Source organism: Cupressus sempervirens, chromosome 4 (assembly GCF_028749045.1).
Source record: "Cupressus sempervirens isolate cs-2001-9-10 chromosome 4, ASM2874904v1, whole genome shotgun sequence".
NCBI lineage: Eukaryota > Viridiplantae > Streptophyta > Pinopsida > Cupressales > Cupressaceae > Cupressus > Cupressus sempervirens.
This window is the reverse complement of record NC_143121.1, coordinates 362,528,903-362,673,081: the sequence shown is the minus strand read 5'-3', so window position 1 is coordinate 362,673,081 and position 144,179 is coordinate 362,528,903. Positions and strand designations below refer to the sequence as shown.

Below are 144,179 nucleotides of genomic sequence, written 5' to 3'. Positions count from 1 at the left end.
ACAAGAATATCTAGTGTGAATTGACTATTTTAGACCTATTTTTTAGATTGGTTTTTACCATCCAAGTCACCAAAAAAATGGCGACCCTTCTAGGGACTGTATTGAATTGGTATGGTAGACAAACCTTGAGAATTTGAAAAATGAAGATTCAATATAGCAGAAGAAGTGCATGAAAAAAGTTGCAGTAGGAAGCTTTCTAATGTTCTTTCTAGTTTCTTACTCTAAATCATGCACCCCAGTGAAGTTTTATCCATTTGAAACAGTAGCTTTGAGGTTGAGTGTAAATTGTATTGTTAAGAGAGATCACGTTCAATCAATTCAATCATATTTTTCTTTCAAAGTGTTGTTGTAAAATTAGAGTCAAGAATGAACATAAGGTTTTGTTTTCTTTTTCAAGTTTGTAAATCTACAAGAGTGGTTTGATTATTTGCATTTTTTCTACATCTAAAGGTCTTGTTTAGATTCATCGAGTGACAAATCATGTTTTATTTCTCACAAGCATGAGTAGAAACTATAAATCTCTATACTAGTTGTTTCCTACTTGATTTCATTGTAGTATTTTGAAGGAATTTCAGTTGTATGGGAAGATCTGAAGCTTTTGATAGTCTCTTAAAAAAGAAGTATAAGTTCTTGATGATTTTTAAGGTTTTGTTGCATCTATTGTTATATGAAAGTGAAGTGTTAAAAAGTAAATTAGGATAATTATTTCTTTATCTTCTTTCAAAGAGGGGCGGCTCTACATAATTTTGATCAGTGGTGTGAAGGCATTTCAGTCTTGCACCTGTGCCAAATCACCAGACTAAATTTTAGCATCAACACTTGAGGTATTTTGATTTTCATGTTTCTCTTTCATGGAAGTCAAGTGTTAAAATGGTTGCCTCTATTCAGTGATTTTTAGCACTGGGAGAAGAAGGTAGAAAGTTTTGTTTCAAGATGGAATTGGATCTCAAATCTGAAGTTAGTTTACCAAGTCATGAAAATGTTCTTGAAGATATTGTAGAGATGAGAAAAGAACTTCATTATCAGATTTTTAGTTTCATAAGAAACATGGCAAGAAGTGTTCAAGCTCTAGGAGATTATCAGATTTATGTAAAGTTCAAATCATCACTCATGAAGTTTCATTTTGATTTAAGACCTAAGGAATCTTTCCAGCCTATTGTTTTCCTAGATGTCTTTTTTCATAATTCAATTAACTAGCTAACACATTTAAGATTGCAAAAGCTTGTGCAAATTGAAGAATATGTCAAGAATATGGAAAGTGATTTGTATGACAATAGAATTCATGTTGAGTCTTCTAATGATAATGATGAATGTGTTGAAAATCAAAATGAATGTGATGAATCCCTAGAGAAAGAAAATTTGTCTTCTAAGTGTGAAGAGAAGGATTTGAATGTTAATGAATTAGATGACTATAGTCAGCATGAGGAAGATGGATATGAAATTGAAAATGAACCTTGTTACAACAAATATGAAGTTGAGGAATTATATAATTGTAGCAGAGGCAGTTCTTGCCATGATAAGAATGAATGTTGTAATAATTCTAATGTTCCAGATTTTTATACTAATGATTTTTCTGTTGTAATTTCTTCATGTCACTCAAATGATAATCATAGCAAGGAGAAGATTTGTGAGTCCATCTTCTTGAGCCCTAATGAAATTTTAGCTTTGCTGGCTCATGATTTTGAAAAACATGTAAGTGTTTCTAATGATGCTCATATTTTCCCCCATAACATTTTTTCATTCAATCAAGTTACCTCCCCCAAAGTTTGACATAGAAAGAGATATAGAATCTAAACAATCTTTGTCAAGCTTTGGAGGTGTATATGATAGTAATTCAAATCTCATTTCACATGATGACTTGTCAGATGCAAAGGATGTTAGTGAAGGGAAATTTCACACTATTTCATATTTTTCTCATGTTGATGATAGTGTTGCCATCAATTTTGATGTTTCATGTGATGAAGAGGAAAACAATGAAAGTTGTCAATTTGATTATGGATTTTCCTTATGTGGTGATAAGTATTGTAGTGATGATTTCAAGGTTCATTCCAATAGTTTGTTAGATGAAGAAAATAATTGTGATCAACATAGTTTAGATTAGTACTTTCAGGATAAGTTTTTGTATTTGGTGACTAATCAGTTGTTTGAGTGTGAAGAGGTTTTAGCAAAAGATAAATCTAATTTGATGAGTAACATGATTAAAAGTAGCCAGTGATTAGATTTCACATACTCCTCACATCTAGTTACACAAGGTGAGTTGCAAAATTTTGACACATGCAACTTTTTTAACAAAGTAGAATATGAATCATTCATGTTTTTAGTTGATAGCATGTAGCAATCATATGTAGATGATAGTTTTTAGATTGATTCTAATTTACATGAGCATGCTGATCCATATTTTCATAGTGAGCATGATGAAGAAGTTAATGCTGATTTGTACATGCACTATGATAATGAAGGCATAGATTTTGTTTTGCCAAGTGATTTGAATCAAGATGTTGATTTGATTGGTGAAACTGTAGAAGTGATGTTTCTAGCTACCTCCTAAAATTTCAAATGGAAATCAGATATATAATAGAGAGAAGAAGTTTTGATAAGATTTGGTGGCTTGCGGCCATCATTTGTACAATTTAGGTGTAGTCATGTTTGCTTTTAATAAAGTTGTTAGAGAGAAGTTTTTTTGTTGTAAAGTGTGTGATCTGCTTCTTGTAGAGATCTAAATCCTTTCCATGCCTGCAAGGGACATTCATCCCCAAATAAAGCCACTGATGGAACTCAAAATTGCCTTCCCAATTTGAGTACCATTCCAAGCTTTTGAGCCCTTTAAAGTGCATTTAATGCATTTGTACCTGACTATCCTTTTGAGGCCAAAGAGGTGTTTAATGTTTATAAAACCTTGAATTCAACATATATATGCCTTCTATGAAGATAAATTTCCATTCCGAGTCATTCTATGAAGTTTCATTTTAAGCAATGTCCAAATCTACATTTTTGAAAGTGTCAAACAACGATAGGAGGCCTAGTTTACATTGGAATATCTTGCACTCAACAATGTTTCATGAATAATTGCTTTGGGAGTGTTTAATATCTATATCAAAGAACCTACATTTCAGATTTTGAGTCTTTTGACATTTTTTGATTAGGTTTTTAATCCCTCAAAGTCAGTCATTTATTGTTGTCATGCTGATGTAAATTGTTCAGAATTATGGGAGGCCTTGTTTGACTTGTTATAACTTTGACCCAATTGAAAAAAATGATATAATTCCTTTTTCATTGCATTCTAGAGGTCAGATACTTGTTTTTTTTTGATTTGAGCTTATCATGAATCTATTTGATTAGTTTTTGAACACGATTCCATTTGCAATTTATAAAGTTTTACTATTATCAAGAAGTACAGATTTGTCACTACCCATGTTTGGGATGTCATAACTTAGAATCCATTATAGGTCAGATCAAATGGACTGTACCATTGTGTTCTACTCTAAAAATTCTTTAATTGTGCTAGTTTTCAAGTCTTAATGAATCCGTATCCACTTTTCTCTAGGTCCATTCCATTTGCAAAAATCACTTTTCTACCAATGTTTCCAATTCTGCAAATCTAAGTAGCCCACTTTGACCACTAGCCAAATGTGCCTAGATATTCATCATGAGCCCTAATTCTATATTTATACTCTCCTCATTAAAATGAACCAATGCCCCAATTTCTATGCCCCCAAGTGTCAATTTACTCTGCTTTCAAAGCCAAATCCAATTGCATTTCATGGTTTTCTGATATGTTTTCTTGCAGGCAATTCTTGAGAAGGTAACTTTGATAGTCAATATCTTTTGAGTAAGAATTCATCATGAGGTGAGATTTGGCATTGTGTAAGAATGTGGAATAGAGAATTTGTGTGTCAAATCCCAAGGTTTTGTTACCTATTTCAATTAGTTTTCAAGGCCAGTCAAAAGACCCCTTGGCACTAAATTGACAGTTGGCAAGAAAGGGTAAAAATGAGTTTTGAGAGTTGATTCAATGTTTAAAGATGTTTTCAATTTGCAAGGTGAACTCAATGGATCAATTTGATATGTGAGTTGTTTGAAAGGAAAAAAAAAAAGCCGGACCCACTTTGGGGCCTAGCTAATTCCATCAAACTGAAAAGATGTTGGCGAATGGGGATGTTTCAATTTGGAGGTGATTTTTAGTTTGGCATAATGTCCTTTATGCCATCATATACCAAAGATCTCTTGTTATAGTGATGGTTGTATTGATAGTTAATCATGATTTTCAAGTAAAAAATCCAAGAGAAGTAAGTCTAGTAGAGAGGGTAGCATATGGCAATAGTTGAAAGAGTGTAAAATGTTATAGTGGCCCACAGTATAATTCAAATCTTTTGTGAAAGAGGACATTTGAAATAAAATTACCAAAGGCTAAATCGAGCATGAAATTTTGGAGAGCCACTTGCATTTGATGGCTCAAGAACAAATCCTCACCACCAACAATTTCTCCTTGTTGTGTTTTCTTCCCCATCAATGGGCATTATTGACAAGTTTAAGGAGTAGAAGGGATGCAAAAAAATTATAGGTATTGTGTGATTTTGTTCCTTAAATCTATTTTGAAGGATGGTGTCATGTTGAAAAAGGCATGGGAGAGCCCTTTGTCACATTTTTGTCTATTGCAAAAGCCAACCATATAACTGCAAATCTCTTCATTGAAAACATTGTAATCTCTCTACAACAAAGGCACCTTCAAACACCCATGGTAGATTTGGATGTTTTGATTTGGAGGAAGGTTTTTGGGTGATTGGGATAAAGGCATTCCTTAGGTAGCTATCAATGTAGCCAAAAATAGAGCACACTCCCAATTCTAAAGCCCACCATGAATGACATTGCTAAGGGAAAATATCAAAATGACACTAACTTGCAATGAAATTTTTTAAATGAATTTTTGGTTGATAGAGCATGATTAGTGATGGAAAAATGTCAAGATCAGGATGCCCCATGTCCTTCTAGCAAACTACCTCTTTTCAAAGATCTATGTCCACTTCTTCCATTAACCACATGAGAAATAGGATATGCAACTACACTGAACAAGGAAAGCACTCACTTAGTCTTGATGGATGCCACTCCCTTTAGTCTTTGAATTGATGTCAATGATGGCATCATAGTTCTCCACAATACTCCCATTCATAGTCTAAAAGAGATGTCTATCACCACAAGATTTGACAACCCAAGAAGAAGCTTGTCACTATATAAACTTGGATGCCTTAGAGTTAATCTGATCAAAATTTGGATCAAAGTAGCCAAGACTAGGCCAAGCCACTTCCACTTGCAATCAAGGAGGGATTTTAGTATTGCCATGATGAATGTTCTGATGTGATATTACCTCTAAAAATGCTTCACACCAAGTGGGAGTTGTGGCTTTGATGTTCAATAATAGAATGTGCAATTTTAAAATAAACACACTTGTCTCTATACAAAGATTGCTAGAGTAAAAGAGGTGTTTGCCATCCTTATTTAGATTATAGGGATGTTCTTAAGAAGAAGCTTGACCATGTCAAGGATGAAGCATTTGAAAAGAAACAGTGTCAAATTTTAGTCCCATATTGATGGTGGAAGGATGTACTTTTGTTTTTAAATACCAAATCGCTCACATTGTTAGATGTCTTTAAAGACAATACCTTTTAAAAGTAGAGAAAGTGCTTGTGTGTAGGGCCTACCTAGCTAGCTTGGCAAAGTGGTAAAATTTTGAACATATGTGATCATGTCACACTGATTGGATCTGAGTGACAAATAAAATCATGACACGTGGTGATAGAAGGATGAGTCGTGGAGTGACATGTGGCAGGGTAACTCATACCTAGAACGCTTCCTAAGGTAGTGACATGGTGGATAGTGCTACGTATTATGATGTCTCTATGTCACAATGATGTGGCATCATGTTGAGTTGTCCTATGACATTGTGATTGATGACATGGCATAGTGACAAGGAAGATGATGTTGGAAATTTGATTGAAAAGTTCATTATGAGAAGATTGAAGATCAAAGAGAGAGATTGTTGTTAAAAGAATGTTTTCAATCATTGTTTATTCATTGATGTCAAACCTACTATGTGTAGGAATGACATTTTCTTATAAGATCCAAGTACTATCACTTAGTTGATTGATGAAGAGGATTTAATCAACAAGATGTAACAAGAGCACCTAAGGGAAAGGTTGAGTTATGATGTTGTAATGAAGTGCAAGGATGACTTAAGACAATGGTTAAATGATGTATTGGTAACATAGTTGAAGATACAAAGGTTGGTCACACTTAGAAAGATTAGAGGAGTAAGTTGTAACAAGGTTAACTAAAAAGCTTAAACTAAGTTCATTAGTGGGTGCCAAGCAAGCTAGTTGAAGCCAAGCAAAAAGAAAATCTAGTGTGTGTCAAGTGAACTTTAGGTGCTAAGTGAAGTTCAAGTGCTGAGAAAAGTAACAAGTGTTGAGCATCAGAAAATCTTAGTAGGTACCAAGTAGACTTCAAGTGCCGAGCATCAATAAAAACATAGTTGATGTTGAGTAACACAGTATGTGCCAAGCACCAGTATTTTAATAGTGTTGACCTACTACATTATTGAAAATGTCAAAGATTCACCGAATCTGAGCCGACATAGTTGTTACCTTAAATTTTTTGAACTAGTTGGAGGATAAGGATGATGATTTGGTGGTAGAGAATTCTATGTAAACCATTTTTGGATGAATTCAAAAGGATTATTTAAGAAGTTTCTAGAGAAAACAAAATATGGGTTAGATACAATGAATCGTACCTAATCCATACGAATTGAAATTAAAGGAAGGAAGAATTGAGTGGGAAAAGAAGTTCTAGACTTCTATTCAAGTAGTCATAAACCAAGAAGAAAGAGCTACTGGTGTGCAAAATTGTGAAGTGATTAGAAGGGTGTCAAGGAGAAGGCATCTAGGAGAAGGAAGAGTAGAGAGGGTCTACTTCAACAAGTGGTTAAAGAGAGATGATTGCACTGGTACATTGAGCATGAAGACTCAAGGAAACTAAGCTCGAAAGGAGGGCAAGCTATCAAGTGTTCTAGAGACTAAAGGCTAGGCAATGTTATGAGCTAAGAAGTAATCTGAGATCTACAAGTTAAGTTGTATGTTGTAATCAGGTCAAAGATTTTTCTAATACTCTCTACCAATTGTATTAGATATGGAAATCCTATGGAATTAGGTTGGTTTAATAGCCATTTGTAAATCCTTTAAAAGGGTGTCATTCCAAGTGAATATTCTAAAGTCCTCTTACCAGGCCCACTTCTAATAGGGTGGTTAAATCCTTTAACTATGTCACATTTAACAGTGTGTTGTAAGCCTTTAACAGGGTAGGCCTTTCACTGGGCATCACTTTAGAAGAGTGAGAAATGAGTAGCATGTTACTAGTGGTTTTCCCAAATTGGGTTTCCACGTAAATTGTTGTTTTATGTGTTGATATTTTCATGTCTTATGCTTGCATGTTGATTTACAGTAACTTGTTGAATAGGAATGTTTTAAGCTTGGATGAATGAATGGTTGAATGGGCTCACTATACTTAGTGAAAAAGTTTGAATTGGACATATGGACCTCGAATAATTGATTAACCACACCCCCCATCTCAATTATTCTAAAGCATTTCTAAAATATGATGTGTTCTGAGGTGCCACATGTCACAGTGTCGTGGTGTTGCTATGTCATGATGACATGGCATCGTGTTGAGTAATATGATGACATAGCAACTAGTGATGGGGTTGCCATGTGGAAGAATGGGGACCAATAGAAATGTGACATGTGGGGCATGGGTGGTGGGTGTCAGGTGACTGTGTAGAGATGAACCAATCCTGTATTGACATGTGTTGAAGATGGTCAAATTCAATTGACCCAAATGGATTTTTTGGAGGGAAATAATCAATATTTAATTATTTACTCCAAAAAGTCACATGAAGGGTTTTTTAAATGAAAAGGATTACAAGCTAAAGTTTTAACTTTAGAAGATTTTAAATTTTTGAGAAATTAAATGTAGTTTCAAAGCCATGATAGGAGCCTATTTTTTATTTTAAGATTCTAGGCATTTTTTATAAGAAAATATAGCACTATTATATATCAATAGAATCAAGAGAGAGCAAAATTTCCATTTTTAGAGTTTTTTTTTGCACAGGAAGCCATAAATTCAATTTATTTGAGGATTTCTCTTAGAAATTCATTTTTCAATTTCATTCAGTTGTGGCAGTTCAGATTTGATTTCCAATAAGATGGTGAACTAAATAAACATAAGAGGTAGTATGAATGTAGTTAGGGGCAAATTTTGTTACCTCCAAGTCAGTTAAATGGAGATTTTACTAGCATTTCAGATATTTTGGCAACACAAGGGTTTTCATCATTGAAGAAGAAATCTTTCAAGTTTGTTACATAATAATGTTGAAATTCATATCAGATTTTATCTATAAAAAGATGAGAGATGTTTTACAATAGTAGGGAATGAAGATTTAAGTGGACACATGTCACTTCTAGATCAAATCTAGGATTTCATTCTTTTCCTATTTCTCTCTCTTTCTCATTCATTGTAAGGGTTGACAATTTTCACTATGAGACCAAGCTAGTTATAGTTTGTCTGTGAGACCACATTGTTGGATCCAAAGTTGTGATTCCACCACATTTTTCAGCATATTTCTCTTGTATGAATAGCAGTACTTAAGCTAATATAGATAGTTCTGATCTATTTAGTGGTTTTGTGAATTGTTTCCATGTATTTGAATGTATAGTTTCAAAGAAATAAATACAAATGAGAAAGAATCTCTTAGTTTCATTCTGATTCTCATCTCTTATCTCTATAATCTAGAATATTTTGAGGTTTAGGAACAAAGAACTTAGAGCCATTTGCATTCCCATAAGGTTGTATGTTTGGTATGTTTTTTTTTGGAACAAAGGGCTAGGTAAATGCTTGATGTATTTATCAAGGTTGTTGGTTATTTGAGAAAGATACTTTATGAGAATGAGGTCTTTATGAACACCAATGTCTGATTCACAAAGTGATAAGATAGACCTAATATCTTAATGTATGGAATATGTCAATGGTATCATAGATTTATTTGTGTGATTCATGGAATTTCCCAATAGAAAAGGCATTGATCAGCTATAGGATTGACTTGTTCTTACTTCTGTATATTTGGAGATTTACTGAAATCAAAATTATAATCATCAATTTCCCTTTCCGTTTAAGAGCTGAAAGAATGCCCTCACTTAACTTATCTATTTCTTAGGCCATGTTATTAGCTATTTCATTTTTGGGATCTTTGCATAAGTGTTAGAAGATGAAGAATTTTATCTTCTTTGTTAGATTCAAGTGTATGTTTTAGCACTTGTACCATATAAGTGAATCTGAGGTTCACTCGCCTAGGTTTCACAGAGCCTAAAGTAGAAGAAGCGTCTAGCCATATAGTTGGCCCAGTGTCTAAAAGGATATGTTGTAGATGGGAAGTAGCAACCCCTAGATGTATCTTGTTCTCATTAGGGTTATTTCTAACCATGATGTTTCAAAACACCAACAACACCAAAGACACATTTCTTGGGGTTGAACATGAGATGGTACTTAGCTAGCTAATCAAACACTTCCTCAAGGTGAGATAACTGATCTAGGGCATTAAGAGATTTGACTAAAATATCATCCACATAATCCTATCCATCATGGCTCACTAATAGGTTTCCCCGATGTTTCTCAACTTGAATGGCATCATGTTATTAAAAAATGTTCCCTAGGGAGTAGTAAATGTTGCCTTAGGCCATTTTTCTTCTGCTATTTGAATCTAATTGTATCCTAAGAAACCATCCATGAGTGATAAGATCTCATGGCCTGTAGTGAGATCAACGATCATGTCTATATTTGGAAATGGGAAATCATCCTTTAGAAAATCCTTGTTGAGGTCTCTAAAGTTTGTGAAAATATTGATGTCACCAGAAGGCTTTGTGATAGGTACCATTTTGGAGATCCAATTTGACTAATTAGTTGGGAAAATGATCTTCACATCTAGTAGCTTTTCTAACTCTACTTTGACTAGTAGGGAAGCTCTGAGATGTATTTAGGATGTTTTTTCTTTACTAGTTTAGCCTTTGAATCTACGAATGAGTGGTGTACTACTAACTTAATGTCCAACCCAAACATGTCCTGATATGACCATGTGAACCATCCTATATTTTCTTGGAGCACCTAAATGAGAAGTTCCTCTTGTTGTCATAGTATAGATGCTATAATTTATGTGATTTTTGGTGTCTTTGTTAGACTAATATTGACTAGTATGGTTTCCTTTGTTAGGATTGAAGACATCATTGGCCTATGATCTTGCAAGGAAGGAACAAATCTCCATCCTCAAGTGCCTCACAAAATTTTTTACCATTGGATGCATCCTTTATTTTTATTTCAATTTTTGAGTGTTCCAATGGTGCTCTAGAATATTTTTTGCTAGGGGATACTTTTTCTTTTCTTTTCTTCTTTTTGTTGTCCTTCTTTTGATCATTTTTGTGACTAGAGATTTCCTCCTCCCCAAGGTAGCGTTTTGGATCCAACTTGTAGATATAAGCTAATAGTGGAGGTTTTTTATTATGTACTCTTTTAGCTCCCATAAATCTTAGGAGTGCATGCTCCATAGAGAATTTTTCAACACAGATAACACTTGGTTAGTCCCAATCAATGAGTTTGAGATGAGTGAGTGGTAAGTCTATGATGTTAATAGAAATTTCATAGAGCATGGAGGCTCCTAAGATAAGTTTGTCAAGAAAAATATCATCATAGGCTTTCCTTTTTACTTTCTTAGGGATGTCTTAGACCTTAAAATGATTGTTCTGAATGTTTAAAAAGGCATGACCATCTTTTGTGGTGCCCCCACTTGTGAGAATTCCATAGCTAAGACCCTTCTTTTTCTCTTCCTTGTATACCTCTATAGGATGTCTAATTCATAACTCTTCATGGCCTGGACTACCTCCTTGATAGTCCTACTATTTAGTAGCAAGGTGATGTGAATGTAGGTATTTTTGTCTGAAGTGGTCAACAAGTTCTTTACCTTTGGGAGGCGACTCTCTATATAGCCATGTACTAATACCAGGGGTGGTTTTCTCTCCATTTAGGATCCCATTTGTAACAAATGTGGTGGGTCCAAAATTTTTAATCTGAGGAGTCATATTTGGCTTTGGCCCTTGATAGGTTAGGCACCCTTGAGTATATGGATCAAGTGGCTGAGCAACAACAACAAAGGTGTCTGAAATATTGTATTCTCCACAACCTTGGTAGTTGATCTTAACTATGGAAAAGGTGGAAGCTAGTATGGTATCTAGATCATGGAAAGTGCTAGAGAAGCTAGCCATGGTGTTTCTTATCTCAATTCTAGGGCAATAGTTATTAAATGAGGTGTCTACCATAATGCAATAAGAATAGGGTTTAGGATCAGCTTGGATGGTGATCTTAGTGCCATTATGTGGAAATTTAATGCACTAATGATATGTAGAGGGAATGGCCTTCCTGGCATGAATCCATGGTCAACTGAGGAGGATATTATATGATAGTTTAAGATAAACTACATTATAGATTGTTTCTTAAGTGATAGGGCCAACTCTGATAGGTAGCATGATAGTTCCTTTAGTGGTCTGCTCCAGATTATCATATGCCTTGATAGTGATGACCTCTTTAAAAATGTTTGCCTCAATGTATCCTACCTATTTGATGGATAGATAGCTTACGAGGTTGCAAAATTATGTACCATTAATATTAGTAGGGATGTATGACTCGTGAAGATTATTTTCAAAGATCTCTTGATAAAGTGGGCTTGTGTACAAGAGATTTAAAATGAAGATTTGAGTTGGCATATTTCCAAGGTGTTCCAAGATGTTATTCTATGGTCTTGATGGGGTGGTCCTGATGGAGGTGGTCTTGACGAGGTAGGTACAGATGGACCAGGTATGTTGAGTCAACTTCATCTTGCAGTAACTACACATTGATTTTCTAAGCCTTTAATATTGATGACATTTCCTCAAGGCTCTATTTGAGATATGCAATCAATCAGATTTTCATAGTCCAAGTAGGCCTAGGTATAGTTGTGTGATTTATTTTGGTTATCACTTTGTTTGGTCTAATCATTGTTTGGTTTGTTAGTGGTAGTATCATTCATATGTGCTTTACCCACATTTTGGTTATGTGGAGAAAATACATTTTGATATATCAATAATCCTGTGTTTGGGGAAGTTTCTGCTCCCACTATAATTTCATTTTGATCAATGAGGTCTTTCTATAATCTTTTAGCTACATGTATTTGAGGGTGGGATGCCCCTTAACAAGATCAAATTTGAAGAACTCATTTTCCTTATACCAAGATGCCCTTGACTGATTCTTTTCTAATGGTTGAGTCTGTAGCAGTCGAATAACATTATTTTTAGCCAACTTTTCAAAGATGGCATCAAGTGGTTCCCCCAAATGGGTGTATTCTCTAGGTTTCCTTTGTATGTGTAGACTAGAGCCATATGTGATAGTAATAACATTCATCTAATTTAGGGTACTTTGTGCTTGTGGATTTTTTTGAGTGTGTTGTGATGGGAATGGTTGATATTATTGTTGGTACACACTCTGTTGATAAGTGGACTATTGTTTTTGTGGCAATTATGGATAAGGGGGATTATATGCACTAGGTGCTTCCCCTATGATATGAAATTTTTGTATATTGGTGGCACCATCAATGACCATTTTTTTATTTTTGTTCCAATATCATGATTTATCATTGTATTTCCCTTAGTCTTGGGTGTTTTCTTTTTAAGTTTTCATGACAACATCCTAAATGAGCAGTTTCTCTCAGCCCATTCCCTTTTCTTTGATGTCTTTGCATCTTTGTAGGAATTTCATAACCATGTGGTGTGCAAGACTATGATGTGCATTGTTAATGAATAGCTTGATAAGATGACATTTGGGTATGGTGTATGAGATCCGAATTGTGAGAGTTTTTCATCATTGTAAGTAATCTATGAAGCTTTCCCCTTCCTTTTGTTTCATATGAACTAGGTCCCTTTTTGATAACTTAGTCTCAACCAAATGAGCATACTAGGCCAGAAAGGCCTCTGGTAGATCAACAAAGGTGCTAATTGTCCCTTGGGGTATGTGACAGAGCCATTCAACTACATGGCCTCCTAGACTTTTTGGAAAAAATTGCATGAGGAAGATTTCATTATAAATTAAAACCACCTCTTGGTTGTGCATAGTAAATTCTTTAACATGGGTGACAGCATTTCCTTTCCCCCTAAATTTATCAAATTTTGGGATTTCAAAGTGTTTCCAAAAAGGATTGTTATAGTCTTGTCAAATGGGTACGAACAATCATTTTCAAATTTGAAGTTCTTGGACTTTGTTCCATCCTTGAGTGGTTTTAAGGCACTCTTCATCTCTTCCCATTCAAGGTTGATAGAATTTATGATGGCTACCCTCAATCTCAGTGCCCTTGGTAGAGGGTATGTATCTAATTGTGCAGGTGAAGGTAGGTGGCTCTAGTTTGTATATTACGATAGATTAAATACAAATTGTGCTACTACTGGGATGAGTGTGATGGGTTGTTGGAATGGTGGTTGGACATACTATGGTGTTTGTTGGATGTAGCTTTGATAGAGCGATTGTGGTAGCAAAGTGTAGGCATGGGATTGTTTCCCAAGTGGAGGATGGTGTATGGAAGTTTGAACATGTGATGATTGTAGTGGGATTTGTTGGAAAGGTGGAGATGGTGGATAGAGTGGTGTTGTAGTTTGGGATTGAGTTCTTGGATGAGGTGGTAGCTGGGAGGTATATGGAGCCAAATAGTTAGTGTAAGGAAGTGCACCTAACATTGGTACTAAATGGCATGGTATGGTTTGGTTACTTCATAGAGGTGGCATAGAAAAGTAATTTGTGATGGTAGGTTTAGATGTGATGAAAAATGGTGGAGGTGGTTGGAAATTAGGCATGAATGGATTACTAGTAAAAAGGATAGTAGGTGGACCTTGTGATTGCATAAAACTCTAAGGGCCTAATAGAAATGAGGTGGTAGTGTTATGACTGGTAGAAAATTGGTTACTACTAATAGTGGGATCGATGAAAGCTAGATTGCTAGACCATAAAGATGGCACTCTTGTGGTATGATGAGATGTTAATTGGCTATGCTACTAAGAGGGGTAGATTGTAGCACTGGTAGATGCATATGAAGTGGAAGTGGAGGATTTAGTGCTATTGAATGGGATAGAAGTAGAGGGAGTAGTGAAGGTAGTGGTGTTCATAGAAATGAAAAGTGTAGTGGTGGTATGTTGGGATGTAGTGTGGACTAAAGATTGTACTATGGTGGGCTGATTTATTTGTGGGAGTAGAGCCTTCAAGTTGGGTTAATAGTATATTCAGATACATGGATTCTAGTAGTGTTGACTGATACTCTCTATTTGGTATAAAAATAGGATTGTTGGGATTAGATGGACTGATATGTGGTGCTATTCATCCAAACAAAGGATTCCTAGGATCAATTAAATCAAAAGGTGGCAATCTTCTAAAGTAAAAGACACCAACATTATCTCTTAAGAAGTGGGCCATCATAGTTTCCCTATTTTGATCTATGATGGCATTGACAATAGTGGTGTGTCTGGGTTGATTCATAAAGGTCGTTATGTCTAGCGAAGGACCAAATTCCTTGGGATTCTATGGTGGTACTAAGATTAGGATCCATGTCTTTCTTCTTCCTTTTTTTCTTAACGAGATGTGTGGTAGGTGGCATGAAATGATGATGTTCCTAAGGATGAAGTACGAGATGGTAGAAAAATGAATGGAATGATAGATGGGTGAATTATTTTGTGAAAAATTATCTACAAACACAACGACTATGATGTAAGGATTTTCTAATATGTACAAAGATGTATGATAGATGGGAAGGAAGGACCTAATGTCAAATGATATGATGCCTATGGAAGTCTAAGGAAGAATTATAAGAGAGAGGATGTTTTTCCCTATGTGTATGATGAAGATATAATGGTCATTTCAACTCTAAGGTAGACTTGTGACCTTTTGGAAAACAAATGATGATCACGTGCAGAGCTTAACATTTTGCTAAGGGTGGTGAGGGACACACAAGACAAGCATAGTTTACCCTAGATATTTATTAGTTTGAGGGATAATCAAGATAATGTGATGGATGTAGGGTAGAAAATTCTCAAAAAAGTGACACCAAATGTTGAAGTATAGTGTAGAGGATGTAGGATAGTGATCTATGACATTTGATTTGGGTGGGGTTAGATTTCTAAGGCATGACCTAAAGATGATGGATCTATAAAATGCCTAAGTAGAATAAGGACCTATATGGAGACTTAAATCTATGATAGATGCCTAATATATGATAAGTGTGAACTGTGTGTGGAAGAAGAAGATCCTAATCAAATGGGTATAGCTAGTACAGTTGATAAGGCTTTGATTGAATCCATGTCGTAGGGTTAAGTTCTAAAGTTTCTAATCCCACTTGGTTTGTAAAGGAACTTCAATAAATTTCTTCTCTATTTCATCTAACTTTGTAAGTCTTGGGTTAGGTGTATACTTTTTTGCATTCTTCTTCTATCTCTTTATAAACTATTATTTATGGAATCTTGACCTTTTTAAACTTAGTTTTGGGTTGGTCTGACATAAGGCATTCTTAATATGTTTATCACAACCATGGGTTAAGGTAGTGACTACGATAAGTATACCTTTTACTTTAGGTTTCACAAAGTAGATATTTTATATAATAAAATAGGTCTAAGAAATGGTGTTTATGAAAGGAAAAAATGACTTGAGTTTTACTATAAGGAGTAAAATGGAACAAACTAGGCCTAGGATTGTTGTGAATAGACTTGTTAACAATTTTCCTTGAAATAGTGAAGGTCAATTTGATCTAAATATAGATGGTTTTGAGTGTGGATAAAGTGATCTTTTCCAAATGATGGTGTAACAAAGTTGGTTTCAGAATAGGTTAGGTGAGACCAACAAACTAAAGTTGTTGCAAATAAACTTGCTAACAACTATTTTGACACAACAAGAATCTTTTTTTTTTTTTTGGAAAAGTTGAAGTCAAACCAACGAGACTAAATTTATTGTGAATACACTTGCTAACAACTCTTTTTGGAAATAACAAGGATGAAACTCTTTTTGATATCTGGATATGGTGTTTTTTTAGCAAACAACCTCTCAAAGGACAAAGTAACTTTGAGAGAGATAGACATGTGATCTCTTTAGCAAAAGGATTTTGATAGTAACCATAAAATTGTGTATGTTCTAAAAATTATTTTCATAGGTCTTTTCAATAAATAAGACAATTCAAACACATTTTTATCCCTAAGGACAATTTCACTTCAGTATGTTTTTCAATGGCCCACGACTTGTTGTCTCCTAATTTTAGTGCAATATGTCCCTCCAATTGAAGAGGTGAGTCGATACAACAATTGATTGAAAAATGATACACATCAAAGAATCTTTGAGCCATGGAAAATAGAAGTCCCCCTTCTCTAAGGACAACAACTCTTAGAGATGAAACCCAAGTAGGCTTATGCCTCTACTAGAGGAGCACAATAGCGAGTAATATTGAGGGATTTTGTTTGCCTTAAACCACAAATAACATACCAAGGATAAAAGGGTGGTTACTAAATTGGTTAGTAATTAGGCCTATGGAGTTAGCCACTTGGTTGTTACGTATGTGATCCACTTAACAACCTATTCCAAACATTCTAAAATCATCAGAAAGTTTTCCCACCTTAGACTACCCCTAGAAACACATTGCTTGAACTTTCCTAATGGAGTGAGAAGGTTTATCCCTCCCCTCATTTATATACCAGCTAGATTATTTACCAATTTGAGCTTCACACCAAAGGGGACGTGCTTCCTAGAGGAGGATGAACTCGCTAAAAATACTCCTAGGTTGTTGGGAATGATCTTGCTAACAATTTTTAGTACATGCATTACATATTTAAAGGGTCCTAATTTGCAAAAAGAAGAGAATTCAAAGATGTGCTAAAAGGAACAATCTCAAAACACATAAGGAATGTGATTCATTCTATTTTGGATGCTTTTAGTGTATCCTAGTGACTACTTTTGAAAACACTCATGATTAACATTATAAGTTCATTTCCAACTTACAATGATGGTCAACATAAGAAATCACATTAACAAAAAAAATTGAAAAAGTGAAAATTTAAGAGATGAGAATAAGGAAAAATTTTCTTTAATTCATTCAAGCTTGAGTGATGTTCATTTTAGGCCCAAAAGTTGAGGTGTTTACCCACAATGTTCATTAACATTGAAAATTGAATGTTTATTGCATTGGTTCATTTTTTGTACTCAGCATTCAAGATTTAGTTTTCTAATTCCTTAAGAATTCATTCCAATAAAAACATGTTTAATTATGAAAACATTCATTCCATTAAGATAATGAAATTTTTATCCTTAAGCATTCAAGATTGAGTTTTTAGATAACTAAACTAATTAATCTTGCAAAACCAAAATGCTAGAATTTCAGCAAGGTACCTGTGAGCTACCCCTATAAAAAACAAATTAGAAAATTGAGGTAGTCAATTAAACTAGAAAACGTATAGGAGTCAACATTGAATCCCATAATGAGGGAATGCGGTCAAGCAATGTAGGATCATGGCACAAAAACTGTGAAAAATATCATAAAAGCAAGTCGCAGGAGAAATACTCACAGAGAAATCTTGTGATAGAGCAATCCCATAGGTTTTTGGAAGGCATTCCTATTGACAAGTGTATCTATGGGTTTGATGGTGAAAGTTATGAACAAGATTTTTGGGGTTGGCTATTTTGGTTAAGTGTTCACGCAAGTTTTTATAGTGAACTTGCTAGTTAAAACTCACATTCCAATGGAAAAATATATAAGCAGGAATGATGGAAGAGATTTGAAATACCATGTGGTATTTATCCTTCATGATGAATGTGCTCCCACTTTCATGAGTTCACAGTCCTACAGGTTTTTTGGCTATGAACTCATAGCTGTGGGTTTGTGAAATCTAGGTTTTATGAACCTTGTTTATAAGGAAAATGATTATTTGGATGGGAACACATTGTTGAGATTTAAGAGTGATATACCTACAAACCAATTCAAAACCCCAAAATTCACAAAAAAAAGCACACCATGTTAGTTGGTTTGATTAGTAATTACAACCAAACAAAATGATAAAAATGACTCGAATGTGGGGTCCCACTGGGTGTGCCAAAATGTAATGCAATGAAACCTAGTAGGCTACAAACATTAAGACTTAAATTAACATTCACAACTAAATCAAATAACACTTATGATAAGATGAAGAAAACACCATGGTGGAAGGTAGACCAAAAATGGTAAGCTCCTCAAGTGTAACCTAAGATGATGTTGATATGTCCAGTAATGGGGGATGTGTGCTCATGGTGTGCTCAAGCTTCAAATGGTAGGTGATCAAGCATCGAGGTGGATGAAGGTTTTAATAATAGATTTGTGGATGGATTTTAACATGGTAAAGGTGGGAAATGGTTGTGTTGTAGTGATCAATATGGCATTATAATCATCCTTTGTACAAGTTACAAGGTATGAAATGCTAAAAGAATATGCATCAAGATAAGATGCAACATCTCATAGGATCTCAAATAATCAAAGTACAATAAATTATAAAATGACCCAAGAACATAACCACAAGTTTCTAAAAGAATGAAACAATTGCACAAGTACATCCAACATTGACATCTAGCTATTGGAATCTCAATGGTATAAGAAACACTACCATCCAACCTCATGGAACCTAAATGGCCCACTCCCATCATGTTGAGGAGATAATTTCAAGTCCCAAAGGGATAATAATCCAAAAATCGTAACAAAAATCTAGGTCAAGGAGTCTTGATAACAATCTATCTCAAAGGTACCAAGTACCCAACTAACATATAATCCTAGAGGAAACAAAGACAAGTAGGAAACCTAATATCTAACTAGGAAAATTTCATTAGATGAGTCAACTCTAAGGTTACCCTGGCTACCTCTCTAGACTTCGGCCCCTAGTGAATCTAAGCATCATCAATATCTTTTCTTATAGACAAGGCATACAAATGAGGCAAGATCACAACCAAGCATCATCTCTACTCCCATCCTAGCCTATATTAGAACTTGAGGCATGGGCAAAGTAAAACACTAACTCTTGTTAATTCATTTTAACCCATTTAATGAAATGTTATATTCACTTATTAATAAAACTTACAATGGGTTACCCAAGTAGCCTCTTTAGGGCTCTAGCCTCCATTGCAAGCCACTTCCTAACATACACATGGATAACCTACCCTAAGCTCATAAAAAGTATATCTCATAAAATCACAACAATCACCTCAGTCCCATACAAGCAACCGGAAAACACCTATAGATAACTGATCAGAAACTGATAGGTTATACCAAGAAAACCACAATATTCACCTCATTCATATACAAGCAATTGGAAAGAACTAATAAATAATTGATCAAAAAAATCATCATAGAAATATGTAAATGCATCATAATGGTTGGGAATAATAAAGATTATGATGAAATAACATTACATAATGACATCCTAAGTCAATCACTTCATAGGCCTTTGGTAAAGATACATAATTAGAAAAACAAGGTAACCCCAACATGAAATAAAATAGAGCATCTTCTCAAGTAGTTAAAACAAGTGTATTTATTTAGCCATCCCAATTTTCTATAGTAATTCTCTAAAGTTCAATTTGAGACAAGGTTTTAAGGTTTTGTTTTTGAAAGTTTCCCAATCGATAGAAGTATCCAAGTTGAATTGATTAAACTAAAATTTGCATGTTTGTATCTTAATCATCTATGTTTTCCAAATAAATATACATTTAAATCAGTCCAATGATAATCTATATGGAGAATATCTATCTTTTGAAATTCCCCAATAAAATTCTTTTATAAATTCTTTTAAAAGATCCAATCAATCAAATAAAAATCACCTTAATACATGAAATACTATTAAACAATAAATTAAATTTCATTAAATTTTACTCTTAATTAAAACTTAAAATAACAAATTTCAATTATATATATAAATATTAATATTAAACTATAATAAAACTTTTAATGAATAATTATTAAATTTAATAATAATTAATAAATTATATATGAAATATTATTTATTTTCATATAAAATAATAATAAAAGATTTTAGGTTTCCAAGATCAAAAGCAGAGTGATGTTATTAGAAGTGCCATATAGCTCCTACGAAAACTATTGTGCCTTAAGGAGAGGCTGAATATTGGTGAAAGAATCATTGCAACATTGTTTTGACTATAAACGGACCTCTATTTGTGAATCCAACAATCCATTTGAAAATAAGCCCCACTGTTGACAAATAAAGGTGACTACATATGCTTGAAAGTAATGCATTGAACCCTAAAATTATGTTATCACCAAGCAATCATCATCTTAAATTACATGGTAAGGGAAAAACTTGACAAATATCTTCCTTGTTGAATATATTCCTTCCTTATATAAAATATTCCCCACAGTCCCGGTAAGCAAAAATGCATATCCCTCGAAATATATTTGTTTCTTCTCCATTTATAAAACCTTTGAAAAACACAGATCTGCCAGAGAGATTTCCACTTAATGCTTTATGGAATAAATCTATAACTTTACATGTTCAGATATATTGAATCCTCTATTCAATGCAAAAATAAAAACTCTAGGAACAAACCAATCATATTGAAGTAGACAATAAATCAATATTCAACTCTAATGCCATTAATCAAAAAATGGAAGCCAGAGCAGATTTTTCACAATTTGCAAAATTATCAATCAATAACAAACAACAAAGAAAACATGATCAGCCTACGAAGAAATTGACAAGTTTGGTAAATAGCCCAAAACATAGTTCGTAGGTGTTCCATAATCATCTAGGGCATGACCCATGGAATCCATCACAAGGAACTTGTAGAGGAATAGAGAAATTTTGGAATCACTGCATCGATCCTCCTCCTCATTCTGTAGATTTAAGATTTGTAGTAAAAATGTTAAATTCCTTTGAGGCCCTAACTAGGCATGGCTATTTTGAACATAATATTACACCATAGACAAAACACAATCAATAGATTAGTAATAAAAAGTTAGGCGCTCCCATTCAAGAGATATCAATGGAATCAATGGAAAAGCTTAGGGTTTCAACGAGTGGAAAAATTCAATAAGAATAATAGATAGAGATCTAAATTGGAAACAAACTAGTGCAACACACTCTAGTTCTCAGTGGTGCATAGTAAGGCAAGTAAACCTCAACTTTTTCTTAGAAAAAAGATGATTTCTCCAAATTAGGTAACACCTCTATTAGAAAAGGCTTTTTCCCTAATATCATTTTCTCCACTGAAAGTTTAGAAAAACAAATATTTTTCCTTAACCAAACTAAATATGCAGGCCACAAGAGATTACCTCTATATTCCTAGTAGATAGGACTTCTATCTGAACTTGTTGTGAGATCCCTCGAATTGTGTGGAGCAAATCTTCAAAAGAGTGAAAACTTGAATCCCAAAACTCTCCATAAACCTTCTAATTCATATACCCCCCCCCCCCCCCCCAATCATAGGATTGGTAGCACCATGTCTCCTACTCATCCCCTCAATCAACCCATGACTCTTCGGCCCTTGAATAGTAAACTTGAAGAACAAATCTTGATTATCAACAATTAGGATAGTGAAGATCACTGGCAAGAATGTAAGAATGTTGGTTTTTTTCCATTTTGGAATGGGCCAAGACAAGAGATGATCAATCTTATTAACTGGTTAAAAGATTTTTGCAAAAATTAGGTAAGTATATCTCACCATTTAGATAGATTGCTATACATACATTGCAGTGATGAATGCATTAAAAAAGATTTCATCTTTTTCTCTAATTGCTATTTTGAAGGATATGTTGTTAAATTCTTTGAATGGATTCCATATTGTAAGGAAGAATAGTTAAACTTTCTTATACCAATCTGGATCTCCATTCAATCACTCCCTCCTAAACTTATGCATGTAGAGATTCTTAGGAAAATTGGATTTTCAATTGGGAATTTGATAGGAATAGATGCCTCTTATAAATATTGCAATATTGCTAAATTTTTTATCAACTTTAAAAATAAAAATCCGAAATTCAATTATATTAAATTAAGTTCAAATAAATCCATCTATAAATTGAAACATTATATATTTGAAGGCAAAATCTCAAAAATAATCAAATTAAATAATGAGAGAAAGATCACATTTAAAACTTTTCAACCTACATCTAATCTTAAAGATAGCTTCCTTATGATTTGTATTAGAAATAAAAATGAAAGCCAGTGGAAGAGCATAAATGTGATAGACCTTGTGGTGCCAAGTAAGGCTACAATGGGAAAAGTAGTTGTAGAAATGGAGAATTTAGAAATCAAATTAGAAAAAATGAAAACCACAACCGTAACTACATGGATTAGTAAAAGACTCATACATATCTCCAAGGATGATCAGGAGAGAGAAATAGAAACAATTCAAGATTCAAAAGAAAATGATTCTTAAAGAAAAATAAAAAGGAAAAGGTTTTAAATCTAGATAACAATAAAGAAATCACTCAATTGATAGATTTGGGAAAGTGTAAAGGCACTCATTTATAGATGAATCTAGATCTTATCTCTGAAGATCAAAACTTCAAAGAAATCAATAGTGGGATAAAAAGGAATTATATAATATAATATGGTAAGGACAATTAACAGTAGCAAAAGACTAAACAAAAAATAGAAGAAAACATAGAAAGCTAAGAACATAAGAGCAATAAGATGTAAAGAAAAATTGTCAAAAAAGGACTCAAGATCTTAGGACAAAAAGCTCTTATTGGATAGCAATAAGACTCTTGAAGAAAAAAAAAAACAAAATTCTTTTCTTTGATGATTCTCCAAAGTGAAGAAATGTTGAATGCATAAAAGAAATAATGGAAACTCCACTACAAAAGATGGAAGAGCCGATGAAGGAGAGCATAGACTTCAAAAAAGAGGAATTAAAACAATGTACCAAATTTCGGCAGACACCAACCACAATACAAGAATCTCCTTTTTATAAGATGAGTGAAGACAATGCAAGGGAGAAGGATCAAAGTAAGATAAAAGGAATTATTAGAAAAGATTTTTAGGTCTTCCTAAATAAGGATTTATCAAAGAATTATGATATAGAAATGGTAATTTCAGATGAGGTAGAAAAAGAACATTTGAAAATATTAACTAAGGAATTGATCCAAGTTTTTAACTTCAACAATATTGATAAAAGAAGTGAATCATATAAAGATGGTTTAATACAAAAAGTTCTAAAAATAGGCAAAGATAATTACACCTTTGAATATTTGAGAAGAGATATGTTAATCATTGAGCAGGAAGATAAAAGAAATATAGGTCTATAGATAATCAAATCTAGAACAATAACAGTACAAGGAGATGGTATTGATCTAAATAGTACATAGAAGTCACTAGATTTAATAGATAATATATATACTAATAGTTAGATAAGTCTTGTGGAAAAGAGAATGAAAGAATTAGTGAATGAAGAAAAAATTGAGAATGAAGAAATACAATCTGAAAGTGCTTTAAATGCTCAAGAAAACATAGAACGTCTAGGTATCTTGATGAATCAAGAAGGGATAAATACCCCTAAATATGGAAGATTGAAAGCTAAAAGAGGAAGAAAGTCTCTTAAAGAACTCAGAGAAGAAGATGGGCAAGCAACAGAACAAAAAAAGATCAATCAGCTACTTAATACAGGGAAGGGGAAGATCCTTCCCAAGGCAGCATGAAGATCACTACCTAGAATGCACCTAGCAAGAAATGATTACTAAAAAATAATTTAAAACAATTTGATTATGAAATTATTATGTTACAAGAAACAAAACTAAATAAGGAAGATGGATTTAAGCTAGAAAAGAAATTAGGTAGGTGAAACATTTAATTACATGAATCTAGAGGAGCCTCAAGGAGATTAGGAATGATTTGGAATCCTAGGAAAGTAACTCTATATATACTAAAGTTAGACTATTCATGGATTAGCAGCAAAATTAAAAGCATAAAAATTAACCTATAGTGAATTCTAATAAACATATATGGCCTGATACTAGGAAGAACTAAGTCTATTTATTAATAATCAAAACAATGAACTCATTCTTATAGGTGGAGATTTTCATACTATCACAAATCTAGATGAAAAATTTGGAGGCATCCAGTGAATTTCCCAAGGATCTTTGAAATTTAAAAAATGGATAGATCTTAACAACCTTTTTGATATTCCTATTAATAATGGTAAGTTCAAATGGAATAATAGAAGGAAAGACTTCTCCTTTATAGCTGAGAAACTAGATAGGTTCTTTCTCAAAGGAGAACTAAGTGGACTAGTCTTAGATATTCAAGCCTCAATCCTACCTATAGCAGGATTAGGCCACTATCCTGTTAGGATTGAATTTATGAAACCTTCTAAACCTATAAAAAAACCCCTTTAAATGTGAAAAAATATGATTTTTAGACATAATTTTTATGGAACTCATTAGAGAATGGTGGAATTGAGCCAATTTTAAAGGTTCCAAAATGTATATATTTGTTTGTAAGATGAAAAAGATTAAAGAAAATACACATAAGTGGAATAAGGAACATTTTAACAATATATTTAAAGAAAAAATAGACATTGAAGAAACCTTTTAAAAATTAAACACAAAAGTAATTTAAAAAGGTATAAATAATGAGAACTTCTTACTAGAAAAAGAACTCCTCGCTAGATAGGAAAACATCCTAGCAAAGGAAGAAGTCTTTTGGAGAAAAAAATCAAGAGAAAAATGGCTAGAAGAGGGAGACCCTAATGTTAGAATCTAAAAAGATTAATAACCCAGAAAACTAGTGCAAAGAGTAAATATCTAAACTATGAATGCAAATGATACAAAATCAAAATAGCATCATAGAGTTAGTCTCCAAGAGAGTAATGCAAATGTTGGAAGAAAAATAGCATTAAGAGGATGCAAAAATAAGAGATGCAAATACAAGCCAGGTAGCACGCTTCTATAGGCTAGGAAGAGGGAGGAGGTGGCAACACCAACCAATGAGGAGCAACCATCTATTGGACTAAAGATAGAAAAGTATCTTCCCAAGATAGCTAATGGATGCTCACATGTAGGAAGGTGACACCTCACAACCATTCACCTAATAAGACATGCTTTATTAACCTAAGCGAGATTATTAAAAGTGTAGGAAAAACCTAGCAAAATAGAAAAAATAAAAAACTACACTAACACCCCCCCATAAGCGAAGCTTAGGTGGATGTAGAAATGGGTCCTAGCAACGAGGCCATGTTAGGTACCCAAGTACAATGCAAGAAGATGCAACCTCTGAAAGCGGGGAAAGAGAGAAAACTACATGGGAAAAACCCTCCCCCAAAAAGAGGTAAGAACCTAGTGAAGAACTGAAGAAGTCTCCCACTAGGGAAATTGTCCCCTAAAACAGGAACAAGGAGTGATCATGAAGAAGCAGCATCACTGAAGCATGAAGAACCACAAAACTCTGTCAAAATGTTGATCTGTAGAACCTCCATGGAAATAGAAGGCACAAACCATCAACCAAAGGAACCTCCATGGAAATAGAAGGTACGAACCATCAACCAAAGAAGCATAGAACAACAATATAACCTCCCCTTAAAGTAGGTGAGGTGACAGGTAGCTGAAAAGATGGGCCAAAAATCTCCTACAACACAGGAGCCAAACACATCGAGAGTGAGGTACAAACACAAATAAAGGCATGTGTCATCGAAACTGCATGAGGAATTAGAGAAAGAGGGCCTATAAGCGGCAAACAACTATCCCCCCCATGGCACTTTATATAATAGTGCGATTACAATGAATCACAATGATGAAAAGGATCCCGAAATGCAAGAGTGGCACTTTATCTGAGTGCGTTGCACAAAGATGCTTACAATAAATATCAACAATGATCAGAAAAAATATAAGGCTAAAACAACAAAAGGTAAAGCCCAAAACAAAGCAACTGAAGTAACAAAATCCATCTCCGGACCTGAAACAAATAGATCTTTCCATTGATATAAAGAAGTCCAAAATCGGAGATCGGAAGCTCAAGATGCGCCTCTCGGAGTGAAAAATAGAACATCTGTCTTTGACTGCCATAATAGGCAACCAAACTACATCAAAACTCAAAAACACCTATACCAGCATCTCCGTCTCAGAACCAGCTTTTCGACACTTCTTTCGAATCGGAAAAATACCTCTGTATGCAAAAGTTATGGCCAAAAAATTGAAGGTAGGTCCAAAAGCAAATCAGGAGAGGTGCAAGCAAGGATGGTGATGCAGCGATGACATCATGCTGATGTCAGCAGTACCAGATATTAAATTTGACGGCCTGCAGCCCGTCACAGCAAAAAAGAGGTCCACATGGCAGCCACGTGGCAAAACCGACGTGGCAGGGGTGACATGGAGGGTCCACGTGGCAAGGTGCCACGTGGAGCCCAGGCCATGTGTCACCCCCGCAGTAGCTGCAGATGCTGAAGCAGCGCTGACGGAGACGCACAGCTGGTGGGTGGAGGGAGGTGGTCGCAGGGCGGCGGAGCTATCGACGGAGGTGGCCACAGGGCGGCGGACTGGAGGCGACCGAGAGGCGGCCGGGCCGCAGCGGAGCTCGAGCGGCACTGCCTGCTGCGGCCACTGCAGGCTGTGTGGAGGTGGTGTGGCGGCGGCGCTGCGAATTTTTTTAAAAATTGCATTAAATGCCTTTTTCGTCCGTACGGCCCGTACGGCAACGACCCTAGAGGCTTCAAAAAATCTCCAAAATTGCCCTGTGTCCAAAAACGACAAGTTTTATATGGATCCAGACTGCAAACGGCCTTTTGGATTCAATAGTGGCGTCCGTTTGGATTGAAAATGCTCCGAAAAATTGCTAATCCCCTGATTTGAAGAAAAATTGCATTCAAATCTGCGATTGCCAATAGAGAGGGGTATGGTTGTAGCTTTGCATGCTCAATTTTGAAAAATATACAACTTGCATGCAAAATCTAAAAGATACCCAAATAGTTTTTCGAGACTGTGAACAAAACCCAGAAAGTGTTTTCCTTGCTGATGTACAAAAGATGTTGCTGTAGTGTAAATCAAATGCCTTTAACAGTAAAAAATGGCTCCAAAAATCAAGAAACAACCCCAGCAACCAAAATATGACATGCAAATGTTGGATCAGCTTCCTAAGTCCATCAATGGTATGCTGAAACCTGCAAAACTGATTGAAAACTCCAAATATGCAAGTTGGTTGTCAGATTTGAGATTGAAACCCCAGAGAAAAACCGTTTTTGTCAAAACTTTTCTGATTCTCAGGATCATCCAAAGATGCAAGAGAAGAGCATACTTCATTTTTCAAAAAACTACAATAAAGTTTATTCGCCCCCCTTGAATCTCTCAAATAAGGAAACTAAAATCTACTCTTGCACATAGAAAAGCTCTGATACCATGTTAGAATCTGAAAAGATCAATAACCCAGAAAACTATTGCAAAGAGTAAATATCTAAACTATGAATTCAAATGATACAAAATCAAAATAGCATCATAGATTTAGTCTCCAAGAGAGTAATGCAAATGCTGGAAGCAAAATAGCATTAAGAGGATGCAAAAATAAGAGATGCAAATACAAGCCAGGTAGCATGCTTATATAGGCTAGGAAGACGGAGGAGGTGGCAACACCAACCAATGAGGAGCAACCATCTATTGGACTAAAGATAGAAAAGTATCTTCCCAAGATAGCTAATGGATGCTCACATGTAGGAAGGTGACACCTCACAACCATTCACCTAATAAGACATGCTTTATTAACCTAAGCGAGATTATTAAAAGTGTAGGAAAAACCTAGCAAAATAGAAAAAATAAAAAACTACACTAACACCTAATACAATTTTTTTTCATAATAGCACTTCATATAATAGAGCTAAAAGAAAAATTATTAAAATTAAAGACTCCTCAAGATCTATCACTGAAAACCCTAACAGCATATCAAAGATTTTTGTAGATCATTTCAATAATTTACTAAAAAAAATTAAGAGTTTGAATATGACAGCTCAAGAAAAAATTCTTGAAGTTATTCCAAAAGTAATTTCTATAGAAGATAATAAAGCATTAAACTCTCCCATATCTTTGGAAGAAGTCAGATCTATGTTATTCAACATGAATTCTGATAGTTATCCAGACAGATTCGATGCTTTCTTCTTCCAAAAATGTTGGTATATTATTGGAATTGATCTTTGGAAAGCCGTTGAAGCATCAAGAAATGGTGGGTCACTACTATCAGAAATTTATACTACCTTTCTTACTTTAATACCCAAAAAAGATGATCCTAAAAACCATGGAGATTTTAGACCTATAGCTCTTTGCAACACCATTTATAAAATCATATCTAAAATTCTAGCTAATTGAATGAGTGTTTCTTCCTAAGCTTATTTTAGAAGAAAAAATAGGTTTTATACCAGCAAGATTGATTCTTGATGGGATGATCATTATACAAGAAACATTACACTCTACCAATAAAAATAAAATCACAAGCATGTTCATGAAACTAGATATTTAGAAGGAATATGATATGGTTTATTAGAGGTCTTTATGCAAAACTTTAGAAGCATTCAAATTCTCTCACTAATGGATTAATCTTATTTATCAATGCATTTTAACAACTAAAATCTACATTCTTATTAATGGGACCCCTAAAGGATTCTTTGACACATCAAGAGGTATAAGACAAGGAGATCCCCTATATCCTTTCCTATACATTATCATGGTAGAAGCCTTTGGTAGGACAATTACCAAAGCACACTCTAAAGGAAAAATTGGGGGTGTTACTATAATATAAAATGTCTCTAATATAACCCACCAACAATATGCAAATAATACCATTTTACTAGGAGAAAGTATAATAAAAGAGGCCCTAAATATCAAGATGATCATTCAACAATATATGGAAGCTTAAGGTCAAAGATTGAATGCTATAAAATCAGATATATTCTTCATTAACACCAAACTTGAAATAGAAAAATAGATCTGTAATATTATGGGATATAAAAGGGGCACATTCGCCTATTAATACTTAGGAATAGAGTTAGAAAAAGGTAGTAAAATGAACAAAGGATGGCACAATATCCTTGACAGGATGAATAAAACGATAGGAGGCTGGAAAGATAAATGGCTTACAAAAGTGGGTAAAGTTACTAAGATCAAAGTAGTTGTATCTACCCTCCCAACATACCTCCTTTCCTACTTACCTCTATCTAAAAGTATCAAAAGATGGAAGGTATAACATTCAAAATGGATATAGAGTAATCACTCAATCTAAAAGGTGGGAAGAATTGAATATCCCCCTTAAACTTTGTTGGGATTTATCCTATTTACCAAAGGCAGGCTTCTTTTTGTGGATTGCCTCCTAGAAGAGGATTTTATTGGCGGACAGACTTAGGAAGATGGGTATTTAGGGACCATCAAGATGTGTGATATGTAAGAAAGATAGTGAAAATTATGATCATCTCTTATATAAATGTCCCTATACACAATACTATTATGATTGGCTCATACAAATGTTGGGCTAGATGGCTCCTTTGCCAGAATTGTTGGATGATCTCCTTATGGGCTAGCCAACTAATAGTAGTAATTGTATATATACCAAACTATGGAATATTTTACCATCTATCCTTGTTTGGGAAGTTTGGAAAGAAATGAACAAGAGAATATTTCACGATCAGGCTATGTCTACAAATGAAATTATTAATAAAATTAAGGCCTATATTGGTGAAACCTTAAAATCTTGCCTTAGGAAAACCTAGAAAGAGGAAGGATCATTTTTAGAATGGGATGGTCTAATGAAAAAGAGTTGGAAATACCTAATTAATCCCCCACTTATGTATAAAACAAAGAATAAAGAGGCAAGGGTAAAATGTAAATGGATTCCACCACGCAGTGGTTGGATCAAACTAAATTTTTATGGAGACTCAAGAGGCAATCCTAGTACCATAGGAATAGGATGCATCATTAATAATGATTCTGGAAATTGGACACCAAAAAGGGCTAAATCTATAGGATCAACCACTAAAAATCTCATTGAACTAGAAGCCCTTCAAGAAGGCCTAAAAATGTGCTTAAATATTAGTATCTCAAAACTCATTATTGAAGGAGATTCATAGATTGTCTTGAATTCCATTAGAAAAAGGGGGAAACCAAATTGGGTTTTAAATTCAAAACTGGAAGAAGTGCTTAATCTCCTAGATCTCTTCGAAGATTTTTAGATTCTACATATATTTAGGGAAGGTAATAAAGACATAGATCAGCTAGCAAATAAGGGTGCTAACAGTGAGAATATCTTAATCTATAATTAGAAGTAATTTAACCAAAAATTAAATAGATGTCTTAATCAAATTGAATAATGTAAATCTCATTCTTATTAGCAGAATTAGCTTTGACTTTATGCTAAAGATAAATTCAAACGGTTAAACAAAGCATTGGATAGTCAGTAGGACTTAAGAAATGGTTTTTAATAAGATACAAGGTAGAATAGTATACCATCAAATATAAACATCAAGCGAGAAGTAGCTAGACTAATTTCAGAGTTAGTAAACAAAGGGTCAGGAAGCAAAAGTGATAATTTCTACAACAGTAGATGTTAAACAATATTGGAAAATTATTCCAAACAAATCACAGGAAAAAAGGAAATTGTGTTTTATCATGCCCCATCTAATCTTGATCAAGTACAATCATCATGAGCTAATATGCATCATCTCAGAATGGGAAAAAGCATCTTTGTTTATGGAAGAAAACCCTTAGTCTGACAAAAGATAAGAACTTGTAAATTATAATGGAGGATGTTATCTTTAAAAAACATGTCAGGTCACTTAATACTTAGAAGTATAAGTACTTTTGAGCATTAGAAAGTATGGAAATTATAGACTTGTTTATTTATATAGTTTTATAAGTTGACTTCTAACATTATGTGGAAATTACTAGTGTTTTGGATGTAGCTTCCACCCTAATTTTTTGAAATCTAGAAAGAAAAAATGCAGCTATGGGGTAGAGTTTCCTTGTTTCTCATATTCTCAAAAATGTATTTTGATTAAAATACTTGTATGTCAATTAAATGAGATGATGTAAACTAGGGTATACCCCTTTTAATCTGTATAATATAAGACTTTGGTCCTAGGCAAGACTGGAGGTTTTCTTACTCTGTTCTTTCCTACTAAGGCCTATTTGAATGGAGAATCCATGTAATTTTTTATTTTTATTAAATTATAATACAAGGCTTTGGTCATTTATTGATAAAAAAATAATAATTATAATAATAATAAGTTTTAATTTAAAAAAAACTACCCTAAGCTAGGGTTGCTCGTCTATAGTCCTTTAGAAACCATCACGACAGCCTTGGCTGCCTTCACAGCCAAGCTATGATAAAGTAGTGGGGGCGGGGGTGGTCATGGCCTTTGTCTCCCATAAAAACAATTTTAAATTTAGTTTTTTATTTTATTTTTAAAAATATATATTTTTTAAATGCAAACAATGAAAGTGCCCTTTTTTAAATGGAAAATGATATATATTTACAATAGTAATTATTAATTATTGTGGTATATATATATATATATATTTAATATACAAATTTTCATACAATACTCTGATGGAGAAGATATTATGTAGCAATAAAAATTGTGAATTTAATACTAGTTCTCATTTTCAACCCTAACTTGATCTTTGTTTTTTAAAAAACTTATTTCCAATAAGAATTTTCAATTTGATTTCTCTCATAGACATTTCAATAAGGAAGAATAATAATTTTATGCACAAACGCTTTATTCTAAAATCCAATTTCCAAAAACAAGACAAGATCTATAATATAGGCACAAAGAAGATAGAGAAACAATATGAGATTTATTGTGATAATCTTAATAGAATTCTCACTTTGATTTGATGCTAAATGTGATGGATGCTCAAAGAACGCAAGATTCCCATCTCTTGAAACCCTTTCCAAAACTTGATCCTCCAAACCCATTCGTGGAGAAATTGGCTCTAATTTTCTAATAAAGAGTTTTCTCCTCTTAGGGTTTCAGTTTCACGAACAAGCAAAAGCCTTTTCTTTTATTATTTTAATTTACTTAATTCTTTGTGTACTTTTTGTTTTTTTAATTAGAATAAATTTTATTTAAACTATTGTCTCTTTATTTTTATCAATTAATAAGACATTTAGAAAGTATATTTATCAATTTGTACAACAGTAGATGTTAAACAATATTGGAAAATTATTCCAAACAAATTAGAGGAAAAAAGGAAATTATGTTTTATCATTCCCCATCTAATCTTGATCAAGTACAATCATCATGAGCTAATATGTATCATCTCAGAATGGGCAGAAGCATCTTTATTAAGGAAGCAAACCCTTAGTCTGACAAAAGATAAGAACTTGTAAATTATAATGGAGAATGTTATCTTTAAAAGACATGTCAGATCACTTAATACTTAGAAGTATAGAGTACTTTTGAGCATTAGAAAGTATGGAAATTATAGACTTGTTTATTTATATAGTTTTATAAGTTGACTTCTAACATTATGTGGAAATTACTAGTGTTTTGGATGTAGCTTCCACCCTAATTGTTTGAAATGTAGAAAGAAAAAATGTAGCTATGGGGTAGAGTTTCCTTGTTTCTCATATTCTCAAAAATGTACTTTGATTAAAATACTTGTATGTAAATTAAATGAGATGATGTAAACTAGGGTATGCCCCTTTTAATCTGTATAATATAAGACTTTGGTCCTGGGCAAGACTGGAGGTTTTCTTACTCCATTCTTTCCTACTAAGGCCTGTTTGAATGGAGAATCCATGTAATTTTTTATTTTTATTAAATTATAATACAAGGATTTGGTAATTTATTGATCAAAAAATAATAATTATAATAATAATAAGTTTTAATTAAAAAAAAACTACCTTAAGCTAGGGTTTCTCGTCTACAGTCCTTTAGAAACCATCAAAGCAGCCTTGGCTGCCTTCACAGCCAAGCTATGATGAAGTAGTGGGGGCGGGGGTGGTCATGGCCTTTGTCTCCCATAAAAATAATTTTAAATTTAGTTTTTTATTTTATTTTTAAAAATATATATTTTTTAAATGCAAACAATGAAAGCGCCCTTTTTAAAATGGAAAATGATATATATTTACAATAGTAATTATTAATTATTGTGGTATATATATATATATACATATTTATATACAAATTTTCATACAATACTCTGGTGGAGAGGATATTATGTAGCAATAAAAATTGTGAATTTAATACTAGTTCTCATTTTCAACCTTAACTTGATCTTTGTTTTTTTTAAAACTTATTTCCAATAAGAATTTTCAATTTGATTTCTCTCATAGACATTTCAATAAGAAAGAATAATAATTTTATGCACAAACGCTTTATTCTAAAATCCAATTTCCAAAAACAAGACAAGATCTATAATATAGGCACAAAGAAGATAGAGAAACGATATGAGATTTATTGTGATAATCTTAATAGAATTCTCACCTTGATTTGATGCTAAATGTGATGGATGCTCAAAGAACGCAAGATTCCTATCTCTCGAAACCCTTTCCAAAACTTGATCCTCTAGACCCGTTTGTGGAGAAATTGGCTCTAATTTTCTAATAAAGAGTTTTCTCCTCTTAGGGTTTCAGTTTCACGAACAAGAAAAAGCCTTTTCTTTTATTATTTTAATTTACTTAATTCTTTGTGTACTTTTTATTTTTTTAATTAGAATAAATTTTATTTAAACTATTGTCACTTTATTTTTATCAATTAATAAGACATATTTAGAAAGTATATTTATCAATTTAACTAATAATAATATTTAGATTTCATTATTAAAATGAAACTTCTAAATTAATTATTATTAAAATAAATAAATATAATCATGCCAAATTTGGACTTTTAATTATATCTTTAAATTAATTTTATCTTTCTAATTAATTTCCCAACTAATTATTAAATATAATTAAAAAATGATTTTTCTTTACAATTTTTTCATTAAATTAAATCATTTAATGATATATTTATTTGATTTAACTATAACTGAAAATCATAGTAGACCCACAAACTCAATAAGAAAACCCATCTAAAAGAAAAAGTACAAATTCAAACTTAAGGTCAAAATTTTGAATTCACATCACTTGACAAATTTGGAAGTGTATATATATTAGATAGTTGTCCTATATTCTAGGACAATTGGCTTAGGGTTAGGATTTGGACTTGAGAACTATCTCCCCTCTTTACCATTGAGATATTATGATAGGGCGCGCTCATTCTAGCAATTCAGGGAAGTCGATGCCTAATACTTGCAATCTGTATAAAATTTTAAAATGTACATATATGCATATATATAAACTAAAAAGGTAATGGTGGGGAGTGGTACATCGTATAGATCTCGACTAGTAGGTGACTACAACTCCCTCCCTCAACCACATCAAAAAAGTCAAACATAAAGTAAAACATGTGCATGTACACCATACACATGCAATTATGGGGTAAGTAACCATAAAAACACATATAAATCATCTATATAATGTCATCATGAAACAACTAAAAGCACTATATGAAACATACAAAGTATCATCATCAAAAGAATAACCATGAGCACATGAAATAACCAAGTATCAAATAGCTCATCAAATATATGATCTAAGTACAAAATAACATCAATAAGATTAGGTACCCAAGTACCACTAATTCATAATACATAACCATAAACTTTGGCCTAAAAGAATTCAGCAATATAACATGAAAAGTAAACTAAGGCTAGGCACTACACAAACAAGCACCGATGATGGAAGTTACTTAATGCAATTCAAAATCATGGGAAGCTAGCGCTAGTGGCCTCTGAAGTTAGATTATGGAATCAAAGATGAAACTATAAAGAAGATTGGCTTGACAATATAACTGAACTTTATGCCCCCTATAAACAAAGTGATTATATTATCTTTATGAAAATAATATTATGGAGGGCTTCAACCTTATATGTAAGTGTGTGTGTGTGTGCATGTGTGTGTGTGTGTGTGTGTGTGTGTGTGTGTGTGTGTGTGTGTATGTATATGTATATATATATATGTATGTATATATATGCATATATATATATATATATATATATATATATATATATATATATATATATATATGTATATGTATATGTATATATGTATATATATGTATATGTATATGTATATGTATATATACATATATGTATGTATGTATGTATATGTATATGTGTGTGTGCACGCGCGCACGTGCACACATATGTATATGTATATGCATTGAATTTTTAATTAACAATATTTTAATTTTTTTTAAATGAGCTTTTAAGGTAAGTTATCAATGTATGCAAAGTTAGTTTATTCAAGCCAATAAAAGATACATGATATTAAGGATTTCTTATCATTAAAACTATCTATTATAATATACTTAATTCCTCATATATTAAATTATAAAATAAATTATTACAATAAAATATATATCTTTAACATATAGTACATTCTAAATTTTCAATATATTAATTGTTCATTTGTGGACTACATTGTTGATTTGAAACTTTCACTTCCTGAATAATAATAAGTAAAAAATATACACGTAATAAATAAATAAATTATAATATTATAATTTATTTACTTATTAGTTATATAAGTCAAATATAGGTTTAATATTAGGCAAGAGCCTCTAAGCCTTTAAGCTTATTAGTCACAACACAATTTACCTTCTAAACCTCTTATATAAAAGGTTTTGGATTAGAGTCTAATCAAACTTAACAAATAATAATAATCGATTACAACACATAATAACAATAATTAATGTTGACTTTGGCCTCTTATACCTAATATTAAGTATTAAGTATAAGTTTGTAGTTTAATTCTTAATTATATATAAAGGAAAAAATAATTATAATGTAAATAATAGTTACATATATTGACTTATTTTATAATTAAACTTTAAAACATTTCTCCTAAATAATATGTAAGAAATTGTTCATTAAATTAGTTGATTTCTAATATAATAGGTTTTATAAATGATAGGAACATCAACTATAATGTCTCTAGATTGGTGAGTTCTCTCATAGATTTTGGCAAGCACTTCTGTACAATAATCCATGTGTAGATGTCAATTCAAAATTTAGCTATAGCTTATCGAGAGTTTATTACATTCCAAATTACAATTTCAATCTCCAATATTTTATCTTTAGTGAACTCCATATATCTCTCATGGATATTCAGAGTGAAGCATGCGTATGAATTCATAAGATAAGGCCGAAAAAGGAAATGCAACTCTTTCAACTTGAATAAAACTTGGAATTTATATTCATTTTATTTTAAAAAATTTATATAGAAAAAGGATATAAGAAGTTATCAGTTTGTCAATATTAGGTTTCCCTTCTCATTAAAGAAATGTCTTCAGTGTAATCATTTTGCACCTTCTTATGGTTATTGTTTGAGCAAGCAGAAATAGTGAGTTAGAGTGAAATGTTAGCACATGTCTATTAGATGAAATATTGCATCTTTTCATGTTGAAGGAGCTAGTTGATGAGTGGACGGCTTAAACATCACATTATAATCTTCATTCCAACACTAAAAGTGTTATATAGTTAAATTTGACTTATTTTTTTCAAGCTTAATTTTCTCCTTAACATGTAATGTTTAAGGGAGAATATGATAATGAGAGACACACATAGTAAATAAGTTAGAGGATATTTTAATCTAGAAATGAGTTTCATCTAGATATAAGGGATTGAATAAATAGTTTGATGCCACATCAAAATCATGATGGATAGAGATCTTTTTTTTAATAGAGGAAGATTAAGGAAGTTATTTTTCTTTTGGATAATACTCCATAGTTGTTATTAATGTGCTAGTGATGGTGATCTAATGTCAATCATTAGGATAATTCTCTATTTGTACTATAGGACAACACCCTAATTTTGTCATTGCTTTTATCAAAAACAAAAATATATTGACATAATTTAATAAAATCATACCTTATTAATTATTTAATACTAGTTATAAAATCATAATGTATAAAAATGATTTAAGATTACTTATGTATTATAATATATTTTTAACTCGAACAATAATCAAACATAATATATTTTGACATGCTTTACTATAATTTCTCTAAAGATGAGTATGCTAGTTTAATATTATTTAATAATAGTTATTCACTTATGGTCACTCTCCTAGTGGTCAATTTTGTGGTCATCAATGCTCAACCTTGCCTCCTAGGAAGTTGGGTTTGGGTTAGTCCCTAGTGGATCCCCCTACTATCACTGATGCAAGTTGGCCATATACTCCCCATGACCCCAAGTGGGCTTTCCCCCAGTTGGATCTTATCATTTCTCCTCCCAGGGATGAAGAAGAAAAAGAGGCTGATAAATATATTGTTTCCACTGATAGTTGGGCTCCTCCTGAGCCAACTACTAACCCCAAGGATTTATGGGGTTCTAATGATAAAGACCCTCCTTTGGCTGGCACTACTCTTACAGCCTAAAGTTTCATGTTTTTGCTTATATATGTTTTCTGATGAATAGTTGATTTCTGCCATTTGAAGTCACAGGGTGATCCAGTATCCCCCAACCCCTTTTTTGTGAATATGTACCTTTAATACTTTAATTAATGGAAAAAGTCTATTCATAAAAATTAATAGTTATTCAATAGAATAATTAACAAATATGAAATTTTTAGCATACTTCATGTATATTCTTCTGAAAATAAGTATGCTAGAGTATTATGCTAGTACTATTACATAGATAGTCATAATCTATGCATGTAGTGATGTAATGTCAAGCCAACAATAAACATAATGGGCATGCTATAATTCAAAATATTTATTTATATTCAACTTTATTTGTCTATTGTTTGCACTACATAGTGAAGAATAATTGGTTATGTTCTCATTTCAAATATTTGATTATTTTGTATTAGATTTGATTTTTGGTCAATGAAATTTTTTTCAATTTTCTTGTTTGTTGGTAAATAGATTTGTCACTTGAAAATGGCCCAATGGAGTGTATGTGGCAAATTGTTCACAACAGTTGGATAGGCCCTTGATATGCAGCCTTCCTTTGCGTTTAGAGGGGTAGCTCCCTTGTATGATATAATTTTGAAGTTTTTCAAATAAAGATGAAATCAAAATTTAAAAGATCAATAGAAAGCCATTGATGAAAAATGCACCACATGACTTCAAAGCTTTCTTGGACTAACTTAAACCGCTAATAATAATAATCAAGATCTACGCTTGAGAATTACCACTAGCACAATGTTGATCCAAAAATTCATAAACATCTGCACAATACCATGAAAATGCGCACTGCAAAAAGAATCAACATCTTTAACAATTTAGATTTTGAAAGAAGAGAACTCAAATAGAATTTCCCTTTATTTTCTTGCACCAAGAATGTAAGAGGAATTTTTTATTGCAAAGATAAAATTTGTACACACTTTCCAAATATTATCTTATCACCAAAATTCTAACCTAAGTATTCTCCTATTCAAAAATCCCAAAAAGTCCCTTTACAAAGCTAAGATGATTCCTTATATAGACATCAAGGTTAAGAACTACTCCTCTGTGGTTAATAACTACTTCCCAAATATGTGATTTGGGTGAGGTTAATTAACCTCAACAATATTAACCCAAAATGACAAAAGTTGTGATTTACAAGATCTACCTAAAAGATATGAAATTTTTTGACTTGATTAAGATAGCTTTCCATCCACTTCCTTGATATGTTCTTCAAATTTTTTGAGTCATTTCATGTTGGAAAGGCAACTTTAGTAACGTGACTTTAATAAACATTAAAGAGAATTTGAAACCATCTCTTGAGATTATCAATCCCTAGTTCACTTATGGAAACATCTAGTAATGACGTCTCTTTTACAAGAGTTTTTCGATTCATTGTCATTTCCTTATCACTTTTCATTCTAGTACCAATTTCTTGTTAATTCAAGAATCTAAGTGAATCTCCCATTTCCATTATCCTCATTCCAGTGATGACCTTACTTCTTAGGATTGTACTCACTTCTCTCTCACATGATAGGCTCAAAGTAGCTTTCGGTTGTAACACATTCATTCAAACCTATTTTGATTATAAATCCATGTGCTTTGCATATTTGGGTGGCTTCATTACAGGTGATTGCCATTTTTCTATAGTTCATGGGTTGTGCATTTGGAATCACAAGTCATGGGTTTGTTAAATTCATTTGATAGGAGGTGTTCACGTTTCTCTAATATCTCTTACATACTCATATGATGATCATTGACTCAAATGACATGGCATACTAAGGAGTATTATGTTGAAAACATGATGAGTCAAAAGATGACTCTGAACCAGCCAATCACCACATTCCCTTCAAGTGTATACTTGGAAGTGATTTTCTCATGCATATCCCTTGCATCTGTGTTTCTTGAACATTCAGAGACAGATTGTATTTTCTAGTGCTCCCAACTGATGAGATCAAAGCTCATTATGGGGTAAGTGCACCAAGTTGTGGTGCCAAAAATATGACACCCTTTTGTTTTCTAACTTTCAATAGTGTGTGCATGCTATAGCGAGTATGTGATTTTGAAAAACCCAAATCATTATAAATGGACTGCAAACCCATGACCCATTCATTTTTTCTTCATTTTCCAACTTCCCCTGCTCATAGTGTGTATTTGAATTAAGAAAATTGAAGGTTTTCATCACCTGCCTTGTCAATATGCCTCCTTGCCATCAAAGTTTGAGATCATGAGTACAATGTATGTTGTCCAACCTTCTTTTTGCATTGTTTTATATATTTTTTGTATTATTTTGTAGGTTTTTTTAAATTTTTCTTTAAATTTATTTATTTATTTAGATTTCAATTGATTTCTTATTAGAAAATGTGAATAATGAACCAAAAAATCCCCAAGCAAATCAAAACCAAAACCCTCAACAAGATCCAAACCAAAACCCTCCACAACAAGAACAACAAATTTGCAACCTACACCAACTAGAAGACCTCCTCCTGGCACACAAGAAAACATAATAAATGAAATAGAAAGAGGAAAAAATGAATTAGAAGCACTCATTGGTAGGTTGAAAGCATGTGGACAAACCAATCCAATGAGAGCTCAATTGGCATCCTCCCTCGAGTCAATTAAGACCCACATAGCTTCTGTTAGTGGTCAGTTAGCTATTTGGTGAGTTAAGAAGGAAGAACAAAAATGATATTATGCAAACAAATTATCATATGAAGATGTGAAAAAAAAAAAAAATACCAAAAGGTAGAATTTGTGCATTGTTTAGAAAGCTCGGTGAACAAAATATTGTTAAAGAGTCAACTAAATGATTCCCCATCCATTGGTGCATACACGATGGTATTAGAAATAATTTTTGGGATAGATGGTGGATGGTTTTTGATGCCCTTCCCTACAATAATCAAGAGGTCCCAATGTATTTCTTAAGAAAATTGTATTATGAGTTTTTCCTTGGGGAGGTCCCCAATTATTTTGATATATTAGAATCTCAGGGTAGAGGTGGGGGGTCATCATTTGAGAGGTCAGAGGCATGTCGTGACCCTAATGTAGTTAGGGCACCTATGGTCAAGCCACAGGGTGAGCATGTGACTATTCCTTCCATTTTGAAGGAACATGTAGAGGCGAGGACTCTAGGGACTATTAATGCTTTGATGCAAACCCTCATTCATTGCACAAGTCCATTAGTTGAGGAGGAGCCTTTTGCATGTCATAGTCACATGTGCACATCATGCGAATCCTTATGCACATTTCGCAGTCATGTTGGAGATGGTGTGGATGATGCAATCATCATTGATTAGTTCCTGAATGATACATTAGGCATTGACACATAGGTAAATTACAATTAATAAACTAATTTTATCACATTTCATATGTATAGTGAATGATTAATTAATTAGCATGTATTGACATTGTTCAAAATTTAGGGTCAGAGTGTTGGCGGCCCTAGTAGTGATCCCTCAGCCCCATTTTTTGTCTCATTGATGAGTCCAGAGGTATGTATTGATTTAATCATTTAAATTAATACATATATTTATTAAGTAATCATAAGAAGGATTGACAAAAAACTTAATGCATGTGCATCAGTTTTCTACAAGATTGTCGATATTCAGTATGGACTCCAAGCCTAGATGTGATACAAGATTTGTAGAGGTACATTTGTTTCATATTCATTTAATTCATTTGGTTATATTTTTTTCATGTTTCATGTTACATGTAATGTGTATTGTATGGCATGCAGCTCTTGACATATGAGACTCCTCATCTTCGACAGTCCATCAATCGTGGAGTGGCTGCAGCTATGGCTAGTTCACAGCCACTAATTGAAGTATGAAAGAATTTTCTTGGTTTTAGTTGTTGTTTATAATAGCTAGTATCAAAATTTCTAATGTTATTTATAAGTGATTATATTGATTGAATTTTTGTAGGGTCTTGTTACACTTGATCATCCACAAGCCTCCGAGGTGGACTTGCAGAGTAATTATTTGATGGTAGTAAGAAAATAATTAATTTTTTTTGTACATATATTTGATTTCAATATATAATAATTATTGATTCATATCTACTTTGTTTGTATCAACTTGAGTTAGAGAAGAGCCTCAACAAGAGGACAAGCAATCATGTGAGGAAGACCCCATCATCGCCATCATCTCCCTTGACACAACAACTGAAGACCTTTAGAGATTTGTTTCCTTTCCCTTGTGGGAAGGAGAAGATATAGTTGATAGACATACATATATAGGCATCAACAGACATATATGTTGGATTTTATGTCAGTGGACATATTCGATATACATTTGATGTATATATGACATTTAATATTTGATGTATGACATTTATTTGATTCATGAAATTATTAGACTTATGACATAATTGGTTAATATATGATATGTTTTTTCATGTATGACATTATTGGTTATCATAATATATTATATGTTCCTTCATGTATGACATTATTGGTTAACATAATATATTATATGTTCATTCATGTATGACATTATTGGTTATCATAATATATTATATGTTTGTTCATGTATGACATTATTGGTTATCATAATATATTATGAGGTTGCATGGGTACTTGTACCCACACCCCTGGTACTTTTACCCATGTACCCAAGTACTAGGTACACGTATCCCAAGTATCAAGTACTTGGTGGAGAGAATCATAGCTAAGGACCTTGATTGAGATTTTGATTTATTTTTTATTTGTGTATCAGCTCGTTGCTTATCAAGCTTAATTCAATACCTAATCAATTCAAAACTTTGATAGAATATTGATTAAAAATAAACTTTATCATTGTTTAAGCATAAGGTTATCATTTCCAATATGTCATCGTCATATGATTTATGATCTTGTTCATGTTTAAATTTTTCCTTCTCTCTAATTTGTTTATCAAACTTAATTCAATACCTAATCAGTTTGAATTTTTGATACAATATTGATCAACAATAAACTTTATCAGTGTTAAAGCCAAAAATTTACCATTTGCAATATGTCATTGTCATATGATTTATGATCTTCTTGTTCATGTTTAAAGCTTACCTTCTATGTTATGCATCTAAACATTTATCATAAATTATTATGACAAACATATAACAAATTTGAAATTGAAAACAATACATTACATTTGCAAACTTTATCACTATTCTTGATTTGAAAAATCATTGTCATGACTCATAAATTCAGGTTTTCTATAAATATAAAAGTATAATTAAAAATAAAGTTTGACATACCCAAGTACCCCTATCCCCTATTATTAAAAATAGTTGTACCTATACCTGTACCCATACCCATACCCTAAGTACCCCAAGTACCCTCGTCCCCATCCAATCTTGTATATTATATGTGGATCTTGGTGTTTTTTGTACACCCATGTGGTCTATAGGATATCTTGCTACTTAGAACATCCCCTAACCTTGCCCAACCTCCTCACCAGGTTAACTAATCCAAACTTGTAGCATCACTCCGTTACTCTTCTAGGAACAATATCCCTCCAAAGGTTTTATAGGTCTACTAGGGTACCATAGCACTCCCTAGTCCAACCAAGGTTTCCATGATGTCCTAAGGTGTTAATGGAACACTTGTACTCTGCTTGAATGGATAACAACAATGGGTTTGTACCCAATTTCAAGATTTCTTCACAAAAGGGCTACAAGGAGAGCCCCTAATTAGGCCTCCACCCAAATTTCTAGGGCAAATAGCTCCTTTTTCTTAGAGTTTCAACACCTCTAGCCTTAAGAAAAATTAATACATAGGACCCATGCTCAAGCATCTGCAGGGTCTCAGGGTGCATACAAGTCGTACAACAAAAATAGCAAAATTGAGGGTTAGGTAGGGTTTTTGTGGCTGCCTATTGTCCCCACTTTTAAGACACCTTCCACACTTCATCAAGACTCCTCCTCCACAAGTTAGAACCTCCTCATACCCCTCTTCGATCCCTCAGAAGGGAAAGTCATCATTCTTCAAGTTTTTCTCTCGAGAGCTCTTTCTTTGCTAACAGTCCCTAGCCAAGCATTGCCTAGATCTCCTAGGGCTTGGTCAAAGAATTATTTGCACTCACTTTTAGGGCCCTTTCTTGCATAATATAATACATTAGGGTATATAGCCTTGAAATCTAGAAGACCATGGAATTTCCATGGTGGAGAGAAGACTTGCAGCCCTTTCATGATAAACAACTCCAAAACTAGCAACAGATAGGTGTCTTTGAAGAAATTTACAAAAAAATTCAAAAATTGGTCACAAACTATAACTAATGCATGGTGAATATAGAGTCTACAAGTATCTAATTTTTTTTTAGCTACTACAGAGAACTTTCATATATCTATTGCTTGACCTCATTCAATCCATGTCTCCTAGCTTAAGGCTCCACTTTCATGGCATTAATATCCTTAAAAGTGTATTATGCCAATGCTTTAAGATAATGGGATGCATGTCCCATGTTCATCTATGACAAACTACTTTCCTAAACCTTTTTTTCTTTAATGTATTGAATTTGACGCTTTGTCTACTATACAAATCATCTTTCACATCACCAACAAGACAACCATGAACTTCATTGTTTTGACATCTTTTGGAATCCCTTTGCTCATTTAGGCCGTGAATTTTGGAGCACCTATTATCATCTTCTTTAACACTACTATTGCCATAATGCTATATCTATCACATTCTCCAAAGGGAAAACCTCACTATCTCAATGTCTTATCCTTAATGTTATGACAGTTGCACATCTTTGGACATCTAGATTTGTTAGGTTCTCATTCATTAGATCACCATTCATCATAACAATATAATAATATATTGATATAGTGTAGCCTCAAAATCACCATATATCACTAGTGCACTAACATGTATGCAAAAATATTTGAAAGCCTTTTTTGAATTCTCAGTTCATGCTACATGAAACTTATAATTTATTCTAATAGAGTTCAACATTGAAAAAATAGGAGTAGATAATAAGTTTCCTCAAACTACCAACCTACCACCACCTAAATGACATTTGGAGCTCATCTTCATAGCTTTAGAACTATGATTGTTCCTTCATGGTTATTCCTTTATGAACTAACTCACAACTTTACAACTCATTGTAGTATTTGATTGTGAGTCATCTTGCACATACAAAACTAGCTCTTTTATTAAAAGATCCTTGAAACATTTTAATTTATTACTCCTACTATAAATAGTACTAAATGTCTTCTATTCTATTACACATGATTACTAGAATTATCAAGATTGTTGTCTCACTATGTATTATTTTTTGTTAAATTCATTATCATATGATCCATTAAATTAGTTCTTATATACCTCTAACATAAAGATTCTCCATGCTTTTTACCATATGACTATAATCTATGTGATATAGTAGTGAACTAGCTTTTAAGAGGTTTTTCATTATACTTAAATCAATCATTGATCTCAATTGGACACCTCTATTCCATTTGCACATAACTACTACATAGGCTTCTCACATGTACTTTTTCACTTGTTTGGACCAAACACTATTGTTGTGCTTAGTTGAAAGAAAAGTCAAAATGATTTTAAAGATTGTCATGATCATACTTTGCCACTTGACATTCTTTTACTTATTCCATCTACATAATAAATTATTCCACTTTCTTTAACCCTACCACAAAGCCCTAGAAATGAACACCAATATTAAGTTTAATACCATATCATTGTTTTCATGGAAATTAGCATTTTGACAAAGATTTAAGAGTTTTTCTAGAGATGTTGATAGTTACACTACTACAAAGGTTTAAAAATTTGTTCATCACACTCACTATTGTTGCCTTGAATATTTTCCTTTAATCTCATTCCTTCATAATTCCTTTACCTTATGCTTGATTATCATTAATGTTGTTTTGACAATTATAGTAGCCTTTTATCTAAAACCCTTCATGAATATCATCTCCCTTAGTCTATGATGTACATCCCAACCAATCATTACTTGGAATGTAACACTTTCCATAGTCATTCCCTATCATATTCAAAAAATGTTATCTACTTTGATATTTATTTACCATTATCTACTCTTTATTGCATATATCATATGAGTTTCTTGGCTCTCTCTTTGGAAAACTATCCTCAATGCATTGTGTAGAGTCTATTCACTTATTGTCATTCTAAAATATACTTTTGTACTTTATATATCTATTTACTTTTACTTCTTTTTTATTGCCTCTCATGAAACTATCATACATTGGTGAGGGTCACATATACCCACAATTATCAAAAGAAAACTTCTTTAAAGATCCAAACCATTATTCAATATAAGATAATGAACTTAAAAACATCACAATTTACAAATCTATCATTTACGAGCATGTTAATGTGATTGGTATTTTTTAATGATAATGCAAGAGGTAGTGAAGATATTCTTTGCTATTCACAAATATGATATTACATAAGATAAGATCCTTGAGAAACCCTCATAATGATACAAAATAGTGATCTCTATCATTCCTTTGATAGTTTTGACACAATCTTATAAACCTATGGCACATTAGAATATGTGCCATATTAAGCCTACCTCTAATAAACCCTTAAGATCGTGAGTTATGATGAGGAGGAAAAGTTATGAGCCCTTTAGAATCTTCTTCTTCTACACATCACACCATGTTTTCTCCATGATATTTTCAATGTGGGGGAGATAAATGGAAACTTATGAACTCATGTAAGCCCCTTAACATGTCATTATCTTTCATAGGGATGTTTCAGTTCAGCATGCTTGAGAATGTTCTAGTGCTCAACATGATGGCATGAGGTTGGAATTAGTGTTTACCTAGCCACCTAGAGCTAATGAAATAGACAATTCGATCCCATGATGAAAGGTGAGAGAGATTTGGCAGTTGTCAACTTTGTACTAGCCAACACTACAAGTGTCAACATCACCCGAGATGGCATCATAAAATCAAAATAGAGTAAGATCTCTAAAAAGTGAGAGAAGTTATTGTAGGTCTCTACAACACAATCGTATAGGAACTAGAATCACATCTATACCTTGCACAAGCTCTGAGATATGCCCCATCAAAGATCACTACCCTATGCCATTTAGTGACCCTTAGGGACATTTCAGTTTGGCATGCTCGAGAACATTTGATTGCTCAACAAGATGGGATGAGCTTGGGGATAGGGTTTACCCGACACCCAGAGCTAATAGAACATACAGTTTGATCCCACAATAGAAGGTGAGAGAGATTTGGTAGTTGACAACTTTGTACTAGCGAACACTACAACTTTTAGCATCACCTAAGATGGCGTCGCAAAATCAAAATGGAGTAAGATCTCCAAAAAGAGAGAGAGATTATTGTAGCTCTCCACAAAATAGTCCTATAGGAACTAGAATTGCATCCATACCTTACATGAGCTCTGAGATATGCCCTATCGAAGATCATTACCCTATGGCATTTAGTGACCCTTAGGGACATTTTAGTTCAGCATGCCCGAGAATGTTTGAGTGCTCAATGGTATGGGATGAGCCATGAGATAGGGTTTACCCAGCCACCCAAAGCTAATGGAATAGACAATTTGACCCCATGACGAAAGGTGAGAGTACTAGCCAACACTAAAAGTTTCAACATCACCCAAGATGGCATCACAAAATCAAAATGGAGTAATATCTCCAAAAAGTGAGAGAGCTTATTGTAGGTCTCTACAAAAAAGTCCTATAGGAACTAGAATCACATCCATACCTTGCATGAGTTCCAAGATATCCCTTATCAAAGATCATTGCCCTATGACATTTAGTGATCCTTACAAATATTTCGATTTGACATGCCTGAGAATGTTTGAGCACTCAATGGAATGGGATGAGCTTGGGGATATGGTTTACCTAGCCACTCAGAGCTAATGGAATAGATAGTTTGATCCCAGAATGAAAGCTGAGAGAGATTTGGTAGTTGGCAACTTTGTACTAGTCAACACTACATGTTTCAACATCACTCGAGATGGCATCACAAAATCAAAATGCAATAAGATCTCCACAAAGAGATAGAGGTTATTGTAGGTCTCTACAACACGGTCCTATAGGAACTAGAATTGCATCTACACCTCGCACAAGCTCTGAGATATGTCCCATCAAAGATTGCTACCTTATGGCATTTAGTGACCCTTAGAGACATTTTGGTTCGGCATGCCTGAGAACATTGGAGTGCTCAATAGGATAGTAAAAGCTTAGGGATAGGGTTTACCTAGTGACATGGAGCTAATGGAATAGATAGTTTGATCCCACAATGAAAGGTGAGAGAGATTTGGCAGTTGGCAACTTTGTACTGGCCAACACTGCAAGTTTCAGCATCATCTGAGATGGCATCACAAAATAAAAATGGAGTAATATCTCCAAAAATTGAGAGAGTTTATTGTATTTCTTCACAACACAGTCCTATAGAACTAGAATCACATCCATACATTGCACGACCTCCGATATACGCCCCATCAAAGATCGTTGCCCTATGGCATTTACTGACCCTTAGGGACGTTTCAGTTCAGCATGCCTAAGAATGTTTGAGTGCTCAACAAGATAGGATGCACTTGGGGATAGTGCTTACCTGGCCACCTAGAGCTAATAGAATATATAGTTCGATCCCACAACCCTTTTTCCACTAAGTTGCAAATTTGAGCAACTTTTACAACTTTCAACAATGCAACTTTGCACAAAAAGTGCAATTTTTTACATTTTTCACTTAATTCCACTTCTATGACTTGGAAAAGGTTCAAAAACACTAAAATAACTTATTTCCAAATCCTTTGCCCTTCACAAATTCTCAAACTCTTGTAAAGTTGTCAGCATTTTTACAATTTTGCTTTGACAACTTTTGCAATTTTTTGCAATTGTTGACATCTTAACTCCTAGATGCCTAAAACTTAACCTAATCACCCTAATGATCTTTATAACCTTCTAAGAAATATAAAAATCCTTTTTTCTTTGAAAAATCACCTATATTACTCATTTTTTACTCCTTGGTTCAATTTGACACTCTGCCTTATAATAACACCTAGAGTCCAATTGACCTTACATCTTCAGTCTTATTACATCATTTTGTAACCTTGTTCCTAATTCATGACTAGGATGGCACCTATCTATTTTCCTTGGTGCCCTGCACTAATGATTATCCAACTGGACAAGTTTGGAGTGCTTGGGTGCATGAAAATGCATTAAATTTGATGCCATAGGTATAGCAGCGGGAGATCTGCCTAAAGGAGGTCATGGTTTTATGTAAAAAAATCAAATTAATCATCATAAAAATTGTGTAAGATCAACTAATAGGTCCTAAAATTGATTTCTTGGTCAGATTTGAAGAGGCCCTAGTTTTTTGCCTTGTTTGGTGAGGGTTTCATAAAAAGCACATATAGAGAGTTGATGGGTTCAATCCAATTGAAGAATCCTCACTTTAAGATCATATTAAGATACTTTACCAAGTTGTATAGTTGAGGGATAATTATTCCATATATTTTCTTTGTAAATGGAGGGGTTTTTATACCTAAAGAGTGGCCCATAGTGTAACAGCAGAGACTTGGTCCAAAACAACCATACCGTATCTTTTAATATGCTATAGAGAAGAAAAATGGGTATCCTAATCTTCAATTTATTTTCTTGATGTTATGGGAAAATGTGAACAAAAATGCAAGAGGACAACATTTTATGCATTTTTTCTCTTTTTACATCATCACTTTGGAAAAGTGGAAATATTACTAATCTAGTTTGAAAATTAAGTCTATTCTAGTTATCCTATTGAATTATTATATCTTCTTTCATGCTAGTTACAACTAGATATAAGATTTGCCAAGGAAAGTGACCTAAGGCTATATGGAAGAAGCATGACAATTTTTTCATGGATTTATCAATTAAATTTCTAGACATTATTCACTTTTACCCCAAAGGTCAAAAGATATAAGACCTGGTTCACAAGATAATGATCCAAATCTAAAAATCACTAAGGAAGAAATCTTACAATTTCAACAAGATAAATATTAACAAAAGCTCATGAAATTGAACTTAGATCAAGAAAAAGAGAAATGCTTCATGAACTTATTCTTTCCAAAAGTAAAATTTTCACACAACCTCAATGTTGACAACTTGATTCAAACGGAGGAACCTTCACCTTTAGAAGTTGTTATGAAACAAATGGAAGAAATGAGAAAGGAGCCTAATTTGATCAACTTGACCAATGACATCAACTTGACCAATGATCAATGACATTCAAACTACAAAACAATATCATGGGTTTCCAAATCTAAGCACACTTGTACACCTCTAGGAGACTCACTTGAACTGATGTTGAATACTTTGATATTGAAAAAGATCATTACACTACCATATAACTATAAACCTTATGAACTCAAGGTTAAGTCTAAATTTTGGAATCACAATCACTATTACATATATGATAGGAATAAGGGTTATAATACTAAAAATTATGGTGTAAAGCACCTAACTTTCATTCAACAATATATTTGTAATAAGGTCATGGGATAGATCTCATGATCTCCCTATGACCCATCCATTTTGTTAAGGACACAAGACCCCTTGGTGTGTTTATAAACCTTGGGCATCATTTGGTCCTAATGGATGATATGTTAGTCATTTCATATTTTTCTAGGTGCATTTTAGGGGTTTGGAAGCCTAACAAGATTTTTAAATGTTAATCAAGTTTAAATGCAACATTTCTTGCTATAGCAACAAAAGTTGCTTAAAAGTTGTTAACAACTTTTTGATTTAGGAGTCCTAATAGCTCAAACCATTTGATAGTTGAGTGGAATGGTTGGAAATAGCCTACTTAGGCTTGACACATTCAAAAATGGATAAAGAGGGAAGATCCAATTGTAAACTTTCTTTCATAGCAATAAAATATACCAATTTCAGTGTAATTTCTTGACATTTTGCAAGTACAGTACAGAAGAATAAGAGGTGGATGATGACCTTTATGATCTGAAAGTTGATGCTAAGTGTCAAAAGGATTTTGGCTATGGTTTTAAGTTTTTATCCTTTTTCTTTCAAAAGTAATCAAATTTATAAGCTTGCTAGTTTGAGAAACCCTCACTTTCAGGGTTTTAGCATTCAAATGGCCCTAACTTGTTGATCCACTCGTGGAATTTCTTCTCCACTTGTATGAAGAAAATTAGGGATGTGCACTATAATATTTTTTTAGTTTTGGAATAGGAATTGAAGGCATTCAATTTTGGGAGGAAGCCCTAGGTCAATAATCACTATGTATTTGACTAGTTTTAAGGAGACTAGATTAGATAAAGAGATGGAGAGAATTTAAGAACTTTGTGATCAAATAAATTGTCCTTTTTTTAGTTAGTAGAACACCTTAGAAGTGAATTTTTGGTTCTATGCACCCATTCCTAACCTCTTTCTTTGAAACCCAAGCGTAACCTAGCTAATTAGGCCTGTCGACTTAGTAAGGGTTATGATATGCTAGAGTGGAGTCAATCTCTACAACTTTGAGGTTTGAAAGAACTTGAAAAAGGGTATCTGAATGTGTGATTTTTTTCTTAAGTCTTTTGGGAAGTTTTGAAGTTAGTGGCAAAAATTGGGGATTAGAGACCTAATAGGATTCTAGGTCCCTCCTTGCAATTTGTTTTGTGGGTTATTGGGAGTGTAACCAGTGGTGAATTTTTCTTAGTTGGGTTGTGACTAAGTAGTTTCTAGCCTTTGTTGGAAGTTGTGAGGCCTAGAACCATAAAATCCCTATTTTACCCAAATTAAGGGAACTTGTCCTTAAAGGCTTGATTTGGGTCAAATTGCTTTGTGTCATACTTGTGTATGGTGAGGCTTAAAACCCTCATAGCAACTCCTTGAAGAGGTACACTTGTTGAAGTGAAACAAACCAATTGTTGCTTTGAACATCTTGAGTGTTGGTTTTGGGGTTGGGTCTTAAGGTTGTGCTTCCATTGTTGCACTCTACGTCAAATTATATGAAACTTAAATACCTCATTCAAGATCTCATTGATGATAAAAAAGTTGGGGTGGATGGACTTGTGATTAATACTGATCATAAGGTTTTCATTGAACTCAAGTACCTAAGCATGAACAAGAAGAAAGTTCTATGAAGAAAAATAGGATGCAAAGATCAACTACATATGATTGAGCCAACTTGTGAGAACATAGACATGATTAGGTCTAAAGGGAAAAAGGAAGGCTATAAATCAAACATTGATGAACCACCTATGATTATCTTTAAGGGTGTGGAATCTTCCACACAATCACAACCTTGCAATCTTGAGATTAAGAGTAAACAAACATAACAACCTATGGTCATCTCTAAAGGATTTGACCCCAAAACCCATACATATGCTAAAAACTTGAATCTTGTGACTAGGAGTGAACCAAATATCATAAACTTTGGTGTTAAAGCTTCAAAATAGACAACATCTGAAAAATTTATAAGATGGGTTTTATAAGTTTATGTTTTGCATATAAATTTATTTTGGATTTTATCTAAAATAATTAAAGATGACAAAACAAATAAAAGATAAAAGCATGTTAGTCATAATATCATTATTGGTAACAATGTTCTAAATGCAAAGAATTATTTGTTTGAGCTTCTAGCAATGATCAAGCAACTTACTAAATGGCTTGATGAGTCTTGGAAACTTCTCCCATTGTACCCTTGCTTTCGTTATTTTGAAGTTTCTAGTTACATGCACACAATCATCACTTTGTATCAGAAAGCATTCACATTCTAACAACTTTCATTTTCTTTCATTACATTTTGATCTAAACCACAAATTCTAAACTTTCACTTATTAAAATGACTAATCTAAAAATGGGTCCTATTAAAGAATCTAATATAAATTCAAATGATGTATCCAAATTCTAAACAAATCAAAACATAAAATATGTGATTTAAACTTATCTCATCACTTACACATAATAATAACACCCACCTTATCGTGTGGATAGTCTTAGGGGAGAGGTTGCAACATTGTATTTGGATCCAATTGATTACTCTTTCTCTCTCTCCCTCTCTCCCTATTCAATCTAATGAACTAATGGATCTACTCTACATTTTAATGTCTCAAGTATTGCCTCGTGGTCTAACTCATGAACTTTCCAAAGAATCTTATTATGTGGTTTTCTACCATATTTTATCAAGTGGAAATTTGATGTGAAAACAACGTTTGAATAATGAAAAATCTTCCTCTCTATTTGCCAATCCTTGAATAACCACAAGTTAGGTTTCTTCATAGAATATCATTAAGCCATGTGTTGGTTACAACCACTGCACCGATATGGTACTCTAAACCTTCACCATCTATAACTGAGTGATCCAAAAAAAAATTGGCTTGGACACAATGACACAAATAATAATTTGTCCCTTCTTCATTGTCTTCAGGTGCAATAACAACAAAAAGATGTCCTGCAGTGACAAATGTACAAAATGTGGTCATTAATTCAAAAAATACTTAGGTAAAGTTTATAAAGTTACATATTGAAATTACAAAGATATATAAATATATATATTACTAAGTTGTACTAGATCATACAAGTAGTCAAAGTCAATAGAAAAATCCATCTCTACCATTTCTAGTGCTTGTGGGGGATGATAGGTGTCAACTAGGTCCAAAATCTATATATCCCATTTGTCCACCCATTCAGTTGACTCACAGTCATCCCAATTTTCTTCTACACATGATGGATAATAACATGCCATTTTTTCATGTGTGGATACTCAATGAACCTGCATCAAACCTTCTAAAAGAGTGCAACTCACTTGATCTTGTTAGTGTGCAAAAATTCTCATATGGTGCAATGTTAGTATTATCTATCAACTAAAAAAATCTACGAAGCACAGATTTACCTTCCTTACTTGGACTAATTGTAGCATTACACCATTGGATGATGGATTTTGCATCTATCAATATTGCTTCATCTTTGTACTTTAGTTCTTCATGAGCTAAGGCTCTTTTGATCCATGCACCTGCACCATCATGCTCTCCCTTTTCATGACTAGCCTCTATAAAACTCAACATATATTGAATTCTATACAAGCTGTGCATTCTTAAATTGAGATGCCCAATTGTCTAAAAAAATAATGTGCTAATGATATGTTATGCCCTTGTTAGCCAAATCTCCATAAAATAGTTAAGAACAACTGTGTACAAACTCCATAGATTGTAATCGATCATCACTGATGTAAAAATGGTACTCCCTCAAAATCTTCTTGTCATCCTCTATACTTGTAGGTGAATGCATGAATGTTATGTGAAAAAATATGGAAATCTATTGAGAATTATAATACTTTTCTTGTACCTCATTTTGTGGTTGTAGTTTGTAGTTCTCTACAAAGTCTACAACCGAAACAATGGTATCTAGTGGAAATGTATCCTTGCACAACTTGAATTGCAAATCGAACCATCAAGCTCTCTGTGTATACCTTGCATACTTGTAAATAATCTTTTCATGAAAAATCTTCATGAACTCATACACTAAAATATTTTTAATGACTAAATCACATCTTTTACCCTATTTCCCATCTTTTAGAGCATATGTCACTATCTTAAATTTTTTGTAAGCTACTATTTCATTTATAATTGCATGTGTACTATGCATATGTTGAGAAGTTGATAAAAGTTGCAAAGAACTATCTTACATTAAATATTGGATATGAATTCCCTTGAAGATCTTGATAGCTCATTCATGTCACAATCCTACAAAACAAACTTAGAATGCAAAAACACACATATATGGCTAAAAACATCAAAATGGTTAGAAAATTCAATATGTATCCTACAACAACAAGTTGTGCGTGTGTGATTTATCTTCACATAAAAAGGTTTACCCATCTCAAAAAATATTTGACTTATTCAAATTTGAGGATACATAACAATAAATTTTGCAAAAAATTGTGTTTGAGTTGAGTCCAAAAAATGTTTCGCATGTGGGTCATGATTTTGGCAGCCAATTGTCCTTCTTACAACATCTCTTTTATTAGGGGAAACACGTGTGTTATTTTTTCAAAAATCTTCGATCAATGATTTCAAAGCTTCACTAATTTCTTTATCCTTTTGTGATAGTCTACATATAATCGTCCATAACTCATTTTTTGTTGGATATTTCAATCTCTCATGCCTTAGCATGACTCTCCTTAGAGTACCTCTACTAATTTTTAATATTTTTCTTTTCTTTCTCATGAGTTGAGTTTTCTTCATTTGGGTACTTACTATTGTCAATGTAAGTACTCGTCTTGTGATATTACTATCTTTGGTATGTGATTTAGAACCCACTTTTTCATAAGCACTCATTAGATTCTTTACAATATTTTTTTCATTTGAATCATCCATCATTTTAGGCCCAAGAATCTTCATGATAGGCCTAAATTTCAAATTCCTCATCATTTCAACAAATAATTGGCATTGACCTGTAATATTTAATTCTTCAAAAAATAATCTCCACATACAATTAACTTTTCTTTAACAAGTATGCTTTCTAATCTTGTTAGGCATTGATTTCAAAATGTTAGTATCAGTATCAATCAAATATTTTGGTCTTCTAAAATGAATTTTAGAAGGTGTTATAATCTCTTCCATTCTCTCAACATTTTGAACATCAACATAAGGTTGAGTGTATTGCGTACCTTGAACTAAAGATGATGTGCCTTGGCAATAAGATGTAAAAGATGGAATATCACCTACTTGATATGTTGATGTTGTGCCTTCAACATGACATGATGGAGTGTGTACATTTTTTGATCTACAAATTAGTGTCTCTTCAACATGAGAGGATGATATGACTCCAACATTGGAAGATGGTGTAGCTTCACAATTCAATTATCTTCTTGAGTGTGATAGTCTCATTCATTCTCTTTGTCTTTGCAATTCTTCCTCTATGTTTCTTTGTATCAATGGTTCTTCATCATCTTCGAAAGTCAATTCTTCATTATTGATTTGCAATTTTATTTGTTCATGTAGTAGTTTCATTTTATATCTTTTAATTGCCAAATCTCTCTCCCTATCTTCATTTGTTTGAGTTTTTGGTTTCTTCCTTGGCATGATGAGGATTTCTACATGTCAAATTATTCAAACATCTAAATTACTTACAATTTGTAAATTACAAGTCATACAAATATATATAAAAATTACAATTATTTCAATAAATACACAATATATATCAAACAACTTCCCAAATTTCTAACCGTTTCAAAATAACATTTCATTTAAACATAAAAATTTCAGTGAATTCACTATATATTAAACAACATGTCAAATTATAATCAAATTTGTCTCTATATATCAATAATCAATATTTAAAAAGGATTGCACTAACCTTTTCTATAGAAAGAATATTCAAAAAGCCTTTAAATAGTGTATCCAGTGATTGAATTTGGTGTTTGCTAGCTTCAAAAAGTCTTCAAATAGTGTTTGCTAACTTCCAACATCTTGAAACTCATATTTTCTGTCAGAAAAACAAAATGCACAATAGACAAAAAGAAAAATATGGATCAAAAGGGACCCAAACTTTCTTTGTGACTATTTTTTGGTGATTTTACATAGTGCATACACACTATAGCACGTATGCACTATATGGCGTGTATGCACTATAGTGCATATGAACTATGTCGAAACACATCTCTCTCTATCCCACCATCCCCCATCCCCTACTCTCTCTCTCTCCCTACTCTCTCTCAGTCTCTCTCTTCTCTCCCATCTCCTACTCTCTCTCACTCTCCCTCTCCTACTCCCTCTCCCATCACCTACTCTCTCTCACTCTCTCTCTCCCATCCCCTACTCTCTCACTCTCTATCCTCTCCCATCCCCTACTCTCTCTCATTCTCTCTCTTTCTCTCTCTCTCCTCTTCCATCCCCTACTCTCTCTCACTCTCTCTCCTCTTCCATCCCCTAGTCTCTCTATCTCACACACTCCCATCCCCCCTCTCTCTCTTAGCCTACTCTTTGTCTCTCCCTACTCTCTCTCCCCTCTCCCATTCCCTACTCTCTCTCTCGCTCTCCCTCTCCCACTATCTACTCTCTCTCTCCCATCCCCTACTCTCTCTCACCCTCTCTCCTCTCCCATCCACTACTCTCTCTCACACACTCCCGTCCCCCCCCCTCTCTCTCCCTCTCCCACCACCTACTCTCTCTCCCATCCCCTACTCTCTCTCACTTCCCCTCTCCTACTCCTCCCATTTCCTACTCTCTCTCTCACTCTCTCTCTCACATCCCCTACTCTCTCTCACTCTCTCTTAGGTCTCCCATCCCCTAGTCTCTAGATCTCTCACACACACTCCCATACCCCCCTATCTCTCTCTCTCCCTCTCCCACTACCTACTATCTCTCTCTCTCACTCTCTGTCCCTCTCTACTCTCTCTCTCCCATCCCCTACTCTCACTCTCTCTCCCATTGCCCTACTCTCTCTCACTCTCTCCCATCCCCTACTCTCACTCTCTCTCCCATCTTGCTATCTCTCTCTACCACCCCCTAATCTCTCTCACTCTCTCACACTCTCTCCCATCCCCTACTCTCTCTCTCTTACACACACTCCCATTCCCCCTCTCTCTCCCTCTCCCACTCCCTCTCCAACCACCTATACTCTCTCTATCTCTCTCTCTCTCTTGCTACTCTCTCTCTCCTCTCCCATCTCCTAAACTCTCTCTTTCATAGATACACACTCCCATCCCCTTCTCTCTCTCCTCTCCCATCCCCTACACTCTAGATCTCTCACACACATTCCCATCATCCCCTCTCCCTCTCCCTCTCCCTCCCCCACTACCTCTTCCACCACCTACTATCTCTCACTCTCTCACTCTCTCTCTCTCCCTCTATACTCTCTCTCCCATCCCCTACTCTTACACTCTCTCCCATTCCCAACTCTCTCTCACACTCTCTCCCATCCCCTACTCTCTCTCACTCTCTCTCCCATCCCCTAGTTTCACTCTCATTCTTCCATCCTACACTCTCTCTACCACCCCCTACTCTCTCTCACACTCTCACACTCTCTCACATTCCCTACTCTCTCTCTCTTACACACATTCCCATTCTCCCTCCCTCTCTCACTCTCTGACTCCCTCTCTCACCACCTACTCTCTCTCCCCCATTCCCTACTCTCTCTCTCTACCCTCTCCCATCCCCTACTCTCTCTTTCATAGACACACACACTCCCATCCCCTAGTCTCTAAATCTCTCACACACACTCCCATCCCCCCTCTCTCTCCCTCTCCCACTAACTACTATCTCTCTCTCACTCTCTCTCCCTCTCTACTCTCTCTCTCTCCCATCCCCTACTCTCACTCTCTCTCTCCCATCCCCTACTCTCACTCTCTCTATCCCATCTCATACAAGCTCTCTGCCACCTCCTACTCTCTCTCACACTCGCACACTCTCTCCCATCCCCTAATCTCTCTCTCTCTTACAAACATTCCCATTCCCTCTCTCTCCCTCTCCCACTCCCTTTCCCATTGCCTACTCTATCTCCCCCATCCCCTACTCTCTCTCTTTCACGCACCCACACACTCCCATCCCCCCTCTCTCTCCTCTCCCATCCCCTACTCTCTAGATCTCACACACACACTCCCATCCCCCCTCTCGCTCCCTCCCATTCGCTCTCCCACTACCTACTATCTCTCTCTCTCTCTCTCCCTCTCTACTCTCTCTCCCATCCCCTACTCTCACTCTCTCCCCCATCCCCTACTCTCTCTCACACTCTCACACTCTCTCCCATCCCCTACTCTCTCTCTTACACACACTCCCATCCCCCTCTTTCTCGCTCTCCCACTCCCTCTCCTACCACCTACTCTCTCTCTCCCATCCCCTAGTCTCTCTCTATCTCTCTCCCCTCTCCCATCCCTTACTGTCTCTCTTTCACACACACATCTCCCCTCTCTCTCTCCTCTCCCATCCCCTACTCTATCTCTCACTCACTCTCCCTCTCCCACTCCCTCTCCCACCACCTACTCTCTCTCTCTCACTCTCTCTCTCTCTCTCTCTCTCTCTCTCTCTCACACACACACACACACACACACTCTCTCCCTCTCTACTCTCTCTGCCACCCCCTACTCTCTCACATTTTCACACTCTCTCCCATCCCCCACTCTCTCTCTCTCTCTCTCTCTCTCTCTCTCTCTCTCTCTCTCACACACACACACACACACACACACACACACACACATTTCCATCCCTCTCTCTCTCCCTCTCCCACTCTAGGCTCTCCCACCACCTACTCTCTCTCTCCCATCCCTTACTCTCTCTCCCCCGTCTCCCATTTCCTACTCTCTCTCTTTCACACACATGCACTCCCATCCTCTCTCTCTCCCTCTCCCTCTCCAACTCTATCTCCCACCGCCTACTCTCTCTCTCCCCCATCCCCTACTCTCAATCTCTCTCTCGCATCTTTTACTCTCTCTTTCTCCCCATCCCCTACTCTCAATTTCTCTCTTCCATCCTGTACTCTCTCTGCCACCCCTAATCTCTCTCTCTCACTTCTTCTCTCTCCCATCCCCTACTCTCTCTCTTTCACACACCCACACACTCCCATACCCTACTCTCTAGATCTCTCACACACACTCTCATCCCCTCCTCTCTCTCTCCCTCTCCCACTCCCTCTTCCACCACCTATTGTCCATGTTTCTCACTCTATCCCTCTCTACTCTCTCCCCCATCCCCTACTCTCTCCCTCTTCTTTCCTATCCCCTACTTTCTCTCTCTACCACCCCTGCTCTCTCTCACACTCTCACACTCTCTCCCATGACCTACTCTCTCTCTCTCACACTCCCATCCTCATCTCTCTCTCTCCCTCTCTTGCTCCCTCTCCCCTTACATGCTCTCTCTCTACCATCCCCTACTCTCAATCTCTCTCTCCCATCCTATACTCTCTCTACCACCCCTAATCACTCTCTCGCACTTACTCTCTCTCCCATCCCCTACTCTCAATCTCTATCTCCCATCCTGTACTCTCTCTACCACCCCTACTCAATCTCTCACACTTCATCTCTCTCCCATCCCTTACTCTCAATCTCTCTCTCCCATCCTATACTCTCTCTTTTCCACCCCTACTCTCTCTCACACTTCTCCTCTATCCTATCTCGTACTCTCTCTACCACCCCTACTCTCTCTCACTTCCTCTCTCTCCCATCCCCTACTCTCTCTCTCTCTCTCTCTCTCTCTCTCTCTCTCTCTCTCTCTCTCAAACACAAACATGCAGCCATCCACCCCTCTCTCTCTCTTGCTCTTGCTTTGCATCTCTTCTTCCCTCTCTATGCACTATTTAGGTCTCAATAGTACATATGCACTATAGCACGCATGTGCTATTGAGACCCAAATTTATAAAGCTTTAAATAGAATGCGCACACTATAGCACACTTGTGCTATTCAAACCTTTGCATTCTACCAAACCTAATGCTTGGTTTTGCCTTAGGGATCCAACCCAAAGGTTTGGAGTCTATAAACTATTCTGAGACATGTTTTGCTACAAACATACAAAAAATAATTGATTTTTCTTCTGTGCTCTCCTTCAAGATTCCTCATGGTTGACCATAAATAAGATCAGGTTACATGATATTGTAGGTCTCTATGTTAGCTATATAACCATATAATTTATTTTTAATTTGAACTATTTCAAGCCTTTCATCTATAATTTCTTTTGAATGTATGTCCATTTTTTGTCAAAAACCAACATGTACTAATTGGATTGTAGATTTTAGCCCTTTCATCAAATTTTGTAGCAACTTTGTTTTTCAAAAACTAGACTCCATTCTACACACTTTGAAAAAAAGAAGTTTTGATTTTAGATTAGTTTTCAATCATTTCTAAGGGGAGCACACAGATATTTCACATTTTTGGGATGTGTCTAGTTAAAAAATTCATTAAAAAAAATATACATTACAAAATTACCTAAAAATGTAGGATAAACTACATAGTGTTAAGTAACTTTTGACTAGAGTGATTAAAAAATTTCAAAAAAAAGTTAAAATTTTAGGGGGGGCACACTTTGTACTATGTTGTGTTTTTTTGGAATAAACAGTACCATTTTTCATGGCCCCCTTTTTTGAGGACCTAAAACTAAACCATTTTGAAAAAAAATTAGTAGTTTAGAAACTAGATTCAAAGGACTACTACTTTTGTTTTCATATCTTAAAATTTTGAGTGTAACTATCTCCAAATTCTTGTTGAAGTTCAAAAATTGCTGATTTCAAAAAAAGGTGTCCACTTATACCCCCCTTTTGGAACCACAACTTGGTGCACTTACCCTATGGTTTATTAGGAATACCAAGAAGCCTAATGTCATAAAGGGTTTTTGAAGAATTATGTCAAACAAGTGTTGATTTGAACACCTTATTTAACCATTCTATTTTGTGCATATGCAACAATCATTATGTATCATATGAAAATCTATTACTTGACATACGATGACATCCTCCATATGCTTCTAGCATTCACATTATGAAAAACACAATATTTCTATGAGGCATCTTCTTGAAGATTTTCAAAGCATCAAACACAAGCTTATCCCTGGCATACTCTCCAATCAAGGTTGTTGGGGAGAAGATCTCTCACCAAAGAATTTTGTTAAATAGTTCCAAAGAATCCCTAAAAAGCCTCAGTATGTCAATAACCAATATTACATGATGTTTGGCAGAACATCCATTTTCTTCAAGGACTCTTCAAAATAGAAGAAGCTTGTTTGATTTTTGGATATTATTACTACTTCAGAACAAACACTTTTATTCTTTGGTGGTCTTCCATAAAACTAAGATTTACAACATTTAATGAGTTGATGTGGTTCATCATTTGTTCTATATGAATGTCATAGACTGGGAATGGGGTTGGAGAGTTACATGCCTTGCACTAAGATGCTTTGGATTGAGAAAATGATGAACCTTGTTATTTATCTTCATCAAACCATAAATCATACACTATTTTAACATTCAAAGACATGAGTGATCAATCAATAAAGCCCATTTGATGTACTACGACTGGGAAGATGAAGGATGGCTAGTATGATAGTCTATGTGTTTTTCTTTTCATTCCTCCTATGTTGATGTTCAAGCCAATCTTCATAGATTTAGAACCCAAACTCGTTGCAAACATAAGTTTCCAATTCTCTAACACAACGTAATTTCCATGTGAGCCAGAGCTAGGATCTTCATCATTGTGCCACTCACCAAGGTTCTGGATCTTCTCCCTTGAGTGCTTTGGAAGTATCAAATATGACTAGTCTAGAGTTAAGGTATGGGCTACTTTGCGTTCTCTCTTCAATAATGTCAACTCCTCAGCAATTCCTCTGCATATTCTTGATTTTAGGATTTTGAAACCTCCATCAAATACCTTGAAGCAATATCTTCATTCATTCATGACTGAGACATATTTTTTATCATAGAGAGGCCCCTAAGATGACTCACCTTTCGATTCTTATCTTTCAGCATTCAGAAAAAGGAGGTTAATAATTGTTTTTAAAATGTGTGTTTTGAGCCTCTAACCTTAACCATTTTGTATGAGAGGTTAAGCTTAATGGTTTGGAATACATGTTTTGGAAATTTATCTTAACCCTTTTTAGATGGAGAGGCTAAGATTTCAAACTAAAACACATGTTTTGGAGCCCAAACCTTAACCTCTTTTAAAGGTAAATGGTTAATGATCAAGAGGAAAACACATATTGTGGTTCCTTCCATTAACTTGCAACAACTTTTGAATCAGCAACCAAATTTCAAAAATCTAAAGTGTTGGATAGAGTCAAAGATGAAACATGTGTATCAAGATCAAAAAAATGTTAAAAATACAATCGACAATTGGCTCTTTCAAAGCTTTAAGTTTGATACATTTGAACTTGTTTTGGCTCAAATTAAACATGGATTTTTTACAATTTGGCTGGTTTAAGAACCATGGCAATAACTAGCTCTAACTAGGGACAAGGACTGACAAGGACAAAGATCAAATCCAGAATAACTAGAACAATGCCTTATCCATTGGGATATAGAATCACATGAGGAAACACTTTGCAAAAGAGGGAACAAACACCAAAAATAGGATAACTAGAAGGAAGACTAGGTGCAACAAAACAACACAACAAAAACTCCTATCTAGACTATATGCAAGGTAGGTTTCCCTACCTCTAGTGACTTAATGTATAATCATGCAAATCCATTCACTAGCTGGGGAAAATAAATACTATGGCATGCTAACATGTGGCAATTTTTTAGGTTCCTATGGACTCAAATATAAGTTTTCTCTTTAAATTCCAATTTTGAGATTCCTAGCATGCTTCACATCACTTGATAAAGGAATGTCTCCAAATAACCATGTCTCATAAAAAATCTTTGACTTCAAAATCAAATTTGCTTCATGTTGCATGTCATTGATGACTTCATTTTGAAAGAGTTGAAGGATAAGGCTCTCAAATTTTTGAATGCATTTATGATACTTTTCTTCAGTTGGCAAGTCTTCTATTTGAAATTCTAGTGATTGGTCATCATGAATTTTTGAACTTATTTCTGACACCAGACACTCTCTCTTTTTCATAGGGATAATTGTGTTTGTATTTTCTATGAAAATATTCTAATATGAATGCACATCCTTCTCACATGGGATTGTCCCATGATGTATTTCTTCCTCTTCTCCCATCAAATCACTCAAAGAAGAAAAAATCATCTTTTCTATTTTGCTGTGCACATCCTCTAATGATTCTATCTGATCAAGAGAATTGATCATCAATTGATATTGATGTAAGGGCAGTTCTTTTAAAAGAGAATCATCTTCTATGCCTTCATCTTCACATTTTTCAATCATTAGATTACAATGCATTTCTTCAAGGCCAAGTAGTTCTCTAGTGCAAGATACCATCACAATGTTTTCTTCATTGTAGTCTGCACTTGTGAACTTCAATGCTTCAAATTCAGGTTTCATGCCCAAGGAAGAGTGAGAACTTGATGTGTCATCTTCTCTTACTTGAAGCCTAACCTTAATTCTCATTTCCATCGTATCTATTATTAAATTTTCACCAATGTTTTCACAAACTTGGTTCATTGATTCTTCTTGATGACCATCTTCACAAAATGCGAAAGCTTCATATTCCACTTGCATGAAACCTTGAAAAGGATTTCTTGACAACTCATCATCTTTCTCTTAAAAATGATCTTCTATTCTTGTGATGATCATACCACTTTCTAAAAACTCCTCAACATCCTCAAAAGTAAAGACTTGAATCTTAGAAGTTAATGGAGATTTCTGCAAGATTTCACTTGAAGTTATTTCTTCATCAGTGGTAATGGTAGAAGATTGTGAAAAATATTCTAAAGAGTCAACTTCAATAATAGAGTTCTCATCATTAATGATTAGGGGTGAATGAATAGGAAATTTGTCTCCATAGAGGAAGTCATCATTTGAAGCATTGAGGCACCAAGTAGGAATAAAAGTAGTATGGAATTCACATTGATCCACATTTCCCTCATCTTTAATCATATGTTGTGTAGTTCCTTGAGAAACATTTGATATTTCTTTTTCTTTCTCATTTGGATTGAGATGATTGAGTAAATTCTCCTAGGTATTGAAATCTTCACAGTGATGCTTGATACATTAGCAGACCCTTCTTCTTTTATAGACTTCATTTCTTGACCATATCTTTGATTAGACATAAAATCTGTATCTTCTTTCATGCATGCAGATTTAGATGACTCCTTTCTAACATTTGGATCTAGAGTTGTTCTGTTACCAAGGAAATAATTCTTCCATGGGTCTTCTTTCTCAAGTTTTTGCAGTGTTTGAAGTAAAGAAGGATGGACTTTTTCATGAACCAAGCACACATTTCCATAGAAGCTTATAAACTCAACTGATTGGGATCAATAGAAGTATGACTTTGATGAGCAATAGGTGCAGGCATTGGGGCACTTTTTTTACCACCAATACCCATCCTAGATTCACATGAATCATCCTTCTAATCAAAGTATTCCTTATAATATCATGTGGAACTTCTTTTTGAAAATGATTTCAGCTTGTAAGAGAAAAACTTATTATCTTTACCATCTTCTTCATCTATCTTTTGCAAGGTTTGAAACAAAAATGGATGGATCTTTTCTGGATCTAGTTTCCGTCCACCATAGAAACTCTTTAAGAAGCTATCTTGCTTAGGATTGATGAAAATCTGATTTTGTTGAGAGAAAGGTGAATGTGAGATATTCCCATTATTCTTCATTGTTGATTTAGATGAAAGACATTTTACAAAGAGACCTTTATCTTTATATGTTGAACCTTTTTCAAATAAAGAATCATGATCATGAGAAAGAAACGCGTAATATTTTCCATCATCTCCTTCGATCTTTTTAAAAATTTGTAGCAAGGATGAACCATTCTACTATCTAGCCTCCTACCACCATAGAAATTCTTCAAGAAATCTACCTATAGAGGTTCATTAGGAATTTGTTTCTTTGAGTATGAAAAGTATTCCTCATCACTGTCACTATCACTATCACTTTCCACTTAATTCCTCTTGTACCAAACCATGTTTTGAATTTGAACCTCAAATAGAGTCACCAATATTCAATATTCTAAATAGAGTTGCCAACCTTCAGTTAAGGGAAGGTACCTTTAATCAGCTTGTTTAATAATTATTATTTACTTGACATTAGATGGGACCAAGATTGATCTGCTTGTTTCTTCTTGGAATAACAACTATTCTTTGAATAACTACAACATCTTGACCAATAGGAGCTCTTCATAAGATTTGTGTGAATTCTTCTTCTTCTTCTAGAACTTGATTTAATTCATGATATTCCTGAGCACTTCATCTACACCTCTAGTACAGAGTGTTCAAATCTAAAATAAAATCTTCCTAGATGTTTGGGAAACCTAGATTCGGTTGGAGAATTGGAAGCACATTCTCATGTGGCAACACCATCTTACTTCATCATAGCCAACTTATTGATCTTTCTTGTTTCAGTCCCCAATAGAGTCACCAAAAATATGTTTGTAAATAGATTTGTCACTTCAAAATGGCCCAACAAAGTGTATGTGGAAAACTATTCACAATAGTTGGATAGGCCCTTGATATGCGACCTTCCTTTGCATTAAGAGGGGTAGCTCCCCCGTATGATATAATTTTGAATTTTTTTGAATAAAGATGAAATGAAACTTTAAAAGATCAATAGAAAGCCATTGATTATTAATGCAACACATCATGGACTAAATTAAACTGCTAATAATAACAATCAAGATCTATGCTTGAGAATTACCACTAGCACAATGTTGATCCAAAGATTCATAAACATCTATACAATAACATGAAAATCTCACTACAAAAAGAATCATCATTTTTAACAATTTAGATTTGAAAATAAGAGAACTAAAATAACATTTTCCTTTATTTTCTTGCACCAAGAACATAAGAGGAATTTTTTATTACAAAGATAAAATTTGTACACACTTTCCAAATATTATCTTATCAACAAAATTCTAACCTTAGTCTTCTCCTATTCAAAAGTCCCAAAAAGTCCCTTTACAAATATAAGATGATTCCCTATATAGGAATCAAGGTTAAGAACTACTCCCTTGTGGTTAATAACTATTTCCCAAATACATGATTTGGGTGAGGTTAATTAACATCAACAATATTAACCCAAAATGACAAAAAAATTGATTTACAAGATCCACCTAAAAAATATGAAATTTGTTGACTTCACTAAGATAGCTTTCCATCCACTTCCTTGATATGTTCTTCAAATTGTTTGAGTAATTTCATGTTGGAAAGGCAACTTTAGTAATGTGACTATAGTAAGCATAAAAGAGAATTTGAAACCATCTCTCAAGATTATCAATCCTTGGTTCACTTATGGAAACATCTAGTAATGACATCTCTTTTATGAGAGTCCTTTGATTCAATGTCATTTCCTTATCACTTTTCATTCTAGTACTAATTTCTAGTTAATTCAAGAATCTATGTCAATATCCCATTTCCATCATCCTCATTCTAGGAATGGCCTTGTTTCTTATTATTATACTAACTTCTCTCTCATATGATAGGCTCAAAGTGGGTTTTAGTCATAACACTATTATTCAAACCTATTTTTATTATAAATCCACATGCTTTGCCTATTTGGGTAGCTTCATAACAAGCGATTGGCATTTTTTTATATTTCATGGGTTGTATATTTGGAATCACAAGTCATGGGCTTGTTAAATGCATTTGATAGGAGGCATTCACATTTCTCTAGTATCTTTTTTGTACTCATATGATGATGCAGTGCAAGGCAGGAGAATCCCCAAAGGAAATGTCTAAGCCCCCAACTACACAACCATGCAGTGAAATACAACAGCAAGAAGTAACAATGCAAGATCTAATACCAAATCACAACTCTTTATTTATAAAACAACTATTACATGTAATGTGTTGGGCTATAAGGCCTTCCTGATTATGGTCAAATAAAATAGCAATTACAATAATAGTTCTACAAGATCCCTCAATATCCAATCCAAACCCAAGCTAGTCCAGATCCACACTCTAGTAGAAACCCACAAGGAAGATCTCAACTTGTGCTCATAAGCCCACCGAGCTATCTCCTTATTTTCTAAGCCACAACTACTAGCTCTGCTACAACTTCATCCAAGTGTTAACTGCCTCACATTTAGCACTCTGTCCACACATTCACAACTCCATCACAATCGTGTTGTAAACTACCTCACATTCGGCGCTCTATTCACAAACTTAGGAAAACTCACTCTTTAGCTACTTCCCACACCCACTCCTCTTTTGAGTGAATAAATAATGACTAAAGACTTCCCCACAACCCCTACTTATACCAATCTAAGCCACATGTCAGCCTCCTACAACAATTAAATTCCCAAAATTAATGTCTTAGTAAAATCATGATATCTCCTAGCTCTGGATGAATTAGAACTCGCGCTTCAAACAATAGTTATAAATCTAGACCCTCTTTAATCTCTAAAATTTTCATCCTTTAATTCATTATATAAAATTAGTTATTTGGCCTACAACAAGCACCGAATTCCTAAGCAAGGCCAAACTCCTCCTAGACCATGCCGAGCAACCAAAGACCATGCCAAGTAACCAAGACCATGCCAAGCAACCAAGACCATGATGAGCTCCAAGACCATGCCAAGCTCCAAGACCATGTTGAGATCCAAAGACCATGCTAAGCTCCAAGACCATGCTGAGCTCCAAAGATCATGTTGAGTCCCATAGACCATACCGAGCAACCAAAGACCATGCCGAGCTCCCAGACCATGCCAGGCTCCATAGACCATGTCGAGTTCCAATCCTTCTTTAACCAAGTACCAGTCCAAACACCCTCCAAAGCAACTACTAAGCCTCCTCCCATGAACTCCAAAGTAGTCACCAAGTAAATCCAAGATGTTCCTACATCATATGATGATCACTAACTCAAGTGACATGGCATACTAAGGAGTATTATTTTGAAAATGTGATGAGTCAAAAGATGAATGTGAACCACTCAGTCACCACATTCCCTTCAGGTGTATATTTTGAAGTGATTTTATCAAGCATATCCCTTGCATCCATGTTTCTTTAACATTCAAAGAAATATTGTATTTTTTGGTGCTTCCAACTGATGAGACCAATACTCATTATGGTTCCTTAGGAATACTAAGAAGCCTAATGTCATGATGGGTTTTTGAAGAATTCTATCAAACACATGCTGATATGAATGCCATATTTAACCATTCTATTTTGTGCATATCCAACAATCAGTACATCCCATATAAAAATGGATTACTTGATATACAATGACATCCTCCATATGCTACCAACATTCACATTATAAAAAACATGATATGTCTATGAGGCATCTTCTTGAATATTTTCAAAGCATCAAACACAAGTTTAGTCCTAGCATACTCTCATATCAAGGTTTCTCGAGAGAAGATCTCTCACCAAGGCATTTTGTTAAATAGTTTCATAGAATCCTTAAAAAGCCCTAGTATGTTGATAACCAATATTAGATGATTTTTGGTAGAGCATCCATTTTCTTCAAGGATGCTTCAATATAGAAGAAGCTTGTTTGATTGTTTGGATATTTTCACTACTTCAAACCAAACACTTTTATTGTTTGGTGGTCTTCCATCAAACTAAGATTTACAATATTTTATGATTTGACATGCTTCATCATTTCTACTATGTGAATGCCATTGACTAGGAATGGGGTCAAAGAGTTATGCCTTGCACTGAGATGCTTTGAATTGAGAAAATGATGAACCTTGTTATTTATCTTCATCAAACTATAACTTATCAAGCATTGGTCATATCTATGACTTTTCTTGTCAGGGCTTCCTCATTATCGAGGCCATCAATATTGCAATTTGAAGTTGGGGTATTCTATCAAATGGTTATCCTACACCATTTTTACTATGCCAATGTTCAAAGACATGAGTGATCAAGCAACAAAGACCATTTAATGTACTATGGGTAGGAACATGAATGATGGTAGGTTTGATAGTCCATCTGTTCTTTTTTCATTCCTCCTATGTTGATGTTCAAGGCGATCTTCATACATTTAGAATTCAAACTCGTTTCAAGAATAAGTTTCCAATTCTCTAACACAAAGTAATGTCCATGTAGGCAAGAGCTGAGAATCTTGATCATGGTGTCACTCACCAAGGTTCTAAGTCTTCTCCATTTAGTGCTTTGGTAGTATCAAAGATGAGTGGTCTAGAGTTAACCTATATGGGCTGCTTCACATTCTCTTCTCAATAATCTTGACTCCTTGGTGATTCCTCTACACATTCTTGATTTTAGGATTTCAAAACCCCCATTGAATACCTTGAAGCAATATCTTTGTTTATACATGACTAAGACATATTTTCTATCATAGAGAGGCCTCTAAGATGACTCACCTTTCAATTCTTATCTTTAAGCATTCAGAAAAATGAGGTTAATAATTTTTTTGAGCCTCTAACCTTAAATTTTTTGGATGAGAGGTTAAGGTTAATGGTTCAAAATTCATGTTTTGGAAATTTATCTCAACCCTTTTTAGATGGAGAGGTTAAGATTTCAAGCTGAAACACATGTTTTGGAGCCTGAACCTTAACCTCTTTTTTAGGATAATGGTTAACGATCAACTAGAAAACATGTATTTTGGTTCCTTCCATTAACCTACAACAACTTTTAACTTAGGAACTAGATTTTGAAAATTTGAAGTGTTGGATAGAGCCAGAGATGAAACTGGTGCATCAAGATCTAAAAATTGTTAAAAATACAATCGATGATTGGCCCTTTCAAAGCTTAAATTTTGATACAGTCGAACTTGTTTTGACTTAAAATAAAGATGGATATTTTACAATTTGGTAGGTATAGGAACCATGGAAACATTGTTGAAGGGGAAAATATGTGCACTTTGGAGATTTTGCTCCATACTTACAGTCACAATAAAAGTCCCAACTATTTCCATGAGTAAAATTCACATTAAAATTTGGTAGTGGTTCTTTAGCATTAACATTATTTGACTACAAACCATTTAATCATAGTTGAACTTAATGGCTTCAAATCATTACTCCAAGTATGTTTATCATTTTGAGCAAGCAATTCCATTTTTTACAATCTTAGTTTTGTGACTACAAATCTTTCGATAAATATTCTCAAACAGTTGTAGATTTTTTCCTAGCAAATGGTTTTATATTTTCCTCAATTGCGACTTTGTTTTTTATTTACTAAATAACTATTACAATAATATATTATTATTATTATTATGTAGTAGATAATTCTAGCTTAATTTTTTAAAATGTGATATGTTTTTTAAATTATACTATAAATAACTTTAAGAAAATAGTATTCATGAAACACTTGACTTAATTGTTATCTTGTCATTAAGATTTTGTAGTGTTTTCCCTCAACTATTTAGTATTAGTACTTGTACATACATAAGATTACATTAAAGTAATAGATTGTGGTTGATTGATGTTGATGCAAGATATTGATGGGAGAGTTGATGATAACATCGCAAGTGAGTGAGTATTCTCTTAAAATTTGACATGTAATTAGAGATTAAATTTAGAAGAAAATTTTCTTTAATAAAAGTCCTTAAAAATCAATGATTGAAATTAAGAGGTTAAAAGATGAATGACTAAGATAACAATGTTAGTGAGAATGAGTGAGATTAACAGATTAATTTAAAATGGAAGAATGAGATTGAATGGAAGGTAGAGATGTTTTCTTTCATAATTAATGAGTATTCTTGTATTGTCATAGGCATCTCACATATGTGATCAAATTCTTCTAGTGGTAATAGGGCATTAAAATATCTAACCAAATTTAATGACAATGTTACACAAGTAGAACTATTTTTATTTTGAGGGAAATGGAGAAGATGAATCATTATGCCCTTTTGGGTGTCCCCTATGATGCATCTTATGATTGGCTATGCAATCTAATCTTAATGTGGAGTAATTGCAGTAGAATTAAAAGGGCTTATTATACTCTCTTTGATCCCCACAAGAACAAAAGCATATGATAAGTGCAATGCATCTAGTCACTTTGTCCAAACGTAGATTGGGAAATACTTGTGAGGCACGCATAATGCACAAGTGGAAAGTAGTTAATTTTCAATGAGTCTTTTCACTATAAATTTTACTGTTATTATTACTTTCAATTTCGTTATCAATACATAATTGTTATTGATTTTTGGTATATAAATATAAATATGATTTTACATGAATTAAATGGTCTTCTAAGTGCAAAGATTATGTAGTTTTGATTTACTATGAATTGAACACCCCTTGGTGGCCTACTCTTAAGAAGACATTTGGTCAAGCTTTAACATGTCTAAAATTTGTACTAAAATAATGCAGTTCAAATAGTTGTGAAGCATAACATTGAATTTTTACATTTTAGTTCATTAATAATGACACTTAGTGCTTCCATTTCATTCTTGTTTTCCCTTCTAACTTCTTATTTTGATATAAGCACATCATTCATTTTAATGCTTATTTTTAAAGAGAAATAATGTTAATTTTTTTTTTTTTAATATTTTCTTTGGATTTAAATTGTAATGTATATTTATTTATTATTTATTTCTATTCTTTTATTTAATTATATATATAATTGAAATAAATTATCTATGAATCTTATTATAATTTATGTAAAAGAAATTTTGATTTTTAGATATAAAATATAATCTAATTTATTAATAAGATATATATGATAAATTAACAAGATGTATATAATTTTAGGATACAATTCACAATAATGAGATACACAACTCATAATCACATTGGGCTAAAATCTTGCACTACTTAAGTGCTAGTTTATCTATATGTTAAATAAAATCTTATATTTCTTTTTGTATTTAGTGCTAATAAAAATTAGTAAGATTCACTAGATTTTGTTATTATTATTTTATTGATAAATTAAAGTGGAAGAAATGTTCAAATGATTTTAATAATTTTTTGTGTTTTTTAATTTTTGAATGATTGACTACTCTTTGTATTTTTCCATTTTGGAAAATAATATAATTCATTCAATTATTGTACATTTTTTAATTTAAACATAAAAATTAATTTAAAATTTAGAATTGAAAATAAAATGATATATATATTTATTATAACATTCTATTTGTACCATTTCAGTGACCCTGTGGTCATTATCATCCCTTAGATTGTTGATGGTGTTTCTCTTTTCTCTTTGCTGATGTATGGAAAAATTTTGTGTTTCTGTGTCTCTTCTTCAACCGTTGGATCCTAGATCTTTTTTTCTAGAAGACTTCCTCCATATTCAAGAGCAAACTCCATTCATCTCTACACTTCCTCTCCTATTACTGATGCTCAATCTACATGTTTCTTTGTGTAAGTTGCATTTGGAGAGCTTCCAACTTTATTTTTAGTAGCCTTCTTTTCCTTGGATAAAATCCCAAGTGACGATTTGCTCCAAGCTCCCACCTCCTTTTTGACTCTATCCAATTTCCTAGCAATTCAAGAAATGGTCATGCCTTCCACCAATGTGAAATATAGTCTATGAATTCATTATGTGAGTGCCACATGATCTCATACCTAGAAGGCCTCTATCTAGTATCCTTTTGTATCTAGGAGAGAAGAAGCATCGAATGATCCGAGATGGTCCTTGGATACACCTTGAGGGAGGTGTGTTAGAGAATGTCCCATCCAGAGGACTCGAGGAGATTAGAGCCTTGTCAAACCTAACTTGAATCAAGTTTTTTCGTAGCTTGTTATTAGACCATGTAAAAGTAGAATCCTAGAGATCAATATCAATCAGATTGTTTCTTCTCAAAAAATCCTACAAGTCCTACATGCTCTCTAAAAAATCCTCCAATCCCCCCAATTTCTCCAAAGGGTACAACAAGGTGTTAAAGTCTCCCATACACAAATTTTTGTCTTGTTTCATGGAATCAGCCATAGTGGTAGCCTCATTCCATATAGAAATCCTACCATTAAGAGTGTTAGGGGCATAGAAATTAAAAGCAGTCCAACTGCCAGATTGGGTGGTGAAATTTGTTGCCACAAAATGGGTGCTAGCATAAATATCCACACCCATAGCCCTATCAGGATTCAACATTGTAGTAATGCTACCAGATGCTCCATTAGCATCACTATAGGTATATTTAGCACCTATCCACATATAATTATCCACTCTTGCAACGACTTGCACAATCATTTTCACTTCCTATAAAATAATCATATTAGATTTAAGTTCAATGATCTTTTGTTTGATTTTGTACTACTTCCTAGGGCTATTTAGTCCTCTCACATTCCAAGATATGATCTTCATCTTCTATGGTTTTGGGTTTCCTTTAGGGTTTTTTTTTCCCTGTGCAATGTCCTTTTCTATTTCCTTTTGATGGATGTTCTTGGCCAGAGGTCTCCCTATCCTTGCAATTGAACCAACATCCACCCTATTCCCTCCTCTAATATTTCTATTTGGGATCATCCATTCGAATTTATTGCTTAGGAAATCAAGGCTTGGGCCCTCAAAAGTAGGGGAAAAGACTTCCACTATACCAAGAAGGGAAACCACAAGGGTTCCATTAGAAAGTGGTGGGCTAGCCCCCAAGTTGGGGGGTGGGGTGCAATAGCTCCCAACCCCCTCACCAACCATCTCTTTGTTCAGAAAACCCTCACCCAGGTGTAGTTTCTCTAGGGTCTATATGTCCACAATCTCCCCCTCTTCATGAGAACTAGCATTGAACTCTCCTCACCTTATATAGAAACCCCTCTTTCATTGGGGTTCTTGTGCACTCACTCATGCAAGGGGTTCCATTTAGCTAAGGCTCCCCCACACCAGTTTTGATGGAACCACCCAATTTTGTGTTTTCTTGGGTTTTGGGTACAATGGTCCTTTCCACTATTTTTGAACTTTCAACCACCTCTACACCTAGGAATGAGACTGTGTTCTTGAGTTTCTCACTCATTGGGCATTCCACAAAAGGATGGCTAAAGTTGTTACATTTCTGGTAGAAGGGAGCAACATTCTCATACACCAAGGGTTGTGACCAGGTTTCCCATTTAGACTTTAGGTCCACATGGATAGTAGGGGTTTGTTCATTCCCACATTCACATCGATCCTAGTGAATCCCAATTTGATCTTTGAGCCAATCATCAAATCCATTTTTATAAATTGCCCAAAGGAGCTGCCAATCCATTTGAAAACATGCTCATCCTAGAATTCCAAGGGGAGCCTAGGTAAGAAGATCTAGATTAGGGTGGATCTATAAAGATCACTCTATGGATTAAAACCCATTTTCCATTTTGCTAGCATCAAGTGATGTTTTCCAAAGTTCCAAAACCTAGCCATGTCACCTCCCTATCTTTTTTAGCTATGAAACTAAATAAGAAGAGGGCCCTAGTCATCATAGAGATGGAAATAGAGCTTGTAAGTTTCCACTTTTTCAAGCACCATTTATTGACCATATCCACCGTAGGTTAGAAATGAAGTAGAGGGTAAACCCTGAGTAAATTGAGTCTACCACAGAATCAAGTAGGGAGATCAAGGGTCTCGTGGGTCTTGAGGTGAACATGGTTTTAGCACCAAAATCAATGGGACTCTTGGATCCAATAACAACCACCAACCAATTTTACTTTGGGGCCATCATTATCATGGGACCACCCAAGGGCTTGGAGCCCCAATAAGTATAGTCATTAGGAATGGCACTAGGTTCCATCAAAAGAGAAGTGTCCTCCTAAAGAAGGATGCGATCATTTTGAGATATCGTAACCAACTCAAAATCTAGGCAAACAAGGGCTAGTTCCAATATGGGGGAGAGGTGGAGGGGGATCCATCCCTCCCAACACTAAGAGGACATGGAGATGGGAAGGAGGTTAAGGGCAACAAAATTGTAGGGCGACAAAGTTGTAACCCCCCGATAGCCCAAGCTAATAGCAACATTCAAAGTAATATCTTGAGGTCATTCCAACTAGTAATTAATGATTAGATGAATGAGAAGGTCATGTGCAAGGTCAAAGAAGAGGAAGTTAGAATGGTTTTCCTTGGTATGGATCAATATAAATCCCCTAGTCTTGATGAGTTTCCTCCTGCTTTCTTCTAGGAATTATGGGACATTGTCAAGTATGACATTATCCATGTTACTTGTGACTTTGTCAGGATGGGAAAGCTACTAAAGGAACTTAACTAGACCTTCATTATTCTCATTCCTAAGATGACGAACCCTTAGAGATTGGAAGACTTCAGACCCATTAGCCTTTGTAACACTATTTATAAGGTTCTTTCTAAGGTTATGATGAATTGCATCAAGCCTCTCTTAGACAAATTCATTGGCCCCTTTTAGAATGGCTTCGTGATTAGGAGGTAGATTCTTGATGTAGTTCTAACCACCCATGAGGTAATAAACTCTATGGAAAGGTCTAAGAAACTAGCTATGACACTTAAACTAGACATTTCCAAAGCTTATGATAAGGTCAAGCATGGATTCCTCTTTTCTATTCTTACCACACTTGGCTTTAATGAGAAGGTTAATAGTATTATAATAAATGTTTTTATCTTTGTTACTTTCTTGGTGATCATTAATAGAGACCTTGGAAATTTCTTTTCTTCCTCCCAAGGTCTTCACCAAGGTGATCCCCTATCTCCCGACCATTTTATTATTTTAGCAGAAGTGCTAAGCATAAATTTAGTTTCTTTGACTAACTCTGATAGAATCAAGGGCATTCCACAAATCATATAATATTTTGTCATTTATACCTTCTTATTCAACATCTCCTCCATCCATGAAGCCAAAGAATGGAAAGACACTTTGAATTAGTATGTGTTGGTCTCTAGTCAATGCATAAATTACCTAGAAAGAAAAGTATTTTTCTTTAATGTCATTTCCAATTTGAGGGAGAAGGTGATAGGTATTCTTGGCTGCTAGGAGGAATCTCTCTCTGATACTTATCTTGGTCTACCACTTACAATAAAGGAAGTCCCCAATCGGTTTTGGAATAGTTTGGTTGAATGCTTGCAAAAAAGGCTAGCTTCCTAGAAACAAAAAATCTTGAGTAATGTTGGGAAACTCCAACTTCTCTCTACCTCCTTGTAGAGAATCCTGATGTATTTCCTCTCCATTTTCAAAATTATGGGTAGGTTCAAAGACATTATTGAAAAAATCCAAAGGAACTTCTTATGGTTCAACATTGAAGAGAAGTCAAGAATGAATTTGGCTAGCTAGGAGAAAGTTTTTTGACTAAAATCTCTTGGACAACTAAATTTAGGAGGAATATGACACTTGAACAAGGCCATTTCAACCAAAATCGGTTGGAATTTGGTGAGCTCCTAGGGTAGCTAGTATAACATTTTAAAGGCAAAATATCTCAAAGGATTGTCTCCCCACCAATTACCTTGGTCACATGTCCTCCCCTAGGGCTCCAAGATCTAGAACAATGTGGTTAAAACCAAAAAGATTATGAAAAAGGGGTGCCACTAGATTATGTGGAATGGTAATTCCATTGACTTTTAGGAGGATCAATATATTCATAGTAACCTACTCATGCATACTAAGTTCTTACTGTTAAATGAGAAGTGTACTAGATTGTATGGCCCTTGGATTCAAAACTTCATCACCCCTGATATTCAATGGATTACTTTCTAGAACATTGAGCCTATTGAGGTGGGGTTTTCTTGGGAGTTACAAAGCCTTCTCCATACCTATAGGATCCCCCTCTATCTGGTTGAGGACTCCTTGGTGTAGAAACTCACACCTTCGGGGAAATTTACAGTTATGTATGCTTACCTTTTATGTATGGGGGTTGGGGAGGTGGCCCAGGATGATTGGAGAAGAGCTTGACACACTTGGATCCTACCAAAGATGAACTTTTTTTTGGTGGACAACATTGCATGGGTCCATCCTTCATATTGATAATCTCCAGCACAGAAGGTCTCAACTCGCTAACTATTGTATTTTATGTCTCCAAGATGTTGATTTTATTCCACACTTGCTTATCCATTGCCCTTTTTCCACAATTGTGAAGGTATGTTCTTGCAGTATGGGAGGTCCAATGGTATATAGAGAGTGAATTGAAACAATTTATTCATTGGAATATTCTAGTTTCTCACCCATATCTCAAAAGCTTATGGTCAATTATTTTTCCATATGTTACTTGGAATATCTAGAAGGAAGGGAACAATAGGATCTTCAAGGAACAAGCCACTACTAGTTTGGGGCTGGACCAATAGATTATTAGAGTCATAAAAGAATGCAGTGGGATATGGTGTTGGAAACCCCCCAAAACCCCTCGGGTGATCTAGATATGAAATGGGCCTTAGCTTGGAATGTTGACCCAATTGTGGCATAATTTGATAATTCAAAAGTCTTGCCAAGGAAGAAGATAGTGTGGCATCCACCCCCTCTATCTTGGTTTAAACTAAACTTTGATGGCTCGACCATCATGGGTATCACCACAATGAGATATGTTCTCTATAATAGCATGGGAAATAGTGTGGTCGCATATACTAATAACTATGAAGGAGGCTCTAATAATGAAGCTAAAGCTCTAGCACTCCTGTGGGGCTTGAGAATTGCAAGAGCTTGGTGAATCAATAATCTGGCCATTGAGGGGGATGCTATGCTTATCATTAAGGCTACTAAGGGAGAAGGTTAGAGAAATTGGTTGACTAAAATCATAATCAATGAATTCTAAAGTTTATTGGAAGATTACCATGAGATCCAAGTGGCACACATATATTGGGAAGGGAATGGAGTGGTGAATGAGTTGGCCAAATTTGGCCATGGTGTCATGAGATTAGTGGAATGGGAGGATGTCAGATTATTTCCATCATCAATGCAAGTGGTGATGGGAAGGGAGTGTACTTTCAATAATACCACATGAATAATTAAAACAGGTGGCAAGCATCTATTTTTTCGTGTGGGTGTGAGGACAAGGCACTTCATAAAGGGCTTGTTTGGAAAGATTGTAGGATGATATGCATTACTGTTTTGACTACCATGAGTGTTGATTACTGCCAAAAAAGGACACAGATGGGGGATTTAGTGAGATATAGAGAACAAACAAATAATCAAAATGACAAGTTGCAAAATTCTTGCACAAATCACAACTGGCATCGTTCATTTGTCGATGGAAAGAGATTGCTCACACATGTCGTGGAGGGTGGATTTTTGTATTTTGGGAAGCATTGTGGAGTTATGATAAGTATGTAATGCCTTTTAATTTTTATTATTGAGGCTTTTCATTTTATATTCAATAACTGTCATACCTACAACAAGGCTATGTCATCTAAAGAATTGGTGGTTGAACTAGGAGAAGGCATGAGTGTTAGTGATCACATTGAACCAGTGGGTGTGGAGGAAGGTATCCACAAAAATGAAGTGGAAATGGTATACCTATAGGAAGGTGACCTCTTACCGTATATGGAGGGTATGGGGAAGCACAAAAAGATTGTCTCGATGTAGTTCTTCTAGACTTGGAAGGATAGAAAGGTGATTGTCAATGGTATGGGATTTGAGATCTCTAAGGAAACCATAGCAAGGGTCAAATAGTTTACTATGGAAGGAAAGAAATGGTAGAGACATGCTAAGGTCAATGATGAAGCCAATTTGTAGAAGTTTTTCAAACTCAAGGAGGAACTGATGTGAATACGTGGAGGGTTTTCATGGGAAGCCTTCCCTAAGCCTTGGGACACCATCTACTATGAGATCGTGTGGTATATTACCCTGAAGGACCACTTTCAAGTAATCTATTATTACCACTTCCCTATTTTGAATCACTTAAGCAATCTTGACAACATTTCCTTCCCATATCTATTACTACATTCACTGGAAGATTGTATTTTTAAGGCCAAAAGGAAACATGAGGAGGATAAAACTTTCTACCTGATCCACTAGGGGCTTATGAAAAAACTATATACCTAGCACCTAGCTCAAAACCTACCTCTTTTGGTTAATCCTCTAGTATCAGTCACCCCTCAAGTCTCCTTGGAACCAAGCCTTGGCCATAGCCACAAAAATTTCAAGAAAACCACTAGCCTAGAAGTCAAAATGGACCCTGAGGTCAAAATTAGTCTCATAGAATTAGATTTTCCTACTAGGAAGGGTTCATAGAATAGTAAGAGAACTAGTAAATGTCTCCAATTATAAAAAATTTAGACCTTGCCCCCCCCCCCCTCCAAGCATGATTCCACCTCTAAGTCTTCTAATAGTGATGTCAAACCTACGAGAAAGAAGAGATTGCCTTAGGTCAACAAGCCAACCCTCAACCCTCTTAGCCCTTCCCACATCTCTGACACCCTAGAGGCTACCCTAGCTAGGAGTGGGAGGGAGGATATCACTTACCCTAGGAAAGAAACCAACAAAGACTCTAGGAAAAAAGAGAAGTATCATCATAGTAAGACAAGACTGGAAAGGATGGAGTAGTCTATGAAGAACTTGGCTGACAATCAAATTGGTATATGCTAGAGATTTGATACTTTGGTGGAGCTTTCCAAAAAGTTCATGCACTCTATGGCCACAACATTATGCTTCTTTCAAGTTAACAAGGAGGAGAAGGACTTTGGGCAAAGCTATTGAGACCACTCGATCCATCTATGGGTTCTTAGTAGAGGACTACCTAAAGACCATCCTAGATAAACCATTTAGGTGGAGGGGGAGGATGTAGACAAGGATTTTCTTGAGGAAAATAAGGAGGACAAGCAAGGGTAGGAAGAGGGAATCTAACTCTAGTTCTAGTGTTTTTTCTTTGAGTTGTTTTATGCTCAATACTATGAACTTGGTACCCCTCGAGGGTTTAGTTTTTATGTTTATGTTGATTAATGGTAGTGTTTTGTTTAGAGGTTGTTGGTTTATTTTATAGTCTATTATGCACTTTAGATTAAGGACTTATAGTATAGTCAATTATGCTATGGACATATTCTATTTTTTGAAGTTTAAAGATGGCATATAATAGATAACTGAGAGGTTACCTTCGACTGATTCTTCAGCCTTTTGGTTACTTAGGGTCAACCCCCGTCTCTTTTTGCTACTACATTATACTTCAAAAACATTAAAAAAATTAAAATTTATTTCTTTTTAATAATATTTAAAGTCTATATTTGACATTTTAGTTTTAACACTAGAATTTATAATTTCTATTTAATATTAAACTTACATTTTACATAGAATTAGTATTCAATTCTATTATTATTATTTTGAGTATTCTATATATAAAATATATATATTGATCCATAAATATAATTTAAATAACTAAAAAAACTTTAAAATGGAAAAGAGTATATATGAATTATTGAATTTTAAATATTTTATAATAATAGATTTTAATTCTAAACTTACCTTTTCTTATGACTCTCATGAGTTTAAGTATATGTGATTAACTTTTGTAGATGCTCAAAAATGGTTCACATCTATGATTTCATCACTTCTTCATACTAATTTGTCCCATTTTCTTATTCTACTAACTTCAATCTTTTGGCCAAACTGATCATACTTTATCATTTGTATCCTCTTTCACATCAATTTCATGTCATTTCGAAATCATATCAAATAAACTCGAAACCATTTCATATCAATTCAAAATCACCCCAAATCAACTCGGAATCACTCAGAATCAGTCCTAATAAACTCAAAACATATCAAACATCCCAAATCAATCATCATTTATCTACTCCTAGGTATTATTGTGGCTTTGAGTGCCTTGGAAACCTATCAACCTATCAATCTTATCAATCTGACCTTAGTACTGTCATGGCTCTCACTGCTAGGTCAAACTATCATTCATGGCATTCAATATTTGATGATGTTGAAGCTTTCAATGTCAAATCATGGCATCATCAACCATTTTAATAATATTGATAGTGTCTGTCAATGTTATTATGATCAAACCTTTTCAATCAATTTCAATCCTATAGCATTTACAATGTCGGTTAAATGTTACATATCAATCAATTCATGTCATGTGTCCTTGGAATTTTATCAATTTAAATCAATCAATCAATTTGACCATGGCTTTGGTCTATCTATCATAATCATATTTGATCTATATCATCATCACATTTTCATCAAAGGATATGGTCGCATTTATTTAATCAATCTCGCCAATCATTTACTAATTTTCTCTATAGGATTAAATAACCCATAATTTAATCCTATCATTCTTACTAATTATTCTTCATAATTATCATCCTCAATTAATTAATTTTATTAGTTAATTGGTTCATCATTCGCAAACCATGGAAATTATTAATTTCCTGAGTTCCATTTTCCATCATTAATTCCATTTTCTACTAATTCTTATTTTGTGGAATAAAAGGATTTTTAATTCAAATATTCCATAAAATATTGCATCATAGTGACACTTGGATATGACATCTCATGGATTTTCCTTTGATATTTGGATAAGATATGTCATAATCAAATATTCTTATTCTCTTACGCATCTCCCCATTTGGCTTATTTGTCATAGATTCTTGGCTTTAAATGGGCTTGAGGTGTCTTATGATGTGTCATAGATTCTCTTCTACATTTAGCCAAGTTTGACTTCCATGCATCATAGAATCTTACAATTGGCATATTTTGTCATATGCATCATGGATTCTCAAAGGAATCTCTTGCCACATCACATATCTATGGGTGACAAATCTAGTGCTCTCATCCTCCATGTTGATTATAAAATGGACACTCTTTCTCTCATTTTCGTTCCTTGGAAGTTTTTGTCTTGGAAGTCCTTAGATCCTTAGCTTCTTTGCATTTTCACACCATTTTCTCTCAAAGCTTAAATCAAAACTTCAAGTATTCTCATAGCATTATCCATATCATAGGATTTCGCTTCAATTTTGTGTGCACTATGGGCAACTTTGGAGCTGAATCATTTGGAGAAGAAAGAATGACATGGGAGCTACAAACGAAAGAGGGGGTTTTTATTGCTTTCTTTATTAGTTTGGCTTTCATGGTAGACTAGTGGATACTAATATATGATTATTGATTTTTGTAATTTCTCATAGTATGTTATGCATTTAACCCATTTTCTAGCCTCTACATTTTTGAACCCAACATGAACATGAATATCTAACTTGGGTTTTCTTTTTTTGTGCTTGTAGGTGCAAGGAAGGAGCTCACTTGGAAGGGTATAGTGACTATCTGCTCTTCTTTTTCACACCTAGATTAATTAGGGGGTCTAGTAATATGGTTAAATCCTTTCATTCTATGCATTTTATCAGCTTGCTATCCTAGGGTGCAGTCTTCTCTGTCAGGGCGCACTTGGGACTCCTAGGAGCAGTTTTAGGAGTCTAGAAGCCACCAAAACTTCTTTCTACTATTTTTGACTTCCCAACTATGTCATAAAACTACCAACTACATCATTTATGCATTCTACATTGTTTGGGTGCACTTTGGATTGTAGCTTTCAAGATTTGCAGTTTTTAGGACACCATTTCCCCACACTTTGCACCTGACTTCCCAACTACACCCTAAAACTACCAACTCTACCCAACTAGGCCCTAGCTGTATCATTGACATTGTAAACACTATCTGGACACACTTGGGAGTGTTCTAAGCCATTTTGGCCTCCTAGGGTGCCACCTTCTCTATCAGAGCACACCTAGTTCACAGTAAGCACATACATCAATCAGAAGGTACATGTAAGGTTTTCATTTGTTTCTAGAACATAGATTAGAGGATTTTGTGTTACTAATGGTCTACTTGTAGCATGTGGAAATCATGGTATGAAGACATTATCATATCAGATTACTAATGCGTTCTTTGTAAGACATTGTTGAAGACATTATGTGTTTGCTAAAACCATGTGTGTGGATTTTCTAGATTAGATAACACTTCATTTGGTGCTTAAAATGAACTTTTTCTTTTCTTCCTAGTGTCTCTATAGTTTTTAAATCCCTAGGGGTTACATTGGATGTATCCTCTCCCCTCTCTATTCATGGATCTTGGGTGTAAGAGAAATTCATGTAACTTCCATAGGAGGCCTGCCTTGGGCCAAGATACTCGATATTGGGTATGCTAGGGGACAACCTTAGAGTGGTAACATGCCAAAGCTAGGTCGATGTTCCAACCACTATATAAAATTAATTTATGATGAAAGCTGTGTTGGCAGTATTGTGGCATGATAGCTCTCCTCCAGTACCCTTGTGATGCGTCAAACCCTAGTTCTCGGGGCTGGGAGACCTTCTATGGAAGTTTATCATTCACTTGCCAAATGAAATGCCGTTACTAAAAATTGTGTTTTAGTGGCCAAAATCCTTTCTATCCACTAGCTCAAGGGGTCACCCATGCCCATGAAGACATCCTACATTCTCATGGTCCTTAGTAGAAGAAACAATCCCTTGGGAAGTCAAGCCCCGTGGGAAGTGGATCTTGGTAGCCCCGAGAAGTGAGTGCACTGTAAGGGGTAGCTTGTGGTGCCAAGATCCTAGGTTTTCCACTTTGGATAAGTGTAGCTAAACTTTGGTTCATGTAGGAATTCAGTGGATACAGTCTTAAAAAGCCTAGGTTGTGGTGTGTTTGTTCACTTTTAACAACAGTTATTCTTGTCTTAATGTGTCTTGCGTGTGTGTAAAACATAATCAAGATAATAGCCAACATTAAAATTTACACCTTGAACCTTCTCCAAACATTACACATTGCCAAAAATTTATAACCTTTATCAAACTTTTCAAACCTTGGTTCAACACACTCAAACATTAGAAAACATGGTGACTTGTGCTCCTAAATGTGCTTGGAAAAATGTAGATCTCACACTTGCATAGACTTCACTTGCATTCACCCTAGTATAGGCCTCATTCATGCATCATATAGACTTCATATTTCACCTTTTGGTCCTCATTTAGTATCCATTACCTTTCATATTGCTCCATTTGGGTTTAGTTTACCTCCCTTAGTCTTTTCCATTCCCATCTCAAAATCTGCACTTTTGCATTCACCACCTTGCATCTTTGCATACCTATTCATCATCTTGACCACTTTATCCATCATTTTGGGTGTCCTAACCATCATTTTGGGCATTCACACTAGTCTTAACATTGTCCCCTATTGTTTACCTCTTTGTGATATCAATCTGGAAATCATAGCTCCCAGAATTGCCTAAGTTTCTACCCAGTTTACCAATTACGCCCTGAAACTACCAATTGCATCATAAAACTACCAACTATTTCATTGACATATTTGGCACTATCTGGGTACACTTGGTGGTCCTTAGACCTAGTTTTGGATTCCAAATAGCATTTTGGAGCTTCAAAAGTGTACTTAGGTACTTGGTTAGCTCCCCGTGCATTAGCTTGCCCAAATTTGCATTCTACATCACCTAGTCTTCATTACCTTCACTTAAGACATCATTCCCTAGGTCATAACCTCTATTTTTTTCCCTCCCAATCCATCCTAACATCAACCCGAGCATCTTAGCTTCTTGGCATATCATTTTGGCAATCATACCTTTTAGAATCAGCAAACATTCTTCCTAGCTTACCAATTGTACCCAAACTGGCCCCAACAACATCAATGATGCAATTGGTACTCTTAGGGTGCACTTGGCACTGTTAGTGAACACTTGGACACCTGTAGGACCATTTTGGCCTTCCAAACTGCACTTTGGAACCCTAAAACTGCATCTAAGAGCCTTCGTACATCCCCATCTTGCACTTGACCCAAAATCGCATCTTGCACCCAAAATCCCATTTTGCATCATAGGCATTGTCCATATTACATATCCACTTAGCATCACCACCATTTTGAGTCCTCGAAACATCATTTTGAACCCCCAAAACCTTTGAATTTACTCAAAAATCTAGACAAAGTATGAGTCTTAGAGTATTTCCTAGTGTTGATGGATAATGGATATTGACTAGTCTTTTTATCTTTTCTTATCATTTTCTTTGGTCAAAATTTGTCTATGTCTTGATAGATTTGACCTTATCATCCTTTATCAATTTGATCTTTTCATCTTTTATCACTTTTTGGTCAAGATCCAAAGTCCTTTATCACAAGGCTAAACTCCTAGACAAAATATTTTCTAAAGCTTTTACCTAAGTTCAAAACCTTGCATATACCTCTATCATCAGCATAATCATATTCTTAAATTTCATTTTGACTTACCCTAGTGGTATATCCCCATCATCTCGTATTTTTCAACATCCTAACATCATCAAACCCTATCAAATTGTCTATCAACCAAATTATCTTCTTCATCATTTACCCTCATTTTGCAGGTCCCAAACATCATTATCAACCGTTGAAAACCATCCTTTGCATGGTCTAACTTGCATACACCTACCTTTAGTGTCATTATCAAGTCCCAAAACATAACCCTAACCTTCATTTTGCATACCCTCAAAACATCACCTTGCATTTGCATTTGCATAACATTCCTAGGACATTTTCACTTTGCATGTCAAAAACCTAATTCATTTAGCATTTCCTTACATTTCATAACACTTAAAAATCCCAAAAACACTCATACCTTGCATACCCACCACTCTAAATCACCCAAAACACTCAAAATCTCCATTGCATCTGCATTTTTAGGTATCATGCCAGCACTTACTAGGACACAATTAGCCTAGAGACCCGAAAAACTTTATCAACCTTTGTTTTTTGAGGCACAAATACAACCAAAACCTCATCCATGATAGAATAAAAGCAAGAGAACCCAACAAACCATTGATGAAGAACAAATCGAGGCATCACAACCTTTACTAGCAAACACCTTGAACATGTATCCGCAAGATCCTCATAATCAAGCTATGACACAACAAACCTTAAACAATGCACCTACCATGAGATTTCCTCCAAACACTTCCCCCACACATGGGATGGTTCAGTGGAGTCCTGACTTTGAACCTATATTGTTACCAATACCACCTGGAGGTAGAAGTCTACCAACCACACTCGAGGATGAACAATCACATTCCTTCGAATTCAGCCAACCTAACACAAGTAACTTCAACTATAACACATCAAACATACAACATGGTACTGTACACCTCAGTGATGACTTTGACACTAATTATGGCACCATTGATGAGGAAATGGCTAGGGCATGTCAAGACAAAAACTTCCATAAAAACTTCAAACTTTTGGCAGCCCAAGAAATTGTCAAATTCAACCAAAATTTGGAAGGACCTAAGTCCAAAGATCAAACCAACACAACCATTGAAAGCATACAACCCATGATCAATTTGGACTTAGATAAGAGAAAAAAACCTTTAGAGTTTTCAAACATGATAATGGCACCTATAAGGTCCCATCAAGAATCAACCATCAAAATCCTCCAAGGTACATTTGAACACATCAATGTTAATCCCTTGTTTGATGAGATACCGCCAATTCCTAAACACCCCAAAAGAACATTAAGACTTGATTTTAGCCACATGATGCAACAACAAGATGCACCCAAAGGGGCTTGTTCTCTAGGAATGCCAGACATACCTTCTTTAGAGGGAAATCAACAAAGTTCACCTTTGCTCCTAACCCTACCAAGTGGTATGACATCAAATGTTATGGAGCATCCCACAAGTACACTATGTGCAACATCAACTACAACAATCCCTATTGATGCACAAAGGAAAAGCCTTATTGATATTACACCTATTCCCAAAAGGAATGCACCTCATTGTCAAGTCAATATGATGTCCCAAGCAGAAACCTCTAACCCACAAAGGAGCCAAAATAACAATACCAACATGATGATCACTTCTCAAGGACATAACCAACTACCCCAACAACATCAGCCTATGGTAGTACAAGGACTTAACACTTCCAACCCTCAACCAAGTATACATCCACTTAACACACATCCCACATATCAACAACAACATCAATCACAATGACAACAACTTCAAGTGGGGAAAATATCCAACATTCCTAATATGCAGTCCCATGTGAACCCACTTGACTTACACACAATTTATCAACAACAATTTCAGCAATAATTCCAACAACAACAAACCATGTTTTCTAAACAACAAGAACAACTCAAACAACAAATGGAATATCAAAGATTCCTTGAGCAAAAAATTTCATACCAGCAACATTTGTTACGAAAATAACATGTGCCACAACAACCTCAATAGATACCTCTACAAAAACACTCACATACATGGTCTCACATTCAACCAACAGAGGTATCCCAACAGCAACTGCCACACATGGCACAACAACAACACATGGTACAACAATTGTAGTCAATCCCATAACAAGTGCCACATCAAAAGCCACAAGTACCCCAACAACAAGGACCCTTCTGTCTTTGAGGTACCAACATACCTCGTCCACCTAGTGACACATCACCAGACTCATCAGACATAGAAATGTCAAAACCAAGTAGACATAGCTCCTGCCATAGCAAACGGTCTACTCATAGACACAAAATACTTGAAGGAAATACCATCATGAAAAACCCCAATGAAGAGCTATTACAACAATTCAAACAACTTTCATAACAAGTTGAGGCATTGGGAGTCCAGAAGAAATAGGCTCTATATACAGAAAGGGACCTACGTCCTAATCCATTCAATAAAGGTCTGTATATGCTTCCATTCCCAAAACACTTTGAGGCTCCAAGGTCTGAAAAATATCGAGGAAAAGGAAACCCTATTGATCATATCAGAGAATTTTGTGCTTCATGTACCGAACTCAGTGATGAGCCCACTTACCTTATGAGATTGTTCCCTCATTCTCTAGGTGGGCTTGCACTTGAATGGTACTCTAAACTTCCTGGTAATATCAAATCTTGGTCAGAACTCACAAAAAAGTTTATCTCCAAATTTTCCTTTAACATTACAAATGAGGTGATACTTTCTGATTTGTGCTCAATTAAATAGAAGGCAAGAGAGCCATTCATCACATTCTTACTCTGTTAGAGAATCTTAATCAGTCAATGCTCACTAGACATTCCTGAAGAACAACAAGTTAACTTGTGCATTGAAAACTTAGTCCCAGACTTAATGTATGAACTCAAAATCAAGAGCCCAAGCACCATTTCTAAATTAATGAAAAAAGGGGCTAGTATTGAATATGCTCTTATCTATAAGGTAATCCTCAAGACAAATAAGAACAACACCAATACCAACTCGTCTAATGACAAGCCAAATTTTTTCTCCAAAAACAAGAACATGACTAATGATGGCATTATGGATGCTCGAACAATTAGCATAGCACAACCTCAATTGACTTTGAAAGGCACAAACCCCACAAATTCACAAACTCCTAATCAAACAACACCTCAACAATAGAAGACTGAGACTTCCACACAAGACAAACCTTGAACACATACTCGAACCAAGGACAGAAAATTCACACCATTGGGGATACCTCTTGAGATGGAATCACAACAATTACTGAGTAATAATTTCCTATAGTTACCCCCAATCAAAGATGAACCGTTAACTAAAGTAGATTGGTGGGATGACAAAAGGTATTTTGATTACCACCACACCAAAGGACACAAGACTTTATCGTGCTTCCAATTGAAACATGCAATACAAGACCTTATTGATGATGGTGCAATCACGGTTGATCCATCACTATTAGCATCCAACTTTGGCCACACTATATTTAAAGATCCATTGGGTAATCATGACAAAGAGAAACCCTGAAGTTCAAACTCAAACTCGCAAGGTAATGTGAATTACACATGCACCAAATATGACTACACCATCAATTGCTTTAATGAGTCTGATTCCCACATATCCACATTCACATTGAAGACTGAAGACCCTCGTTGCATTGTCACTATAGGCCATAGCAAGATCACCCTACCTGGAGCCCCATCTAGACCTACTACTTCTACTAGACCTACACCTCCTAGTAGACCTGTTGCTCCTATTTCATCTGATTATAGCCTTGTTGAATAGCTCGGCAAGACCCCTACACAAATATCCATTTTGGACCTACTATGTGCATCTCCCCAACATTAGAAGATCTTGGATCAAGCCCTTAAAGAGTCAGTCATCCCAAATAACATTGATGTTGCCCAATTCCAAGCCATGGTTGGGAACCTATCTGCATCATAGCTTATCATTTTTTCGCCTTAGGATATTCCTAAAGATAAACCCAACCACAATGATCCCCTTCACCTCGAAGTCTTTGTCCACAATGTTAAAGATAGATGTGTCTTAATAGATGGAGGACCAGGATTGAACATTTGTACTCTTAATGTTGTCAACAGTTTGGGTTATTTTGAAGATGATGTGGATCCCTCTCGAAGAATCACAATAAAAGCTTATGATGATGGTGAATGCTTCTCCAAGGGCATCATCACATTACCTGTCAGAGTTGGTCCAACTACTAAAAATACATTGTTCCATGTCCTAGACATTGAAATGAATTGTAGCATGATACTAGGATGCCCTTGGCTTCATTCCATGAAAGCAATCCCTTCTACATATCATCAATGTCTAAAGTTTTTATATGAAAACATGAATGTTACCATCCTCGATGATCCAGATCCTTTCTAGTTTTGTGCTAATCTAAGAGATGCTACTGCATACCAAATCCCAACAAACAATGAAGCATAACCCACAAATTCCTCTAAGTGTGTGGATGCTAATATACTCCTCAGTAAGGCCAAGGAAAAGATGAAGATTGAAGACAATGGGTGTGGAGAATACTTTTTGTCTCATGTATCCCACATCAGGGAGTCACCACTTGCTCCCATCAGTACACAAAATGCCACTTCCATCTATGAGAATACTTCCATTTGTATGGAGAAAGCACAAGTAGAACACAAACCCACTTTGATATCTCCTAGCAAGTATAGACTTGGGTTTACTATCATGCAAAAACAAGGCTATGATGGACGTAGTGGTCTTGGATCTCACAAACAAGGCATAACTGAGCCTATCACTACAAAAGGATGACCTTGTAGTTTGGGGCTTGGATTTAAACCATTATGAATAGGTCCTCCTAGTACCACAGTACCTATGTGTAAGACTATGGATGTTTCGAATGATGAAAAGGCATTTGAGGATATCCTACCTGAAACCAACAATCCTCTAGCTTCTGAGCATGACCCCAATGATATCATGGAATCTAATGCCCATATATGTACCTTCAACCAAAGCCCATTCAATACTGATGATGACATCCCCTCAAGTTATCCTGAACTATTGGATTGGGACCAATGTGGACCACCAATTTTTGATCGATTCGACAATGATGACACTCTTATAATAAAATTTGAAGGCATTATGATTGAAGATCATAAAGAAGCAATTTCTCCTAAAGAGAACACATTGGCATATTTTGGGAAGCCAATTCCACCTTCTAGTTAGAAAGAAAAAAGAGAAAAAGATAGCAAGCATAGGTCTCTTGGTGAAAACTAGAAGGCACCATTAAACTGTGAAAAATCAAAAGCTAAGAAACTCCCAAGGATACAAAATGAAAAATATGATGCCATGAATATCAACGTTCTCATGTTCAACATGCCACAAAGTCTTTTGGAGCTCTCTTGATCAACATTCATGTGGAAGGTCATTGGTCTCAACCCTCCCTTATATCTAGTTGTTCATCCCCACATCCAACTACCTAATTTGCCCAACACCCAAGATCAAATCTTTATCAAACAAGACTTTGCATATGTCATCATTAGTGATATTTCATACACAGCATCCCTTGACCCATTTCTCCTCAGATACCTTAATTCGCAAGATGCAAACACTATCTTACATACGGTACATGATAGTATATCTTGAGGCCTTTCTAGTGGTTTGATCTTAGCCACAGACTCAAAACAACTCTTATGTAGGTTATGGTTAGTCATGGATCCAGAGCTCATTAGCTAGCAGCATCAACAATAGATATCTTCTCAGCATTTATTAGTGACATTTTTTATTCCATTTAAAAGTTCTGAAAAAATATTTTTAAAATAGCAAAAAGTCATGAAAAAAGAAAAGAAAAAAGTGAAAAATGTCATGAAAAATGGATGCCTTGATAAAAACCTGGCAAATAGGCATCTTGGCACAAAAAATTGAGTCAAGAAAAAAAATTTGTCCAAAAGTGAAAACTTGGCAAATAGGCACTTTGGGCAAGTACCATGGTGAAAACCTAGCAAACAGGCACCATGTGTAATTAGTTGTTGCTCCTCCATCTATCGAGATTCCATCTAGTTTTTCCTCCTCTATCATTCCTTGATCATATCCTTCATATTACAAGACATCCTTGGTCCCTTATCATGGCTCATGAACTGGTTAATGTCCTTTTTTATCTTACCAAGCATTACCAGTTTGTACACACTCTATCATTGACCTTTGTACATAGTTTGCATCTTGTCTGGGGGCATATTACCTACATGGTGCACGAGTTTGAACTTGAATTGGGGGCATATCCCTAAGCACTTTTTATCCATTGGACTTATTGCATAACAGATTGGAGCTAACACTTGTATATGCTTATATGATCTTAAAAAAATCTATAAAAAACATAAAATGTCCTGGAAAAAGTACTAAAAATCATAAAATGTCCTGAAAAACCCTAAAAATCATAAAATGTCCTAAAAAACCGGTCACACAAAAAAAATTCAAATATCTCCAAAAAACCCTAAAAATCACAAAACCCATTAAAAATTTGTAATAAACCTTGTACATATTCACTGTGGACAACCATCCCTTTTGCATAAACACTTGCACTTTGTAGACTGAAACTCAAAGCACTACACTTTCAAGACAATCACACTATCCAAGCAATGTGAACCAACAATCAATCCAACATATCACTATGAACCTATCAACTAAATCCACAAACAGAGCTATCACAGTATCAACCTATCAAACACCATCTAAACACCTAAAACACTAAAAATCAAGTAATAAAAAACAAGAATAGTTGTTGGCTCACACTGTTTAGTGAGTGCTTTTTTTTTTCTTTGATCATGTTCCTATGCCACTTGATGATATAAATTGATCTATGAGAGGGGCTGGGATGATTCATGGTCATCTTTTTTCTATTTCTACCTGTTACAATGTACCTTTGAGAGTTTGGGGCATGTACATATGCCTCAGGCAAGACAAGGTCATTCTTTTTCTACATCGTGCTTGTTTACACAAAAGGCTTGCATTTGCATCTAGCTCTTTATGCCATAATGCATTGCATTCCATTTGCCATATCAAAATAAAGCTCCATTTGACATATAGTGCACTTTCTAGAAGCACAAGTCTTTCCATCATACTAACATCTCCTCATCTCATCTTTCTTCTTCATCTCATTCTCTATCACCATGATCATGTCTTCCAATTCATGAAATCATCTTTATCTTGCATTCATGCATTCCTGCATCATCCTACAATGTCAATCAACTTTTCGTGGCTTTCCACTTGGTTCAACCTTAGTCTGACATTTGTCTCATCATCTTTGACCAAATCTGACCATTTATGATGATTTCACTCATGTTATGACATCTTTCCATCATTTTGGGCATGCACACAAAGTTTCAGAGCATTTTGAGTCCAATCGGGTTGTTTTTGGGCACCAGAGCCTTTTAAGGCGCAATCTGCACTTTCAAGGTGCAGTTGGGGTCCCCAACTGCATCATTGATGCACTTGGTCATACCAAATACTTCATTGACACACTTGGTGGATTTTTGGGTGCACTTAGGGACCTAGGGTATCTAGAATTGCTCCTAGAACCCTTATGTTGCACTCAGGAGGCCATAACTTTTGCATTTCAACTCTGATTTACAAACCGTTAGTTGTGTTGGACTCATATCTTTCTTGTGAACATAATGAGATATAATTTCCATTATTTGGTCAACATATTGAGTTATCATCCTTGAAATTACTCTTGGCCTCCTGCTTGTCCCCCGTCATGTTGATTTTGGCCCCTGGAGCCTTCTCGAGCACATTTTGCACTTTCCAAGTCCACTTGGGCTTCCCAAGTGCATCATGGATGCACTTGGTACTTGTGTGCTAAAATGTTGTCACACTTCTATGAATCATTACATGTAAGAAAACTTAAGAATGAGCCCTCACAAATCGATCCATAGCTCTCTACTCATAGAGTGCAAGGGTTTGCAATGGAGGCCCTCAGTTTGACCTATTTTTGTGCCCATGCAAGTACACCATGAAATGAGAGATTCAAAGAGGAAAAACAAGAATGCTAGTCTCCATGATCTTCAAATATGCATGAAAATAAGATCTAATCTATGAAAGCAAAATCTAATCTATAAATGCAAGATCTAAGCTAAAAGCCCATGATGGGTGCAAGAGAGAAACAGACAAGAAAATAGAAGTTCTCCACAAAAAGATTTTGTATTCAAACTCCTTCAAAAATTGGTCTTCAAACCTGCAGCATAACGATAGCATAATAATGGGTGTCTAACATGAGGAGAGGGCTCTCCCTTATAAAGGAAATTATGGAGGTGAGAAGCTTCTCACAACCAATATGGGATAATAGAGCTTGATCCATGTGAGACAAAATTCCACCAATGAGAAAAGAGGAGTGGTTGAGAAGAAAGTGGTGATCCATGTGAGACAAGATTCCACCAATTAGAAAAGAGGAGTGGTTGAGGAGAAAGTGGAAAGATAAATCCCACTTAGATCACATTTTTAAGTGTAGAGAAATTAAATAAAAAGAATTTATTTTATTTCCTTTTTTCATCAAAAGAGATATTTAAGTGGGATTTTTATTTAATTAAAAGGGAGCAAGTTCTTTTTAATTAAATAGAAGATATTTAATTAAATTAAAAGAGAGGTTTTTCTCTTAATTAATTAAATGTGGATGAACTGTTTAATTAAAAGAGAGGTTTTCTTTTAATTAAATGGGAATTTTATTTTATTTAATTAAAAGAGAAGATTTTCTTTTAATTAAATAAGACTTGGAATAAAATGATCAATCTTAGAAATGAAATAAATCGAATTTGATCAAGGAAATTGATTTGAATTGATTTAATAAAATATTACAAACCATTGATTCAGAAAATTTGATAAATTGATAAATTGAATAATGGGGGCCCATAGTCTAGGCGACCATTTTTGGGTGCATACAGTACTGTCATGACACACTTGGGCTTACAAACTATGTCATTGACACACTTGGTTGAGTTTTGGGTGCACTTGGGATAGTAGGGTGTCCAGAACTGCTCCCATAGCCCTTATGTTGCACTCTAGAGCCCATAACTTTTGCGTTTTAACTTGGATTTACAATCCGTTAGTTGCATTGGATTATTATCTTCATTATGGAAAAAATGAGCTATCATTTTCATCATTTTGTGTCTTTCTTGAGTGGTAACCCTTGCAATCACTCTTGGGCTCCTGATTGACCCTGTTCTGCACTCTAGGCCTCATAACTTTCACATTTTAGCTCCGATTTTCATTCTATCAGTTGCTATGGTTTTGTCTTCTCATTTTTGACAAATTGACTTATCATATACTTATATTAGTCAATTTCTCGAGGGGGCACCCATATATATCATCCCTACTAGGGCATGTTGTGGCTTTCTCATCAGTTATTCTTTGACACAATGCTCTAAATCACATTGTATCAAAGAGAGGCAAAATGTAGATGCTCAAAAATGGTTCACATCTACGGTTTCATCACTTCTTCATACTAATTTGTCCCATTTTCTCATTCCACTAACTTCAATCTTTTGGTCAAATTGATCATACTTTATGATTTGTATCCTCTTTCACATCAATTTCATGTCATTTCGAAATCATATCAAATCAACTCAAAACCATTTCATATCAACTCAAAATCACCCCAAATCAACCCGAAATCACTCGAAATCAGTCCTAATCAACTCAAAACATATCAAACATCCCAAATCAATCATCATTTATCCACTCCTAGGTATTGTTGTGGCTTTCAGTGCCTTGGAAACCTATCAACCTATCAATCTTATCAATCTGACCTTAGTATTGTCATGGCTCTCAGTGCTAGGTCAAACTATCATTCATGTCATTCAATCTTTGACATTGTTGAGGCTTTCAATGTCAGATCATGGCATCATCAACTGTTTTAATAATATTGATAGTGTCTTTCAATGTTATTATGATCAAACCTTTTCAATCAATTTCAATCCTGTAGCATTTACAATATCAGTTAAATGTTACATATCAATCAATTCATGTCATGTGTCCTTGGCATGTTATCAATTTCAATCAATCAATCAATTTGACCATGGCTTTGGTCTATCTATAATCATCATATTCGATCTATATCATTATCACATTTATTTAATCAATCTAGCCAATCATTTACTAATTTTCTCTATAGGATTAAAAAACCCATAATTTAATCCTATCATTCTTACTAATTATTCTTCCTAATTATCATCCTCAATTAATTAATTTTATTAGTTAATTGGTTCATCATTCGTAAACCATGGAAATTATTAATTTCCCGAGTTCCATTTTCCATCATTAATTCCATTTTCTACTAATTCTTATTTTGTGGGATTAAAGGATTTTTAATTCAAATATTCCATAAAATATTGCATCATAGTGACACTTGGATATGACACCTCATGGATTCTCCTTTGACATTTGGATAAGATATGTCATAATCAAATATTCTTATTCTCTTATGCATCTCCCTATTTGGCTTATTTGTCATAGATTCTTGGCTTTAAGTGGGCTTGAGGTGTCTTATGGCGTGTCATAGATTCTCTTCCACATTTAGCCAAGTTTGACTTCCATGCATCATAGAATCTTGCAATTGGCATATTTTGTCATATGCGTCATGGATTCTCAAAGGAGTCTCTTGCCACATCGCATATCTATGGGTGACAAATCCAATGCTCTCATCCTCCATGTTGATTATAAAATGGACACTCTTTCTCTCATTTCCGGTCCTTAGAAGTTTTTGTCTTGGAAGTCCTTAGATCCTTAGCTTCTTTGCATTTTCACACCATTTTCTCTCAAAGCTTAAATCACAACTTCAAGTATTCTCATGGCATTATCCATATCATAGGGTTTTGCTTCAATTTTGTGTGCACTATAGGCAACTTTGGAGCTACATCATTCGGAGAAGAAAGAAGGACATGGGAGCTACAAACGAAAGAGGGGGTTTTTATTGCTTTCTTTATTAGTTTGGCTTTCATGGTAGACTAGTGGGTGCTAATATATGATTATTGAGTTTTGTGATTTCTCATAGTATGTTATGCATTTAACCCGTTTTCTAGCCTCTACAACTTTCTAACATTTTATTACAATGAGTTATAAAGAATTTGAAATTATTATCACGTGTTTTTCCATTTGATATCTCTCGAAAATTTGAAAGTCATATTTAGAACTTGATAATATGGTTGAAGGTTCTAAATTTCCTCAATCTATATGAATGTTACAAAACTTGTGAATTTGATTGTATCAAGAAATTTGTATTATCAAAATTGATTGTGTTAAGAATTTGTATTACTAAAATTTTAGACCATACTAAATGATTCATCAACCAATAAAAGAAAATACAAGAATCAAACATAAATAGAGCATGGACATGTGATATACTAAAAACCAAGACTAACGACTTCTAACTCTCTACTTTAGTTTTTAAACAGATCATAACCATTTTGTCCCATACTTCCTCTTACTTTACTTTTTTATATATAAAATATTTTTTATTGAATTAAGAAAATTTAAAAAATTACAATATAGAACAATTTTTTTTTTAAAAGTAGCTTAAACTTTTGATTGCGGAAACAAAAATCTTAAAACAGATTGACCACAAAAATCCTTTTCAATGTTTGCCACTTTCTAAGCGTGTACGACTGGTACGTGAAGTGAATGGAATCTTAGTTGGATTTTATTTCCCAGCATAAGCAAGTCATTTGAATAGCCTTATAACTTTTAACCCTTAAAATAATATAATCTGGATCACGCTTAAAACAAAATATTGAAAGTTGTGGAAGTGTTTTCTATAATATTATTTCCACCGACTGCACTGCCACCGTCAATTATTTCGCTTTCAGGGCACCACACAAATCAATAAATAGTATGTTGCTGGCTATTAATACTTATTCTCGGGACAGTGTTCTATAAGGATGGTTTTTAGTTTGTGGACAGCGTTTATAGACTTGAAGAGTTGGAGCGGATGACAATCTTTATTATTTTTTATTATTTAGAATAAAGCCTCTTGTAATTTTTTAAAGGTTAATATATATCTTTAGTATTTAATTAATAGAAAAGGTCTATTTATTTGAAAAATGAATAGAAATAGTTTGAAAAGAAGTATATGAAGTACATTCAGATATTTGTGAAAATTTAATATATATAAAATAATGCATTTAATTAGAAATTCATTGTAAGTAGATTACGGTTAACAGTTTATTAATATGTAGGAATAGTAGGAATATTGTGTTTTAATTGGGGATATTTTTGCTATTATAAGATTAGTTAGACATTTGTGAATCAAAATTATACTATTCTAGATTTTATTTTTGATGTGTTGTTGAAGATTGGATGAATTCTGTGAGGATATTCAATATCTATAGGTATGCATCAAGTTGAACTTGTATATACACAATAAATATAAATATCATATGCACATTAGTTTGTGTGCTTTATAATTAAAAAATAGTATCATATTCCTTTAGACTGGTGATTTAGTTGTATTATTAGTAGGACGAAGTAAAATTAGAGTATTAGAAAATGAAATGGTTAATTAGATTTATCTTTTACCTTAATTCATCATCTAACAAGTTTGACCAATTACAGGATTTAAATATATGAAATGTTTCTATTTTACTAGACGTAAGTGGATCTAGAGAGTAATAAAATAGTCGTATTAGCTCTAGAAAAGTCTAGTTTCTTTTTCTCTTCTATAAGGGAATTCATAGTAATAATTACAAGGAGGCTATAGTAACCTTGTTTTCTATGGAGCAATTTTGTGAGTGTGGTCGGTGCAAGATTATCTTGGAGACTGATTCTCATGTTGTTGTGAATGAGCTTTGTTAGCAAGTTTGTGATCCATGTTAGCTTGTGGTTGGTTTTAGTTATTAAATATATTCTCTAGTTATGGAGGTCTCTTAACTTCTTCATTTTTACAAACATCCCTTGAGAGAAAAATGTTGTTACTAATTGCCTCAGCAAAACAAGCTTCAGTTCACATCTAGGACTAAAATATTATTGATAAGGGTCTTTAGAGATTTTTGTTAAGATCTTTTGTATTGTTTCTCTTTGTGTTTTAATAAATTTTCACCAAGCTTTTAGGTTCACTTTAAGTTTCATTCATGAATATAAATAATGTGAACAATATGAACGGTATGTAAAAATGATATACTTGATTTCTAGATATATTAAAAAATCCATGTTCCTATTAGGGTAAGATAATTATACTATAAAATTATGTGAGATCATCAATGAGTGATAAAATAGAAAAGATGAATCCATCTTTTATATAAAAAAATCTCAAAATATTTGTAATTAGGGAAAAAAAACCTTGGAAAATAATGAAGCATGACTAGACAGATCAATGATATTGTAACACTTCCTCACTGAGAGCATACAAATCATCAAAGGTATGAAATAAAACAATAATTTGCATAGATTATTAATGTACTAGCATATCATGTTGGTGAATTAATCAAGCATCAAGTTGACTATTGTAATGAGATGGAAGACAAAGCCACGTTGAAGCATAGAATGGTAAAGAAATCTTATCATAAGGAACAACATTACAATGCATGGAAAATGGCTTCACACCAAGTGATACCTCTAGGACCCAAAAGATTCAACATAGAAATATGTAATTTGATAATGTCAATGTAGGGATAGAATTACAAGTACTAGTTATTGATCATGATTGAGTATACAAGGAAGGTGTGCACTCATTCATAGATGTACATATGATCTAGGACTAGAGATTGAATGGAAACGTGGTATTTTTCTTTTAGAAGGATGGGATATCTCTTTTGTTATTGCTTTTGACAATTGAAGAAGAAGAGAGGGTATAGAGTTTTATGAAGATATTGAGAAAGCTAAGGATTTTTCCTATGTTGGATAAGCTCCTGATGAAGCACAAACATGCTATGCTTTTTATTTGGGCATTCTACCATGAAACAAAATAGTCATCCATGGTTCAAGAGAAAAATGAATTGTATGACCAATTGTTAATAAGGACACCATAAAACATAGCTATAGTTGAAGTAGCAGATTTGACATGCAATTCTGCAAAGTTGAGAAAGAAGCTAGTTATGAGGAAAGAAACAAATATTACACTACTATATTTGGCATTAATTTCTGACCTCAATTCACCATACCAAATGACAACATATCATTCGCAATCTAACCAAAATGGTCATCACTAAATTGGCATCGACAATTTTGATGGTAGCCATAACCATCGTGCATCTGACATCAAAGAAGAAGTCATCAAAAATTAAATGCCCTGCCCAGAGATCCTTGAAACAAGGATTCAATACAAGCCAAGATAATTAATTACTTTTTTTCAAGTATGAATACACATGAAAACATCATACAGGGATCACTAAGATCGCAATGGATGACTTTACCAAGATACCCAACAACCAACAGATCTCCAAATGCCACTACCTAACTAACACACACAAACAGAGAAATGAAACCTAAAATGACCACAAAATAAAGAATCTTATATTTTTTGAAGCATGGGAAATTAAGTAAACCCCAAGGATACTCAAAACACCAAATTGCATTCCTCAAAAACTAGTGAAGTTGCCGCCTATTTTTCACATGAGGAAACTGATGCAGGAGCATCTAGAGGTATAAGGGCAATCCTATGTCACCCAAAAAAATGCACTTAGACTTAGTTTCTGTTTCATGTGTTTTCATTTCTAGATACCCATTTGGGTCAAATAAAGGTGCCAACTCTCACAGTTCCACTATCAGTGTTCTAGGATAGAGTATTTGAACATCTTGGGATATGTGTAAATGCCAAAAAAATAGGAGTGTGTAATTAAGCCATCATTTTGGTGAACTAGAAGGTTTAAATTGGTCAGAAGATTGTCATTGTGATTTAGAGCATTCTAGAAAAAGAATCAGGTCAAAAGGCCCCATGGTTTGAAAGTTATCACAGTTTTTCGACTTTTGGAGACCTCCTAAGAATGCTTCAAAGTCAGGTTAGGGGCATTAAATGACCTTGAAAAGGGCCAAAAATGGAGGATGAGCAAAGCTCCTCCATAAGGCTATAGAGCGCTTCAAGAGCTTTTCAAAAATGTAAACGGTTTGTCAATCGGAGCTATAGTTCAAAAGTTATGCCTTTCGAAAGTTTGGTTACCATTTCTGGATTCTTCTAGATTTGGACCAACTTCTAATGCAGCTGCTAGAGCCTTCTACTTGGTCAGTGGATGCCAACTAGCACTTTCTAGAATGTATTCCTAATCCCTAACCCTCTAGGGTCTATTTAAGAACATTTTTGGCATTGTAAAAGGCAGTTTGGAGTGGAGTTTTAGAGAAGATAATGGGAGAAGAATTTATCTCCAGATTTATGCTATTGTAAGCCCTTAGGGCATGTTTTGGAGTTTGTTTCTCTGCACTAAGTGTACTAGCATATCTTTACCGTTAATAAAAATTTTCTTTTCCTATTGTGTCCATTATGTGCTTGGGTTATGTCCCCATCAAGTGGTATCAGAGTTGGTTTTCTTGAGTGTGTAGACAGAGCACCAACTATGAGGCAGTTTGCACCAGGACTGTGTGGTTGTGGGTTTGAGTTAAGAAGATGCCTCCACAAAGAGAGCGTGGTGGAAGGGCCAAAGCTATTAATCTTGAGGAGGTTAGAGCCCTCCAAAGGCAGGTACAAGCATTGTAGGAGGAGCTCTGTAGAGGAAAAAATGTTGCTGCAGGCGACGAAAGTGAGGATGATAATGAAGAAGAAAAAATTGGACCAAAAGGGGAATTTGACAAGGAAGTTCTAAATCAGGCAGAGGAAAGGATTTTTAGGGCCAGTAATAAGTTTGGAAAAAGACCTATAATTGATGTGGGTGTATTTTAAGGAAATTTGAAACCAGATGAGTTGATCGATTGGATCAGTGAATTGGAAGAGTACTTTGAGTATGAGGATATCAGGGATCTAGATAGGGTTAAGTTTTCAAAAGCCAAACTGAAAGGCCATGCCAAAATCTAGTGGCAAGAGGTTCAATTGGAAAGAAATAAAAGAAGAAAGGATAAGATCACAAGGTGGGATCGTATGGCAGACAAATTGAAGAAGCAATTCATTCCTGTTGACTATGAGCTTGATTTGTTTAAGAATATGCATGGGTTAAAGCAATCAAAAAATCAGTCCAAGAATATACAGAGGAGTTCTACCAATTTCTAATTAGAGCAGGGCATGTAGAAGCAAATAAGGAGAAGGTTGCTCATTATATCAGTGGGTTGCGACCTAGCATCTAGGAGGAATTAAGTCTGGTAAGAATGACCAGTGTTGAAGAGGCATACCAGTTTTCCCTACGAGTTAAAGAGAAGCTAAATAAGAGGTTTGAAGGGAGACGAAGAGGGCATGGTCAAGGAGGAAGGGGTAGTGGAAGGTCATCTGGAGGCTGAAATGAAACCCAAAAGAAAAATGAAGATGTGGCAGGAACCAGAGGAACAAGGGTTTTAACCACTCCTGAGATCAAGACTTTGGAAATCAGAGAGGAAGAGGTAGAGGACGTGGATAAGAAAGATGAGGCTTCTGTGGTACCTATTTCCATTGCATGAAGAAGGTCATCATGCCTTTGAATGGCCTCAATGACAAGGAAGGATAGATACCAGAGATGAGGGTCAAGCTAGGGTTACTCATATGGATGAGGATGCACAATCATCACATTCAGAGGATGTAGAAAGAGGAGAGACTTTAGTAAATGAAAGGGTCCTACTAAGTGGTGAGATTGAACTAGGACAAAGGAGGATTTTATTCCATACCAGGTGCAAGTGTGAGGATAAATTTTGTGATGTGATCATTGATGGTGGTAGCACTGATAACTTGGTATCAGAGGAGATGGTCTCTAACCTGAAGCTCAAGAGAGAGAAACACCCCCAGCCCTATCAGATTGCTTGGGTGAAAGATGATCATAAGGTACTGGAAAGTGAACAATGTTTAGTGAAATTCAAAATTGGGAGTTACCATGATGAAGTTCTCTGTGATGTTATTCCAATGGATGTTTGCCATCTATTATTGGGAAGACCGTGGCAATTTGATAGGCATGCAGTACATGATGGTCATGCAAACACATACTCTCTAACAAAGGATGAAGTTCACCACAAACTAAAACCCATGAAAAGGGAAGGAAAAAAGGTATGTAGCAGTGCTAGGATTTGTCTTGTTGATGGAAGGAAGTTTTTAGATGGCATGAAACATCAACATATGTGTTATGCTTTGATCCCTAGGAAAGATAAAGAAGGTAGTAGTGAAATACCACTTGAAGTTTCAGATTTACGAGGTGAGTTTGGAGATGTCATCTCTGATAATGTTCCAGAAGGATTTCCACCGGTAAGGCAAATCATTCATCAGATAGATTTAATCCCAGGAGCTAGTTTGCCTAACAAGGCTGCTCACAGGATGACTCCTACTGAAACTGAGGAGCTAAACAAATAGGTGCAAGAGCTATTGAGAAAGGGCTTGATTCGAGAGAGCCTGAGTCCATGTGTAGTACCTGCAGTACTAGCACCAAAGAAGGATGGAGATTGGAGGATGTGTACAAACTCTCGAGCTATAAATAGGATAAACATCAAGTATCAGTTTCCTTTGCCAAGAATGGATGATCTTATGGACTACTTGAGTGGAGCTCAGTACTTCACAAAGATAGATCTCAAGAGTGGTTATCACCAGATATGGATTCAAGAAGGAGATGAGTGGAAAACAACCTTCAAGACCAAGGAGGGTCTTTATGAGTGGTTAGTCACGCCCTTTGGATTGACGAATGCCCCAAGCACCTTCATGCAGCTTATGAATGAGGTACTTAAGAAGTTCTTGGGAAAAAAATTTATTGTCTATTTGGATGATATTTTAATTTTTAGCAAGACTTTGGAAGAACATTTATTGCATATTCATAGTGTCCTTGAAAGGTTAAGGGAAGAGAAACTGTTAATTAATCTAAAGAAGTGTATCTTTGCAAAAAAGGAGTTAGTCTACTTGGGGTTTGTTATATCACCTAAAGGTCTCAAAATAGATCCAGAGAAGGTAAAAGCCATCTTGGAATGGCCTACTCCAAGGTCTACTACTGAGGTAAGATCATTTCATGGTCTGGTTAGTTTTTACAAGAAGTTCATTAAGAATTTCAGTGGCATGTGTGCACCCCAGACCGACACATTAAGAGGGGATAGAAAAGAGTTCAAATGGAATGCGGCAGCTACAAGAAGTTTTGAATTGCTGAAGAAGAAGGTGATAGAACAACCTGTGAACTAGCACTTATAGATTTTAGAAAGGTGTTCTAGGTGGATTGTGATGCTAGTGGCAGCACTTTTGGGGCTGTATTAAGCCAAAAAGGTAAGCCTATTGCATATTTTAGTGAAAATTTGAATGATGCAAAAAAGAAGTATTCTGTTTATGATCAAGAGTTCTATGCAATAGTTCAAGCCTTAAAGAAATGGAGGCATTATTTGTTTCCAAAGGAATTTTTTTTTTATACTGATCACCAAGCATTACAGTACCTAAATAGCCAAGGTAAATTGAATCAGAGGCATATGAAGTGGGTAGAGTTCTTGCAGAGCTATACATTTGTGTTGAAGCATAGGAGTGGAAAATCTAATAGGGTTGCAGATGCACTAAGTAGGAGACAATTGTTGCTTATAGTAATGCAGGTTGAAGTAGTTGGGTTTGATGAACTCAAGAATTTGTACCCTGAAGATCCTGATTTTGTTGAAGCGTGGAAAGCTTTTAAAGAGCTTGTTGCTGTAGACAAAACTAAGTGGTTAGACTATCTGATTCAGGATGGTATGTTATTCAAGGGCAGTCAATTGTGCATTCCAAGGAGTTCCATGAGGGAAAATCTGATTACGAAGAAACACAGTGGAGGGATGGCAGGACATTTTGGTCAAGATAAGACCATTTCCATTCTTAGAGAACATTATTTTTGGCCTCAAATTTCACAAGATGTGAAGAAGTTTGTACAGAGTTGTTAGATTTGTCAAGTTGCCAAGGGAATTAGTCATAATACTGGACTATATCAGCCATTGCATGTTCCATCAAATCCATGGGAGGACATAAGTATGGATTTTTTTCTTGGATTGCTGAGGACACAAAGGGGCAATGACTTAGTATTTGTGGTGGTTGACCGGTTCTCCAAAATGGCACATTTCATTCCATGCCACAAAACTCATGATGTTTTCCATATTGCAGACTTGTTTTTCAGAGAGGTGGTAAGACTACATGGTCTCCCAAGGAGTATAGTTTCTGACAGAGATACTAAATTTGTGGGGTATTTCTAGAGAACATTGTGGAAGAAGTTGAGAACAGACTTGAAATTCAATTCCACACATCACCCGTAGATTAACGATCAAACAAAAGTGGTAAACAAAAGTTTGGGCAATTTACTGAGATGTTTAGTTGGGGATAAGCCCGAGGAGTGAGATTTGATTCTACCACAAGAAGATTTGCTTACAATAACTCTATAAATAGGAGTACTAGAAAATCACCATTCCAAATTGTATATGGAAGTAGCCCAAGGACTGCACTAGAATTGAGGAAGATAGAGCAAGGGGAGAGGACAAGTGTTGAACCTAAAGAATTTGCTGAACATATCAAGCGTCAACATGAAGAGGTTCAAGCACACATTACCAAGATGAATCAAGAGTATAAATCTAGGGCTCATCAAAGGAGAAGACATAACGAATTCCAAGTAGGGGATCTAGTCATGGTACACTTACAAAAAGAAAGATTTTCAGCCAGTACTTACAACAAGCTGAAAATGAAAAAATTTGGCCCCTACAAAATTCTAAAGAAACATGACTCAAGAAATGCATATGAGGTGGAGTTGCTAGATGGTATTCACATTTCTCCTATTTTCAACATTGTAGACTTAACAGAGTATCATGATGATGGTGCAGATGAGGAGCCAATGTTAGAGCCATATCCAATTCCTGCTTCTAAGAAGGAGGAGATAGAAGACATTCTAGATCATCGTGTGGGCAGGAGTACCAGAAATAGGTAGTATGAAGAGTATTTGGTCAAGTGGAAAGGACAACCGATAGAGGACTCAACTTGGATTTCAGCAGCTGAGGTTTCCCATTTGGGATTTCCTCTACCATTCATAAAGTGACAGGGTCACTTTTCAATCTACCCTAGGTGTCTGATGCAGGAGCATCCAGAGGTATAAGGGAAATCCTGTGTCACCCAAAAAAATGTACTTAGACTTAGTTTCTGTTTCATGTGTTTTCTTTTTTGGATACCCATTTGGGTCAAATAAAGGTTCCAACTCTCCCAGTTCCACTATCAGTGTTCTAGGATAGAGTATTTGAACACCTTGGGATATGTGTAAATGCCAAAAAAAGAGAGTATGTAATTGAGCCATCATTTTGGTGAACTAAAAGGTGTAATTTTGTCGAAAGATTTTCATTGTGATTTAGAGCATTCCAAAAAAAGAATCAGGTCAAAAGGCCCCATGGTTTGAAAGTTATCACAGTTTTTCAGCTTTTGGAGACCTCCTAAGAATGCTTCAAATTTAGGTTAGGGGCATTAAATGACCTTGAAAAGGGTTAAAAATGGGGGATGAGAAAAGCTGATCCATAGGGCTACAGAGTGCTTCGAGAGCTTTTCGAAAATGTAAACGGTTCGTCAATCGGAGCTACAGTTCAAAAGTTATGCCTTCTAAAAGTTCGGTTACCATTTTTGGATTCTTCTAGATTTGCACCGACTTCTAATGTAGCTTCTGGAGCCTTTTACTTGGTCGGTGGATGCCAACTAGCACTTTCTAAAATGCATTCCTAATCCTTAACCCTTCGAGGTCTATTTAAGAACATTTCTAGCATTGTAAAAGGCAGTTCAGAGTGGAGTTTGAGAGAAGATACTGGGAGAAGAATTTATCTCCAGATTTATGCTATTGTAAGCCCTTAGGGCATGTTTTGGAGTTTGTTTCTCTGCACTAAGTGTACTAGCATATCTTTACTATTAATAAAATTTTCCCTTTCTTGCTATGTCCATTCTGTGCTTGGGTTGTGTCCCCATCAAAAACAAAACTGACAAATTTTTGAGCAAGGATATCCTCCTCCACATGAGAATGTTAGGCAAGCCACATGAGGATCTTCCTAATCACGTGAGGAATTTCTTGGCCTAGTAGCCAAAATACCCTAGACTAGTATTGGGTTTTATGCGAGGATGCACTATAAGTTGCTCAAGGAAACCCAACACACCACATGAGCTTTTTCATTCTCATGTGAGAAAGTGCAATTTTGCGTGAGGATACAAAACATCAAGCCATAGAGCATAAAGATAAAAAGATAGGAAATAAATTTCCTCCACACTAAGGAGTATCAGATCCACAATTGAGGTGAAGAAACTCAAACAAAATAAGTGAAAGATGGAAACTGCATCTAACCATTTATCATAGCAGTGAAGGGAAATAAGTGAAAGCAACATCGTAGTATACAAAAATAACAAACTAAGTGTGTGGTTACTCCCAACCATAATAGCAACATGAGACCTTGAAGGACCTAGTCATCCACTGCACGTAATATCCCAAACTGCCAACTAGATAGTCAGACTTATCTTATGATGAAGTCACTACTAAAGTGTAATAACACCATAAGAATAGGAAATCTAACATGCTAAAAGGTAAAGCCTTAGATATTCCAACTAAGAAAATCACATCATCTAATCATATGCTAAACATCATAATATAGGAATGTGTCAATAAACTAACATAATCTAAACATGATATCTAAGAATTCCAATGAAAGCATAAATCACAAGAAAGCATACTCTAGAACCCAAAGTACCAAGTGAAAATATCCAACAACGGTCGCACTAGGACAAAACATTATCTTTGTACACCGGTTCCCAGCAATCGTGAAGGTAGCTATGCCTCCCAACTATGTGGAACCCATAGGTCCACTCCCACTATGTTGATTGAGATAATGATCGAACCACACTCAAGTAAAGCAAACATCCATGGCTAACACTCACACCAAATAGTAATGATGACTTAAACCAAGATTTGAGACAATGCATAAACTATAGGTCCTAGTCAGACACTCAATGGGCTACTATGTAAGGGCTGACATTATGGAGAGTCAGTTGGCATTGACAAGCCCAATATTAGATCATGCAATTCAACTCCTCAATGGAAAGCTCTCACACATAACATTTTATTTTCCTAAGTTTTATTACCACTCACACATTTTATTTAGTTATCACGTACTTAAAACTTTTGCATGCCAACCCTTAGGAAATAGTCATTGGGCTTCAAAAATAGAAGCCCCCTCCATACGCTACCCTACCCTACCCATGCTCATCTAGTGATGAGTGCCCATAGGCATGCATATTCTCAACCCAAACCCAATGGTCATAACTCCTAAAAATACCACAGAAGATCAGGCTTCACAAGTCACCCAAAAAATGTAAGCGTATGTACTCATGTGTGGCACACCACCATCACAAAGATCATAACACAACAAAATATCACTCAACTAAAAATAGTCTTGGGAGGACAGATTCTACATGAATCCCAAAGGACAATAAAACCATACATCATGAACTCACTGAACCAACCTCAATTTGGGAGTATGGATTCTACATGAATCCTAGTATCCATGAAATAAAAACAAGGGTACAAAAGAAATAATAAAACTAGGTATAAAATCACTCAACCAAACACAACATTGGTAGTACAAATGTGCACACATCCCAATGCAAAAATAAAAGTGCAACAATGGTCCGACTAACATCCTATACATAATCCAATTTTATGACCAAAATCATGCCAAGAAAACCCAAGAAAACTAGGTGGCACATAAATCAAGGCAAAAAACTTCAAAACTCAAAAACTTCAAAAGTAAAACCTATTTGGTATTAGGGTACACAAGCCACAAATATCAAATAAAATCTAGGTTTGGAGTTTGTATGCAAAAATGGCTAGCATAATGGTGTAAAACCCCAAACCGTCATCTTGGAAAATATGGAAATACTCATACCCACCCAACCAGGTAAAGCTAACATATCAAAATGAAGGGGAACACTAGTTCTCAACTCCTAACAAATAACTACCAAAAACTAGTTCTCAACCTCCTAACAAATAACTACCAAAAATAAAAGTAGAAATGGAGTTGAAACAATAAAATGGGAGAGCCCTACCTCACAGCCAAAAGGGAAAAATGGGAATCTAAACCATGAAATAAAAATTGGACACAATTAGCCAAAAATCACGATAATCCAAGGTCTCCCCGAGATGGATCCAACAAGACTGATCTCGCGATGATCCCATGCCTGTACCTCCCACAACGAATAGAACAATAAATCCTTGTGGAGAGGATTTTGAGTTTTACTTCAAACTTTCTAATTCAAAAGTGAGAAGTTAGGAATTAAATTCTTTTGTGATGTGGATCCTAATCAAACTTAGAGGTTTATTCAGTATGATTTCCCTCTAGATTATTTCCCATGAGAGTTTTTGGGGGCAACACCATTGAAGCAAAAATTTCTCTTATATTATAAAAGGTGTCAGCTACTATTTTTCTATTATTCTAGCCCTAATTTTGTAAGTAGCAAAAAGCTTGTATAAAAAGGTTTAGGGTTAGGGATTTTCGTAATGGGTGATGTGAAAATTGGTTCTTGCAGTGGTATTGAGCAGTAAGGGATTACATATTGTTTTTAGGTTGTAATCACTAGATAATAATAATATTGGACTTATTGGTGGACGTAGCCTCCACAATAATAACCTCCCACTTGGAGACTGATCATAGCACTACTAAACCTATAGCTCCCACTGGAATATCAAACCACTTTGGACTGCTATTCTTTTATTCTGTTCAATCTAGAAGACCAACTGAAGCTGAAGAGGAATTCAACTTCTCCCTTTTCACTACCTCTGTAAACATATCTGTTGGATTTTCATTTGTATGTATCTTCTCTAGCTTTAAATTTCTATCATCCAAAACTGACTGAATGAAATGGTACCACAACTATATGTGTTTTGTCTTTGAATGTGGAGCTGAATTCTTTGCAAGATGAATGGTACCGTAACTATCTGTAAAAAAATAATTATCCTTCTATGGGTGTCCTAATTCTTTCAAGAAGAACTAAAGCCATATCATCTACTTAGCTTCCTCTATAGCAACATTATATTCTGCCTCTATAGTGGATAAAACATTAACCTTCTATAACCTAGAAACCTAGCTCACTACTGCCCAATCAATAGTAAATACATAACCTGTAGTACTCCACTTGGTATCAATATCCCTTGCCAAATCTAAGTCAACATAGCCCTGTAAATCAGTATTAGAGCCCCAAAAGTGTAAACACTTACTAGATGTTCCTCTCAAATATTGAAGAATCCATTTAACTACATTCCAATGCTGAATTCCTGGATGACTCATATACTTGCTAACAACTCCCACTACATGTGCAATATCTAGCCTAGTACATACCATAACATACATCAAGCTTCCTATAGCTAAAGCATAAGGTACTTTAGACATCTTGTCCTCCTCTTCTTGTGTCTTGGTACACATCTCCTTAGTCAACTTCAAATGACTAGGTAAAGGTGTGCTGATAGCTTTAGCATTCTCTATAGAGAAACATTGCAACACCTTCTCAATATAATCAGCCTAAGATAATGTCAATTTCTTGTTCTTCCTATCTCTACAAATTTTCAAACCAAGGATTTTTTTCTGCCCCCAAATCCTTCATAGCAAATGCATGTGTTAATTGGTGTTTCAACCTGTTAGAAATGTAGAAAGAAATATGTAAATAAACAATACGAGGAAAGAATCTAAGTGAGTAAATGCATGAAAAGATATTACCATAAAATAGGAGAGAGAAAGCTTCAAGCTCCAACACCATGAGACAAGATATTTGGAAAGGGGTAAGAAAAGAAAACCCCTTGTGACATTATGAATGAGGCATGAAAAGCCTAAGAAGAAAGAGAGAGAGATCAAGAGAGCTATGGCTCATACAATACTTGAGAAGAGGAAGAACCCTCATTGTTAAATGAGAGAAGAGGGTCATCTCTTAAATAGAGATGAGAGAGAGGAGTTAGAATGTAACTCCCATGTCTATGAATGCCACCATTCCTAAGTGTGTGAGGCCAAGTGTGAGATTCCTCTTAAGGAGGAATAATCTAAAATTAAAAATTACAATATATATTTGTCCTCACATATTCCACTAGATGACAAAATAAGATGTAGTGGAAAAAGGACAAAAAAGAAATATATTAGGATACCTTGGCTTATATCCTAATATATTACAACAATAAAGAAAGGAGTTCTAACCTTGGTTTATAAATACACCAAGGAAAGATTACAACTTCTAACACCCCCCTTTAATCTTTACTTGGGGTAATTACATCAAAGGGTATTAAACCCATAATTTACAAAAATCTGCAATTTAATCTTCAATATGAAGTAATTTGATTGTCTTCAAGCCATTTGTAGGGCCAAGAGAAGCACATGAGTCCTTTGAATGTGGAAGCATAGACACATCTTCAAGAAGGTTCCTTGATGGATTACCTGAAAAAAAAGAGAACAACAAGACAAATATCCACAAGTAGAATGCCATCATTTATGAAAATTCAAAATCCTTTTGAATAAGGATAATAAAACTCTCATAGAGAAACAATGAGTAAAACATGTTACCACAAAACAATGGAGATAACCTGATATCAAGATAAATTATATGCTAAAAAATTGTCAACAAGGGAAATTTGAGTAAAAATCTTGATCAATGCTCTCATGAAAAGTATATTATACTAATGCACAAATGACCACAAACAAGGCCAACTAATGATAATTGCATCAATCTTGCATCAATCATGTGGATATAGACAGTCCACTTAATGAATCATCTCACTGCAAGTTAATGGGGGTGTCCCTCCATAACATGCATGACTCATGATCTAAGCAATAATGTATGCAGATCATTATCACATTAATATATGAAAATAACATAAAGGAGAGACATGCTGATCAAATTAGAATTATCATGATTTTGTTAGGATAATCAAAAGAATGGATTATGAGGATATAACAACATATTGCCTTCAAATTGGATCAAATTATCTGAATTTGGAGAGAAAACTCCAATAATAAAATACTCTTCATGGAGGAACAAAAATGGAACAACATGGAGGGAAACTCCATAAAAATATTATCCTATCAAAAGGGAATAGATAGGATCAAATGGAGGGAAACTCCATATAAAATGAGTGCATACCAATATAGGATGGAGGGATACGCCATGGGCCAGATAAGGAAACTATGTATCAGTTATACTGAGGGGACCTACATAGTTATCCTTGAAAAAATTGGCTCCATATGCATCTCAAAACAAATATCATATAAATCATGTATATCAATGGTATAAAATCATAAAGTGCCAACATGGGCATGGAACGATGCTATAAAAGCATAAAACTGCAACCATGTGTAGATAGATCAATAAAATCAAATTATTAAATAATGAAGGCAATAGTGTAAGATTACTCATAATCCAATTAAGTAAAATGATTTAAGGAAGATCAACTAAATATAGATATCAGGTATAAAACTCCATTGAGTGTAAACATGAGTATTTAATTCATTTTGCAAAGGTATATATTAATTTCTGAAATATTATAGTCATAAATTATATATTTATCTAGGCATATATGTGGGCCCCCATATATACTCAAATAAATATAAGAAAATAGATTGGTTAAAGAAAATAATCACCTTTCCATACTTAATATTTTGGAAAGTCACAATAAAAAATCACAAGATTTACCTTGGTTCAAAAATATAACCTCAAAGTAATAAGAACATAAAGTCATGGGGCAAAAAGATCTCCCAATTTTTCTCATACTATGCCTTCAAGATTGGAAGTGATTCAAAAAGAATTTTTTTTGAAATAAAACATTAAGAAAGATATAACTAAAAAAACTTAGTAATTAATGATAGAGGTCAGATCTGGCAGATAAGAATATACTAAAAAGAGTTAAAAAAAAATTTCTAAAAAAAGTTTGAATAAAAGCTTGTAATGAGTAAGAGAGATTTAAAATAGAATATTGCACTTGTTTGACAATGAATGATTTCTTGCCAAAAATAGGTTGACAAAAGGCAATGATAAAAGAAAATGATGCCTCTGTCAAGAGCTCAAAAAAGAAAAAAGAATCTTGCATGAAAAGACAAGAAAATGTTACTAAAAATAATAGATTTTAGGAATAGACTGATGAAACCAAATAAAATCATAGCTAGCTAAAAAAAACCTGCCATAAGTTCTCAACGACAAGGAAAAAATAGGTAAGGTAATGGCAATGGCAATCTTAGGAATGGCGGTACTTCTGCTGACGAATGCTCATATGCTCCTTTAAAATGATCGAAACATTAGGCATGCCTTTGAAAAGGCTACTATAGTCCTCAAACCGACTAAGCATGAGAGAACACATAAGCCGAAATAGAACACAGATAATAAGGAATAGACTCATTCGGTAGAGCCAGGAGAGCAAGCCAGTCCCACACAAGATAAATCGGATAAACATTGTATCCTCAATAAATGGCAGTTTAACTGGATCTTGTGTAAACCACCAAATTTGATAGATAACTCACCAATGAAATAGGGAAGAAGAATCCTCACAACTAGTGACACAGTAGTGGTGAGCTCTCTCTTGAAAATGATTCTCCAATAATATTTGTGGGTTTTGTGCCGAGACCCAGAGCCGAGTATCCTTCTCGAAAAACACTTCCCAAACCATTGCAGAGGCTCACCGGATTCAACGCTTTTTGGTATTCACACCATTTGTTTGTGATTGTTTACATTCTCTTGATCGTTCATGGAACTTCTCTATACCTCACACATGAATGGTACTCGAAAATGACATGGATGAATTTTGCAATTCCTGTGTTGTTGTATGGAGGGGAGCGGATTCTGAGGGCTTTCAGATCTGGCTCAAAACCTGTGAAAATAATCAAGGTAACCATATATCCAGGCAATGTCTTGACACTTCACATGTCAAAGCCTCAAGGATTTAGATACAAGAGTGGTCAATACATGTTTGTCAATTTCCCTATCATATCACCATTTGAATGGCATCCATTCTCCATAACATCAGCCCCAGGAGATGACTACTTGAGTGTTCATATTTGTACATTGGGTGATTGGACTCGGGAACTTAAAAATTTCTTTGCAGAGGTATGTGAGCCTCCCATGACTGGGAAAAGTGGTCTGCTGAGAGCTGATCTCATGCATGGAGAATACAACCAAAGGTTCCCAAAGTTGCTCATTGACGGGCCTTACGGAGCACCAGCTCAAGATTACAAAAAATATGACGTCTTGCTTCTTGTTGGACTTGGAATTGGAGCTACTCCATTTAATAGCATTCTTAAGGACATTGTTAATCACATGAAAGTATATGAAGAAGAAAGAGGTCTGGAGAATACTAGGAGACAGAAGAAGAAACCTTTCAATACAGCCCGTGCTTGCTTCTACTGGGTCACTAGAGAGCAAGGATCATTTGAATGGTTTAAAGGAATAATGAATGAAGTGGCAGAAATAGACCAGAAGGGAATAATTGAGCTACATAACTCTTGTACAAGTGTTTATGAAGAGGGTGATGCTCGGTCAGCATTGATTGCTATGTTGCAAGCTCTAAATCACGCCAAGCATGGTGTTGATATTGTTTCTGGAACCAGAGTTCGCACACACTTTGCCAAGCCCAATTGGAGAAATGTCTTCAAGAGTATTGCTCTAAAGCATAAAAATGCCAGAGTCGGGGTTTTCTACTGCGGTCCTGCTACTCCTACTAATGATTTGAGACAACTGTCACTAGATTTTACACATAAAGACTTCACTATTCTCACACCCATTTTACAAAATTTCAGAATAATTTAGAAAAAGAGCAATTTCTTGTAGAGAGCTCCAAATGACTCAAACTGAAAAAAATGAACAATTCCTTTGTTTTATAGAGGCACAAAGAAATGTTTTGATCTTCTATTAACAAGAGTAAAAAAAATTGATATCTAGATAGGAAAACCCTTTTGGCAGCAAGCCTGCCAAAGGGGTGAGATGAAAACTAATAAAAAATAAGAAGTAACCTGCACAAATTAGAGCAAGTAGAAGTTAATCAGGTTTGGCGGTAAACCAGCCAAACCCAAAAAAAAAATTCAATTTCTTCCATCTTAAGAAGATTAAAGGAGAAATTAGTGAAATCTCTCTCAAGAGTCTCCTTCGAATCATACCTTCATGCAAAAACTCAAAACAAAGATTAAACTGCTCTGATACCATGTTAGAAATGTAGAAAGAAATATGTAAATAAGCAATACCAGGAAAGAATCTAAGTGAGTAAATGCATGAAAAGATATTACCATAAAATAGGAGAGAGAAAGCTTCAAGCTCCAACACCATGAGACAAGATATTTGGAAAGGGGAAAGCAAAGAAAACCCCTTGTGACATTATGAATGAGGCATGAAAAGCCTAAGAAGAAAGAGAGAGAGAGCAAGAGAGCTATGGCTCATACAATACTTGAGAAGAGGACGAACCCTCATTGTTAAATGAGAGAAGAGGGTCATCTCTTAAATAGAGATGAGAGAGAGGAGTTAGAATGTAACTCCCATGTCTATGAATTCCACCATTCATAAGTGTGTGAGGCCAAGTGTGAGATTCCTCTTAAGGAGGAATAATCTAAAATTAGAAATTACAATATATATTTGTCCTCACATATTCCACTAGATGACAAAATAAGATGTAGTGGAAAAAGGACAAAAAAGAAATATATTAGGATACCTTGGCTTATATCCTAATATATTACAACAATAAAGAAAGGATTTCTAACCTTGGTTTATAAATACACCAAGGAAAGATTACAACTTCTAACACCCTTAATATGATCCATGTTGGACCTAGCTACAAGCATATCATCAACATATAAACATAAAATAATGTAGTTGTCATCATCCAACCTCTTAAAATAAATACAATGATATGAATGACACCTACTATATCCATGCTCATGCATAAAACTATCAAATTTTAGATACCATTGTCAAGGTTCTTGCTTCAAGCCATATAAACTTTTCTTCAATTTGCACACTAAGTTCTCCTTACCTTTGACCTCAAATGCCTATGGCTAAGACATATATATCTCTTCATCCAAATCACCATGAAGGAAGGTTGTTTAAACATCAAGCTTCTCCAAATGCAAATCTTCAGTAGCTACAATACTTAAAATAGTGTGAATATAAGTCATTTTAACAACAAGATAGAAAATCTCACCAAAATTGATGCCATTTTCTATGCAAATCCTTTTACAAATAACCTGGATTTAAATCTATCCTTACCTCCATCCTCTTCTTTCAACCTGTAAACCCACTTAATTTTTAAAGTCTTTTTACCTACAGACAACTTGCATAAAGTCCATGTCTTATTTTTCAGCAAAGAGTCAATTTCTTCTTTCATTGCAGACTCCCACTGAATCTATGTATCCACTTGCATAGCTTCATTATAACATTCAAGTTCACTAACATCAGTAAGTAGAATAGAATACAAGGAAGGAGAAAATCTTTCTAGAGGTCTACTCATCCTTGTTAACTATCTAACATAACTAGAGTGTGTGATGTTTGTTATTGCGGTTGTTGCACATCATGAAGAATTGTTGGAACATTAGCTTTTGGAGCATCATCTAGCACTACATAATCATTTTCTTTCTTCTCATGTTGCTGCAACAAATCTTTGTACAACACTTTCTCATTGAATATGGCATCCCTATTTCTTACAGTTTTATGATTTTCAAAATTTCGAAGCCTATAACCAAATTCATTAATGCCATATCCAACAAATACACATTTTTGACTTAGCTTCCAGCTTGGTTCTATTTTTAGAATCTATATAAGCAAACACTTTACAACCAAAGATTCTGAGAAAAGAAAAACTCACCTTCTTACCAGTCCATGCTTCCTCTGGAATACCACAACCCAAAGGAGTACATGAACCTCTATTAATCAAATATGCAACAAGATTAATAGCCTCTACCCACATGTTTAAGGGAAACCCTGCATGCAACCTCATGCTTCTTGTATGCTCCATTATAGTCCTATTCATGTGTTCAGCGATTCCATTTTCCTGTGGAGTCCTTGGAATAGTTTTTTGTCTACAAATACCATTAGTGAAGCAATAATCTTCAACTCACCATAATTATCAAATTTGAGACATTTTAATTTCCTTCCAATCTCATTTTCAACCAAGCATTTCCATTTCTTAAAAGTTTGAAATACATTAGATTTTTGTCTAAGGAAATAAACCCATACTTTTCTAGTTTCATCACCAATAAATGTAACATAATAGTGAGAGCCACCAAGGGAAGATACCTAAGCTAGTTCTCATACATCTATATGCACAAGCTCTAATTTCTCACTTTTATTTTCCTTCCCAGTCTTTACAAAACTCACTCTCTTTTTTTTTCCACACACACAACTTTCACAAAAATCTATATTAACACATTTTAGACCTAGTAAAATTTTCTTTGAATGATGTACTTTCATACCTTTCTCACTCATGTTCCCAAGTCTATTGTGCCACAATGTTGTATTAGAATCTATAGTAGCTATTTGTTCTCCCTGCTCAACTACAACAACTATTCCTAAACATTCATCTTTCTCTAAAATAATTAAAGTAGAAGGAACAATATGACCTGTACAAAGATATAATGTGCCTACTTTCACACCTTTTGCTATGACAAGGGAACCTTTTGAAACCTTCCAATCTTTATCATTAAAAGTAACTACACAACCCTCATCACTAGGTTGCCCTGCTAAAATTAAATTCCTACTCAACCTTGGAACATGTTTTACCTCATGTAGTAGCCAATGATTCTCATTCTGAAACTTAATCTTAACTTTTCCCTTTCCAACAATTTGATAGGGTTTGTTATCCCCTAAATAAACAAGCCCAAAATCCCCCTTGGACATAATCAATGAAATAACCTCTATGAGCTGTAGCATGAAATGAAGCACTAGAATCTAAAACTCATGAATCACCAACACTTTCTAAAGAGAGAAGCAAAGCATCCTCTTCATATTTGTTACTTACCACATTTGCCTCCTTGTTCCCTTTTAGTTTATCTCCTTCATTATTTTTTTAAGTCCAACAATCTTTCTTCTTATGCCCTAATTTCTACTATACCAGCAATCTCTCAGTCCTCTAGATTTAGACCTTTTCCCCTTTGACTTTCCTCATGATTTTCCATGATTTGTGGAATTATTTCCTCTCTTAGTCATTCTACCTCTGCTTTGTTCATTCAAAGAACTTCCTAATGTAGATCCACCTGAGGTTTTCTCATGAGTTTCCTCACTCAAAATAACACCGATCACATCATCATATTTTAGGGTGCTAGATCTAGAAACAAAATTACTCACAACCATTACCAAGTCATTCCATATTTCAGACAAAGAGCACAAAATCAAGAGAGCCTTAATTTCTTCATCAAAATTGACACCTACATAAGATAAATTAATAGTAATAGTATCGAACTCATTTAAATGATCTACAATAGATCCACCTTCTATCATTTTCATATTAAATAAATGCTTCATGAGAAATACATTGTTTGAAGCGAAGAGCTTTTCATATAGTTTCAATAAGGTTTGCATCAACTCTTCTATCATCTCCACTTTTGTAATATTAAATGGTAGTGATGGTTCTAGGCATAATCAAATGCTTCCAAGTTCCTTTCTATCCAAAAGATCCTAGACATTATTTGTCAAAGATCCTTGATTCTAAGGCTCCACATCACAACAAGTTCTTTTTTCAATACTTATTCATTTTTGAGTGAATAGTCAATTAGGGAAAATAACTAGCCAACCTAGTTAAACCTTGAATCGACCCAAATAAAAATAGGCTATTCCTAGTAATAGGAATTCATCTATTGAAAAGCTACCAAAAATTAAAAATATTAAAAATGAAGCCCAAAAACCTAAAATCACATAAATTCCTTAACAACTTTCATGACAATGCGAACCTCTAAATGCACAAACATGTTTATTGGTCTAATCACATAATGAAAATGAGTCCAAATTTATCAAATCACTAGAAGCTTTAATTTAAACATTTAAATAAGATACATTGACAATACAAGGATGACATTGGTAAATATGAATAGATGAATCACTAACTCCATGTCCCACTACCAAGAATATAAATCATGCACACTAAAATACACAATCAAGTGCAATTGCATATAATAACTTAGCTGAAATAATAAATGCATTAAATCACCTAATTTAACCATTTATTCAATTATACCAAATTAATTTATTTACATCACTCACATTCGCATGAATAATAGTGAAGCAAGAATGAAGTAAATAACCATAGCATTAAATCCATCACATAACATAATCAGAGATATGTCCAAATACCAGATGACCAGATATCATCATAAAACATACTGTCATCTCAAAATGACATCATCATACAAATATGATCAACTAAACAACATAGTAGTCTAACATCTATGATACTAAAATAAAAGTATAACATCTGACCCTTAGGTCATCTCAAATGTAAAACATAAAATGAGTAACAGATATCTCTCAGATCAAAATATAACAAGGTAAATATTCACAACACATAACTAATGAATCCAACTTGGACAATTCATTTCTAATTATTTAAGAATTTAATAATGGTTGTATAAACAACATGAAAAGACACTTTAAACACATAAGTGAACAAATAATATAAATGACTAACCACTGCTATAGGAACCTAGTCTAGTGTAGCAAGATAATCATACACAGTGCAATCTCTACACACATCTTTGGGTAATCAAAAAACAACACATGATACCACATTGATCCTAGTAACCACTGGAACAAACCCCAATCAACCATATAGCACATCATAACCTCATAAATTGACCATAAACATAATCAAAGCAACTGATATAGAAACATAAATCCAATCACCTCAAGGGTGTAGACCACTCATGGTCCTAATCATGATCACTCACCAAACAAGATCATTAAGATTGCATCCATTAGGGTGACTTATAGAAATAAAATGGGAGAGGAACTACAAGAAACTTTATTTTATTGAAATGTCAATACCCTAATTTTTAGAAAATACCATGCAAAATAAAAAATTTAAGACAATTGTTCTTTCTTCTTGTCATTAGATAACCAATGATAACATCATCACTACTATAGGTGCTTAAAATAATCCTAAATGCTATATTAATTTTGTTGGTGTAATTAAATATTCACTAATTACACTTACTTAAGCTTACTTAGGATAATGCATTGCATAGTAGTTTGTGATTGAGATACTTGGGAGTTTTCACCTTAATTAAACACATAGTGTAGGAGAATTCCACTCTAGGTGGTCATTGCTGTTATCTCATTCCACCTTTAGTGCACATATCACATTATCATCCTCATCATTGCACATAATTCATTTCATAATGGAGGATGATCCACCTTTGGTGGACATGTGATTCAACCTTGTGTGGGTGATAGCTTATCTTCTCCTTATCTTTGTCTCTTATTGCCTCTCCTCTATAAGAAGGCCTATTAAGTAAATTTTAAATCAATCCATTAGATGTCAACCAAGTCTATTATCAATAATAACATTCTTGCATATTCATGCAATTGTCTTTCCAATCTCTTGTGGAAGTTTTTTTGGTCTTTCATTTGATCTGGTGGTGTGAAGACCTCTTCTCAAGAAGTGTAATTTTGGCTTGACTCATTGTTGGTGCAACATTTGGAAATTTGGACATCATAAGTTGGATGAGATTTTAGGATTCATATTTTTTGACCTTCTATTACAAGTGAAAATTGGATCTTTCTGGTGTAAATAAGAGGTTGGCATCATAAAGAGGACATTCAGAAACCCCTAAATCAGATTTTGTTTCATCCAAATCTATAGCCATTTGATTTTTGAAGGTGTGATGGTGGTGATTCAGAAAAAATAATTTCAGAGACAATTTTCAAAAAATAATATATCCCTCATACAAGCTCCTTTTTCCAAGAATTTTTTTTTGGGGGGCAAAATTTCACAATCTACACAATGGTGCAGGTGATTTGGGATCTTTGTCTCTAAGTTTTTCTAAAAATCACAAATCCCATTTTTAGCAACTTTCAAAGCTTTGTTTGGGCACATCCGGTAACATTTTTAGGTGCATTTTTTTTTAAAGTGCATGATTTTTCCTCTAATTTCCAAATCTATAATCAGATTTTAGTGATTTGGAGTGGACATATCACTTTCATAAAATGGTCTTTTTTGGCTATATTTGCACGTGGTGAATACTTGGATTTTAATTTTCTTAATTGAATTAGTAATTTGAAGGAGTCATCAGTTGATTTCAGTCATTCTTTGGGTTCATTATTGATTTTTCAAAAGTTCCACTACTCACTCCCTATAACTATCATGAATGGAAACAAGTAGTTTCTAATTAGTTGATGAGTATTGGATTACTTAGAATGATTCTTAGACAGGATCTAGAACCAACTATAGGTGTTGCGAAAAGAAGGAAATGGTTTAATTAAAGAGATAAAGAACTTGGCTCTCTTAAATCTACCATGTCTCATAATTTTCTATATCACATTGCATCCTACACACATCCTCATGATTCCTAGACAACATTAGAAGGGATCTTCGATAAACTTGATAGAATGAGAAAATTCAAAGTAGAGAATGAGATTATAGGTCTAAGTTCATGTGATTTTGAAAATATTCTAGACTTTTTCTATAAGTTCAATTTCGTTAGATTTGAGCTTTCTAATTGTGGCATTACTAAAGATGATGAGCAATTGATATTATCTATTCTTTCTGAGCTAGGTCCTAAATATCCAATCTTTGTTTCCACATTCTATGCTACTATGGATGCTCTTGGTAGTGCATACAAAATATCTTCTCTTGATGAATTTTTAGCTCAAATCACAAGGGAACAAGTAAAGTTGGCACACATGGGTCAATTGAAGCCTTCCAAGTATCAAGTGTTGTTTGCAAATGACTCCTCTCCAAAGGCTGCCAACAGAAAGAGAAACAAACAACACAAGTGTCCTAAGCAACATGACAAAGGTGATGAATCTCTTTCAAAACATAATATTGAATCCAAGTCCTCTTCAAGAGAAGAAAAATATAGAAGAAAAAGAGATAAGTGTGCTTATTAAAAAAACTTAATGAAATATGTTCATTTCCCTAAGGTATTTGAATTCAATTCAAATGCATCCCCCTAATGTATTAAAAAATATATATAAAGTGCTCCATAAATATCATTTTAAATATATTATATTTATTTAAATCCCTCCACATGATTAAATTTCCTAAACCCTCTATTAAATAAAATCTTATTTAATTTAATCCTAAATCCTAGCCTCCATACATCGCTCTTATCCTCCTAAGCCTAACCATTAGTTAATCCCACTGATTAGCATAAGTACCATTTTAATCTCCTTTTAGCCTCTAAGTGGTTTCTCACACATGTGTGAGCAACTCGATCCTAAGGAGCCCCTCTTTCATTAACTTAACCAAAAGGTACTCTTACACCTTTGGCCCCCACTCCTTTCCCAATGGTTTCTTACAAGTGTGAGCACACCTTGAGCCACTCAAACCTTAAAGATTATTTTTGAATTTTTACATCACTTGTCCTTTAGTCCATTTTTCTCCCTTGTGGCACCTATGTAGATTCCACATATATGTTAAATCCTCAAGGTTTCCCTTGGACCTATAGATAATGCCCTTGTCTTAAGCATTTCTCATCTCCCTCGATTGCATTGTTATCATGCTAGTTTAGTGTTTGATCTTTTAGAAAAATTTATGCATTGTGTTAAGATTTGGTAGTTGATTTAGATTCATTTATTTGTATTGGTATTTTAGTTTGTTTGTTGCATCCATATTCACATCCTAGAATGATCTCAAGAATGGTTGCTTCCATAGCTATCTCTCAAAGTATTTTTGTTCATTTTGTTAGTTTCATGTTCATGTTCATCTTTATTCAATCTTGGGGTTCATAGTTGTGTTTAGGGAGAGATCATACAAATAAATCCATCTTGAGCACACAAACAAGGTCCACTTGGGTGCCTTTTTTGAGCTACTCTAAGGTTGTGTGGGGATTTTTTTCTCTTGGTTGCATTAGTATAATAGAACTCAAGATAGTTAGTAGTTATTTATTTAGATTTGAATATTTTATATGCACATGCTACTAATTTTTTATTTTTTATGCATGCTCCCAATATATTAGATTTTCACATATACACTTTAGCATGCCCGGTGGGACCCACCTCCCCTTTTCATAGCTAAAAATTGTTAAAATCTTGCAGACAATTGTATGTGTTTATGCGTAGTGTCTTTTGTGTAGGCATACTATCATCTTGGCATTTTGGTGTCTTTTCTTTCTAAACTATCCTCTATGCATATTAATAGTTTCCTCTACTTCTTAACTGTCTTATGGTTCTAAAATGACATCTGCACTTCTAAATTTTTAACTCTATATTTTGGCATGTCTTCATTTTAGCAACTCCATATTTTGGCATCTTCATAGTTTGATATCTTTTTATTTTAGCATCTCCACATTTTTTCGTCTGTGACCTATTAGAGATATTACCTAATCTTTGATCTTTCTTATAAAATTTTAGGTCCCAAGAGAACAATTTCAACATCAATAGTATACATAAAATATAACGTGTAAGTATAAGCTTATACTTTCAGCTATATTTTATGTATATATATGTTAGGATGTTTGAGAGCGGTTTCGGCTTCATGGGACTTAAAATAAAGATTCTAGTTTTTGAGGGTTTTTACAAGATTTCATACGAAGTCAAATTTTGGGAAATTAGCATGTTGTCTCAAACATAATTCTTGTGGACTATTGATTCTAACTTCTCTTGATCATAGTGAAACTTTCATTTTGTAGATTTTGGTGATACTAATCAAGTTGTTTTATTGCAATATTTCAGATTGGATCATTATAGAAACAACCAAGAATGTGTCTTGCATGTTTTCCTTTAAAAAATTTCTTTTTTTGGGAATGAACTTGAATTCTTAAACAATAGTCGTATAATGAATGTTGCAATTAATTTGATAAATATAACATACTCTTGAATGCCTCGAAGCTAAAATAATCAAAATTAAATCTTGAATGCCTTAAAAGAATTGAAAAAAAATTTATTAGAATGCATGCTTGGAAATAAAAAACATTCTTGAATTCTTAAGTATCAAATAACATTACTATGAAACACACTTTAATTTGGACTTATAACACTTTGATCAAATCTTGAGTGCTTACAAGACAAAGAACATTGCAAACAAAAAATTTGGATTTGGTGCTTGAGATTAACACACACAATCTTGAATGACTTAAGGAAATTGTTCTTATTCACTCATATTTCAAATCTTTAATGATTTATTTTCAAGCACGTGAACATTTTCAATTTGGAAAGAACTATGGACATGATAATGACAAGTGTATTCAAACATAGATAAAAAAATTTAAAGCTTCAATTTGGAATGAATAAGTGCCTTTTAAACCCCAAGGATACTTATGTATTCTCTCCTCTCATGTCTTTTGGTAATCCTAAGTGCATAATAAATAAGTGGTCTTATTTTTCATTTTAGTAGGAGGCCTTCTTCGAGATTTCATCACCTCAAGGGATGACCTCAACTCCCATGTTTTAGTGGAGTATAACTAGAGGAAGATGAATCTAAATATACCTCCCTTGGAATTAGAATCTTTTCACTCTTGGATAATTTCCAAAGAACTTTATAACTTTGGAACTGAAGGTGCAGATTTGGGCCTTCGGTACCTTGCATATATCAAAGACATCCCCTAGTTTATACTATATATCCTAGTTAAAGCTTGATATTATTGTTTGTATGTTTGATGTACTTGATTATTTAAAACCTTCCTCATTCATAGAAAAAAGGGGACACATCACCCAAGTCAAACCTTAGAAGTGTGTCTTGTATATGTTTTATTATTTTCTTTGCATTTTGACTTTCAAAAAAATCCAAAAACATTGCAAAAATTTAATACTTAAAAAGAAAAAGCATAAAATCTCAAAATCAAAAATTTCATAAAACATTTAAATTGAAAAAAATTATAAAATTTTCAAATTAAAAAAAAAATCAAAATATTTCAAAAACAACCAAAATAAGCTATTGTTTTAAGTCGCCTTAGTCAATTTGTCCACATCATTTCCACATAGCTTCTTCTATCCATCCATTTCATCATCATCATACATATCTTGTCTTATTTACCTCCTTAATCATTTTAATCATTCCTCAATCATCTCTAATCATCCTAATCATTTCCTCATCTTCCTTATCATTCAATCAAGTTCCTTAATCTTTATCTTGATCAATTTTTCATAATCTACATCAAGATTGAATTTCCTCATCTAATCTCATAATTTGTCCTTAATCCAATATTTTAAATTATTGAATAATTATAATCCAATACCTTTTCAAATTCATTTCTTTCCAATCAAGTCCTTATTTAATCCATTTACCCCTTCATCCAAAAATTGATCTTTCAAATTTAATCTAATTCAAATACTTCTTCTAATTCAATTTTTTATGAAAATATACTACTTTGTACTTAGGAGCACCATCATAATCCTTGGGCTTAAATCAAGATTATCTTGATTAACCTACATCCAACCATAGTCAATATTAACTAAAATCAATATCATCAATAATATTTTTCCTTCATCAAGGTTCAATCCAATCTTTAGGTAGAAAGATCTTTCCAAAGTGTGATATTAGACCATCATCCTTAGCAAACATTGGCATAATTGTACTCTCTCACTTGGGACCATTTTTCCATCACCAAGTATTGAGTCATTTATTTTGTATCCTATTCGAAATTGCAATCATTTGTTCATCTCCAAGTGGAAGAAGATATCATCATCCAAATCTAACGTCCAGTTCATTTGCAATATCATATGATATTTATTGACATCAAGGTTATCTCAAATGTTCATCCAATATCACATCAAATCCAAATCCAAAAAAAGAAAAAAAAAACAAAGTCCAAACTTTCTCCTATTCCTAAGTTCATATTTCATCCATTGTTAAACCTTTCATCACCCCTCATTTGAGCTCTACAAATCAAAAGTGGACTAACCAAATTGCTGAGGATCTTCAAAGGCAATATAGAGTCATACTTCCAATCCAACTCAGGTACCAAATCAATCCTCAAAATTTCATATCCAATTCTAATCCATCTCACATTTCATACCATTCCTCTACCTTTGACAAGGGAAATGCACCTTGTTATCCTTCATCCACATATGATTACATCCATAACCCACATTATTCATCAAACATTAACACAATTGTCCAAGAATTTGAGGAACTTAAAAAATTTGTCTTTAGCCTACACAATAGGGGTCAAAACCAAGAATAAACCTTTCAAAACCTATGTCCAACCCCCTCATTTTCCCAAGTCCATAATCCCCATGTTCAATAAAACCCAAATCCTTCATGCAATCCCCCACACTTTAAGCTTACTATCCAAAACCATGATCATCCCAATCCCCTACCTAATCCTCAAAATCCACACAATCCCAATCCTTCAAAATCCACATCATCCCCACATAATTATGACTTTAAATGGGACAAAGTAATCGAAAGGTTGTTTAAATCTAAAACTCAAAAGTTGTCCGCTAATCCAAAGTCATACACCCACTATAATGCCAAGACTTTGTTCCAAATCATGTCTCCATGTATTCCTCTTCTCCTCTATATCAAATCATTCCTCCACCTCATTATTTCATTATCCCTCAAGAATCATGTATCCCTCTTAATCCATCTCATAATTTTTGTCCTAATCAAGATCAAGACATTCCCTCTACCAAACCCATTATTGATTCCATTGCATCTCAAGAGTTAACATCCATTGTTCCTCCACTTCATAATGATGTTCCTTCCACTTCCTCCACTAGTACTCCTTCATGTCAAGATCAAATCACTCCAACTCATGGTTCCATTCCCACCACTCCATTATATAACCTAATCATTCCATCTATTCCACCACATAATCTTCTTCTAACTCAAGATGAAAGAAACCCTTCATTTGTATTTCATGACCCAAATCTATCTTCAAATCCTATTATCCCTCATAATCCCCCTTATGATCCTTACCCTCTACAAAATTTCATTACACCTATCCAATCCACTCATGAACTCTATATACATGGAGTCACATCTTCTCTTGAAAATAATAAGTATCATATTAAAGAAATAATGTCTCAAGATGTTGGTACACCTCACACTCCTTCCAAATCCAAAATTTCTCTGATGACATGAAGAAATAGAAGTCTTATTAGCCCTTTTTGTGAACATTTGTCTATAACATACTGAACTTTATCATCTTTTAGTATAAATGTTTTTGAACTTTTGATGTATAAAGTATGGACATAGGGCATAAAATGATAATAGGAATTATATCTAAAAAGGAGTTCATTTTGTGGTAAAAATCTTTCTTCATGAATGTTTGGTATGTGTAGATCTTCCTGCAGCTAAAGAGATTGCAAAAACTATTAGTTGAATAATTAATGCCTTTTCTTTATAAACTAATAAATGAAAATAAATGTTTTCGGGAAGTCTTGTGTGTATTCAATGTTGATCGCAGGGATACAAGCTGAGCATGAGTTAATAAAAAACAAACTACAAAGGAATAGCGTTAAGGCATTGATGGTATTAAAGAGAAGCATTATGACACTGTTGCAGCTCGAAGACTTGGTGGCAAAGTCAGAAGGGACCTGTTTTAATGAATAACAAAGTGGGACCTAATAAAGCAACTGAGCAAGGAAGCAAGTATCAAAGCAATCAATTAAACATTCAACGTATCATACCTAGATTCCTGGAAGCTATTTAAAGACAAATAAAAGAGCAGATCTAGCATTTTCTATGATCTATATTTGAGGGGAATTTAAGGGATAATTAATTTCTTTACAAATCAAATGTTTGCAGTCTTAAGTTGTAACTAACTTTCCTTTGTGAGGAAATCATAGTTTTAGGAGTTTGTTGTTCTTCCTTCCTTTTAAATAAGATCTTCTCTTTATCTATGAGGTTAAGTAGTGAGTAGAGAGATAAAGTTGAGAGACATCTTGTTGTTCTCCCTATGTTATTGTAAAACTATATATTTGAATGAATACATGCCTTTGCTGAGTTTCTACACTTTTATCTGAGCTTGTCTTCCCTTCATTCTTCTGTGGGGGCCCACATGGAAGGTGGAGTTTACTTTAGTAAGTAGGAGTCAAACTCAAGTTTCTAAGTTAAGATTAGAACTATTGTTCCTGCAGCCACTAGAAACAGAACCAGTCATTGTTGTAGAAGCTGTAGGTGAATAGATGTATGGTTAAATAATTAGAATTTCCTTCCAAGTATTTGATAGTAGTCTTTCCTTTAGATAAACTAGATTTCCTTAATGGTTATTACATTCAAGGTAGTAGTGACTTTTAGTGAAAACTAGAGCATATACTTTGCAAACATCATCTCAAGTTCACGCTCCCGAATTGACATTTAATGAAAATGAACATAGTACTTTGGTAGTAAGGGATGTCCAATCCTGCAACTTTGACATTTAATGATAGTCTTTTTTCTAAGCCAGAATATCAAGATAATCCATTAGCTCTAGTCATTTATCAGCCACCACTAGGACATCCACAAATGGTAGCAGGTCAGCCTACCTTGCCCTTTCCAATTCCTCTTCAGTAGGGTAATCAAAATCTAAAAAATATACCTTTAGCTGCCCTACCTAAATTCTATGGCCTTATTACTAAAGATCTAGAAACTTTTCTCTTTGAATTCAACATCCTTTGTCGAAGTTGTGACTACACAACTAATGCTCATAAGCTGAAATTGTTTCCATCAACTCTCAAAGAAGTCGCTTTAAGATGGTTCATGAGTCTAAGTGCCAATGCTGTGATAGATTGGCCAACTATGAGTAACCTATTCCTTAATAAATATAAGGAATATTGCAAAGGCCATGATTTGAAAGGAGATGACATTTTTAAAATGTCACAAAAGGAGGATGAGACTTTGGAGGACTATGTTGCCCGGTTCATATTTAACCTAGAGCACAACACACAGCATCAGCTGAACGAGGAGTCCCAAAAGAATCTCTTTCTAAAAGGAGTGCATGATAGGAGTATGGAAGCTTTAGACTTAATGGCTGGAGGTGACATTACATAGAAGATGTAGGCTGAAATCCAAAATATTTGTTTGAACTATTCTCGAGCAACAACAAAAAAGGGACAAGGTTTGAGGGACTTACTCCAAAAAACTCTTGGGGCAGGAGTATCTAAGACAGAACTGTCAAACCTCTTGTTGGATTTCAAGCAAGACATCATTAATGATGTTGCTACATAATTGGATACCATGCAAGCATGAAGGAAGAAGGAGGATGTTGATAGTATGTAGGCAGAATATTGCCCCCATTGTAGAGAAAAGAAATGTAACTATCGATGTAAACCTATTGCTAGCTTGGAATCACAGCATGTGCCTACTAAGTTCAAGGCAATTGATGAAGATGGGGAAGTCCTCTATGTTGCTCAAAGAAGGTTGTGGGCTCCAAGATCAGGTGTTCCTCAAGACCCACTCCATAATTATGGTAGTAATAGTCAATGGCAATAGCAACATGGTAATTATAATAATTGGCAATAGCCCAACCAAGGTTGCAGCAGCCTAACCAAGGTTGGTAGCAGCCTAACCAAGGTTGGTGGCAGCCTAACCAAGGGTGGCAGCAGCATAACCAAGGTTGGCAACAACCTCAGCAGGGTTGGTAACAACCTCAGTAGGGTTGGCAGCAAACCTAGAACTGGTAGTAGCACCAGCATCAACCAGCCTTGACTCAACCTCCTCAATAGAAAGCCTTAATGCCTGCTACAAACAATACAGTCCCTCAAAAATAGCCACAGTTACCTACACAACCTGCACCTAATCCTAATAGTGTAGAACATTTAGCCCAAAAACAAAGTTATTCCATCACCCTAAATGATATCCATCTACAATTTGGAACAACATTTGCCTCACCTCAGTAGCCCATTATAATAGAAATAGATGATACAAATGATGAGTCAATTCAAGAACCTACCACCACTATTTCTTGTGCAGCCAAGACACCACCATTTCCTAGTAGGTTAATAGAGCAAATCTTGCCAAGCGAAAATCAAGTTGCACTAGACTTACTTGAGAAACTCAAGAAAATGATGGTAAAAATTCCCTTGCTTGATGCAATAAAGGAAGTACCTATATATTCAAAAGCCATCAGAGAAGCCTGTGTTAAAAAGCCAGGAAGGAAAAAGAAAGATACAAAGACTATCCATGTCCCTAGACAACTTTTTGATCTTATGGTTGATAATTGCAAAATGCCTAAGTATGCAAACCCTGGAAGCCTAGTAGTGACCCTCACCATTAAAAGAGTGCAAGTGTAGAACGTCTTAATAGACCTAGGAGCATCCATCAATGTAATGACCAAGGAAGCAGTGTCCAAATTAAGCATCATTGGTCTCAGGAAAACACCAACAATCTTGCAACTAGCAGATAGTTCTACCATCATTCCTGATGGTATGCTAGAAGATGTCACTATCACATTACATTCATGGGAGTATCTAGTTGATTTTGTCGTACTCTCTCCAAAAAAAAGTACTAGGGGGTACTCTATCATTTTATGATGACCATGGTTAGCCATAGCAGATGCTTATATTGCATGTCGATCAGGGAAAATGACTATTTCAGATGGAACAAACACTAAAAATTTAACCTTGTATTCACCTGGTCAGACTTTCCTATAGGATGATCAAGTTGTCTGGCCAAATATGGATGACTCTAATATGGACATAGATTCTATTTAACAATTGATGATGATCTCACATGACTCATTTATAAACATTAAAGAAGAAGATGATATTATTTATTCTATCATATTGAATGAGTATGGAACACAACCTGAGACATCTTCTAAACAAAAGTGTGTCTTAGAAAGAATTCTGCCTTTATCTGCTAAACTTCATTATTCTGAGTCTGCACAGCCTATGCATTCACTCCTGCCACATGAGATAGATTCACAACCAATTGTGAAAATTTCAATCACTGAAAAAGTAGTCAAAATAGCAATTGTTCTAGGAAGAGAATTAAATATAAGTCCTTATCTTAGGCACAACATCATAATACCCTACAGCTACTACAAAAGCACCAGGATGGTTTTGCTTGGGAGTATACAGATATGAAAGGTTTGGATCCTGCACTCTATACCCATAGAATTTATATCAATCCGGATTGTAAACTTGTGAGACAACCTTAGCGTAGGATAAACCCAACATTAAGGGATATTGTCAAAAATGAATTGCAAAAGCTACTCAATGCCGACTTCATATATCCTATTTTAGATAGCCAATATGTGTCACCATTGGTTATTGTTCCCAAAAATAGGGGGAAAATGGAGAGTCTACATAGATTATAGAGAATTTAACTTGGCTACTAAAAAGGATCACTTTCCATTACCTTTTGTAAATCAAGTTCTTGACAATCTTGCAAGAAAAAATTACTTTTCATTCTTGGATGGGTTTAGTGGCTACAATCAAATCCAGATAGCACCAAAGGATCAGAAAAAGATCACATTGACATGTCCATGGGAAACATTTTCTTATGCTATCCTACCATTTGGTTTATGTAATGCACCTGCAACTTTCCAAAGAGCTGTTATTAGTATTTTTTCTGACATATCTATAGATTGTTTGGAAGTGTATATGGATGACTTCACCACATATGGCTAAACATTTGAAGAAGCCAAGGAAAACTTGGACAAGGTTTTACAAAGATGCAAAGACTACAATTTTTCTTTAAACAGTGAAAAGTGCTTTATGATGATGCAAGGAGTGGTGTTGGGACACTTTATTTCCCCTAAAGGAATTGAAGTAGATCTAGCAAAAATAGAAGTCATACATACATTGGATGTACTAGCTAAATTGAAAGAAGTCAAGAGTTTTCTAGGACATGTAGGATATTATCGGTGTTTTATCAAAGATTTCAGTCAAATTGCAGCATCTTTATATAAATTGCTTTGAAAAGATGTAGAATTTGTATGGGATTCAAAGTGTACAGAAGCTTTCCTGTAGCTTAAGGAAGTCCTCTCAATAGCACTAGTGCTCCGAGGACCAAATTGGGAGTTACCTTTTCACATACACACAGATGCTTCAGATCATGCCATTGGAGTGGTACTTGGCCAAAAGATAGATTCAGTAAAATATGCAATTTACTATATCAGCAAAAATCTTCAAGGAGTCAATTATAACTACACTGTGATAGAGAAAGAATTACTTCTTGTAATTTATGCTCTGAATAAGTTCAGACATTACATTACAAGATACCAAATACTTGTACATACAGATCACTCTGCTATCAAATATCTGATGAACAAGCCATCAATCTCTAGACAATTTCTTAATGGTTGTTACTAATGCAAGAATTTGACATCACCATTATTGAAAAGCCAGGTAAATAAAATGTTGTAGCTGATTTCTTGTCTCGTCTTCAAACACCTAATGATCCTGCAGCCATAGAAGATAGCTTTCCCAATGAACATCTCTTCCTTTTGTCCACACAAAACCATTGGTATGCTGACATTGCCAGCTATCTAACTACTAGTAAAACTCCTCCACATTTTTCTACAAAAGAAAAACAATCGCTGGCAAAAAAGAGTTTTAATTTCTCATGGATCTCAGGATTCATGTTTTATACTAGACCAGACTAGGTAACACGAAGATGTATAAGAGAGGATGAAACATATGATGTTCTTCATGCTTTTCATGATGAGCGCTGTGGTGGTCACTTTGCTAACAAATAGACTGCATTAAAGATTCTGAATATAGATTATTATTGGCCTACACTTCACAAGGATGCGGCTCAGTATACAAAAAATGTGATAAATGTCAAAGAATGGGTCAACTGAAAAAAATACATGAAATGCCCATATAGCCACAGATAGTAGTAGAACCATTTGATAAGTGGGGAATTAATTTTTTTGGCCCTAGTGAACCACCATCAGAAGGGAAAAATTACATACTGGTTTGCACTGATTATGTTACTAAGTGGGCCGAAGCAAAACCCATGAAGTATCCTCGTGACAATAATGTTGCAAAGTTTTTGTACGAATGTATCTTTACCAGATTTGGTGTTCCAAGAGAATTACAATCAGATTAAGGGCCTCAGTTCACATCTAATCTGATAGCAGCACTCATGGAGGAGTATAAAATTTGACATGGCAAATCGTCTCTATATCATCCACAGGCCAATAGATAGGTAGAAGTGACAAATAGAGAGCTAGAACATATTCTCACTATAATAGTGTCTTTGCATCACAAAGATTGGGCAGCTAAACTTCTTGAAGCCTTATGGGCATATAGAACAACATGGAAATCCACTACTAGGTTTACACCTTTTCAACTCCTATATGGGAAAATAGCTATTATGCCTATTGAATTTGAACATAAAACTCTATGGACAGCTTTGGAACTTGATATTACCTTTCCTGCAACACAACAGGATCACATTTAACATCTCAATGAGTTGGATGAATGACAAAAATTAGCTCTTTATAACAAAAAATTAATTCAGAGTCAAAGAAAGCAATGGCATGACAAATTCATTAAAGATAAAGAATTCTTTGTTGGTGATTGGGCTCTCATGTATGATTCACGATATCAACATCACTAAGGAAAATTTTAGACTCGATGGCTTGGTCCCTATGAAATCATTAAATTTTTTAATAATGGAGCAGTTCAACTATCAACAATTGATCTGGTCAAATTCAAACTCCTAGTTAATGGGCATTGCTTGAAGTTATATCATAAACTAGCAACCTAGGAAGAATTTCTTCAATAGTTCACCATAACTGAAACATCTCTTCCTATAGCCACTCCGTCTAAGTCTCCCACTTAGATGCCTACAACCCCTTGAATTTATTTTCAAGGCCTTCACAATAAAAAATTTCACTCATGCAAAAATTCATTCCTTTTCCACCTCATTCCATCCCATCTTCTTGTCTTTTCCACCATCACACCATCTCACTTTCTTTCTCTCATATGACAATTTTCAGACCATCCTTCCTATCACACCTCAGGTCAGTCACACTTGACCCCTTTGCATTTATTTAATTTATTATTTATTTAGAAAATCATGTTATTTCAATTTTCAAAGTTTGCAATCTTTACGGTTTGGTGGGACCTAGTCTCTGCTAGGTTGGGTGGTGGGAAAATCGAAATCATGAAATCATGAATGCAAATCAAGGAAATCTTAAGTTGGCATGTAGGATGTATGGGGAAGTGTCATTTCAGTTATAAGCTGGCATTCCTTTGTACTTCCAAAATGTGTGAAATAATGTAAACAAGGCTAACCATTAAATCATGATTTCACATAACCCCTCATTAATATGGCATATGTTTTTAAGCACGATCTTTATCCTCATTATGGTTTGGTGATTAAAATGCCATCATGAAGTATTGAAGGATGTGATGATTGGAAAGTATTGAAGTATTTCAATTTCTCTTTGAAACCCCTGTAGCTATCACTGTCCATACTCTCAAAATCACTTGCAGTGAATTTTCCTGTAATAGCATTTCTTTTTCAAAAATATGGGTGGAGAACCTCAGCGGCATGAACCAACAAACCACATAGTCTTAATGGCAGATCTAGCAACATGTAGTTTATTTCAACAATGAGGTTGGCTGACTTATTGTCTCAGTTTGAAGCAATTTGATTAGGAAATTATGCTCCAATTTCATAATACATTGAGGGATGGATATGCAACTGTTAAGGGCTTTCAGATAGAATTCATCAAAGAAGTGGTGGCAGAAGTTTTTGGGTTGCCCACAAATGGAGAACGTTGGATAGAGGACATGAATGCATGACAAGAAAAAGAGCAATTCTCGGTACCTGGAGATCCTTGGTTGGAGAAAAATAAAAATCAAGGTACATTATGATTATCTCTCCCTCTGCAATTCATCCATCCTACTGAATTTATCATAAGATATTTTTCCTGTGAAGGAAGGTATTCCTATTTGCATGCTATTCATTTCAAAATTTTGAGTGGTTTACAGCATGGTGATCATCTTGTAAATCTCCCAAGTTTCCTTTATAATATTATCAAAAGGCAGGCTACCTATGTATAGCAAGGAAAAACCTAGTTAGCATCCCACCATTGCTTGATTAGGGCTATAATTGAAAAAGAGTTGACTAGGCAGCACTTGGGAACATGGGATGATTTTGTAAAACTAAGGACAGAGGGACCTAAAAGGGGTGGACCTAAAGGGCAAGGAGTGAGGACAAGAGAGAAAATTGCTATAGGAGTCAAGAAAGTAGTATATAGAATGGCTCAAGAAGCTTCAGCTTCTGATTCTATACCTAAAACTACAAAAAGGAAAATTATGGCCATAGAAGCCTCAACTTCTAGGAAGAGAAAATCATGCACAATTGCCACAAAGGAAGGTTCAGAAGAAGTATCTCCAGTATCTCAAGAACTTGCACTTAACCTAAATAAAGGGAAATTCGTTGATAAGGGAAAGAAACCAATTTATATCCCAATTTCTACTCCATGATGAGTTACCAGAATGTCTGGGGTAAGTTTGAGAATTGAACCTTCTACGCCACTTGATGAGCCTCCTATACCACCTATTGATGTTAAAACTCTAGTACCTACACCTGCATAGTCACTAGAGCACACAACACCTACTCCTGAACATGAAAATGATGTTGAGGAAATTCTTGCAAAGCCAAATAGCCCTATTAATGTTGATAGTGACATGGAGTCCTCAGAGGAAATAGTGTCCAAGTTTGAACAACTAGTGGAGGAAACTGATAATCTATAACTAGACGAATATCCATCTGTTGCACAAGAAATGGTTTAGGAAATTGTTGAAAAATTTCAAGTTAAAATGACTATTGCACCCTATCCTGTAGTCATTGCCCCTTCAGAAAAAGTTGATAAAATTGTTGCCTATCAAAATAAAAGCTTTATTGAACATCAACATTCTCAAGACAATAGCAATGTTGACCACCATCATCCTGAGCACTGCCTTGAAGATTGTAAACCTATTGTCCATCATCATACACCATCGGACATTTCTACTCCATTAATAGCCAACTTTAGTTTGTACCAACAATTTCAATGGGAAAAAGAAAACTGGGACCTAGAAAGGAAGCATTTACTTAGAAATATTAGGGAACAAGCACAACAAATTAAAGAGAAGGATAGTGAAATTATGATCCTGCAGCAACATGTCACAAAGATTACAGAGCTCATTCCAGAGCTTGTAAATTGTAGGTCCCCATCTCCAGTTTACACACTGTTCCTAAAGGAGAAAATGATTAATTTTCAATTGTCTTGAATTACTCAAGGGTTGAACCCTTCCTTAGACACTCCCCAGGAATTCTATGTAGCATTCAAATTAGTTTTGATGACTCTACAGAATCTCCTCTGTGAGTTATATGTTCATAATCTTGCTATTCTAGATGATAAAGATTGGAATTCATTGTTATATGTGGGAGATGTATAGTTTAGGGCCGTTATGTCATGGATGCAGAATGAGATTAGTCGAGAGAACTAGACTGCTCCTTATAGGGAAAAAGAAATGTTTGAACCATTGTACATTCGGCCAGAGGTACAAAACACTCATAGAGTATTCTTCGATTGGCTTTCTGTTAACAATAATCAAAGTGCTGCTGCCAAAATTCACCCTATCTATGAACAAGCATTTCTGGATGGGGAGAAACATTGTTCTGCAAATGCCCTTGATGCTATACAAGCCACCCTTCAAAGATGGATCTGATTGCCAGAAGATCTAAAAACAAGGGAGTTGCACTCTCCCCAAAATTGTGAGTTGGCCATCAGTAGGATGCCTAGGTATTTGATGTTAGGTAGAAGTCAGAAAAATTATTAGGTACCTCTTCATTTCCAATTGCCAATACTCTTGCATCCTATTCTTGGAAAGTATGATTCATTTGTTGAACATAACATGATTGTCAAAGAATAGAAATGGGAAAGGTTGAAACAAAATCATGGATATTTTAATTACAGAACTCATGAATTAGGGGAGAAAATCGCCAATGATCTCAGGCTGCGGATGAGGATCAGAAACTTATAGATGCTAAAGGGACCAGCCTTAGGAAGGTTGGGGGGAAAAATGATGGCGTGAAGAAATAGAAGTCTTATTAGCCCATTTTGTGAACATTTGTCTATAACATACTGAACTTTATCATCTTTTAGTATAAATGTTTTTGAACTTTTGATGTATAAAGTATGGACATAGGGTATAAAATGATAATAGGAATTATATCTAAAAAGGGGTTCATTTTGTGGTAAAATTCTTTCTTCATGAATGTTTGGTATGGGTAGATCTTCGTATAGCTAAAGAGATTGCAAAAACTGTTAGTTGAATAATTAATGCCTTTTCTTTATAAACCAATAAATGAAAATAAATGTTTTCGGGAAGTCTTGTGTGTATTAAATGTTGATCGTAGGGATACAAGCTGAGCGAGAGTTCATCAAAAACAAACTGTGAAGGAATAGTGCTAAGGCATTGATGGTATTAAAGAGAAGTGTTATAACACCGTTGTCGCTGGAAGACTTGGCAGCAAATTTAGAAGGGACTTGTTTTAATGAATAACAAAGTGGGACCTGATAAAGTGGCTGAGCAAGGAAGCAAGTATCAAAGCGATCAGTTAAACATGCACTGTACAATACCTAGATTCCTAGAAGCTATTTAAAGATAGATAAAAGAACAGATCTAGCATTTGCTATGATCTATATTTGTGGAGAATTTAAGGGATAATTAATGTCTTTACAAATCAAATGTTTGCAATCTTAAGTTGTAATTCACTTTCCTTCATGAGAAAATCATAGTTTTAGGAGTTTTTTGTTCTTCCTTCCTTTTAAATAAGATCTCATCTATATCTATGAGGTTAAGTAGTGAGTAGACAGATAGAGTCAAGAGACATCTTGTTGTTCTCCCTGCGTTATTGTAAAACTGCATATTTGAATGAATACATGCCTTTGCTGAGTTTCTACACTTTTATTTGAGCTTGTTTTCCCTTCATTCTTCTATGGGGGCCCATGCGGAAGGTGGAGTTTACTTTAGTAAGTAGGAGTTAGACTTAGTTTTCTAAGTTAAGATTAGAACTATTGTTACTGTAGCCACTGGAAATAGAACCAATCACTGTTCCTACAGCAGTAGGTGCATAGATGTATGGTTGAATAATTAGAATTTCCTTCCAAGTATCTAATAGTAGTCTTTTCTTTGGATAAACTAGATTTCCTTAATGGTTATTGCATTCAAGGTAGTAGTGACTTTTAGTGAAAACTAGAGCATATACTTTGCAGACATCATCTCAAGTTCACGCTCCTGGATTGACATTTAATGAAAATCAACATAGTACTTTGGTAGTAAGGGATGTCCAATCCTACAACTAAAATGGTGTTATATTGATTAGAAATTCTTTATCCAAACCTAAATGTTCCCATCACCTAGTTATATCCAAAATCCTATTTATTCCTCATATCCATCCATTTTGGATCCTTATGTCCCAAATCCAATCCCTTCATGCCTTCCATCCATTTTGGGTCCATACATACATTCATCCACCATATCAAAGATTCCTAGTTTATCCCCTCATGTTCCTAATAAAGATCAACAAAGGAATACATCCTTGAATTATTTCCAATGTTTAGCCTCTACCATTTTATCCACCATCTTTCCATATCATTTATCCTCATGCACCCATACCATGACCAATGGAAGAAAATTGTTTGCCAAAGATAATGTGAATAAAGTAAAAAATCCACAAGAATCCAAGGATCAACATGTCCCCTCTAAAATAAATGTTCAAGAAAAGAAAATTTTGATCCAAAAGAAAGAAATTATCAAAAGGCCACAAAGGCTCAAAATGAAAAATTCAAAAATTATGTGGATTCAAAAGATACTTAATGAAGCAATTATTCTCAATGAAAAGTTCAAAATGTCATCCACTTTTGCTAATCCAAAGGATTACTTTATCCTTAAATCCTTAAATCTTCCATCTTGCAACTCCATTTTGGGTCCTTATGTCCCAAAATTCACCATCCTAAATCCATCATCCTTTTTGGTTCCTTATATCCCAAAATTCAGATTTTCTCCTCCATCTCCTCCAAACTTTCCTTTTCTCCACCATCTTTCAAGGTGTGTTCCAATGGAAATATTTCCACCTCCCTCACCCCCTCATTCACAAGAATCCCAATCAAACCTCCATCAATCATGTTTCATTCCCAATCATTCCATCCCCTTAGTCCAAACTTCTTCATAATTTCTTGTCCTTCATTTCCACATCCATTTCATCCTTCTTTTTACCATCCTACCAACATTTATGAGAAAATATCAAGGGATATAGTCCATGTAGTTACATTTTTGAGCCCCCGCCCCCACTACATCTCCCTATCATGTATCCATTGTTATCTAAATCTACTTATCCATCCCTTCACTTTTCCTCTTCCACTTGCACTCTACACTTGGGGTAAAACTTCATCCAAACAATGGTACCTTGCATATATTATGTATATGCTTTCTATCATCTATCATCCTATATAAGTAAATCATCCTTCACATCTTTGATCTTGACAATCATTTTCTTTCCATCCATCCATATGATCATGTACCATATCCCTTGCTCATTATTCACACATTATCCTACATATTTCCATCATCCTTGTAATGCCCCACCAAGAAACTCAAAAGAAATTAACCTATTATGTTACTAAGTTTTCTATACAATTTTTTTCAAGAATAAAGCTATAAGAGATAATATAGAAAAAACAATAACACACACATATATAAAGTAATATAGTATATATAAATCTCCTAAAGGTTCCATGGTGTTGAATTACATACATAAGTTTTATTCAGATTAAATCCAATACATAACAAAATCCACATCATATTAAATAACCATAAGTACAAAATTAAATGAAATAAAATACAAGTACATAAGATACCACATGGCATAACCATATATAGAATCATCCTCATTACAAGTCATAGGGTATGAAATGCTAAAATAATATACATCATGATAAGATACAATATCTCAATGCATCTCAAAATCAAAGTATAATAAATTAGAATATGACCATAGAACATAATCAAAAGATCAAAAGGGTAGAACGACTACATAAAAACATTCAACATTAGCATCCAATTGCCATAATCTCAATGATATAAGAAACACTACCACCCGACCTCATGGAACCTAAATGGACCACTCCCACCATGCTGAGGAGATAATCTCAAGTCTTATGTGGATAGCAATCCAAGCGTCATAACCATAATCTAGGTCAAGGAAATCCTAATAAAATTCTATCTCAAAGAAACCAAATACAAACATAACATCTAATCCCAAAGGCAACAAAGAGACATAGAAAACCTACCATGCATGTGGGCAAGTGTCATCACATGATCCCACTTTAAGGTTACCCTAGTAGCCTCTTTGGACTTTAGCGCCCTAGTGATTCTATGTGGCATCATTATTGTTTCTTAAAGACAAGGAATACTAACGAGGCAAGGTCACAACCAAGCATCCTCTCAACACCCATCCTAGCATGTACTAGCACTCAACGCATGGGCAAGGTAAAAAAATGACTCTTGTTAATTAACTTTAAACCATTTAATGAAATGTTATCACTTATTAAAATAACTTACAATGGGTTGCCCAGGAAGCCTCTTTAGGGCTCCAATCTCCATTGCAAGACACTTCCCAGTATCAACATTGATAACCTACCCTAAGCTCATAAAAAGAGTAACTCATAAAATCACAATATTCACCTCGATCCTATACAAGTAACTGAAAAGCACCAAAAGATAACTAATCAAAACTTCATAGGTTACATCAAGAGAATGACAATATTCACCTCAGTCCTATATAAGCCACTGGAAACCACTAGAAAATAGCTGATCAAAACTCATCACATAATTACGTGAATGCATCACAATGATTGGGAATAAAAAGATCATGACCAGATAATAAACATAGCATCATCATAGATTAAACACCACCCAAGCCTCTGGTATACATCCCCAAACTTGTTATAACTAGATTTAACGCAAACCCCAACATGAAATAAAACATAAATCTCATCAAGTATTTAAACAAGCAAATTTATATAGTTAATATGGTTAGTCAATAAAATATCATAAAAAAGTGATTCACAAATGGATTCAAGTTTTTGTTTTCGAAGTGTCACATTTGATAAAGTTTTCTGAATACACAAGTATTTCAAGTGACCCATCAATCCATTAAAAACACCTTTGTATAAAAACCCATTTTCATATAAAATGAACTATTTCTAAAAAGACAATCCAAATTTTAAATACAACTTTCTCTTAAATAAGAATTGAAATTACAACTATTCTTTTTTAAAAATATATAGATTTATTAAATAATAAATATATAACAAAGTCTTTTAATTAAATATTATTAAAATTTAATAATAATTATTAAAATTAATAATATAATATTTAATAAAAATAATAAAATAATTATTAAAAATAAAAATAAAAAATTAATTAAATTTTTTTTTGCAACCTATAAACCTCAATTTTGGGGTGGTCACCACGTTGCCCAAGGCTAACGTGTAGCCTGGCTACTTTGGCAGCCTTAACTGTTGTGACAGTCAAGGATTGCACAACAGCCTTGCTTGCCATCATAGCCATCTGCAATAGGAAAGAAAGGGGGGTGGGGGGCTGGTGACCCCTGCCCACCTAAATATATTTTTAAAAATATTTAAACAAATAAAATTTCTCATTCAAACAAATCAACCAATACCCAGTAATACCTGTATTGTTTCCATAATAATAATTTTACTATTGTGGTATTAAGACATATTTTTTAAAATACATTTTTAATATAGATCTGATAGGGAAAAATAATTGAAACAATTAAAATTGTTAAACTTAATTCTGGTTTTCATTTTCAAACCCTATCCCGATCTTAGTTTTCAAAAAAATCCAATTTCCCAATAAGACTTTTTAGTTCAATTTCTCTCACAAATGTTTCAATAAAAAATACAAATAATTTCTCAAACAAGGGTTTTAATCCAAAACCATTTCTAAAACAAGATCTATAAACAATTACAAAGAAGATAGAGGAAAAATTCAAAGTAATCTAATGTGACAATTTCAACAAAGTTCATACCTCGATATGATGCTAACTAGACAAAGGCTAAGAAATTGTAAGAATTCTCGTCTCTCAAAACCCTTTCTGAATTTCACTCCTCCAACCTTGTGTGTGGACGAATGAGCTCTAATCTCCTAATAAAGAATTTTCTCCTCTTAGGGTTTCAGTTTTATGAACACGCAACAACTTTTTCTTTTATTAATTAATTTATTTTAATTTTATTCGCAAACTTTTTGTGTTTTAATTAAATCAAACTTTATTTAATTTATTCTCACTTGCTTTTATGAAATACTAATCTAGCGTATTTAAAAGTATATTTATTAATTTAACAAATACACATATTTAGAGTTCATTATTAAAATAAAACTCATAAATTAATTATTATTAAAGTAAATAAATATAATTATGCCAAATTTGGACCTTTAATTAAATCCTTTTAAATTTAATTCTTCTATTTAATTGATTTCACAACAGACCCACAAACCTAAATAAGAAAATTCATTTTAAAGACAAAGTACTGATTTAAGCTCCACGGTCAAAATCTTGAATTCACGTCACTTGATGAATTTGGAAAGGTAAATAACTTGAATATGTATCCTATATTTTATGAAGATTGGCTCAAGTTTAGGATTTGGCCTCGAGAACTATCTCCTCTCTTTACCATTGAGATACTTTGATAGGGTACACTCATCATGGTGATTCAAGGAAGTTGATGCCTGGTACCTGCAATCTACATAAAAGCTAAACATGTAGATCCCAACTAGCAGGTGACTGTGACTCCCTCCATCAACCACATCAAAAATGTCAAACATAAAGTAAAACATACATGTACACCATAAACATGCAAGTATGGGATAAGTAACCATAAAATCACATATAAACCACTCATATAACTATAATTATGAAAGAAACTAAAATCACTATATTAAACATACAAAGCATCATCATTTAAAGAATAACCATGAACACACAAAATAACTGAGTATTGAGTAGTTCATCAAATATATAAATTAAGTATGAAATAACACCAACCAAATCTGGTAACGAAGTATCACTAAATCATAACACATAACCATAAAAGATGGCCTAAAAGTATTTGACAATATAACAAAAAACAAACTAGGCATTGGCACTACATCATCCCCCCTAGATTTATGCTTACTCCTAGAAGTCAAATATCGCTACTAAGATAACAATAATGAAATATACAATCACAAAATGCACTACATCCTCCCCCTAGACTTATGCTTAGTCCTAGAAGTCGACTATCACTACTAAGATAACAATAATGAAATATACAATCACAAAATAACAATTGAAACACCAAGTGTTATGAATCCAAGTTTTATTTTCATAGTTCTATTATTTCCATTTTTTATTTTATTTTTAATAAATTTATTTGACAAGTCTTTTTGTTTAATCTTGTTGCAATTTTAACTATTTATTAATTTATGGTGTCCAATATTCCCAGAGTTCCCAATGTTCAAACTTGGGCTCTAATACCAGATGTAATGGCTCACTAGGGAACCCAAAAGAAATTAACCTATTATGTCACTAAGTTTGGTAAACATTTTTTTAAAGAATAAATTAAGAAGAGATCATAACATAGAAGAAGCAATAACACACACACACACACACACACACACACACACACACACACACACACACACACACACAAAGAAATAAAATAACAGTTACATCTCCTAAGGGTTCCATGATATTGAATCACATACATAAGTTTTATTAAGATTAAATTTGGTACATAAAAAATCTCACATCATAGGATAACCATAAGTATGAAATCAAATGAAATAACATACAAGTATATAAGATGCCACATTGCATGACCAAAATGCATAATCATCCTTTTAGAAATCATAATGTATGAAATGCTAAATAAATATACATCACGATAAGATACAATATCTCAAAGGATCTCAAAATTAAAGTACAATTAATCAGAATATGACCCTAGAACATAATCACAATATTAGAAGGGTAAAACAACTGCACAAAACATTTAGCATCGACATCCAACTATCATAATCTCAATGGTATAAGAAACACCACCAACCAACCTCATGGAACCTAAATGGCCCACTCTCACAGGGATGAGGAGATAATCTAGAATGCCATATGGATAACAATCCAAGAGTCGTAAGCATAATCTAGGTCAAGGAAATCGTGATATAAATCTATCTCAAATGTACCAAGTACACACATAACATCTAATCCTAGAGGTAAAAAAGAGATGTAGGACACCTACCATGCATGTGGGCAAGTGTCATCACATGAGCGTACTCTAAGGTTACCCTGGCAACCTCTCTAGACTCCAACCCTCTAGTGACTCTATGCAACATTAGTATCCTTTCTTACAAACAAGCCATACTAATGAGGAACGGTTGCAACTAAGAATTCTCTCTTCTCCCATCCTAGCCTATAATAGCACTCGAGGCATGGGTGAGGTAACAAAGTTAATCTGGTTAGTTCATTTTAACCCATTTAATGAAATGTTATCACTTATTAAAACAACATATAATGGGTTACCCAGGTAGCATCTTTAGGGCTCCAGCCTCCATTGCAAGCCACTTCACTATTGGAATTATAGTAGGAAAGGTAAACTTATGAGAGGGGGGGTGAATCAATAGTTTATGCTTCTACTCATAAAACTTTCACCACACATCCATCTCACACATTTACTAAGTAAACTAAAATACCATGTAAAGCATGTACATCTAAAGCATGTAAACAAGTAAACACATATGGCACTAGATATGATTACCTAGAAACCCTCCAATGAGAAGGTAAAATTGGGATGGGGATGACACCCACAAATCTTCACTAGTGAAATAATAAAGTGTATCCAATGAAGGTTACAATTTTTTGATCATGAGACATAATCTACCCTGTAAAAGGTCTACCCTATTAAAGGCTTACAGAGACTATTAGGTCTCACCCTACTAAATGATTTCAACACCCTGTTAGAAGTGTGCCTTGTTAAAGGGCTTCAAATCAAAATTAAGTGCGTGCCCTATTAAAGATTTCAATACAACCTGTTAGGACT

The 144,179-nt window shown here is 34.6% G+C and overlaps 1 protein-coding gene across 1 annotated transcript; it reads left to right on the top strand.

Annotated features, from left to right (window-relative positions):
- Positions 1-26,363: 26,363 nt before the first annotated feature.
- LOC149561566 (respiratory burst oxidase homolog protein C-like) lies at positions 26,364-113,811 on the top strand. Its single transcript, XM_089827867.1, has 5 exons — positions 26,364-26,428; positions 26,513-26,777; positions 41,309-41,395; positions 41,496-41,544; positions 112,640-113,811. The coding sequence occupies exons 1-5, from the start codon at positions 26,364-26,366 to the stop codon at positions 113,809-113,811; spliced, it is 1,638 nt and encodes a 545-aa protein (XP_089683993.1).
- The last annotated feature ends 30,368 nt before the right edge of the window (positions 113,812-144,179 follow it).

What these genes read in the sequence shown, in the direction of transcription:
- LOC149561566 (XM_089827867.1), top strand. Translation starts at nt 26,364, where the DNA reads ATGCTGATGTCAGCAGTACCAGATATTAAATTTGACGGCCTGCAGCCC. An exon ending in TTGCATTAAATGCCTTTTTC is followed by an intron (nt 26,778 to 41,308) that starts GTCCGTACGGCC and finishes TATGGCATGCAG; the next exon opens with CTCTTGACATATGAGACTCC. An exon ending in GTTCACAGCCACTAATTGAA is followed by an intron (nt 41,396 to 41,495) that starts GTATGAAAGAAT and finishes GAATTTTTGTAG; the next exon opens with GGTCTTGTTACACTTGATCA.